The following is a 144,179-nucleotide window of genomic DNA, read 5'->3' as shown; positions in this document are numbered from 1 at the left end:
TGGGTCCAAGGTTTATTGGGCCTTTTAGGATTTCTGCCATCATTAGCCCAGTGGCGTATCGGTTGGAACTTCCTGCGGTGTACAAGATACACAACGTGTTTCACAGAGCTTTATTGAAAAAGGTGGTAGGCTCTGTGGACGTGACGCCGATGCCACCTCCAGTCATGGTGGATGGCGATTTAGAATTTGAGGTCGCCAAGGTAGTGGACTCTCGAGTAGTACGCCGTAGTCTTCAGTATTTGGTGCACTGGCGGGGGTATGGTCCGGAGGAGAGGTCTTGGGTTCCAGCCTCAGACATACATGCGGATCGGCTGGTCAGTTCTTTTCACCGTCGTCATCCGGACAAGCCGGGTCCTATGAGTCTTGAGGGTCCGGAGGTCCCTCGTAGAAGACGGGGTAATGTCATGTCGGACGCTGTTCACACCACAGCGTCCGGCAGGCAGAGGTAGTTCCACCTCCAGCCACTATAGCCTCAGTGGCGCCAGCCTGATCTTCAGGTTCTCGGGGGTTAATCCTGCTGGAGACCAGGTTGGATGGTTAGTCACGCCCACGGTCTTTAAATAGTCATGCTGGCCTATGGGCGTCGCCGATTATAGCTTGTGTTTCATACCAAGTGGTTCCGGTCTGGAGTGGAGGTGTTGCAGAGAGAGAGATTCGTATCTGGTGTCGTATGATCCGTTGTTATCCTTTCTCCTTCCCATATTTGTGTTTAGTTGTGCCCTGTTCACATTACTGTATATTCCTGTGTGTGTGCGGCGCAGTGCAGTTTAAGTTCTCCCTGTCTGTCTTTATTTGTGTGGGGGCTTTGGTGGTGTGTCTCCTCACTGGGTGGAGGGTGGAGAGTTAAGTGCAGGGCTGAGCAGGAGACAAGGAAAGGTTGGAGGCTCAGGCATTTGCACCATCAGCAAAAACCCTGGGTTGAGGGTCAGACAGGGTTTCCCCTAGTTATAGGGACATCACAGGGCCCCCGGGTATTACAGCCTTAGTGGGACTAAGCCCCACGTGACACCCTCTCCAATCCGGTTTCCGCTCTTTACATTCTACTGAAACTGCCCTCACTAAAGTCTCTAATGATCTACTAACAGCTAAATCAAATGGTCATTACTCCATGCTAATTCTCTTGGATCTCTCTGCAGCATACGACACTGTGGATCATCAGCTCCTCCTCACTATGCTCCGTTCCATTGGCCTCAAGGACACCATTCTCTCCTGGTTCTCCTCCTATCTCTCTGACCGCTCCTTTATTGTATCTTTTGCTGGCTCCTCCTCCTCTCATCTTCCCCTTACTGTTGGGGTTCCTCAAGGATCAGTCCTAGGCCCCCTCCTCTTCTCTTTGTATACTGCCCCTATTGGTCAAACAATCAGTAGATTTGGTTTCCAGTACCATCTCTATGCTGACGACACCCAATTATACGCTTCTTCTCCTGACATCACGTCAGCCTTTCTAGAAAACACCGGCAATTGTCTAAACGCTGTGTCTAACATCATGTCCTCACTATATCTGAAACTGAACCTGTCAAAGACTGAACTCCTTGTGTTTCCTCCCGCTACTAATGTACCTATACCCGACATTGCCATTTCCGTGTGTGGTTCTACTATTACTCCCCAGCAACATGCCCGCTGTCTTGGGGTCATACTTGACTCTGAGCTTTCCTTTGTCCCCCACATCCGATCACTGGCTCACTCTTATTATCTGCACCTCAAAAACATTTCTAGAATTCGACCTTTTCTTACTTTTGACTCTGCAAAAACTCTTACTGTTTCTCTTATTCATTCTCATCTCGACTATTGTAACTCCCTTCTAATCGGTCTCCCTCTTACCAAACTCTCCCCCCTCCAATCTTTCTTGAATGCAGCTGCCAGGATCATATTCCTCGCCAATCGTTACACCGATGCCTCTACCTTGTGCCAGTCATTACACTGGCTACCCATCCACTCCAGAATCCAGTACAAACTTATTACCCTCACCCACAAAGCCCTCCATGGCTCAGCACCACCCTACATCTCCTCCCTTGTTTCAGTATACCATCCTACCTGCGCCCTCCGTTCTGCTGATGACCTGAGGTTAGCATCCTCAATAATCAGAACCTCCCACTCCCGTCTTCAAGACTATACACGTGCTGCGCCAATTCTTTGGAATGCACTTCACAGGTCAATACGATTAGTCCCCAATCTCCACAATTTTAAGCGTGCCCTGAAAGCGCATAAAATTCAGACTGGCCTATCACCTCAACATATTAACCTAATCTATCCCTGTGTGGCACAGCCAAAAGTTTTTTACCATAACCAGGTTCCCCGCATCATGTTCCCACATGCTTTATGCATCCATTAGCCCTCTGCATCCGTACTGTTACACACTTAACATTATGGCTGGTCCATACAATCAGGGCAACTGTTACCACCCACCTTTCGGGTCTCCCCTTTTTTCCTCATAGATTGTAAGCTTGCGAGCAGGGCCCTCATTCCTCTTGGTATCTGTTATGATCTATGTGATTATTGTTATGCTGTAATGTATATTGTCTGTACAAGTCCCCTCTGAAATGTAAAGTGCTGCGGAATGTCAGCGCTATAGAAATAAAATGTATTATTATTATTATTACCTTTCACAGTTGTGATCGTCACAGACGTATGACATTCCTGCCACCATTTTTCAATGTATCCTCTCATGCCAATCCAACAGAATCGCCTACGGCCTGTGGCTTCTGTGTTTTGCACTCCAAAATGACCAGACAAATCATGATAGGCAGTGAGGACCATGGGTACATCTCTCCCTGTGATCACAATTTGATGGAGACGAGTAACGGCGATGTGATCCACGCTACTGCGATAAAGCAATCCTTTCTTCACAAAGAACCTTTTTCGCTTTCTCCACAGATACAGTAATTGAGGGTCTGCATCGCCTCTGCAACATCTACCGGGAGGTTTTCCCGCGATGAGTAATTCCAAAATTTCTGCTAACACTCGACTTTGCGTCTATACTTGTATCCATGTAGTTTCCAGTAGCGGAGATTCTTGACTGGCTTACTGAGATTGAAATATATACGAAGATTTAAAAGTACCACAACACTGTATACTGGTGTACGCTATGAATACCTTTCCCTTTTTCAACTTTTTTAATTATGGTGTAATACATAGTGAGTCTGTGAGTGTCTGTGTCTCACTCCGGATGTATAGATGGAAATTTAACCCTAGACTGGACACACCTGGTATGTGCTGATAGAGTACCTTGTTTCAAAAATTTGTATTAAGGTATCATCTGTAGGATATCCAACTGTGGGGGGGGGAGCCTCTTCTTGTCGCAGACAAACATGAGACTGAGACAGAGTTTGTATCAAAAAGGTCCGTTTTTAGTGCCCATCCTTCTGTCGACAACAGCAATTCACTACAGCCGTTTCACATTTCTCTGTACACAGGCCCCGGTACCTTCACTTCCTTTGTAACTATAATCGTGGCGTCCTCTGTGGCTCTTCCACTGTGGCTGGCCTAGGCCCAACCACCACAGCGCTGCACCAGTCTGAGCACACCGTCCGTATGATAGCCCCAGGACGTCTTCGTCTGCGGCTACCGTCCTCTGGGCCACCCCCCCCGTGACCGCTTCAACTGTCAGTCCTCTCTGGAGCCTTTCCTGTTGTGAGTTCATTTTTCCCTTCACTACTGAGGCCCGAGGAACTCCCTCTTCTGGTAAAGAAAGGTAGTGAGCCTGATTATCAAACACCTGGGCCTGATGATGATGACTGGCTGAGAGGAGTTACTGACTGGATATAAGGCTGCCGACGCCCTTCTGCCCTGCGGGTGATTTCTCTGTGGGATCCTTGGAGACCAGTCTGAATTCCTGCTCTTCTAAAGCTAAGTTTTCTGCTCGGCTTTTTGCATTCGTGCTTTGACTTTGTTTTGCCTTGTTTTTCTGGATTTCTGCCATTCCCTGCTGGGGTGTGCTGAATTCCTTTAGCTCTGTCTTCTGAAAATACCTGAGTGCTGATTTAGTTTTTGAAGCCTAGCTGCTTCAGGGTCTTTTTTCATATCAGCTTGTTGGCTTATGTCTTTGATAGGGTTTTGGCAGATTGCAGACAGCAACCTTCCTTTCCTGTTCTGTGTAGTTAGCTTGGACCCCATCATTTGCTCAGCCTATCTTTCTATCTGTGTGAGTGTTTTTTCATCTTGCTTCACCGTCATTATATGTTGGGGGCTGCCTTTTACTTTGGGGTCTGCTCTGTGGCAGTTTAGATTTCCTTTTCTGTCTTTAGGCTATTTATCTCTCCGGCTGTGATCGAGGGGTCTAGGGCATCGTAGGAACCCCCCACGGCTACTGCTAGTTGTGTTGATAGGTTCAGGGGTCTGCAATCTGATAGTTGCCAACTTCTCAGGTTTTCTGGACGTAGCTTCTATTTTTGTGTCTGCCTCCTACGGTGACTCAATCATAACAGAATCACCCGCCATACCACAGATCCTAGGGTACTCAATAGCAGGAAAGAATTGTTTAAAAAAAGAAAAAAAAAAAAAGGTGTGTATATTTTTTCCTCTATATCTCTGAGGCCGTAGGGGGGAATTTTTTTTTTCTCTCAATGGAGATAAAGCAATTGTCTGATCGTGTGGAGCAGCTCGCTGCGGAAGTGCGGGGAATTTCCGCCTACCTTGCTCATTCACATGCTGCTGAACCAAAGATTCCCACACCTGATGTATTTTTTGGGGATCGGTCTAAATTTTTGAATTTCAAAAATAATTGTAAATTATTTTTTGCCTTGAAGCCTAACTCGTCAGGGAGCTCCGCGCAGCAGGTTAAAATTGTCATCTCTTTGCTGCGTGGCGATCCCCAGGATTGGGCGTTTTCTTTGAAACCAGATGATCTTATTCTGACTAATGTGAACGCATTTTTTCAGGCCTTGGGGTTGTTGTATGATGAACCTAATGCCATTGATCAGGCTGAAAAGACCCTGCTGGCATTGAACCAGGGTCGAGATTCTGCAGAATTGTACTGTCAAAAATTCCGAAAGTGGGCGGTACTTACTACCTGGAATGATGGTGCCTTGGCTGCTCTCTTTCGGAAGGGGTTGTCAGAAGCCGTAAAAGATACTATGGTGGGATTTCCTGTTCCCTCTGGTCTTGACGATTCTATGTCATTAGCCATTCAGGTTGATCGGCGTTTGCGCGAACGCAAAGCTGCACGAGAGGTGTTGCCACCTGTTGAACAAATGTCTGAACCTATGCAATGTGATAGAGTTTTCTCCAGAGAGCAGCGTCAGGAGTTCAGAAGGCATAATAAGTTGTGTTTTTTCTGTGGAGATGCCTCGCATATTATTTCTGTCTGTCCTAAACGAGAGAAACGCTTTGCACACACGTTTTCTGTTGGTGGTGTTCAACCTAAGTTTCTTCTGGCTATTACTCTGATCTGCTCCCTGTCCACATTTTCCGCCAAGGCTTTTGTGGATTCGGGAGCAGCCCTAAACCTAATGGACTTGGATTTTGCTAAACGTTGTGGATTTCCGATGACACCTCTGCAGACGCCTATCCCTTTGAGGGGGATTGATGCTACTCCTTTGGCTAAAAATAAACCTCAGTTTTGGACCCAGGTGGTAATTCGGTTCGCCCCAGACCATCAAGAAAATTGCAGATTTTTGGTGTTGCATAATCTGCATGATACTATTGTTCTGGGGTTTCCCTGGTTACAAATTCATAATCCAGTTTTGGATTGGAAATCTGTGTCTGTGGTGAGTTGGGGTTGTCGGTGTGCCTTTAGTGAGGCTCCGGTGTTTTCCACCTCTCCTCAGTCGCATGATGTTCCTGATTATTTGGCGGACTTTTATGATGTATTTAGTGAGAATGAGTCTGCGTCTCTGCCTCCTCATAGGAGTTATGACTGTGCAATTGAACTGAGCCCGGGGTGTAAATTTCCCAAGGGTCGGCTCTTCAATTTATCTGTACCCGAGCACGAGGCTATGCGATCCTATATTAAGGAGACGTTGGAGAAGGGTCATATTAGACCATCCTCGTCACCCTTAGGTGCCGGGTTTTTTTTTGTAGCCAAAAAGGATGGATCATTAAGACCTTGTATTGATTATCGTGCCCTCAACAAAATTACTGTTAAATATCAGTATCCGTTACCCCTGATTTCTGATCTATTCTCCAGAGTTAAAGGTGCTTGCTGGTTTACCAAGCTTGACCTCAGGGGGGCGTATAATCTTATTCGCATTAAGCATGGGGATGAATGGAAGACGGCGTTTAATACTCCGGAGGGACATTTTGAGTACCTGGTGATGCCTTTTGGGCTCACTAATGCCCCTTCTGTCTTCCAGTGTTTCATGAATGATATTTTCCGAGATTTTGTCGATAAATTTTTGATTATCTATCTGGATGATATTTTGATCTTCTCCAAGGATTGGGATTTCCATGTGGAACATATTCGGACTGTGTTCCAGATCTTGAGGGAGAATTCCCTGTATGTCAAAGGATCTAAATGCCTTTTTGGAGTACAGAGGATTTCTTTTTTGGGATTTATTTTGTCCCCGTCAACTATTGAAATGGACCCGGCCAAGGTACAGGCCATTTACGATTGGGTTCAGCCCACTTCTTTGAAGGCCCTCCAGAAGTTTTTGGGTTTTGCTAATTTTTATCGGAAATTTATAGCAAAATTTTCTAGTATTGCCAAGCCATTGACTGATTTGACTAAGAAGGGTGCTGATGTGTTAAATTGGTCTCCGGAGGCTGTTTCTTCCTTTCAGGAGCTGAAGCGAAGATTCACCTCCGCCCCGGTTTTGCGGCAACCTGATGTCTCACTTCCGTTCCAGGTAGAGGTGGATGCTTCTGAGATTGGTGCAGGAGCTGTTTTGTCCCAAAAGGATCCTGTAACATCTAAAATGAATCCCTGTGCTTTCTTTTCCCAAGAGTTCTCTCCATCTGAACGTAACTATGATGTGGGGAATCGGGAACTGTTGGCCATGAAATGGGCATTTGAGGAGTGGAGACATTGGTTGGAGGGAGCTAAGCATCAAGTCGTGGTCCTCACTGACCACAAGAATTTGATTTACCTAGAGTCGGCTAAGCGCTTGAACCCTAGACAGGCTAGGTGGGCCTTGTTTTTTGCACGTTTTGATTTGTGGTTTCTTTTCTTCCTGGAACTAAGAATGTCAAGGCTGACGCCCTCTCTAGGAGCTTCTTTGCTGATTCTCCTGTGGTGACCAAGCCTGCTGCCATCTTAGGCGAAGGGGTAGTTCTTTCTGCCATCTCGCCCGATTTGAGACGTGCTCTGGAAAAGTTCCAGGAGGACAAACCTGAGCGTTGTCCCAGTGGAAAGTTGTATGTTCCTGACCAGTGGAAGAAGAGAGTGATGTCTGAAGTTCATTGCTCTGCTTTGGCTGGTCATCCAGGTATTTTTGGTACTAGAGATCTGGTGAGTCGGTCTTTTTGGTGGCCCTCCTTGTCTCGTGATGTCAGGAATTTTGTGCAGTCCTGTGGGACGTGCTCCCGCTCTAAACCGTGTTCTCGCTCTAGTGGGTTGTTGATGCCTTTGCCTGTCCCCAAGAGGCCATGGACCCATATTTCAATGGATTTCATCTCTGATATGCCTGTCTCTCAAAGGATGACTGTTATTTGGGTGATTTGTGATAGGTTCTCTAAGATGGTTCATCTTGTACCACTCCCTAAGTTGCCGTCTTCCTCTGAGTTGGTGCCCCTGTTTTTACAACAGGTGGTTCGCTTGCACGGGATTCCTGAGAAAATTGTATCTGACAGAAGAGTCCAGTTTGTGTCTAGATTTTGGAGAACTTTCTGTTCCAAGCTGGGAATTCAGTTGTCCTTCTCCTCTGCTTTTCACCCTCAGACCAATGGGCAGACAGAGAGAACAAACCAGACCTTGGAGTCATATTTGAGATGTTTTATTTCTGCTGATCAGGATGATTGGGTTTCATTTTTGCCCTTGGCCGAATTTGCTCTAAATAATAGAGCTAGTTCTGCCACTTTCATGTCACCTTTTTTTTTGTAACTTTGGGTTTCATCCTCGATTTTCTTCAGGGCAGGTGGAGCCCTCTGCCTGCCCAAGTGTTGACACTGTGGTGGAGAGAATGCACCAGATCTGGGACCAAGTGGTGGATAAGTTATCTCTCTCTCAGGAAAAGGCCCAGCGGTTTTCCAACCGACATAGGACCATTGGTCCCCAGGTTAAGGTTGGTGATAGGGTGTGGTTATCATCAAAAAATATTGCTATGAAGGTGGCTTCTCCTAAGTTTAAGCCTAGATTTATTGGACCTTACAAGATTTTGGAGATTATTAATCCGGTCTCTTTTCATTTGGCTCTTCCTGTCACATTTAAAATCCATAATGTGTTCCATAAATCTTTGTTGAAGAGGTTTGTTGAACCTGTTGTTCCGGGAGTGGCACCTCCAGACCCTGTATTGGTTGAAGGTAACATGGAATATGAGGTAGAGAAAGTACTGGATTCCCGTCTGGCTAGACGGAGACTCCAGTATTTGGTTAAGTGGAAGTGTTATGGTCAGGAGGATAATTCCTGGGTCTCTGCCTCTGATATTCATGCCAAAAGATTGGTGCGTGCCTTTCATCGGGCTCACCCTGATCGCCCTGGTGGCGTGGTTGAGGGTTCGGTGACCCCTCCTCAAGGGGAAGGTACTGTTGTGAGTTCATTTTCCCCTTCACTACTGAGGCCCGAGGAACTCCCTCTTCTGGTAAAGAAAGGTAGTGAGCCTGATTATCAAACACCTGGGCCTGATGATGATGACTGGCTGAGTGGAGTTACTGACTGGATATAAGGCTGCCGACGCCCTTCTGCCCTGCGGGTGATTTCTCTGTGGGATCCTTGGAGACCAGTCTGAATTCCTGCTCTTCTAAAGCTAAGTTTTCTGCTCGGCTTTTTGCATTCGTGCTTTGACTTTGTTTTGCCTTGTTTTTCTGGATTTCTGCCATTCCCTGCTGGGGTGTGCTGAATTCCTTTAGCTCTGTCTTCTGAAAATACCTGAGTGCTGATTTAGTTTTTGAAGCCTAGCTGCTTCAGGGTCTTTTTTCATATCAGCTTGTTGGCTTATGTCTTTGATAGGGTTTTGGCAGATTGCAGACAGCAACCTTCCTTTCCTGTTCTGTGTAGTTAGCTTGGGCCCCATCATTTGCTCAGCCTATCTTTCTATCTGTGTGAGTGTTTTTTCATCTTGCTTCACCGTCATTATATGTTGGGGGCTGCCTTTTACTTTGGGGTCTGCTCTGTGGCAGTTTAGATTTCCTTTTCTGTCTTTAGGCTATTTATCTCTCCGGCTGTGATCGAGGGGTCTAGGGCATCGTAGGAACCCCCCACGGCTACTGCTAGTTGTGTTGATAGGTTCAGGGGTCAGCAATCTGATAGTTGACAACTTCTCTGGTTTTCTGGACGTAGCTTCTATTTTTGTGTCTGCCTCCTACGGTGACTCAATCATAACACTTTCCACTGTCTCTTCCACAGCAGAACTTCCTCTTTACTGTGCTCCCTTCGCTGACTGACTCTTCCAGAACCTTCCCTCAGCCTTTTATACTTCCAGTTCTGGTAACTCCGCCCACCATCACCTAACAGTTTCTCTGACCAATGGCAGTTATTCAGTCCCACTCCTACACTCTCCACTGCCCTCCAATGGGCAAGCTAAAACACTGCACCCTTTCTCTTTATCTTAGCGGTTTCACACCTACACTGCTCTACACCTCTGCTTCTCACAACAGGCTGGTTTGCCTGTCAGTCCACCTTCCCTACATCATCCATAGTGAGTGAGCGTGTGTGGGTTACACCTTCTATATATATAGTGAATCGGAGAAACAAATTTTTACACTATACTCGATACAGCTTGTATCTTGTTATATAGTACCTTTGCTTGACATTTAGCATTACGGTCAAATCCATACTGTGTAAGCGTCTGAGAGTGACTACGGGACTATTTATATGTAGATTTCAATTGTACCCTAAAAAATATATACTTGCTATCTTGTTATCCAGGACCTTTTTTACAACATTTTTTATTATGGTCAAAACCAAACTGAGTGAGCGTCTGAGGATGACTACGGAAATATATACCGATATTTTCAATTTGGCCAACACTGTATACAGCAGAACGCTTCTGATACAGTAACCTTTTTAGCTATTTAGATTCTGGTGTAATCCATAATGAGCCTGTAAACGTCTGTCTGTTACTCCGGCAATATATTTGGAACTTTAAGATTACCCCAAAACTTATACAGCTGTATGCTTGTGTTACATAACCCATTTACAGCTTTTCATATTCTTGTGTAATCCATACTGGGCCTGAGAGCGCTTGTGTCTGCCTCCTGAAATGTATACGGAGAATCAGAATGTTTACACTATACTATATATACCTTGTATCTGGTGATACTGTACCCTTTTTCTACTTGTTATTTTATTGGGTAATCCAAACTGAGCCTGTGAGCATCTGTGTATGCCTCATGAAATATATACGGAGATTTACTGCTATCCATAGACTGTATAGAGCTGTACGCTTCTGATACAGTACCATATATCTGCTGGTATTTTGGGTCCATTTTCCAAAACATGAGGAAGTATGGTGGAAGATGACGTGGATGTGGGCATGGAGGGCCACCTGGTACTGATGGTGGTGGTGGTGCATCTGCTGGTATTGCCAAAAACACAATAGCTGCTAAGGCAGGAGGTGCTGAGCCAGCGTCATGGTGTAGCTCTGGAAGGCCTGTAAGGTTCCCTTTTCTGGGAGTAGCTAGACTGCTTTTAAAGCCGGAGTATCGGGAACTGTTTGTGGCTTACATTGCTGAAACAGCCTCCAGCTCTATCGCCTCCTCTTCTGAAGTTGTAAAAAATGCAAGCACTGAGTCGTAACTGCAGGCTTCTGGTCAGGAGCAACCCCTTTCCATGTGTCCTTCACGCACACCAAAAGTGAATGATGTGGAAGCACAGACCTCAGATTATTCCATGGAGCTCTTTTCACATACAATGCCTGGGTTAATTAAAAATAGGGCCCATCATGTACTGGAGCAATGTAAATGGGCAGATCAGACACTGGAGCAGCATCTAAGGGGCACATTATACACTGGAGCATTACAAATGGGGCCCATTAATGGAGCATTATTGGAGCCCATCATACACTGGAGCATCATCCATGAGGCCCATCATGTACTGGAGCAATGTAAATGTGGCCGATCAGACACTGGAGCAGAATCTAAGGAGCCCATTATACACTGGAGATTTACAAATGGGGCCCATTATATATGGAGCATTATTGGAGCCCATCATACAATGGAGCATCATCCATGAGGCCCATCATTTACTGGAGCAATGTAAATGGGGCAGATCAGACACTGGAGCAGCATCTAAGGGGCACATTATACACTGAAGCATTACAAATGGGGCCCATTATATATGGAGCATTATGTGGAGCTCATCAGATACTGTATGGAACATTATATGTGACTAATTATTTGGTATGGAGAAATATATGGGGCTCATTATTCTGTATGGCGCACAATGTTGTGACCATAACACTGTATGGAGTAATATACTTTCCTGTTTTTGAGCTATTGTACAATTTAAAATAGATCAGTCATGTCATGTAAGCAGTGAAGTATGTGTCATTGTACTATACCTATATTTCTGTGGCGTATCGGAGCATCATGAGTTGTGGTACGTGTTAAAGGGGTGCACTGACACTCTTTGGCCCAGGGCACACGAAAACCTGGAGCCAGCCCTACCCCCCCCCCCCCCACAACTTTAGCCAAATAACCCCCAGTTTTCAATGCGTAACTATTAATAGGAAGTAAATTAAGGTTGACAAGCTTCAGTAATAAGAATTGATGTTTTTGGCATTGAAATGGGCACTGTAGGTGTGTTTACTGTCCGCCACTCCCTGCCGACTTTGCTTCCCAATTGACTTGCATTGGGTTTCATGTTTCAGTCGGCCTCCGACTTTTCCCTATATCAGCCGATTTTGTTTGACCCGACTTTTGCGAAAGGCAAAAAGGCAAAGTCGCTCATCTCTACTTTTCCATCTGGGCCTGAAGAACTAACAGGCAGATAGTTGCTAACCACCAGCCTGTAGTGCCCGGCGCTGATCTCTGCCAGCACAGAACGATCACAGACCACTCCTGCCAGTGTTTGCGTGGCTTCCTTTGATGTCACATCAACAGAGCAGCAGCTTCTTATCCGCTCTGTTGACGGGGCTTAACTGCCCAACTTGGGGAGCCGGCTGTTATCGGCTGACGTCAGCAGTCACAGTCGACAGAACAGCCCAGAAGAAGAAGAGCTGCTCTGTTGATGTGGAGCAGCTGAATCACCAACGGTCAGTGAACACTCTGAACCAGTACCAGGTTAAACAGGCAGATAGTTGACTCTGTTAGCAACTAGCTGCTTATTACTTTTAAGGCCTAAAGTAAAAAAAATAAATAAATAAAATGGTCCTGGATAACCCCTATAATGAACCAGGAACCTCCGACTCCACCCGCCCCATTATCAAGACCAGCATTAGTTATATACAGGTAAGAGGGGCCGTATCTCAGGAATGGAGAGGCACAGGAAGAAAGAAAAACAAAATCAGATTCAGGGTGCTGTCAGATGGCCATGTAACATGGACAATGATCACATCACAGTGAACAGACTGGCTGGCGGCAGGACCACTCTATAGAAATACAAGCTGTCACACTTGGGTCAGGAGTGCCGCTGGCTAGTCCAAGCATGGCGATGCGATCATCATCTGTGTTATACAGCCATTTGTCTGTGGGTCGCCCTCCCAGGGCTGTGGGGTACTCGGTACCGGGCAGGTATCAGCGGGATGTGTCACAGCAGCAGTGACCCGGTCCGTGGCCCTGGGCGCCCAAATCAATGGCGGTTGCGGTTTGTAGTGTAATAGTTTGTGACGCCACCCGTGGTATTCGGCAAGTGGGATGTTAGGCCGACGCTGCATGCAGATCCTCTGGGGCTGGTGGTGTGTTGCAGCATAGATGGTGTAGCTCCCCACAGGTGAAGCTGTAACCCCAAGGCAGTGTAGTATTAATGGATGAGGAGAGGCACAGGCGGTGTAGGAGCTGGTACCCAGATGTAGTGGTGCTGAGGGTGTAGGCGCGATAATGGAGGACACCAGGGTCTGTAGTTCCAACGCTTTACTCACAGTCAGTAGGGCACACAGGTGCCTGCCTCCATGCTGTGTCCTCCGGGTCAGGGACCCAATCAACCCCCTGGCAAGATGGAAGGCTCCTCTCCAACACTCCGCCAACATGTGCCTTTCTGAACGTCTCCTCTATTGCGCCTTAAAGTGTGAAGATCTCCTAGCACTAAGTTACGCTGGAGTTCCTCCTTACAGATGTTCCTGTGTTCTCTACTCGTATGGCAGACAGCTGTAGCCTGCTTCGGGGACTCCCTTCTCCTGAGTCTCGGCTCTCTATACAGATGCTGTTGTGCCCCAAGTCTTAGATGGGAGTAGTGCATTTACAGCCAATTACTCCACCGGTGTCTGCTGCAGAACCATAAGTGTCCATACAACCTCGGGGACCGGGCCCCGGCCTTGCGCTGAGAACCTATAGGCAGGGTTCCTCTTCCAACCCACGTCCTCTCTGTTCTCTACTCCTTCGTTCCATACCTGACTCTCTTTCTTATGGATGCTTAGGTTACAGTTCGACGTCTTTCTCCTTTCTCTCCTTTCCCGTGCCAGCTGGCTCAGGTCACTGAGGCAGCTGCAGCACTCCTTCCTCCATCCCTTCTTCCAGGGATCACCACTCCTCTCCGAGTGGCTTCCTTCTCCTACTTTCCTAGGGGACTGCTCTCGCAGACTGCCCCCGCAGACTGACTCCGCAGACTGACCTGTAATTCTAAGCCTTCCCAGTCTTTTATGTATTCTAACTCCACCCACCTCCCAGCACATCCAGTGTTCCAAGCAGGGAACCACCAAAGGTGCTCTGCTACTCTCTAAGTACAGAGCCGCTTGTGGCTGTGCAGAACTACCCTCTGTGTGTGGGGTGCGGGTGTTGGAGCGTGGAAAGGAGTTCCCACCTTACCTGGATGGTGGGGCACTACACCTTAGGAGAAGGTGCAGTACCTCTGTGGCGACTGAGCCTCAGGGGCGCCACATCTGCGCCCTCTAATGGACAGTGACATTGATGCCAGGTAAAAAAAAACATTTATGGCAAGCAACAGGTTCTCTTTAGGTTCGCTTCGCTGGCTGTGTAGATAGCTCCGTTCCTCCAGTGATACTCTAATCATAATGTATGGGAGGGAAGCTCGGCTGTCACACATCATGCATACATGGTTAAATAACATGAACTGTAAAATGCCCAGACACAGAGTTCATTTCCTTTGTGAACTATATGAGCAGCAAATAACTATATAATATGCAGAAACACATATACAGATGTATACATGAGAATATTTGGCTAGTATTTGTGAATAAGTAAGATTAAAACACATAAGTATCTTCTTTTACAGTAATCCATCAGTAATATCCTGAAGACAAATAGGAGCATCGTGGAAAAAAGCCACGATGAGGCCACGTTCACACGTTCAGTATTTTACCCTAGTATTTGTAAGCCAAAACCAGGAGTGGGTGATATATCCTGAAGTGGTGACGGGTTTCTATTATACTTTTTCTCTTATTGTTCCACTTCTGGTTTTGGCAAACAAATACTGAGGTTAAATCCTGACCAAGTGAACATGTCCTAAGGCATAAAGGGTTGGCGCACCACATACCTGACACGTGTTTCGCAAGGAATGCTTCATCTGGGTGGAGTTGGTCAACGATGGAAGATGCGGGGACAATGAAGGGGAATGTAATATTTCACCTGTGGACCTCTAGTATGGAGGACACTCCTATTGAAGCGATGAGGTTTATATAAATGAGTTCCTAGTCTGGGACAATGTTAAAAGAAAAACACTATACAAAATACATTTTATGCTGTTGACAAGGTGGAAAAGATAAAAGTTTAAAAGTACCCACTGGGAAAAAATGATTAAACTGTACTTAAACTGTGAAAGTACAGAAAGTGGAAATACTAAAGAGACTTCCGAAGATGAATATACAGAGGAATGGTGTGCGCACCCCTGTTGTCCATGTATCCATGTAGTGCAGGAGACCACTCCGCTTCATGCTAATAGACCACACTTGTTCCATAAGTTCTCCTATCAGGCAGTGGGTGTAGGTCCGGAGGGGTCACTGGTGGGTTCCTCATAATCAATTAGGCATGCGTCCTTCCAATCATACCACAGCAGATATAGTTCTGCAGCCTCTGGGCCATGGCTTGTATCCCAGAGGGACCCTGGTGCTGTGGCTTGTATCTGGGAGTGGCCCTGGCGCTGTGGCTTGTATCTGGGAGTGGCGCTGGTGCTGTGGCTTGTATCCGGGAGTGGCGCTGGTGCTGTTGCTTGCATTCGGGAGTGACACTGGTGCTGTGGCTTGTATCCGGGAGTGGTCCTGGTGCTGTGGCTTGTATCCGGGAGTGGTGCTGTGGCTTGTATCCGGGAGTGGCGCTGGTGCTGTGGCTTGTATCCGGGAGTAGTCCTGGTGCTGTGGCTTGCATTCGGGAGTAGCGCTGGTGCTGTGGCTTGCATTCGGGAGTAGCGCTGGTGCTGTGGCTTGTATCTGGGAGTGGTGCTAGTGCTGTGGCTTGTATCCGGGAGTGGCGCTGGTGCTGTTGCTTGCATTTGGGAGTGACACTGGTGCTGTGTCTTGTATCCGGGAGTGGTCCTGGTGCTGTGGCTTGTATCCGGGAGTGGTGCTGTGGCTTGTATCCGGGAGTGGAGCTGGTGCTGTGGCTTGTATCCGGGAGTGGCGCTGGTGCTGTGGCTTGTATCCGGGAGTAGTCCTGGCGCTGTGGCTTGCATTCGGGAGTAGCGCTGGTGCTGTGGCTTGTATCCGGGAGTGGTCCTGGTGCTGTGGCTTGTATCCGGGAGTGGCGCTGGTCCTGTGGCTTGTATCCGGGAGTGGCGCTGGTGCTGTGGCTTGTATCCGGGAGTAGTCCTGGTGCTGTGGCTTGCATTCAGGAGTAGCGCTGGTGCTGTGGCTTGCATTCGGGAGTAGCGCTGGTGCTGTGGTTTGTATCCGGGAGTAGTCCTGGTGCTGTGGCTTGTATCCGGGAGTGGCGCTGGTGCTGTGGCTTGTATCCGGGAGTGGCGCTGGTGCTGTTGCTTGCATTTGGGAGTGACACTGGTGCTGTGGCTTGTATCCGGGAGTGGTCCTGGTGCTGTGGCTTGTATCCGGGAGTGGTGCTGTGGCTTGTATCCGGGAGTGGAGCTGGTGCTGTGGCTTGTATCCGGGAGTGGCGCTGGTGCTGTGGCTTGTATCCGGGAGTAGTCCTGGTGCTGTGGCTTGCATTCGGGAGTAGCGCTGGTGCTGTGGCTTGTATCCGGGAGTGGTCCTGGTGCTGTGGCTTGTATCCGGGAGTGTCGCTGGTGCTGTGGCTTGTATCCGGGAGTGGCGCTGGTGCTGTGGCTTGTATCCGGGAGTAGTCCTGGTGCTGTGGCTTGCATTCAGGAGTAGCGCTGGTGCTGTGGCTTGCATTCGGGAGTAGCGCTGGTGCTGTGGCTTGTATCCGGGAGTAGTCCTGGTGCTGTGGTTTGCATTCAGGAGTAGCGCTGGTGCTGTGGCTTGCATTCGGGAGTAGCGCTGGTGCTGTGGCTTGTATCCGGGAGTAGTCCTGGTGCTGTGGCTTGTATCCGGGAGTAGCGCTGGTGCTGTGGCTTGTATTCGGGAGTGGCGCTGTGGCTTGTATCCGGGAGTGGTGCTGTGACTTGTATCCGGGAGTGGAGCTGGTGCTGTGGCTTGTATCCGGGAGTGGCGCTGGTGCTGTGGCTTGTATCCGGGAGTAGTCCTGGTGCTGTGGCTTGCATTCGGGAGTAGCGCTGGTGCTGTGGCTTGTATCCGGGAGTGGTCCTGGTGCTGTGGCTTGTATCCGGGAGTGGTCCTGGTGCTGTGGCTTGTATCCGGGAGTGGCGCTGGTGCTGTGGCTTGTATCCGGGAGTAGTCCTGGTGCTGTGGCTTGCATTCAGGAGTAGCGCTGGTGCTGTGGCTTGCATTCGGGAGTAGCGCTGGTGCTGTGGCTTGTATCCGGGAGTAGTCCTGGTGCTGTGGTTTGCATTCAGGAGTAGCGCTGGTGCTGTGGCTTGCATTCGGGAGTAGCGCTGGTGCTGTGGCTTGTATCCGGGAGTAGTCCTGGTGCTGTGGCTTGTATCCGGGAGTAGTCCTGGTGCTGTGGCTTGTATTCGGGAGTGGCGCTGGTGCTGTGGCTTGTATCTGGGAGTGGCGCTGGTGCTGTGGCTTGTATCCGGGAGTAGTCCTGGTGCTGTGGCTTGCATTCGGGAGTAGCTCTGGTGCTGTGGCTTGCATTCAGGAGTAGCGCTGGTGCTGTGGCTTGCATTCGGGAGTAGCGCTGGTGCTGTGGCTTGTATCCGGGAGTGGTCCTGGTGCTGTGGCTTGTATCCGGGAGTGGCGCTGGTGCTGTGGCTTGTATCCGGGAGTGGCGCTGGTGCTGTGGCTTGTATCCGGGAGTAGTCCTGGTGCTGTGGCTTGCATTTGGGAGTAGCTCTGGTGCTGTGGCTTGCATTCAGGAGTAGCGCTGGTGCTGTGGCTTGCATTCGGGAGTAGCGCTGGTGCTGTAGCTTGTATCTGGGAGTAGTCCTGGTGCTGTGGCTTGCATTCAGGAGTGGCGCTGGTGCTGTGGCTTGTATCCGGGAGTAGTCCTGGTGCTGTGGCTTGCATTCGGGAGTAGCGCTGGTGCTGTGGCTTGCATTCAGGAGTAGCGCTGGTGCTGTGGCTTGCATTCGAGAGTAGCGCTGGTGCTGTGGCTTGAATCTGGGAGTAGTCCTGGTGCTGTGTCTTGCATTCAGGAGTAGCGCTGGTGCTGTGGCTTGCATCCGGGAGTAGCGCTGGTGCTGTGGCTTGTATCTGGGAGTAGTCCTGGTGCTGTGGCTTGCATTCAGGAGTGGCGCTGGTGCTGTGGCTTGTATCCGGGAGTAGTCCTGGTGCTGTGGCTTGCATTCGGGAGTAGCGCTGGTGCTGTGGCTTGCATTCAGGAGTAGCGCTGGTGCTGTGGCTTGCATTCGGGAGTAGCGCTGGTGCTGTGGCTTGTATCTGGGAGTAGTCCTGGTGCTGTGGCTTGCATTCAGGAGTAGCGCTGGTGCTGTGGCTTGCATTCGGGAGTAGCGCTGGTGCTGTGGCTTGTATCTGGGAGTAGTCCTGGTGCTGTGGCTTGCATTCAGGAGTGGCGCTGGTGCTGTGGCTTGTATCCGGGAGTAGTCCTGGTGCTGTGGCTTGCATTCGGGAGTAGCGCTGGTGCTGTGGCTTGCATTCAGGAGTAGCGCTGGTGCTGTGGCTTGCATTCGGGAGTAGCGCTGGTGCTGTGGCTTGTATCTGGGAGTAGTCCTGGTGCTGTGGCTTGCATTCGGGAGTAGCGCTGGTGCTGTGGCTTGCATTCGGGAGTAGCGCTGGTGCTGTGGCTTGTATCCGGGAGTAGTCCTGGTGCTGTGGCTTGCATTTGGGAGTAGCTCTGGTGCTGTGGCTTGCATTCAGGAGTAGCGCTGGTGCTGTGTCTTGCATTCGGGAGTAGCGCTGGTGCTGTGGCTTGTATCCGGGAGTGGTCCTGGTGCTGTGGCTTGTATCCGGGAGTGGCGCTGGTGCTGTGGCTTGTATCCGGGAGTGGCGCTGGTGCTGTGGCTTGTATCCGGGAGTAGTCCTGGTGCTGTGGCTTGCATTCGGGAGTAGCGCTGGTGCTGTGGCTTGCATTCGGGAGTAGCGCTGGTGCTGTGGCTTGTATCTGGGAGTGGTGCTAGTGCTGTGGCTTGTATCCGGGAGTGGCGCTGGTGCTGTTGCTTGCATTTGGGAGTGACACTGGTGCTGTGTCTTGTATCCGGGAGTGGTCCTGGTGCTGTGGCTTGTATCCGGGAGTGGTGCTGTGGCTTGTATCCGGGAGTGGAGCTGGTGCTGTGGCTTGTATCCGGGAGTGGCGCTGGTGCTGTGGCTTGTATCCGGGAGTAGTCCTGGCGCTGTGGCTTGCATTCGGGAGTAGCGCTGGTGCTGTGGCTTGTATCCGGGAGTGGTCCTGGTGCTGTGGCTTGTATCCGGGAGTGGCGCTGGTCCTGTGGCTTGTATCCGGGAGTGGCGCTGGTGCTGTGGCTTGTATCCGGGAGTAGTCCTGGTGCTGTGGCTTGCATTCAGGAGTAGCGCTGGTGCTGTGGCTTGCATTCGGGAGTAGCGCTGGTGCTGTGGTTTGTATCCGGGAGTAGTCCTGGTGCTGTGGCTTGTATCCGGGAGTGGCGCTGGTGCTGTGGCTTGTATCCGGGAGTGGCGCTGGTGCTGTTGCTTGCATTTGGGAGTGACACTGGTGCTGTGGCTTGTATCCGGGAGTGGTCCTGGTGCTGTGGCTTGTATCCGGGAGTGGTGCTGTGGCTTGTATCCGGGAGTGGAGCTGGTGCTGTGGCTTGTATCCGGGAGTGGCGCTGGTGCTGTGGCTTGTATCCGGGAGTAGTCCTGGTGCTGTGGCTTGCATTCGGGAGTAGCGCTGGTGCTGTGGCTTGTATCCGGGAGTGGTCCTGGTGCTGTGGCTTGTATCCGGGAGTGTCGCTGGTGCTGTGGCTTGTATCCGGGAGTGGCGCTGGTGCTGTGGCTTGTATCCGGGAGTAGTCCTGGTGCTGTGGCTTGCATTCAGGAGTAGCGCTGGTGCTGTGGCTTGCATTCGGGAGTAGCGCTGGTGCTGTGGCTTGTATCCGGGAGTAGTCCTGGTGCTGTGGTTTGCATTCAGGAGTAGCGCTGGTGCTGTGGCTTGCATTCGGGAGTAGCGCTGGTGCTGTGGCTTGTATCCGGGAGTAGTCCTGGTGCTGTGGCTTGTATCCGGGAGTAGCGCTGGTGCTGTGGCTTGTATCCGGGAGTAGTCCTGGTGCTGTGGCTTGTATCCGGGAGTGGCGCTGGTGCTGTGGCTTGTATCTGGGAGTGGCGCTGGTGCTGTGGCTTGTATCCGGGAGTAGTCCTGGTGCTGTGGCTTGCATTTGGGAGTAGCTCTGGTGCTGTGGCTTGCATTCAGGAGTAGCGCTGGTGCTATGGCTTGCATTCGGGAGTAGCGCTGGTGCTGTGGCTTGTATCCGGGAGTGGTCCTGGTGCTGTGGCTTGTATCCGGGAGTGGCGCTGGTGCTGTGGCTTGTATCCGGGAGTGGCGCTGGTGCTGTGGCTTGTATCCGGGAGTAGTCCTGGTGCTGTGGCTTGCATTTGGGAGTAGCTCTGGTGCTGTGGCTTGCATTCAGGAGTAGCGCTGGTGCTGTGGCTTGCATTCGGGAGTAGCGCTGGTGCTGTGGCTTGTATCTGGGAGTAGTCCTGGTGCTGTGGCTTGCATTCAGGAGTGGCGCTGGTGCTGTGGCTTGTATCCGGGAGTAGTCCTGGTGCTGTGGCTTGCATTCGGGAGTAGCGCTGGTGCTGTGGCTTGCATTCAGGAGTAGCGCTGGTGCTGTGGCTTGCATTAGAGAGTAGCGCTGGTGCTGTGGCTTGTATCTGGGAGTAGTCCTGGTGCTGTGTCTTGCATTCAGGAGTAGCGCTGGTGCTGTGGCTTGCATCCGGGAGTAGCGCTGGTGCTGTGGCTTGTATCTGGGAGTAGTCCTGGTGCTGTGGCTTGCATTCAGGAGTGGCGCTGGTGCTGTGGCTTGTATCCGGGAGTAGTCCTGGTGCTGTGGCTTGCATTCGGGAGTAGCGCTGGTGCTGTGGCTTGCATTCAGGAGTAGCGCTGGTGCTGTGGCTTGCATTCGGGAGTAGCGCTGGTGCTGTGGCTTGTATCTGGGAGTAGTCCTGGTGCTGTGGCTTGCATTCAGGAGTAGCGCTGGTGCTGTGGCTTGCATTCGGGAGTAGCGCTGGTGCTGTGGCTTGTATCTGGGAGTAGTCCTGGTGCTGTGGCTTGCATTCAGGAGTGGCGCTGGTGCTGTGGCTTGTATCCGGGAGTAGTCCTGGTGCTGTGGCTTGCATTCGGGAGTAGCGCTGGTGCTGTGGCTTGCATTCAGGAGTAGCGCTGGTGCTGTGGCTTGCATTCGGGAGTAGCGCTGGTGCTGTGGCTTGTATCTGGGAGTAGTCCTGGTGCTGTGGCTTGCATTCAGGAGTAGCGCTGGTGCTGTGGCTTGCATTCGGGAGTAGCGCTGGTGCTGTGGCTTGTATCCGGGAGTAGTCCTGGTGCTGTGGCTTGCATTTGGGAGTAGCTCTGGTGCTGTGGCTTGCATTCAGGAGTAGCTCTGGTGCTGTGTCTTGCATTCGGGAGTAGCGCTGGTGCTGTGGCTTGTATCCGGGAGTGGTCCTGGTGCTGTGGCTTGTATCCGGGAGTGGCGCTGGTGCTGTGGCTTGTATCCGGGAGTGGCGCTGGTGCTGTGGCTTGTATCCGGGAGTAGTCCTGGTGCTGTGGCTTGCATTTGGGAGTAGCTCTGGTGCTGTGGCTTGCATTCAGGAGTAGCGCTGGTGCTGTGGCTTGCATTCGGGAGTAGCGCTGGTGCTGTGGCTTGTATCTGGGAGTAGTCCTGGTGCTGTGGCTTGCATTCAGGAGTGGCGCTGGTGCTGTGGCTTGTATCTGGGAGTAGTCCTGGTGCTGTGGCTTGCATTCAGGAGTGTCACTGGTGCTGTGGCTTGTATCCGGGAGTGGCGCTGGTGCTGTGGCTTGCATTCGGGAGTAGCGCTGGTGCTGTTGCTTGCATTCAGGAGTAGCGCTGGTGCTGTGTCTTGCATTCGGGAGTAGCGCTGGTGCTGTGGCTTGTATCCGGGAGTGGTCCTGGTGCTGTGGCTTGTATCCGGGAGTGGCGCTGGTGCTGTGGCTTGTATCCGGGAGTGGCGCTGGTGCTGTGGCTTGTATCCGGGAGTAGTCCTGGTGCTGTGGCTTGCATTTGGGAGTAGCTCTGGTGCTGTGGCTTGCATTCAGGAGTAGCGCTGGTGCTGTGGCTTGCATTCGGGAGTAGCGCTGGTGCTGTGGCTTGTATCCGGGAGTAGTCCTGGTGCTGTGGCTTGCATTCTGGAGTAGCGCTGGTGCTGTGGCTTGCATTCGGGAGTGGCGCTGATGCTGTGGCTTGTATCCGGGAGTGGTCCTGGTGCTGTGGCTTGTATCCGGGAGTGGCGCTGGTGCTGTGGCTTGTATCCGGGAGTGGCGCTGGTGCTGTGGCTTGTATCCGGGAGTAGTCCTGGTGCTGTGGCTTGTATCCGGGAGTAGTCCTGGTGCTGTGGCTTGCATTTGGGAGTAGCTCTGGTGCTGTGGCTTGCATTCAGGAGTAGCGCTGGTGCTGTGGCTTGCATTCGGGAGTAGCGCTGGTGCTGTGGCTTGTATCTGGGAGTAGTTCTGGTGCTGTGGCTTGCATTCAGGAGTGGCGCTGGTGCTGTGGCTTGTATCCGGGAGTAGTCCTGGTGCTGTGGCTTGCATTCGGGAGTAGCGCTGGTGCTGTGGCTTGCATTCGGGAGTGGCGCTGATGCTGTGGCTTGTATCCGGGAGTAGTCCTGGTGCTGTGGCTTGCATTCAGGAGTGGCGCTGGTGCTGTGGCTTGTATCTGGGAGTAGTCCTGGTGCTGTGGCTTGCATTCAGGAGTGTCGCTGGTGCTGTGGCTTGTATCCGGGAGTGGCGCTGGTGCTGTGGCTTGCATTCGGGAGTAGCGCTGGTGCTGTTGCTTGCATTCAGGAGTAGCGCTGGTGCTGTGTCTTGCATTCGGGAGTAGCGCTGGTGCTGTGGCTTGTATCCGGGAGTGGTCCTGGTGCTGTGGCTTGTATCCGGGAGTGGCGCTGGTGCTGTGGCTTGTATCCGGGAGTGGCGCTGGTGATGTGGCTTGTATCCGGGGGTAGTCCTGGTGCTGTGGCTTGCATTTGGGAGTAGCTCTGGTGCTGTGGCTTGCATTCAGGAGTAGCGCTGGTGCTGTGGCTTGCATTCGGGAGTAGCGCTGGTGCTGTGGCTTGTATCCGGGAGTAGTCCTGGTGCTGTGGCTTGCATTCTGGAGTAGCGCTGGTGCTGTGGCTTGCATTCGGGAGTGGCGCTGATGCTGTGGCTTGTATCCGGGAGTGGTCCTGGTGCTGTGGCTTGTATCCGGGAGTGGCGCTGGTGCTGTGGCTTGTATCCGGGAGTGGCGCTGGTGCTGTGGCTTGTATCCGGGAGTAGTCCTGGTGCTGTGGCTTGCATTTGGGAGTAGCTCTGGTGCTGTGGCTTGCATTCAGGAGTAGCGCTGGTGCTGTGGCTTGCATTCGGGAGTAGCGCTGGTGCTGTGGCTTGTATCTGGGAGTAGTTCTGGTGCTGTGGCTTGCATTCAGGAGTGGCGCTGGTGCTGTGGCTTGTATCCGGGAGTAGTCCTGGTGCTGTGGCTTGCATTCGGGAGTAGCGCTGGTGCTGTGGCTTGCATTCGGGAGTGGCGCTGATGCTGTGGCTTGTATCCGGGAGTAGTCCTGGTGCTGTGGCTTGCATTCGGGAGTAGCGCTGGTGCTGTGGCTTGCATTCGGGAGTGGCGCTGATGCTGTGGCTTGTATCCGGGAGTGGTCCTGGTGCTGTGGCTTGCATTCGGGAGTAGCGCTGGTGCTGTTGCTTGCATTCGGGAGTGGTGCTGATGCTGTGGCTTGCATCTAGGATTTCACTGGACCCCTGGGCCTATATGTGATATGAAGCCCAGGTGGGCTGGGATGTTCCCAAGAGAGGGGATAAAGGGCGACTAAAACGTCCCCAGAAATGTTCGCAACAATGCTGGAGGCCTGACTAAAAGCTGGTAAGTGCATTAACAATTCCTGAACACCTTATATTTCCATATATTTATTTAAAAAATGAAGTTTGTCCCAATGTGTAAAGACTACAGTTCAAAACGAGTTGCCCGCAGCAACCAAATTCCAGCTTTCAATTTAATTTTATTCATCCAGTGATCCTGTTGGTTGCTATAGGCAACATTTAGGCTATGTGCCCTCGTTGCTTTTTTTAGCGTTTCCGCCGCGTTTTTGCGGCCGCGGAAACGTTTAAAAAACGCACCCCATGCAATCCTATGAGATTCTGCAGTTGCTGTGTCAATGCGGATTTTTTCGCTGCGGAATCGCATAGCGGTAAAATTCACAGCATGCCCATTATTTCTGCGGAATCGTGGGGATTCTGCCGCCATAGGATTGCACTGAAACACTCATTTTATGCATGTGACTATGCCCACCATGCGTAAAGGGAGTGCTTCATGTGCAGATGGTACCCAAGGTCTAGAGGAGCGATAACTCTCCTCCATGCCCTGGGTGCCATAATCCTGTAAAAAATAGAATTAAAATAAAAAATAGAGATATACTCACCTTCTGATGGCCCCTGGAGTCCAGGGATGCATTGCGCGAATTATCTCGTGAGACCGCTACGTCATCAGAGGTCATTATTGCACAGCATCCCTGGGAACGGAACGTACCGGGAGCGCCGCTGAGATCGGGGCCGTCAGAAGGTGAGAATAACCACATTATTTTTTTATTATTTTTTACATTCTATCTTTACTACTGATGCCGCATAGGCAGCATCAGTAGTAAAAAGTTGGTCACACTTGTCAAACGCTATGCTTGTGTGTGACCAACCTGTCAATCACTTTCCAAGCGATGCTCCAAGTCGCATGGAAAGTGCTAGCATTCTGCAGGCTAAAAACGCTTGTTTTGTGGGAAAACGAATGTGAATTCCGCATGCATTTTTACCCGCGGCAGGGAGTTGCGGAAATGCTGCAGACAATTCCGCAGCATTTCTGCAACATGCAGATCCTCCTGCGGATTTTTCCGCACGGATTTTACTAAATCCTCAGGTCAAATGACCTGCATTTTTCCTGCGGATTTCTTCCCTTTTTTTGCGGTTTTACTGCCGTTTTTGTGCGGTTTTTGTGCGGTTTTCCACTGCGTATTTGTAGAATGGAGCAGGTGGAAAACTGCAGCAAAACCGCACAAAAAAAGGGACATGTTGCTTTTCTTTTTTCCGCACAAAAACCGTGTGGAAAAATCCGCAGCATGTGCACAGCGTTTTTTTTTTTACATAGGCTATAATGGTACGGTACATCACCTGCAGATCTGCAGTAGAAACCGCACCGTGTGCACAGAGCCTAACACTTGTTTTCAAGAGTCCGAATCAGTACTTATTGCCCCTTTAATTTGTACTGTAACATTGTATTGTAGTTGAGGCAGCATCAAGTTTCCTCAACCAACAAAATGGAGGATGAGAGAACCATGCAGCGACCACTGATCTGCGTCACCCGGAAGTGATACTGTGACCCGAAAGCGTCGTGCAGCGCTTGGTTCTGTGTGTGGTATACACGTTTACGGCAAGTGTGCCTTGTTTCCAGCCACCAGGCGGCGCTGTGCACTCTGTAAGCCTCGGTGACGTCCAGTTTCCTGCAGGCACAGCAGCTGGGACGCGGTATAGATGCTGGTGAGTAGTAGCGCGGCAGTCACACACCGGAGCCGCCGCCATTGCTGCTGGTGCACAGTGTGGGGGAGCTTGTCCTTTTAGCCTGGGAATAAGCACCGCGCTCCTTATCATTATGGTGCCCCCTATGCACGGGAGGGAATCTGCGCCAGCTCCTGCAGGACATTTACTAGGTGCTGTTTAGGGTATGTTCACACGTGGCGATTTTTCTGATTTTTTTCTTGCCAATAAAGCACTGCACACAATATACGCACACCTTAGACTTATGTTTTTTTTCCTCAATTCATTTTAATGGGTGACAAACGCTGAAAGAACACGATTACCGCATCTTGGCAAAAACACAGCAGGAAAAAAAGCTTGGTGTGCACGAGACCGCAGAAACGTCACTGGGACTGTACAATAATGCTGCAAACATTTCCATGTGTGAACGTGCCCTTATCCTAACCAGCGTGACTAAGCACGGATGACTATACTGTGATCGGGCCTTTTTAAAGGGAAGCTGTCAGCCTGGTTTTGCTATTTATTCTGAGAGCAGCGTAATGTAGGGGCAGAGACCCTGACTCCATGGATGTCCCTTATTAGCCTGAGAGCTGTGGTTTCCATACAATCAGGCTAAGTGCACACGTACCGGAACTCTCGCGGAAATTACCGCGAGAATTCCGGAATTCCAGTCCGCGGGAAAATCGCATTTTTAATTCCCGCGATTTTCCCGCGGAAAAACTAGCATTTTGCAAGCGTAATAAGCTTGCAAAATGCTAGCGTTCTCCAAGCGATCTGTAGCATCGCTTGGAGAACTGACAGGTTGGTCACACTCGTCAAACATAGTGTTTGACGAGTGTGACCAACTTTTTACTACTGAGGCCGCCTATGCAGCATCAGTAGTAAAAGATAAAATATAAAAAATAGTGTTATTCTCACCCTCCGACGTCCCGCGCATCCGTTCCCAGTAATCCTTTGCGAAAATGCCCGCGATGACGTCAGTTCTCGCGGGATCGCGACGTCTCGCGGTTATTCGCGATGACCGCGAGACTTCGCGATCCCGCGAAAACGGACGTCATCGCTCGCAAAGGACTACTGGGAACGAGAGCGTGAAGAGAAGCGGGAACACTGCGCGGGACGCCGGAGGGTGAGAATAACAATATTTTTTATTTTTAAATTCTATTTTTTACAGGGATATGGTACCCAAAGCCCGGAGGACAGTCTCCTCTCCTCCGCACCGTGGGTACCATCCGCAAATGTTCTGCTTACTTTCCGCATGGTGGGCACAGGCACATGCGGGAAGTAAGCGGAACAATGCATTCCTATGGGTGCGGGATCGCCGCGATTCCGCAAATTAATGAGCATGCTGCGGTTTTTACCGCGAAGCGATTCCGCCGCGGTAAAAACCGCAGCATTAGTACAGCATTGCGGAATCCCATAGGAATGCATGGGATGCTTATTTTTCGCGGTTAAAACCGCCGCGGAAACGCGAAAAAAACGCCACGTGTGAACTCAGCCTTAGTGGGAGATTATCACTGCAGGACTAGGTGCCCAGTGCAGGCCAGTCCATCTAATCAGTGTAACCCCACCCCCTCCTCTGATTGGCAGCTTTCTTGCAGTGTACATAGGAAGCTGCCAATCGGGTATGGGCGGGGTTATACACAGCTCTGCTACATCTACAGCAGAGAAAAAGGGAATCTATCAAACTGCAGCAAGCAGCCCAGTAAGGGACACATTGCTGGAATCAGGCTCTCTGCCCCTACATCATGCAGCGCTCACATTCCATAGCTACCAAAAAACCTATTTATAGTTTCCCTTTAAATGGGGATTTTGTGAAGGAATACAACCTCTTCCTGGTATATTCACGTGCAGTGGATACGCGGCACATTGCTCTCCAGATTTGTAGGGAGAAAATCCAGAGCCTAATAGTAAAGAAATTGGCCCCAATTCATGGAGAAACTGACCTGTCGTGTGGATTTTGAAGGGGCCGCCTTATGTTCTTATGTCAGGGGCACTCGTGCTTAATGGTTGGTTTGGGCCCACAGCCTGGTCTATCCGTCCGGATCCAGCGATGTGGCTGACTTCACAGCCGGCCTTACAACATGCGCTATACTGTAGAAAAGAGCCGTATTCCTTCCCTGAGGGACTGACCCCCGCTGACAGAACGCAGAGGTGGTATGTCGCCTAGGCAACGAGCAGTAAACGATGTGCACCAGAAAACTGTGAATCATTGCAGCAGAAAGTTGCAGCAGTTTATGGCAGCTATGAAGGTGCATCAGACGTGTTAAGGGGCGCGCACCTTACTCTAGGGGGCTTTATGTTCCAGACCGGTTTGCTTGCACAGATACAGAAGTGCTGCTCCCTGCAGAGGACTGCAGATGGGCCCCTCAGCTGCAGTACCGGTCACATCCAGCAGGTAGCAGTGTGCCCCGGATGAGATTAGTAGGGTCCTTGATGGTCCCTGGAATGTGGCTTTTTTTTTTTTCTCTGTTCGGATTACTAGAAAATCCTACAATATGATCCCACGTGGGAAACCTATCCCTAAATGTATTTTCCCATAAATCCCTTTTAATTACATCCTCAGATCCCGGAGCTGAAGAAAGACACAGTCCGCATGAAGGACCCAGAAAAAGTCCGACAGGTGATCCTGGCCCTCCAAAATGGAGGAGAGAAGAAATTACAGGTAATGCACACGGATCCAAGATGGTAGCAGCCATCTACCCTGACCACACAGGGATTCCCAGCAGCCTCCGTCAGCTCTTCCCGTAGTGCCAGCATCTCTTCCCCAGGTGAATGAATTACCAAAGTGATAGGGCCAACGTCAGAGCGAGCTCACATGCGCTAGAGAAAAGCGCCTAAGAGACTGACCACCGCTGATGGACCGCAGAGGTGGTCTGTAGCCTAAGCAACGAGCAGTAAACGATATTAGATTTTTTTTTAATAAGGTTCATTTCATAGCTGCTCTTGGACATATTTGACTTTTCAGAGCAGGCCACGTCTTTCCATTCATCCGTGGCGCAGTTCTTGTGCCCATTGTAGATTCTTTTGGAGGGGGACAGGGGTCAGCACAATGTCAGCCCATACACCGGCCGTCCTGTGCTCACACCTTTGTTATAGCCAGAATTCACCGGTACCAGCAGTTTGGGCTGCAGCACCTCTTCTGTGGGGTCGGACACATCACAGGTATCGGTAAACTGTGGGTGCCACGACCCTGTTAGCTGTTCACTCATTGTCACTTTTTGGAGCGTGTTTGGTAGGTGCTATCTACTACTTACCATGAGCACCTCACCCAGTGTTCGGGGTATGCTCTGGCTCCGCCATATCGTGAATGTTGGTTACTTTCTTCCGCTTGCCCATTTTTCCTGCTCCCAGTGCATCCACTTTATAAAGGGAATCTGTCATGTCACCAAACACTATTACCCTGCACATAAGGAGTTAATCTGCAGGTTAATAGAGTTACAAAGCTGCCCGGCCACCAGACTGAAGACATGGCTACTGGGAGAAAATTACCTTTTATTTTTTTTCCTCCCCGTAGCAGTCAGAGACCCGTGGGTGGGCGTGCGGTCAGAGACCCGTGGGTGGGCGTGCGGTCAGAGACCCGTGGGTGGGCGTGCGGTCAGAGACCCGTGGGTGGGCTTCAATCTCCGCTCCACGCACAGTGGTCACCACGCCCAGCACTTTGATTGGCAACTTGCTGTGCACAAATGCTCTGCGGAGCGAGATGCCAAAGTGCTGGGAGTGGTGATCACTGAGCAATGACGGTAGCCGCTCCCTGGACCCCCCGTGACTGAAAGCATGTAGCTCCCAGGAGGGATAAGGTTAATTTTCTCCCGGGTGCCGCATTTTTAGTGCTGGGGCAGCATTGTTACACTATTAACCTGCAGATTAACCCTATATCAGCAGGTAAATGGCATTTGGGGACATGACAGGTTCCCTTTAAGGACTGGCTCATCACTTGTATCCTGACTTTTGTCGGGTGCCATTGTAATGGGATAATCAGCTATCACTTCACCCCTCTGGTTTTTATAGTTCCGGGTGATCGGTGAGGGCTTGTTAGGGTCACGGGTGGGATGAGGGCGCCTCCTGACAGTCGGAGCTGCTGTACCATTATACAGGAGGGTAAATTCATTACTTCTTGTTATTGGCTCTGTGGTTGTGCAGACAGCTCACACGACCATTACCGATGGGTGATCCAGTACCATCCATGTCCCTATAATCCAAGAGCTGCTGCGACTGTCAGGATCAGCCCACCTCATGTCCACGCGGATCACTACCCCCCCTTACCCTTCAATAGTAGCCCTTAAGTGATGCCAGATATTTAGCCAATCGCTACACTGGATTTTTATAGGGCACTTTTTTTTTTTTTTGTGTCTTCTTCTTTTTATACATAAGGTGGCGCTACTAACTTATTTTCCCTTGTTTACTGTCACTTCTGTCTTCCATTTCGTAGGTGATCTCTGATTTTGACATGACACTGAGCAGGTTCAAATATAATGGAGAGAGGAGTCCTACATGCTACAGTGAGTATACGCCTGTCGCCCCCTACAGGCCTTCTGCAGCATTCTGTGCTTAATACACCTGCTGCACATTTCATGGCATCTCTCCTACACAGATATTATTGACAACAGCAAGATCATTAGTGAGGACTGCAGAAAGAAGGTAGGTCGCGGGCTCACATGTAAGTTTAGGCCGACATTCTCCAGCCAGTCGCCCTGTTGGGCCCGTAGATTTTTTGTCTTAAACTCTGGAGTTAGTAGCTTCTAAGGTGTTGTAATAAGATTGGACAGACATGGCTGCCACGCCTGATCTGGGCCAGTGAAGGCCTGTGGTTGGTGGTTGCCACAGTCTCTGCAATATTTGTTCCCAGAGGATAAATCTGATCTGACCACAGTGATCTAAGAATACAGAAGATACTTATTGAGGTTTTCCATTCATGACCCATGACTGCACAGATCCCTTCATGGTGAAGGCCTGGCTGTCTACTGACTGGCCGTCTCCTCTGGCATCATTGTACAGGGGGTCACTGATGGGTTCTGTAGAGCTTCATCCATGTTTCTTAAGATTTATTTTTATGTCATTCTTTTTTTTTTCCTCTGTAGTTGAAAGATCTTTTTAACATCTACTACCCCCTTGAAATCGACCCGGATCGGACCACTGAAGAAAAGTTCCCGCTCATGGTGGAATGGTAGGAGGAGAAGGAGGCTAAATTGTATGCTATGCTGAATGGAATGTAAAGTACGGCAGCCAATTAAAAAAAAAAATGCAGTGTTGCAATATAAAGCATGGGGAAGGACCTAAGCCTATGTCTATGAAGCTGGAGTTATTTCATAGCTTACTAATAGAGTAGTGGTAGAGAATGGGCAAAACTAGGGCTGAGCTGGGGGTTTATTGCATCCTGGTCTTCCATGTTTATAGTCCACGGCGGAGGAAGAACACCAGTAAGCCAACACGTGGCCTCAGAAGTCAGATCCAATCTAATTTATGTTACAGAACGTATTTAACCCACTTTTGTTACTTAGATTGAGAAAATGTGTCTGCACGCCCTCCGCCCAGAGATCTGATGGCTGGAGATTGTGTGAAGTCCTGCATCCTGACCCGTTTGTCTTCCAGGTGGAGTAAGGCGCACACCCTTCTCTGTGAACAAAGGATTGAGAAGCAGAAGCTGTCACAAGTCGTGAAGGAGTCACAGGCCAGATTACGGTAATAACACGGGCACCGTTATATGGACAATGTCCTGTCCTCCCATTGTACATCTCTATACCACTAATGCCAATGTTCTCCTCAACCTGTTCTTGTGTTTTCCAGGGAGGGGTATGAGAAGTTTTTCGACAGCTTATACCACAGTGAGATCCCACTTTTTATCTTCTCTGCTGGCATTGGGGATGTTCTAGAGGAAATTATTCGCCAGGCTGGGGTGTATCATTCCAACATCAAAGTGGTCTCCAACTACATGGATTTTGATGATCATGTAAGTAAGGCATTTATCTTAAAGCGGTGTGGGTCAGGACATGACGTCTATTGTGGTAAAATCTTGTTGACCTGGAGCTTCATTTGCAAACCTCTGTATTGTGCCGATACTCGATTATGACGCCTGAAAAATGTATAGCTGGGGGCTTACCATTCTCATTGTCAATTAGGTGTTGTGGAGGAAAGACCGGTTCCTCCCACGTCACCAATGTGACGTAACTACACAGGCACAGCTCTCCGACGCCCCCTTTGTCTCTCAGGTCAGTAAGGGAACTGCACCTAGCGCAAATGGCCGCCAGGGAGGATGTCCTGTTACCCGCTGGGTATTCTGAGGTCCGTAATCAGAGTAAAAGCATCAGCCCAAGATTAATTTTATGGTTTAATTGCCTTAAGGGCGCACTAGATAATTACAGAAATATACAGTGAGCTTTACAACGGAAATACAGTGGATTTGCAGTCATAGTAAAATATAACAATAATGGTACAAGACTTAGATATTAAGCTGGAGGTCAATTTACCAGGTTGTAGGTTGCATGTGGATGCCGGGAGCTCTGCAGTCCACAGGTACAAGAATCTTAGTTGCTGGACAGACCCCAAAGCGCGGGTTCTGCTCCCTTGGCAGGTCTGTCCCCAGTTCCATCTTAGATCATCATCTGGTTCTTCTGTGTGAGTGAGACTGTCTGCCATGTGCTGCCAGTTCTTAAGCATGCTGGGTTCCTCCCCCCTGTGTCAGAGGGTGGGCTAATAATCTCCACCCTTTAGCTCCATGCAGACCTTACCCCCTTTCTTAGATATTGGGAATAACTTCCTCCAGGGTGATCGGATCAGAACACGAGAGGTACCAGTGAATGCGGTTTGTTTTGCCTGTCGTGTGGAGAGCAAACATGGCCCCATTGGGTCGCTGTGGAGGGCCAATCTCTATATCTCAGGTCCCAGAGCCCTCACCGACTCAGGAGCTGCACTGCCAGATGCTCGATTTCCTCAGGGTCACGTGGATATTTTTTATGAGTCTATAACTCGAAAGGTGTGCTCATAATCCATGATCCTAGAATGGAGTCGGAGCGGCTGGGAGAGACAATGGATGTGTATTTCTGTGTCCAGCTGACAGGTATATTCTAATTGAAGCCCCCAGGCACCTTCCTGCCCCATGCTGGCGTGGCTCCCACTCAAGCTTTGAAGTTCTGTTTTGGCCTTATCTCATCATACTAAAAGGCCTTGCTATTCAACATTGGAGCACTAAATCCTGCCTTCTTCAATATGCTTACAGGCCCTGGGGGGAGGGGGGAGGAGCAGTTAGCTGCCTGTAATTCTTGTGAACTCAGACCAAAATGGACAGGCCAAGCTCAGACATGAGGCGAGCATTAGGCCCCATATCCAAGATGGCGGCTGCTCCTTCATCACACCTCCCTGCTTTATAGGACGCTAGGGGGTATCACGTTAATGTGTTCCCCCATGCGCCCTTCCGCACCCTCTCCTTGCCGGGACAACCCATCAGCGTTACCATGGTCCCTGCCTCTTTTGTGGCGAATGGTGAAGTGATACTGCTGGAGAGCGAGGCTCCAGCGTAGCAACCTTCCATTCGTCCCAGAGACCGTGTGTAACCAGCTGAGGGGGTTGTGGTCTGTTTCCACGGTGAATTGGCGTCCGTAGAAGTATGGCTGCAGATGCTGCAGGGCCCACACAATTGCCAGACATTCCTTCTCCATCGTGGAATAGGCCACTTTCTTCGGCAGGAGCTTCCGGCTCAGGTACAGAACGGGGTGTTCATGGCCTGTAGTGGCGACCTGGCTGAGCACAGCACCGAGGCCGAAGTCGCTGGCGTCGGTCTGCACTATGAACGGCCGCGTGAAGTTGGCTGCCTGTAGTACAGGAGAGCTAGAAAGGGCGGTCTTGAGCGCCTGGAAAGCTGTCTCGCAGGCGACTGTCCAGTCGACTGCGACGGGCAGCTTCTTCTTGGTGAGGTCTGTCAGGGGCTTGGCCAGGGCACTATAGTGTGGAACAAACCTCCTATAGTACCTGTCAGTCCCCAAGAAGGACATTACCTGCTTCTTGGTCCTGGGGGTGGGCCAGGATGCGATGGCATCCACCTTCTCGGGCTCTGGCTTCAGAGCTCCCCCACCTACCCGGTGTCCCAGATTATGGACCTCACTGATACCCAGCTGGCATTTTTCCGGCTTAATGGTCAAGCCTGCTCGCTGGATCCGCCCGAGCACCTGCGCCAGGTGCTCTAGGTGATCCTCCCAGGTGGGACCGAAGATGGCAATGTCACCCAGGTATGCGGTCGCATACCCTTCCAGTCCCTCAAGCAGCGTGTTGACCATCCTCTGAAAAGTGGCAGGGGCATTCTTCATGCTGAATGGCATCACCCTGGACTCGTACAGTCCGAATGGGGTGATAAAGGCAGAGCGTTCCCGTGCCCCAGGGGTCAGGGGAATCTGCCAATACCCCCTGCTCAGATCCATAATGGTCAGGTACTTGGCCCCGGCCAGCTGATCGAGCAGGTCATTGATGTGCGGCATTGGGTACGCATCGTGACCGTCACAGCGTTGAGCCCCCCGGTAGTCCACGCAGAATCGCGTACTTCGGTCCTTTTTAGGGACGAGGACTACAGGCGAAGCCCACACGCTGTTGGACGCTTGGATCACCCCCAGCTTCAGCATCTCGTCTATCTCTTGGCTCATGTGCTGCTACACCTCAAGAGAGACCCGATATGCTGAACGCCAGATCAGGGGGTGATTGCCGGTGTCCACGTCATGGACGGCTGTCTCAGTCCTTCCCGGCAGGCTGCTGAACAGCTCCCAAAAGTGGTGTAGGGTGACCCCCAGCTGGGAACGTTGGTCCTCTGAGAGCTGGTGGCCAACCCCCACATCCTCGATGGATCCACCCTCCTTGGCTTGGGTGAGCAGATCCAGGAGGGTTTCTACCTCTCCTTCCTCAGGAAGGTTGCACACTGGGTGGGCACAAGCCTCCCGCTCATGATGGGTCTTCATCATGTTCTCGTGGAAGGCCTTCCTCCTTCCACGGGCGTGGTCCAGGGTGACCAGATAGGTGACAGCGTTGAGCCGCTGGTGCACGAGGTATGGACCCTCCCAGGCCGCCTGAAGCTTGTTTTGAGGTACGTGGACCAGTACCCACACCTTTTGACCCACCTGGTAGGTCCGCTCACAAGCATTCAGGTCGTACCATCGCTTCTGGTCAGCCTGGGCTTGAGCCATATTGTCATGCACCAGCCATGTCAAGGCAATCGTTCTGTCCCGGAAGCGCACGACATACTCAATGATCGACACTCCAGGGGTGGCCAAATCCCCTTCCCATGCTTCCTTCACCACAGCAAGAGGCCCCCGTACAGGAGCTCAAAGGGGGAGAACCCCGTTGAGGCCTGTGGGACCTCCCGGTAGGCAAACAGCAGGTGTGGGAGATATCGCTCCCAGTCTCTCCCATGGGAGTCGACCAACATCTTCAGCATCTGCTTTAAGGTACCATTGAACCGCTCACACAGGCCATTGGTCTGTGGGTGGTACGGGCTGGCTACCAGATGTTGCACCTGTATCTGCTTACAGAGAGACTCCATCAGCTGCGACATGAACTGGGTCCCTCAGTCGGTGAGCATTTCCTGGGGAAACCCCACTCTGGAGAAAATCTCCAGTAAGGCAGTGGCCACTTTGTCGGCCCGAATGGACGAAAAAGCTACCGCCTCCGGTCAATGAGATCCACAGCCACCCTCGAGAAAAGCTCTTCAATGATGGGCAGAGTTACCAGTGGGGCTTTGGGGTGCCACCCCTCCTTCCCCACCCTCTGACAGGTGTCACACGAACGGCAGTAGGCAATCACCTCGGTCCTCATTCCCGGCCAGTAGAAATGCTGAGCTAGCCTGGCCCTGGTTTTAGTGATCCCTAGGTGTCCGGCCATGGGAATCTCGTGTGCGATCCGCAACAATTCTGCCCTGAACGGATAGGGTACCACTAACTGTCGGTCCCTGGGCCACGCCTCCGGTGAACCCTGCTAGACCGTTACCCAGTACAGCCGTACCTGGTCCCAGACCACTCGCTCGCGGTCGGACTCCAGGGGAGGCTGTGCCTCCTGCTCCTTGAGAGCTTTCAGGCTAGCGTCAGCTTCCAACGCTGCCTGAAATCCCTGATTCGATGTGGCAAGAATTGACGAAACTGCCACATCCTCTGTCAGCTCCCCGGGATCTGTCTCCTGGCCGCTGTCTGACTCGGCAGCCACTTGGTTGGAGAGGGGGAAACCGTCGGACCTCCGCGAGGCTCCTTGGGCTCCGGCGCTCCTACTCCTGGTAACAGCTGCCACGACCGCTGAGACCACAGGTAGCACCTGCTTCCGCTCAGCCCCCCACCAAGTCGCCGGGTCAGGCAGACTTCCCTGGCCTCCTGACATCCCGGATGCGGGGGAACTCCTGCCCTGGGGTCTTACCTGGTGGCTCCTCTCCCGGGACGCCCCCTCCCCCCCCATGGCCTGTTCCTCTTTCTGCAGAGGCCCTAGACTCAGCAGGCTGGATTCACTTAGGGGCCTTACACTGCCCATAGCAGCCCCTCCCTCCACCTCTGAGCTTCTCACCTGTCCTCACTGTGAGCCCTGTGTGTGTAGTGTCAGTGCATGGGTACCATCAGGTTTCACTCCCTCCTCCACTGTTGGAGGCACATTCAACACATTAACATTAGCATTCAAAGTAGAGTCATGACATTCTTGGGGAGCTGGACTTGGGGGTTCAGTGGCCACATACTGAGACCCCAGCCGCCCCAAATCGGTCCCAAGCAACATATTGGCAGGAATATTTGGCGTTACTCCCACCTCCCGCATTCCCCTCCTGGCACCCCAGTCCAAAAACACCTTGGTGACGGGCAGCGCCGGTTCAACGCCTCCAATTCTGGAGACGGAAAGGGTTTTCCTAGGCACCAAGTCTTGAGGGGACACCACCTCAGGATGTACCAGGGTTCGTTCAGCGCCTGTGTCCCGCAGTCCCATGACCGCTGAGCGGCCGATGGTGACGGGTTGGTAATTGTTCAGGGACCTCCCACCATCCCCTCCCACACACAAAACAGTGGACGGTTTCTGGGACAGGGATGGGGCCTTCTGGCGCTGGGAACATGCAGCCTTAAAGTGTCCCGGCTGGTTGCAATGATGACAACGTCTGGGTTCTGCTCCTGGCCTGGAGAGGGCAGCAGGGGGGTTCACCCCTTGCACGCTGGGGGCACAGGGGCAGGATTGGGCTTACCCCCTCTCCAGGTGCTGCTGGCAGGCTTCTTTGGATCAGAACCCCTGTTCTTGGCATACTCGTCTGCCAGGGCGGCTGTAGCAGAAGCCCCCTTTGGTTTCTGGTCACGGAGGAACTGCTGGAGGTCCTCTGGGCAGTTCCACAAGAACTGCTCCATGACGAACAGTTCCTGGACCTCCTGGTGGGTGGTGAGCTCTAGACCCGAGGTCCAGTGCTCCGCAGCTCTCAGCAGTGCCTGCATGTGGTCGGTCCAGGTGTCCTTTGAGCCCCGCTGCAGGCTCCGGAACTTCCTGCAGTACGACTCCGGGGTGAGGTTGCAGTGCTGGATCAGGGCCCGCTTGATGCTGTTGTAGTCCTGCTCCTCCCCGGCAGGTAAGTCCCCCAAAACTTCCAGGGACTTACCCCTCAAACGGGAGGTCAGGTACCTTGCCCACTGATCCAGGGCCAGATGGTGTTGGAGGCAGGTTCTCTCAAAGGCCAACAGAAAGGAATCCAGCTCTCCATCCTTTTCAAGCAGTGGAAAGTCCTCCGCCCGGACCTTGGAAGCCTTGGTCCCCGGTGGGGCTGGAGCGTCCAGCGGGAGCCTGTGCTGAGTCATCTCCAGTCGGTGCCGGCGCTCCACAGCTTCACGGCGTTCTGCAGCCTGCAGCACACGTTCTGCATGCTCACGCGCCGCTGCTTTCTCTGCCGCCACCAGGAGTCTGTCATGGGCGGCGTCATTACCAGCCTCGAGCTGTACCATAGCCGCCTGGAAAAGGGCCTCCGATCTGGATAGGCTGGGGTGGGCAGATGGTGGACAGTCCACTGTGGGACTGAGCACGGGGGTCTGGCTCCTTGGGGAGCCCTGGCGGAGCTCCCCTTCGCCTTCATTGGTATTGTCCTCCACCACCTCCTCATAGACCATAACATTGGCCTCCCCCTTTGTCTTACTCCTGGTGCCTTCTGCCATCTTGGGAACCTCTGGTTACTGACACAGCTGCAACCCTGACCTCGCACACAACTTATTATATTTACACTCTGACCTTCTAGTGCTGGGCTGACCTTAAGGGTATGTGCACACGTAGTTTTCTTGGTGTGCGGATTTTGTAGAGAAAACCGCAGGTAAATCCGGCAGGACAAAATTCCTGCGGTTTATCTGCAGTTTTGCCTGCGGTTTCACACCTCATAAACGATGGTGTAAAACTGCAGCGTTTCTGCACCAAACAATTGACATGCTGCGGATTGTAAACCGCAACAAAACCGCGCGGAAAAATCCACAGCATGTGCACAGCGTTTTTTAATTTCCATAGGAAATAAAGGTACTGTACAACGCAGCAGAATCTGCTGCGGACCCGCAGCGGCAGAAACGCTGCGCAACCGCAGCAGAATCCGCACCGTGAGCACATACCCTAAGACCCCAGCAGTGAAAGTTACCGCTGGTAGTCTTTAGTGTCTGGGAGTAGGGGTCCCACCCACACTATTACTCTGATCCCACCACTGCCACCAATGTGGAGAAAAGACCGGTTCCTCCCACGTCACCAATGTGACGTAACTACACAGGCACAGCTCTCCGGCGCCCCCTTTGTCTCTCAGGTCAGTAAGGGAACTGCACCTAGCGCAAATGGCCGCCGAGGAGGATGTCCTGTTACCCGCTGGGTATTCTAAGATCCGTAATCAGAGTAAAAGCATCAGCCCAAGATTAATTTTATGGTTTAATTGCCTTAAGGGCGCACTAGATAATTACAGAAATATACAGAAGCATACAACGGAATTACAGTGGATTTGCAGTCATAGTAAAATATAACAATAATGGTACAAGACTTAGATATTAAGCTGGAGGTCAATTTACCAGGTTGTAGGTTGCATGTGGATGCCGGGAGCTCTGCAGTCCACAGGTACAAGACTCTTAGTTGCCGGACAGACCCCAAAGCGCGGGCCGCTGCTCCCTTGGCAGGCCCGTCCCTAGTTCCTTCTTAGATCATCATCTGGTTCTTCTGTGTGAGTGAGACTGTCTTCCATGTGCTGCCAGTTCTTAAGCATGCTGGGTTCCTCCCCACTGTGTCAGAGGGTGGGCTAATAATCTCCACCCTTTAGCTCCCTGCAGAACTTATTCCCAATATCTAAGAAAGGGGGTAACTTCCTCCAGGATGATCGGATCAGAACACAAGAGGTACCATTGAATGTGGTTTGTTTTGCCTGTCGTGTGGAGAGCAAACATGGCCCCATTGGGTCGCTGTGGAGGGCCAATCTCTATATCTCAGGTCCCAGAGCCCTCACCGACTCAGGAGCTGCACTGCCAGATGCTCGATTTCCTCAGGGTCACGTGGATATTTTTTATGAGTCTATAACTCGAAAGGTGTGCTCATAATCCATGATCCTAGAATGGAGTCGGAGCGGCTGGGAGAGACAATGGATGTGTATTTCTGTGTCCAGCTGACAGGTATATTCTAATTGAAGCCCCCAGGCACCTTCCTGCCCCATGCTGGCGTGGCTCCCACTCAAGCTTTGAAGTTCTGTTTTGGCCTTATCTCATCATACTAAAAGGCCTTGCTATTCTACATTGGAGCACTAAATCCTGCTTTCTTCAATATGCTTACAGACCCTGGGGGGGGGGGGTAGGAGCAGTTAGCTGCCTGTAATTCTTGTGAACTCAGACCAAAATGGACAGGCCAAGCTCAGACATGAGGCGAGCATTAGGCCCCATATCCAAGATGGCGGCTGCTCCTTCATCACAGGTGTGTACCTACTTGAACATTGTCCTTAAAGGGAATCCGTCAGCAGGTTTTTGCTATCTTATCTGAGAGCAGCCTGATGTAGGAAAGAGAAGCTGAATCCAACGACGTATCACTGGGTGCAGCCTTTCTGACAGAGTTCTTAGATTTAGCAATACAGCAGAGCTGAGGAAGCTAACCCCGCCCACACGAGGCCCTGTATATACAGTGTCCATAGATAGTGAGCTGCTTATCACAGGAGGTGGTGTGTCGGACTAGAATGGCTGCTGTGTCCCGCAGGGCTGTGGAGTCGGTAAGCCAAACCTGTGACTCCGACTCCTCAATTTCCCTTACACCGACTCCAACTCCGACTCCACGACTCCGACTCCCACACATATTGCTTATATTTAAGTGAAAAATTTATTGTAGTACAATGTGAACCTCAGACATTTAATCATTTTTATGATCCAATAATCAAGATATTTAGATAGAACAGAATATATATTGGTGTACTACCCGGTTTTCATTCTTTTTGGTACAGATACGATATGGATAGACAGATATGGATAAATGGATAGATAGAGCAGATTTCTAATCTGCTTTTGCTATTGAAAACATTATCTATGAGCTCAAAAACCTTTCAGGTAATGCAGTTTTTTAAAAAGATGATCAGCTTTTGCAGCTGAAAAACGTATCCTCAAAAAACACAGGAAAAACGCTGTGTGTGAATGTAGCCTTAGATCAGGAATAGAACAGCCATTTATAGGACATTTCATAACTTTGCCAAACTCCTATGAAAAAATATTCAGCACATCCTGCATTGAATTACTGTACCCAATTTATTATATATTTTAGGAGTCGGAGTTGGTCCATTTTATACCGACTCCAACTCCGACTCCGACTCCACCAAAATGAGCACCGACTCCGACTCCACGACTCCGACTCCACAGCCCTGGTGTCCCAGCAATAAGGCATGGTGCTAAAACGCAAACAAAGAAAACGAAAGAGCTTGATAAGAGAGGCATCACTGAATTCAGTGCATTAACCCCTACTGCTTGCTGCCTTCAGATTACATAGCAAAAACTTGCAGACAGATTTCCTTTAACTGTCGGATTCTAACGCAAGGTAATCCTTGGAGGGCTTATGATTTTTTTTATTATTATTGAGATGTTTCAAATAAAGACTCACTACTAGTGATGAGCGTGTATTCTCATTACTCGAGATTTCCCGAGCATGCGAGTATTTTGGCGTGCTCGGAGATTTAGTTTCTGTTGCCGTAGCTGCATGATTTTCGGCTGCTAGACAGCCTGAATACATGTGGGGATTTCCTAACAAACAGGCAATCCTCACATGTATTCAGGGTGGCTAGCTGGTGAAAGAAACTAAATCTCTGAGCACATCCAAATACTCGGAGATCACCCGAGCAACGTGTATACTCGCTTATCAGTACTTACTATCCAATCCCACTTGCGGTGCCCCATGATTCTGTTCCCTCCATGATACTCATGTATATTTCGGATTACACTTTATTTTTAAGTAAAATGCACCATAAAATAAATTGATAAGAAGGGGCCTTTAACCCCTTTACGACATGTGGCGTACATGTGCGCTGATGTTGGACTCCCTCCCTTTGATGTGGGCTCCGGTGGTGAGTCCATATCTTTCCATATTGGCTGTTTTGAACAGCTTCGGGTGAAATCGCGATCCACCCGCGGCTATTAACCTGTTAAATGCCGCTATCAGACTGACAGTGGTATTTAATACGCGCTTCCAGTCATCGGGCCGGAAATCCGCCCATCGGTGACCCCCATCACATGTCACCGATAGGTTGGCATGACAACCAGAGGTCTCCTCTATGGTTGTCAAGTGCCTGCTTGCTGTAAGCGCCAGCTGGTGGTCAGCGCTCATAGCAAGTGAGTAATTCTACTACATACAGGCGATCTGATCATCGCCTGTATGTATCAGAGCCGATCGGGTTGCTGCAGCTTTAGTCTGCCATGGAGACTATTGAAGCATGCCAAAAGTTTAAAAAAAAAAAAATTAAAAATATAAAAAAATTCAACTCACCCCCCTTTCGCCCCTTTCAAAATAAAACAATAAAATTAAACATACACATATTTGGTATTGCCTCTTTCAGAATCACCCGATCTATCAATAAAAAAAAGGATTAACCTGATCGCTAAACGGCATAGCGAGAAAAAAAAAAAGTCAAAACACCAGAATTACATTTTTTTGGTCACGGCGACATTGAATTAAAATGCAATAACGGGCGAATCTCAATAGCAGGCCAGTTTTAGCATTTAGTGAACATGGTAAAAAAAAAAAAAAAAAAAATTGTGGGATTGCACTCTTTTGCAATTTCACCGTACTTTGAATTTTTTCCCCGTTTTCAAGTACACGATATGTTAAAACCAATGGTGTCGTTCAAAAGTACAACTCGTCCCAGGGAAAAAACATGCCCTCACATGGCAATATTGACCGAAAAATAAAAAAGTTACAGCTCTGAGAAGCAGGGGAACATAAAATGAAAACGCAAAAACGAAAAAGCTCCGGTCATGAAGGGGTTAAAGGGAAGGTGCTGTGATTTTCATTTTTGTATTAATATTTATTATATAATCAACCAGCTGAAGAGCCCGGCGTTGCCCGGGCATAGTAACTAACTGGTGTATTTGTTATAATGATTATATTGCACATAAATTGTTGCTGTATATCATCTCCTCCTGTATATAGTATATACACCTGTATGTCATCTCCTCCTGGATGTCCTCTCCGCTTTATATAGTACTTGCTGAAGAGCCCGTCGTTGCCTGGGCATAGTAACTAACTGGTTAGTTATAACAAATTATAATGATTATCCTCCATCCCATAGTCCAGTGCCCATATGCCCATCATACATATCCTCCATCCCATAGTCTGGTGCCCATATACCCATCACACATCCTCCATCCCATAGTCCAGTGCCCATATGCCCATCATACATATCCTCCATCCCATAGTCTGGTGCCCATATACCCATCACACATCCTCCATCCCATAGTTCCGTGCCCATATACCCATTATGTAATCATCTTCGCCATGGCAACTTATTTTGACATCATCGTCACCATGGCAACTATTATGACATAACCGTCACCATTGCAACCTATTATGACATCGTCGCCATGGCAACCATTATGATACCATACCATTGCTTTGATTACTGCTTTGCACACTCTTTGCATTCTCTTGATGAGCTTCAAGAGGTAGTCACCGGGAATGGTTTTCACTTCACAGGTGTGCCCTGTCTGGTTTAATAAGTGGGATTTCTTGCCTTATAAATGGGTTTGGGACCATCAGTTGTGTTGTGCAGAAGTCTGGTGGATACACAGCTGATAGTCCTACTGAATAGACTGTTAGCTGCTTTTTTCTTGCCATAATACAAATTCTAAGTAAAGAAAAACGAGTGGCCATCATTACTTTAAGAAATGAAGGTCTGTCAGTCCGAATAATTGGGAAAACTTTGAAAGTGTCCCCAAGTGCAGTGGCAAAAACCATCAAGCGTTACAAAGAAACTGGCTCACATGAGGATCGCCTCAGGAAAGGAGAACCAAGAGTCACCTCTGCTGCAGAGGATAAGTTCGTCCGAGTCACCATCCTCAGAAATCGCAGGTTAACAGCAGCTCAGATTAGAGACCAGATCAATGCCACACAGAGTTCTAGCAGCAGACACATCTCTACAACAACTGTTAAGAGGAGACTTTGTGCAGCAGGCCTTCATGGTAAAATAGCTGCTAGGAAACCACTGCTAAGGACAGGCAAGAAGCAGAAGAGACTTGTTTTTGCTAAAGAACACAAGGAATGGACATTAGACCAATGGAAATCTGTGCTTTGGTCTGATGAGTCCAAATTTGAGATCTTTGGTTCCAACCACCATGTCTTTGTGCGATGCAGAAAAGGTGAGCGGATGGACTCTACATGCCTGGTTCCCACCGTAAAGCATGGAGGAGGAGGTGTGATGGTGTAGTGGTGCTTTGCTGGTGACACTGTTGGGGATTTATTCAAAATTGAAGGCATACTGAACCAGCATGGCTACCACAGCATCATGCAGCAGCATTCTATTCCATCCGGTTTGCGTTTAGTTGGACCGTCATTTATTTTTCAGCAGGACAATGACCCCAAACACACCTCCAGGCTGTGTAAGGGATATTTGGCCAAGAAGGAGAGTAATGGGGTGCTACGCCAGATGACCTGGCCTCCACAGGCACCAGACCTGAACCCAATCGAGATGGTTTGGGGTGAGCTGGACCGCAGAGTGAAGGCAAAAGGACCAACAAGTGCTAAGCATCTCTGGGAACTCCTTCAAGACTGTTGGAAGACCATTTCTGGTGACTACCACTTGAAGCTCATCAAGAGAATGCCAAGAATGTGCAAAGCAGTAATCAAAGCAAAAGGTGGCTACTTTGAAGAACCTAGAATATAAGACATATTTTCAGTTGTTTCACACTCTTTTGTTAATTATATAATTCCACATGTTAATTCATAGTTTTGATGCCTTCAGCGTGAATCTACAATTTTCATAGTCATGAAAATAAAGAAAACTCTTTGAGTATTTGTGTACTGTGTGTATATATATGTGTGTAGCCCCGCCCACTCCACATAGCCACATTCACTGTAATATCCCACATCATCCCGTCAGCCAGAGCTACCGGACTACTACCCATAATATCCCACATCATCCCATCAGCCTGGAGTCAGAACCAGAGCGCTGAGTGGAACGGTCCTAACTTCCATAGTGGGGATCCCTTTAATAGGAGCCTGGGGTGAGAATCAGAGCGCTGAGGAATTTACCCTAACTTCCATATCGGAGATCCCTTTAAGAGAGGCCTGGGGTCAGAACCAGAGCGCTGAGTGGATTTGCCCTAACTTCCATACCGGGGATCCCTTTAACCCCTTAACCCCCAAGGGTGGTTTGCACGTTCATGACCGGGCCAATTTTTACAATTCTGACCACTGTCCCTTTATGAGGTAATAACTCTGAAACGCTTCCATGGATCCCGGTGATTCTGACATTGTTTTCTCGTGACATATTGTACTTCATGCTAGTGGTAAAATTTCGTTCATATTACTTGCGTTTATTTGTGAAAAAATGGAAATTTGGCAAAAATTTTGAAAATTTCGCAATTTTCCAACTTTGAATTTTTATGCCCTTAAATCACAGAGATACGGCACACAAAAAACTTAATAACTAACATTTCCCACATGTTTACTTTACATCAGCACAATTTTGGAACCAAAATGTTTTTTGTTAGGAAGTTATAAGGATTAAAAGTTGACCAGCGATTTCTCATTTTTGCAACACCATTTTATTTTTACGGACCACATCACATTTGAAGCCACTCTCAGGGGTCTATATGATAGAAAATACCCAAAAGTGACACCATTCTAAAAACTGCACCCCTTAAGGTGCTCAAAACCACATTCAAGAAGTTTATTAACCCTTCAGGTGCTTCACAGGAATTTTTTGAATATTTTAAAAAAAATGGAACATTTAACCTTTTTTCACAAAAAAATACTTCAGGTTCAATTTTTTTATTTTACCAAGGGTAACAGGAGAAATTGGACTGCAAAAGTTGTTGTGCAGTTTGTCCTGAGTTCGCTGATACCTGATATTTGGGGGGGAACCACTGTTTCGGCGCATGGCAGAGCTCAGAAGGGAAGGAGCGCGTTTGACTTTTTCAATGCAAAATTGGCTGGAATTCAGATTGGACGCCATGTCACGTTTGGAGAGCCCCTGATGTACCTAAACAGTGGAAACCCCCCACAAGTGACCCCATTTTGGAAACTAGACCCCCCCCCAAGGAACGTATCTAGATATATGGTGAGAACTTTGAACCCACAAGGGCTTCACAGAAGTTTATAACGTACAGCCGTACAATTAAAAAATCCTATTTTTTCCACAAAAATGATCTTTTCACCCCCAATTTTTATTTTCCCAAGGGTAACAGGACCATAAAAGTTATTGTGCAATTTGTCCTGAGTACGCTGATACCCCATATGTGGGTGTAAACGACTATTTGGGCGCATGGCAGAGCTCAGAAGGGAAACAGCGCCATTTGACTTTTTTGGCTGGAATTGAGATCGGACACCATGTCGCGTTTGGAAAGCCCCTGATGTACCAAAACAGTGAAAACACCCCACAAATGACACCATTTTGGAAACTAGACCCCCCCAAGGAACTTATCTAGATGTGTGGTGAGCACTTTGAACCCCCAAGTGCTTCACAGAAGTTTATAATGCCCGGGCGTGAAAATAAAAAAATGGTATTTTTTCCACAAACATGATCTTTTAGTCACCAATTTTTTTATTTTCCCAAGGGTACCAGGAGAAATTGGACCCCAAAGGTTGTCCAATTTGTCCTGAGTACGCTCATACCCCATATGTGGGAGAAAACTACTGTATGGGCACACAACGGAGCTCGGAAGGGAAGTAGTGACGTTTTGGAATGCAGACTTAGATGGAATGCTCTGCGGGTGTCATGTTGCCTTTGGAGAGCCCCTGATGTACCGCAGATGTGATAATAAAAGAAAAATATTTATTTTTAATCATGGACTTCTTTGAGAAAACATTTAAAGGGAATCTGTGGACCCCCAAGGAACGTATCTAGATATGTGGTGAGAACTTTGAACCCACAAGGGCTTCACAGAAGTTTATAACGTACAGCCGTACAATTAAAAAATCCTATTTTTTCCACAAAAATGATCTTTTCACCCCCAATTTTTATTTTCCCAAGGGTAACAGGACCCTAAAAGTTATTGTGTAATTTGTCCTGAGTACGCTGATACCCCATATGTGGGTGTAAACGACTATTTGGGCGCATGGCAGAGCTCAGAAGGGAAACAGCGCCATTTGACTTTTTTGGCTGGAATTGAGATCGGACACCATGTCGCGTTTGGAAAGCCCCTGATGTACCAAAACAGTGAAAACCCCCCACAAATGACACCATTTTGGAAACTAGACCCCCCCCAAGGAACTTATCTAGATGTGTGGTGAGCACTTTGAACCCCCAAGTGCTTCACAGAAGTTTATAATGCCCGGGCGTGAAAATAAAAAAATGGTATTTTTTCCACAAACATGATCTTTTAGTCACCAATTTTTTTATTTTCCCAAGGGTACCAGGAGAAATTGGACCCCAAAGGTTGTCCAATTTGTCCTGAGTGTGCTCATACCCCATATGTGGGAGAAAACTACTGTATGGGCACACAACGGGGCTCGGAAGGGAAGTAGTCACGTTTTGGAATGCAGACTTAGATGGAATGCTCTGCGGGTGTCATGTTGCCTTTGGAGAGCCCCTGATGTACCTAAACAGTGGAAACTCCCCACAAGTGACCCCATTTTAGAAACTAGACCCCCTAAGGAACTTATCTAGATGTGTGGTGAGCACTTTGAACCCCCAAGTGCTTCACAGAAGTTTATAACGCCCGGGCGTGAAAAAAAAAATAATTTTTTTCCTCAAAAATGATATTTTTGCCCCCAATTTTTTATTTTCCTAAGGCCTCTTTCACACTTCCGTTTTTTGTTGTCAGTTAAAATCCGCCAAAATGGCGGAAATCGGATCCGTTTGTAACTGATGCAAACTGATGCCACCGGACCGTTATTTTGACGGATCCGTTGAATGCAGAATTTTAAAGGAACCGCAGTCCGGGAAGGGGGGAGACTGAGAGAGAGACACATTTTGGCGGATCCGCAAAAAGACGGATGGCCGTCCGTCAAGATCCGCCGGTAATGCAACTCGATGGGGAAAAAAACGGATCTGCCAAAAAAAATGGCGGATCCATTTTTTTTCATAAACTGGCGGATTTTGACTGATGGTCAAAAACGGAAGTGTGAAAGAGGCCTAAGGGTACCAGGAGAAATTGGACCCCAAAAGTTGTTTTGCAATTTGTCCTGAGTAGGCTGATACCCCATATGTGGGGGTAAAACACTGTTTGGGCGCATGGCAGAGCTTGGAAGGGAAGGAGCACCATTTGACTTTTTCAACGCAGAATTGGCTGGAATTGAGATCAGACGCCATGTTGCGTTTTGAGACCACCTGATGTGCCCAATCAGTGGAAACCCCCCAATTCTAACTCCAACCCTATCCCCAACACACCCCTAACCCTAATCTCAGCCCTAGCCCTAACCCTAATGGTTAAATGGAAATAAATACATTTTCTTTTAATTTTATTATTTTTCCCTAACTAAGGGGGTGATAACGGGGGGTTTGATTTACTATTTATGGCGGTTTTTAGGTTTGGCAGCTGTCGCACGCTAAAAGACGCTTTTTATTGTAAAAATAGTTTTTGCATCATCACATATTGAGAGCTATAATTTTTCCATATTTTGACCCACCGAGTCATGTGAGGTCTTATTTTTTGCGGGACGAGTTGGCGTTTTTATCAGTATCATTTTCGGGCACGTGACATCTTTTGATCGCTTTTTATTCCGATTTTGGGGACGCAGACTGAACAAAAAGCAGCGTTTCATGAATTTCTTTTGGGGGGTGCGTTTACACCGTTCCGCGTGCGGTAAAACTGATAAAGCCCTTTTATTCTTTGGGTCAGTGCGCCCTTTTATTCTTCGGGTCAGTACCGTTACAGCGATACCTCATTTAGGTCGTTTTTTTATGTTTTGGCGCTTTTATGCAATGAAAACAATTTTATATAAAAAATAATTATTTTTGCATCGCTTCATTCTGCGAGCTATAACTTTTTTATTTTTTTGCTGATGATGCTGTATGGCGGCTCGTTTATTGCGGGACAAGATGATGTTTTCAGCGGTACCATGGATATTTATATGCGTCTTTTTGATCGCGCGTTATTGCACTTTTTGTTCGGCGGTATGATAATAAATCAATATTTTTTGCTTCGTTTTTTATTTTTTAAGAGGTTCGCTAAAGGGGTTAACTAATGGGACAGTTTTATAGGGTGGGTCGTTACAGACGCGGCGATACCAAATATGTGTACTTTTATTGTTTTTTTTTGTTTTGTTTTTATTATTTCCAAAAAATGAATTTATTAGGGAATATTTTTTTTTTTTTATTTATTTAGCGATTTTTTTTTTTTTTTTTAATTATTTTTACTTTTTTTTTTTTTTTTGTAACTTGATTACATTGTCCCAGGTGGGACATCACTGTCCTGTGACAGATCGCTGTTCTGTCACATCACAGATCACTGTGGGCTCACCACGTGGGCGCCGCTGATCTCTGTGACGTACTCTCCCGTAACTGGGAATTAAGTCCCAGGGCACATGGACGGGATAGTACGTCACATGACAGAAAGGGGTTAAGAGAGCCTGGGATCAGAACCAGAGCGCTGAGTGGATTTGCCCTGACTTGCATACCAATGATCCCTTTAATAGAACCGTGGGGTCAGAAACAGAGCGCCAAGGGATTTGCCCTAACTTCCATGCAGGAGATCCCTTTAAGAGAGCCTGGGGTCAGTACCAGAGCATTTGAAGGCAATTGCCCTGACTTCCATAGTGGAGATCCCTTTAAGAGAGCCTGGGGTCAGTACCAAAGCGCAGAGTGGATTTTCCCTAAATTCAATACCAATGATCCCTTTAAGAGACCCTGGGGTTAGAACCACAGAGCTGAGTGGAACGGCCCTAACTTCCATACCGGGGATCCCTTTAAGAGAGGCCTGGGGTCAAAACCAAATCGCTGGATGGATTTTCTCTGACTTCCATACCGATGATCCCTTTAAGAGGGAAGATGTGCCTATAGGATGGAGGATGTGTGATGATATGCGGGCACAGGAGGGGGGATTCATTTCTGTAATGTGCTCCTTTCAGGGGTGCAGACAATGTCTGGGAGCATATAGCATCTTAGGGAACATATTTCTCCCACCATGTCAGTGTCTGCTGAGGTGTTGTCAAGAGGGAAAACTGTTGGTCATAGCAACTAATCACAGCTTAGCTTCTTTTAACCAGCTCTGGTGAAATGAGAGATGCTTAGTGATTGTTTGCAAGGAAAACTGTTGCGCATAGCAACCAATCACAGCTCAGCTTCTTTTGAACAGCTTTGGTTAAATGAAAGATGCTTCGTGATTGGTGATGCACACACACACATTCATTTTTATATGCGTAGAGATACATCTGTATGTCATCTCCTTTTGTATATAGTATATACACCTGTATGTCATCGCCTCCTGTGTGTAGTATATACCTGTATGTCATCTCCTCAGGAATGTAGTATATACCTGTATGTCATCTCCTCAGGAATGTAGTACATACCTGTATGTCATCTCCTCCTTTATGTAGTATATACCTGCATGCCATCTCCCCCTGTATATATGTATGCCAGGCGGGCTGGCTAGGGGGGAGGGACAACTGCGTTCAGGAATAAGGTAATTGCTGTAAAATGCATGTAAAACAGACTGAAGATCAGGCCAGGTGACCACAGGATGTGTGTGTAATTCTGTACATGCAATCCTTTCCTTCTAGGGTGTCCTGACTGGATTTAAGGGTGACTTGATTCACACGTATAACAAGAATAACTCTGTCCTGAAAGACACAGAGTATTTCCAGCAGATCAGCCATCGCAGTAACATCCTTCTCCTTGGAGATACTTTAGGCGACCTCACAATGTCCGAAGGAGTCGCCACTGTGGAGAACATTCTCACCATCGGCTTCCTCAATGACAAGGTGAGGACAGAACTGAGCTCCACTGGCAAATCATCACATTTTGATGGGCATCATACCAGGACATTTACGTGATAGCCCACCATTTTTGGGTTGTAATGAATGATAAAATTAACTTTAGTAATCAATCATTGCCAGGTGGCTGCTGCTCAGACAGATCTAATAGTAGGATGCTGCATCCAAAGAGGCCAAAATGCTCCTAAGGGTACGTGCACATGGAGTCTTTTTCAAACCTAGTCGGGCTGCAAAAGCGTCACAAGAAATGAACATACCGTATTTTTCGGACTATAAGACGCACTTTTTTACCTCCAAAAATGTGGAAGAAAATGTGGGGTGCGTCTTATAGTCTGGATGTACCGGCTCTGGTTGTGGTGGGGGAATGGCATCTACTTGAGTGAAATGAAAACTCACCCCATTTCATGAATATTCATTTCTCTTAAGTATCGGCACACGTGACCACCGGCAGCTGCAGGAAGTCTCCGACTGACACTGTGCTCGCTAGAGAGCAATGAGTACTCAGTGCTTTGCACGCACACAGTCTCAGCGTGCAGAGCATTGAGTATTTCGACAGCTGCCCTTTGGCTTGCAAGCAGCACATGACGTCCCTGCCATGCGCTGCTTACACTCATTAAGCGGCTGCTGGCACCCGAACAAGACGTTGCGAGGGAGTTCCGGGAAGGTAAGTGTAATGTGTTTTTTTTTTTTTTTTTTTTTCTTCTAATGTTTTCTGATGGGACCGTGCATACCAGGATCGGGATGAGGCCAGTTATACCATGGTAAGGATGGCACCATGCATATCAGGACCAGGATGGGGGCCAATCATACCAAGTTAAGGATGGGACCCTGCATACCAGGAGATTGATGAGGGTGATCATTCCTGTCAGGAATAGGGATGAGGGGGCATGCATCCCAGGATGGGAATGAGAGTCATGCATACCAGGATAGGGGGATGAGGGGGTCATGTGAATCAGGATGGGGATGACGGGAGCAGTACCGTATTTTTAGGGCTATAAGACGCACTTTTTTTTCCTCCAAAAATGTGGAGGAAAATGGGTGCGTCTTATAGTCCAGATGTACCGGCTGTGCAGGGGAGGTGGGGGAACGGCATCGGCAGAGCAGTGGGTCACAGGAGGCTGGAGCCGGCTGCTGCGGCTAACTCCTGTTCCCGCTGCTAAAGAGAAATGAATATTCACTGCATTCCACACCCATTGCCGTGGGAAGGCAATGAATTTTCATTTCTCTTTTATAATATCTTGGTATGAGTTCCCCCCATCGCTATCGTGGTCTGCATGTGGCCCCATTGCTATCATTGTCTGCATATGGGCCCCATCGTTATCGTGGTTTGCATATGGCCCCATTCCTATCGTGGTCTGCATATGGCCCCATCCCTATCGTGGTCTGCATATGGCCCTATCTAGGGATGAGGGCGATCATTCCTGCCAGGATAGGGATGAGGGAACCTTGCATACCAGGATAGGGATGAGGGGGAAATGCATACCAGGGTAGGGATGAGGGTGCCATGTGTATCAGGATGGGGATGAGGGGACCATATATACCAGAATAGGGGATATTAAGTACAGAATTGACCACATTTTTTGCTTTAATTTTTTTTTTCCCTAATTTCCTCCTTTAAAACCTAGGTGTGTCCTATAGTCCAAAAAATACGGTAGTACATAGCAATGTCAAAACGACATTGATGTGCACATGTTCTGTTTTATGTCACTTATAACCGCTTTAGGATTCAGAAACTGTGAAACTTAAAAGATGTGATGTGCTCATTCTTGAGGTGGCTTGTCTACTATTCGGACACCTTTTTCTCAATCCTCATGTTTCTCCCTTGTAAAATAACACATATATTTACCTCTGCTGTCGACACTGGCTCTCCCAGGGCTCGCGTAACGTCATGTCACGCGATCCCTGTGACCAATCAGCGCTTTAATTGCCCCGCCTTTGGACAAAGCACTTACATACGGAGGAAATGGGAGCGCTGCAGTTGACTTCCTCCGTATGTATGTGATTTGTCCAAAGGTGGGGAGGGCGAAGCGCTTAATGGTCGCAGGGATTGCTTGACATGACGTTACGAGAGCCTCGGGAGAGCTAGGGACTATGTAGCTGGAATAGCGCCGGAGATGAGTATGTGTTCCTTTACTAGGGGGAAATCTAGGGATTGAGAAGGTGTTGTCTGAGTAGTGGACAACCCCTTTAACAGTATAGTGTGTTTGCCACCAGAATGACGGCAAAGCCACCTCAGGAAAACTCCAGTGATTTGCTGAAGCTGTTTAGCTTGGTGTCAGAATGATGTTGTATGCTTATACTCTTAAGAGCAAAGCAAGACCCTATCTCCTATTCATTACAGGTTGAAGAGCTAACGGATCAGTTTTTACATTCCTACGACATCGTCTTGGTCGCAGACGAGACCCTAGATGTGGTGAACGGGATTATCAACTTTGTAACCTCCAAGAACTGATTGCTTCAATAACGCCTATTAATAAACAAGTCGGTACAGATTCCCTCCCATCTCAACCCAAGGATGTTATTGATTTATTCAATCATGTCCCCATTGCTCTTCTAAAATGTGCACTAACCAGGTGATGTCGCCATTAGCCAGGAATGGCGCATTAGGACATGAGACAAGCCCCAATGTATCAGTTATGGCTGGAGCTTTCCTTTTATATCTAGAATTTTCTCTTTGGCCGACTTTTCGGTGATAATACTAAATGCTGCCTTACCTCATCTATATGGACTTCTAGCCTCTTAGGTGGTCCTTGCCTCCATTATGGCAACCCATTACCCACCAAAGATTGTGGAAATAAATATAATACTGAAGGTCGGCTGTGGAGGTAATGGAACGGTTGGACATTTATCGGGATCACTTATTTTTCATTTGGCACCTTGTAAAAGCTTAATTTCTGCAAAAATCCCTTTAGTTTTGTAGGTATTTTTTATATTATACTAGGATAATCTAGCGAGACTGTTGCCATATTGTGTTTCTGGTTTTTGTTTTCTCTGTGTATACAGGTGCTAATATTTTGGTGTCACGTCTATAGATTTGAAAATAGAAAATACTCCGGTTAGGTGGGAACTTGCTGACCACTGGGACCCCCACCCGAAAGCTCTGAAATAGGAGGAGGAGAACATTTCCCATGGAGAAACATTGAGGCGACTGTTATGCTGCAATTTTATCCCAATTTGTACATGACCAAAGGCCATTGTGTAACACTAGCCTTATGCCAACACATCTACTCCATCCATTTTTTTCCTTAGGTCTAGGTCTCCTAATCTAGCAGTCTCTATAAATTGAGGATTAGGACCATTCTCTATTTCCTGTAGGCTGATTTTACAAAGTGGCTGCATTTCACATCCATAACCTGTGCATAGGATTTACCATGTACAGTTTCTGTGGGTGCAGCCACGTTTTAACGTCCCTGTTCTAACATCCAGTTTGATTGTTTTACAAAATGCATTTGTTTTAGTAAAATTTAAGAAAATATCTTTGACTCTCATTTTGTATTTCTTTTGGCAACCCGATCTGTTGTTAAAGGGAATCTGCCAGTAAGAACAACCGTCTTAAACAGTCAGTATGGGCATGTAAGTCATAGGAATCTGAATAAAATTGTATCTTGATATCTGCAATTCGATGTTTTATTCCTGAGCAATCCACATTTTTAATATGTAAATATGCTGTTAAGATCTATGGGTCGGATATAGATCTTAGTCAGAATCATTTTATTATAAATGGAAGGGGGCCTTAACAGTGTGAGACAGGTAGATCAGGAGAGAAGACTGTCAGTCATGACATGTCTTACATTAGTAACATCCCCTAACATTTTAAAACAAGTTTTGGAGGCAGATTCTTGGGGAGATCTATGTCCAGCCCTTAGATCTTAACAGCTTATTTACAAATTCAGAAAAAAATGTACACTTCTCTGGAACACCGTATTGGATCGCAGATTTCAAGGTATCATTTTAGTCATCTTCCTATGACCTACATGCCGATATAAATGCTTTTGGACGGTTGATCCCACAGGGAGATTTCCTCTAAGACCTCCCATGCACTTTAATTTAAAGTTGGCTAACCATCTAATGTGTACGGGGGCCTACTTTATCTCAGTACACTTTTTGTTCTACAAGGATATAAGTAGCTGCCAGTGGTGCCCTGGCAGTTGCTTATTGCACTCAGCTCAGCTGAGGGTGCATGTGAGGGTGAGTCTGGAGTGAGCTCCCTTATGCGTATGACCATACTAAAATAAAATGGAGTAAGTCACTGTAAAAATCATCCACTGCTTTTAATAGTGGAAAATCTCTTTGCAAAAATAACATTGTGTCCTGTTGAGAACAACATGTAACGTTGACGTGTTGGTGTGGGAGAGGGGCTGAAATACAGCATCAATGACATTCAGGATTTCCTTGGGACAATTGAAAGGTCCATTACTCCCTGGGCAAAAGAAAAGCAAACTATCAAGTCTGTTGCATTAGCAATTAATTACATGAAGTCCTGTTTACCCCCTTGGTGTCCATCAGATCAGTCCTTGCTCAGGATTATAACCTCCACAATTGTGGATTGGATTTTGCAAAGCTGCCAAATAACCTCCTTTCGAAGAGTCTAGAAGCCCATCATCTACAACAGGTCACAGCCGCCCCTGTCTGTACTAGGCATCCAGAAGTCACAGTCCGCACCAGCAGTGCACAATGGACCTAGGCAGGGATGGTGGTATCGGAGGTGGGACTGGCATTTCTCCTGAGTTGTCACCAGGCTGACTCCTATAATTCTTCATGAACCCTCTCTGCCTCTTCTTCCGTCTTCAGTTTCAGTTCGTCAGCAGTGATTTTTTCATCCTTGTTTCTGTCTTGATTTATAAACATGTCAGCGATGGACTTTTCACGGTCTACTCCAGGAAGAAATCGGCCTTTCCCTTCCTCTTCCTGAGCTTTTAGGAAGGCGGAAAACTGGAAAAATAATATTTTAGATTAACATTGAATTGTAAAGTGCTGTGGAATATTTTGGCGGTGTATAAATAAACATTTATAATTCAGGGACTTGCACAAAGTCATCCAGATTCCTCACCTCTGTAATACCACGCTTCACCACCAGGTATCCTTGAGTATTTTTCACTATAAAGCCGTATATACACAATAGATGGCTGTCTGTCGAACGATGCTTGTTCGGGCGACCGCCATCTGAGCTGACTCTCGATTGCACAGGAGCGCTCATTTGGCCGAGTATGTCTGTGTTCTCTATGAGACAACCGCCAGCTTCTCTCCGGGAGAACAATGCAATCGGCAGTCCGAAATTGGACATGCGCAATCAACATCTTTCCCGACCATCAGTGTGCGGCCCCATACACTTTAGACCACCATCCAAACATGTTTATCGGCAAAATCACCTGCTTGCAGACCAGTGGAATATCTCAGCAGCGCAACAGCAGTGTGCTCAATTTGTGGAATTAAGGGATGTGTATGTAAAAAGAAATCTAGGGCTAGGGGTACACGGAAACTCATCATTCTGTGACATAAAATTGCAATGTAGCATCACTGCATGATAACTAATGATGGTACATATGGGGGCGTTGCGTCCATCCTTGCTGGATTTCTGTCCTACCGCTGTAACATAAAGACAACCTTTACTTACTTCTTCCAATGGAACCTCTCCATTTTTATCCAAATCCATTACTTCGAATAGATTGTCGGGAGTATCTGCAAGCCATATAAACAGATACCCATCCGGCACTCCTTCTTCGCGATGGATCAGTTCTATCTCAAACTTCATTACGGCACTTGCAGGAACTCCACGAGCTACAGTAAAATAACAGAGAATTCTAGAGTTGGTCCTATGTGATCCATATATTGGGAAGAGTCAGCTACATCATATTACATGTAAGGCTACTCTACATTGTGTAAATATATTAAACTGCTCATATGCATTAGATCAAAGTTTTTATGTTGGACAACCCAACAGTTGCCTTTTGGAAAGAAGGATTGGACATTTTGGATCTGTTTCTCTAGCAGATGAAGTTGCCCAATACAGTATAGCCAAAGTAAACTAAGTATGGATCAGGAAACTCATTGCATCCCAAAATGGGAAAGTTGTCCATAGATTTGGTGACTTATAATCCAAGACATTTCCTAGTCTAATAGGTTATATGTCAAAAGCGCATGGATGGCTAATGTGGATCCGAAAACGGCATTACACTTCAGTAAGAGCCACCCTTTTGGCCAGCAGGGCATTTTTTATTCTAAAGATGGAAACCCAATTTGTGCCCATTTCTTACTATGTACACAACCATAACTAACAACACCCTGTTTAATAGGACTTATTCCACTGTCCCTGGTAAAAGACTAAAGCAGTAGAAAGTCAATATACCCAGGAGCTGGAAACATTTCCTTTTAAGATTTTGAGAAATGAGCCAGGAAATGGAATGAGCTCATGTTGTCATCAGCAGTACTGTACTTCTCTTACAAGCAGGGCAGCCCTTCCTTCAGAGAAGTCCTCGGACACTAATCTGTCTCTCTAGCTTCCAATGAGAAAGGATAGCCAACTCTGTGCAGGTTCCAAATACAGAAATTACTTTTTTTTTTTTTTTTTTTTCTTCACAAAATTTGGATGGTCAGCAAGGACAAATGGTGGCAGTGCGTGGACTGTGCCTGAACATGGATGAGGTCTCCTTTGAAAAAGTTACAGCCAAGGTATCCAACTTGAAGAGTCTAACTTGACATAGAACCAGACAAGATAGCCTATGGTAAATTGATATATATATATATCAGCCTGTATGATTCACAAAATTACCAGATCTGATATCCCTGGCTCAAGTATTCCAAAAAAAGATCTGCTGTGCCCCATCCATGTTTTTCACAGAGGTACCTTGCATGTGTTTAGCTAGATAGTCATTGAGCTACTGCTGAGGGGATCGTTATTGTAGATGACTAGACCAAATACACTACTAACCCTGGAACCTTTTATGGAAGGAAAACTCATGGTGAGAGGGAAAGTCACAGTGGGGCAGTCATCCATTTCTCAGCCTTTGCCAAGAGCCATTTTATTCTTTTTTTTTTTAACTGTAATTTTTTATTGAGTTATCAATTTCTAAAAAAGATAAGTCAGGACAAACTTCTACAGCACAAAAGAGAAGAAATAAGGAGAATAGCAATGACTCTCCAACCAAGCTACAGAATAAGCATAAACAATTTATTGAACATGTAACCTTAAATTTTACAAACAAGAAGACAGGATACACACCATTGGGATAGGAAGGGAAGGGGAGAGAGCAAGTACCAGAGGGAGGGAGGATCAAGCATTCAAGTACTGACTTAATCAATTCTCTGAGCCCAGAAATAATCCCATGGAGCCCAGACCGAATCAAAATTCTCCACACTCGCATTTACACTAGAATCGCCGTCTTATATTCCATCCCTCGGATATCATTAACTCTATATAGTAAATGAACGTGGGACGGTGGGGAGACCTGCCTCCAGTTGAGGGCGATCAGGCACCTTGCTGCAGTGAGAATGTGCAATAGTAATTTAGCTGACTTTTTCCCCATCCCTTTAGGAGTGAGATTTAGCAGGTATATGGTCAGGTCCAGTTCGACTTCAGCAAAAAGAATCTTGGAAATCAGCAAATCCACCTCCCTCCAAAAACTCTCAATCCCCGGACACGACCTGAAGATATGATACAGCGTGCCCTCATCAGAGTCGCAACACCAACACACATTTGGTATTGAGGGGTTCAGTCTGTGAAGGAGGTCAGGAGTATGATACCAGAACGTCAACATCTTATACTGATTTTCCTTGTAAAGGGTGCAAATAGATGACTTAGCTGCCTTTTCCGAGATGATATGCCAGTTTTGGGGCGAGAGTCAATTTCCCAGAATAGACTCCCATTTGCACATGTAGGAGGCCATTTTATTCTTTTTAATTCATACAAGACTCACCTCCACTTTCTCCATGTCCCAGGTGGGGAGGCACAATGACCATCCTCTTCTCTCCTACACACATTCCAATCAGACCCATATCAAGACCATCTATAACTTTGTTTGTGCCCAAGGTGATCTGCTGTGGATTTTCATACGAGTATCTGAAAAACAAATGCATAATGTACAAATTTGCCTTTAGCCTTAGATTACAAAAGATGGAACTGTGTGTGACAGGACCTAAATATTTGCTTCATACAGGAACCCTGAAGTTTGCAATGTCTGGAAATTGTAAAATAACCTTTGGATCTGGGATTCTAGTTTGAAAGCGCTCCCTTCATTATATAAACAGGTCACACGTCAGAAAAATATATTGATGGTGTCCACACGCCAAAACCCCCAACAGGCACAATAAAATAGAGTACTGTGCTCCTTAAGCCTTACATTGTAATTTGTTCCTACCGTTTTTAAGACACAGATGTGCTCAAAAGTTTACATACCCCTGCAGAATTTTTGTGTTCTTGAACTTTTTTCAGATAATATGAATGATAACACCAAAACTTTTTCTCCACTCATGGTTAGTGGTTGGGTGAAGCCATTTATTGTCAAACTACTGCGTTTTCTCTTTTTAAATCAAAATGACAACCCAAAACATCCACATGACCCTGGTCAAAAGTTTACATACCCTGGTGATTTTGGCCTCATAACATGCACAGAAGTTGACACAAATGGGTTCGACTGTCTACTAAAGGTAACATCCTTGTAATCAGTGTGTGTGCATAAAAGCTGAGTGAGTTTCTGGGATCCAGACAGACTCTTGCATATTTCATCCAGCCACTGACGTTTCTGGATTATGAGTCATGGGAAAGCATAAGAATGGTCAATGGATCTACGGGAAAAAGGTAGTTGAACTATATAAAGCAGGAAAGGGATATAAAAAGATATCCAAGGAATTGATAATGACAGTCAGCAGCGTTCAAATTGTGATCAACAAATGGAAAATCAAGGGCCCTGTAAAAATAAAACCACGGTCAGGTAGACTAACAAAAATTTCGGCCACAGCTGCCAGGAAAATTGTTTGGGATGCAAAGAAAAATCCACAAATAACATGAGCTGAAATACTGGACTCTTTGAAAACTAGCGGTGTGGCTGTTTCAAGATGCACAATAAAGAGGCACTTGAAGAATAATGGGCTGCATGATTGAGTCCCCAGTAGAAAGCCATTACTGCGCAAATGCCACAAAGTATCTTGCCTACAATACGCAAAATATCACACAGACAAGCTTCAAAACTGGAATAAGGTAATTTGGAGTGTTGAGACCAAAATTGAACTTTTTGGCCACAACCATAAACGTTACATTTGAAGAGAGGTCAACAAGGCCTATGATGAAAGGAACACCATTCCTACTGTAAAGCACGAATGTGGATCGCTGATGTTTTGGGGATGTGTGAGCTACAAAGGCACAGGATAATTGGTCAAAGCTGAAGGAATGATGAATGCAGCACATTATCAGCAAATACTACTGTGCATAGGATGTACTTGGACGTTCCAACATGATAACATTAAGCCACTCTGGGGAGATCTCAAGCGCGCAGTTTATGCTAGACAGACCAGGAATTTACAGGAACTGGACGCTTTTTGCCAAGAAGAGTGTGCAGCTTTACCATCTGAGAAAATAAAGAACCTCATCCACAACTACCACAAAAGACTTCAAGCTGTCATTGATGTTAGAGGAGGCAATACACGGTAATAAGAAATGACGTATGTAAACTTTTGATCAGGGTCATTTGGATGCTTTGGGTTGTTATTATGATTTAAAAAGCGAAAATGCAGTAGTTTGACAATAAATTGCTTCACCCAACCACTAGCCATGAGTGTAGAAAAAGTTTTGGTGTTATCATTCAAATTCTGCTGGGGTATGTAAACTTTTGAGCACAACTGTATATACAGTAGCTTGTTGGCAACTTCCAAGGAAAGTCTCAGCAAGGTTAACCCCCACTAATATGAACTTCTGGTCATGGATACATTGGTTGGTATTCTTTTTTAAGTTATAGGAATTAATCAAACATAGTGGAGGAGGATGCTTTCTCCTCCATGCTGTTTGTTTGAAAATTCATGCTCCTCCACACACAGCCCTATTTACACTGTAAATAATTTGAGATGTCTACTTGTGCCATGGCCAGCAAATTCCTTACAGTGAAATTGATGTCATCTCTGTGTGGTTGATCACATCTTCAAGCAAAGAGTTGACTTGCATACTCACGATGAGAAGAGCATGGTCCCATCCAATAAGGAGCAGTTGTAGTGATACTTGATGAAATCGCCCGATTTAGAAGTAACGTTGCAGACTTCTGGCTTGTGGATCACTTCCACGTCAATTGAGTCTTTAGGATTATGGAAGTCAATCACATGAACATCGAAGATCAACACAGCAGATCCAGGAATACTATTTCCTAGTTGTGGGAAATCAAGTGCATACAATTAGAGCTATATGGATTAATTGATCTTCTGAAAAATAGTGCACACAGTAATGTGATGCCCGTAAAGCTAAAGATCTATTGTGGTAGATGCAAGACATTCAGTAGAAATGATGATTAGGCTTAGATCCTTGGTCACCTACCTGCTCCCTTTTCTCCGTAGCCAAGATGTGGAGGGATGATGATTCTTCTCCATTCTCCTATACAAACGCCTTGAAGACCAGCATCCATGCCTTGGATAATGTAACCCATTCCAATGTATGTGTTGTATGTATTATTCCTGGAGTAGCTGCAGACAAAGGGTATACAATATATATTGCACATCAGGCAGATGGAGAGTCATCCAAGACAACTAGCCCAAGAATTTTGGAGGATCCTGCTGATTAACAGTTCATTACAGATAAGACCGACCTAGAATCAAACAACACTCCATCCATGAGGGTTCCATTGTAGTGGTAACGGACGTAGTCTCCCGTAACAGCCTTCCTCTTGCAGTCTTGGGGTACGACTTGGTTCTGTACTGTAATCCCATCTTTGGGGTTGTGAAAGTCTATCAGCAGAACATGGAATACCAGAGAAGCGTGTGGAGGAATGATTGATCCTAGAGCGAAGGACAAATAAGAATTACATGGAGAACATCCTTTAAAAACACACCCTGATTTTGTATTGTACTATAGATGATAGTAAATAAACTATAATATTAGTGTAACGTGAGCAGTTTCTGGGTACAATTTTGGGGTTTGATTTAATTTCATAATATATCAGTAAAGTAGTCATTTTGATCTTCTAATACAGAGCTTCTACCTAGCCATACATGTAAGAGATAACATTGCCAACAGCCAATACTAAAGGGAGCATGAGAGCTCTATCACCTCCAAATGCAAATTGAGCTATTTAAACATCTATGTAGGGACCTTATCCCCTATAATAAGCACTTTGTGGTGTTGCATTTGCAGATAAATTGATTTAGACTTTATATGCAGATGTAGGAGCTTCAGTGCACCTTTGGTGCGGCCAACCGCTCAGTGCTCCGTTATGCCCTCAGATTTTCATATCCAGCCCTGTCCTTAACCTTGTTTGGCAGCCCTTGCTTGCTAAGAGTGAATGATCCCTAATTTCAAGCCTCTGTTTCTGCATGTGAACACTGACACTAAGGAGACCCGCGCAAGATGACAGTGTCAACGCGCTGGCTCCTGCCTGTCTGTGGCTGCTTCTCGCTACAGAAAGTGGAAATGTAGCAGCTAGCTTCAGATAGAAGCTAGAGATCAGAGCGTACCAGCACTCACACTAAGAGCAGCGCTGTGCTCCTCCAATGTCATCACAGTTTCTATCCTCTTCGTATAGTGCAGTCATCACATTATCTAGCACTGTGTATTTACAATTGCTCATTTTGTCTTTCTACCCAGTAAATTCTTCTCTTTGCTCTATGTAGAAACAGGAAGTCTCTTATTCCTGCATGAATCACTGTGACTCTTTAGCTCCTGACACAGCTGCTCCTACCTCCCCTGTCAGGGACTTTTGCAGTGACTTATGACTCACACAGGGAAAATTGATCTCCTGATTCAACATAGAGCTTAGAAAGCTTCAGCAAGTCAGTTTTTAATCACATGTCATAGACCTAATAGAAAAAAGAAGAAATAGCTGGGTAGAAAGGCAAAATGAGCAATTGTAAGTACACAGTGCTATATAATATGATGATTGGAATATGTTCAGAGGATAAAAATTTTCATGGGAGAAGCAGTGCTCACTGTTGCAAGTGACCACTCAATCTAGATTAGAAACAGGGCTGGACATGCATTGGGCTCAATTGTGCACCAAGTTCTTGGTCACACTAAAAGTGCACTGATGCTCTCCCATTTGCATATGAAATGAAAGTAAATTTATCTGTAATGACAACACTAAAGTGTATATTACGGGACTGATTTTTATAGCTCCCCTTTACCGATGTTTAAGTAGCTGAATTTGCATTTTGGGGACAGCCGATTCCCTTTAATAACACAGATTCCTCTATTGGGGACTGCAGGTTATTTTTTTAGATCTATAGCCATGCAAGTAGGAAGACAGCGCTCCAACCACAAAATAAATTTATTAAGGATCGTTCTCATTGCTGTTCTGCAGGAGCGCACTACTCCCCTCTCTCCTGGCTTCCTGCCTAGTGGGTGGTGCGCTCCTGATGATTGGCAGTTCCGTCCCCCAACTTGGATGAAGTGTGTGCTCTCTGATGCTGATAGGGGTGGCATTGCCTATGCAGCATCAGAGGAGCTAAGCTGGCTCTAGCGAACTGAAGCTGACTTGACCCAGTAATCCAGCCAGCTTCAGAGCAGTACCTATAAGCTGTTTAGCAAAGAACTTGAAAATGTGCGTTCCTTGCCAAGGAAACCGACCAACTTCGATAAATTGCTGTGGTGGCCAGTATCCTAAACAACAAGCAGTAAACTATAAAATCAGAAATCCATCCATTCATGAGAACAGAGAGGATTTTATAATAAGTTGCAGAGTTTCTTATTTTTACAAATTGTGATTTTGCCAATTATAGATGGTGAGACAACACCTTTAAGAAACTAATCAGAACAGTACATTAAGGAAATTAGTGGGAGTATTTACCATATCCCTTTTCTCCATAGGCCAAAAATGGTGGTACTATGATTTTCCTCCTCTCTCCAGCGCACATGCCCAGTAAACCTTGGTCCATGCCTTTAATTAACCATCCTGACCCCACATAGGTATCGTATGTGCCAGAGCGACTGTAGCTGTAGGGAAAGCTGAGTTATCTTCAGTTGTTTTACAACATGAACAGATTTCAGATGGATTTTCAAAACTCCACGTACATTAAAGTCCGAGACAATAAAGAGATTTTCTTGTTTGCTCAATCCCTTTTTGTTAGAAGGGCAGACTGTAGATAAATGCTCTGAAGTGGATTATTACCTTGAGTCAAAATATGTCCCATCCAAGAGCGTTCCGTTATAATGGTATCTGACAAAGTCTGAGTCTTGGACGGTTCTGTTACATTGGATGGGTTTTTCTAGGGTTGTGATCTGCACCTCGTCTTTCTTGTTCCACAGATCCACCAAGATGATGTCGAAGTAGAGAGTAGCGTCGGCAGGAATCATCCCGGCTGAGAATGAATAAAGTGTTAGAAGAGACTTATAGGCCCTGATCATCAAGCAGACTTTTTGAGGTTTCAAAATTTTTGTGCAACTTGTAGAATGTTTTGTGGTTTTTACGCCTGTTCCACCTACCTTTTGAAAGGTTAGCGAAGCTCGTGCAAGATGGGATGTGGCCAAGCAACCTGACAAGTTCACCATAATTTTTGACACATGTGTGGTGTGAATATACTCGAGTGCCTGGCCAACATACATTTCTGGTGGTGGTGCGCAGTTTAAAAAAGCATAAAATTGTTGCATTCCACTCACAATATTAATCAAGACTGTTGTACAAAAAGCCAGTCTTGATTAATCAGGCTAGACTTCTAGATCGGGTGGACTTCTGTGTCAGATGTCTACTGGAGGGGCAACATAATGATAGAACAACATGGTGGAAAACATTGAGGATACTTACGGACTCCTATGCTGCCATATCCCAGGTGCGGGGGAACAATCAGTTTCCGTCTCTCGTTCACACACATACCCAGAATCCCTCTGTCCAAACCAGTGATGAGGCGTCCTATTCCCACAAATCCTGCTACAGCAATCCCTCTGTCATGACTGCAAGATATATAGAGAAATAATGGAGAGCTCAAGTTTTAAGGGCAGGTTCACTATAATAATGCGATGTTATAAATATATGGTGAAAATGAAAAAAAAAAATCAGATTTGTTTAATGAGGCAAGTATACTTCAGAGGATGCCAGATGAATGCCAGGGCCTATAGTGCTTCCCAGTGCTATCTGTTTTCCCCAGGTAAGAGATTTATGCGCACCTAAACCATCCACAGAATGTAAGACAATATCAAATCAGGCCGCCTTATTTCTTTGCCTGATGGTCCAGTTTGTATGCAGGTAAATTTATTGAAAACTGCAAGGGACTATGTAACATTACGGTACTTTGGGGATAATCATGCGGGCGCAATGGAAATGTTATGTTTCCATCTCTTATAGACTATAACCCTCAACCGCTTAGATCCCCTAGTAGAGATCTGCATTTGCCCATCATTCACTAGCTCATGCCGCACCTCCACCACCACCACCACTCATTTAAGATTTTCTACATTTTTATGGCTTGAGGCTACATGAAGCAAGAGGTCAGGGAAGAGGTTATCGGACTGTGAGCCCCCCTGGCTGAACTTATCTAGGCCGTACAGTTCTGGACATGCCAAGATGATGCGACTGTAAAATAGGCTCAGGTTCTTACACGTTCACCACTCCTCACTCTGGTATTCCTTCTAAGACATTCTCCACCATGTAACTTAGTCCCAGTGTAACATTAATGAAAAGCAAATACGGAAGAGCAAGTGAGGGGTTAAAGAAGGTGGAGATTTGGGGAACATGTCCGAAACAAATTTTTTTATAAAGAAATTTGTGCTTCCAAAACCAGAGGCCGCATGGATCAAAGCTTGGCTGTATGTGTATTGGGAGAGACTAGGCGAGTGAAGCTGGAAGAAGCCATTGGGGACTGGCCTCTTGGACTAGTCAGGTCTCTCCCCGTAGTCTCTGACTGCAGAGTTTCAGAGTAAAACAATAGCGGAGCCAGAATCTGATTCGGCCATTATGAATCTCAGGACACTTTCTCTTTGATCTGTGGGAGTTCCTGGTGGGTCGAGAGCGTAGTTTAAAATGACCAACAAATGAGTATTCTGATGTTGGGATGTACACTATGTGTATCTCTGAGGCCTCCTACCACAGACTCGTCCACCATTTCTGGGTTTTTATTATATGCAAGGTTGAAATGAAATCTAATGTTTAACAGTGGCCGATCACCCACAACCACTAATTATCAAACATAAGAGCACTCCAGGTAAATCTAGTCTATGGTGATATACCCCGTGAACAGCCCGAGGAGGCGGAGCGTGACACAGACTTGGAGAATACGAAAAGATTGTCATGGCCTGCCCCCTTAGGCCCTGCACTGTCTGGGTATAACAGTATCAGTTTTGTCATATTGTTATAAGTCCTCCCATTGTAATTTTGTAACAGAGGGACAATCACAGGTTAGGGATAGGGAAAACTGTTCTAGAGGACATTTTATCACATAAGTCAGAACCTCGTTCAAAACCAATTGGCCCACTCAGTGGTTAGCGCTGCAGCCTTGCAGCGCTGGGGTCCTGGGTTCAAATCCCACCAAGGACAACATCTGCAAGGAGTTTGTATGTTCTCCCCGTGTTTGCGTGGGTTTCCTCCGGGCACTCCGGTTTCCTCCCACACTCCAAAGACATACTGATAGGGAATTTAGATTGTGAGCCCCATCGGGGACAGTGATGATAATGTGTGCAAACTGTAAAGTGCTGCGGAATATGTTAGCGCTATCTAAAAATAAAGATTATTATTATTATATGATTGCCTTTTACTAATATGTACAAATGCCATCAAATATTCTCTGCATCAAGTTCAATATCTCCTTCAAGTTCCTAAATCTTTTTCCAAGATAGATGGCTTCAACTAAAATGGCCACTACAAGAGCCCACACACACAGGGGAAAAATTAAAATTGGGCTCCCTTCTGGTGATGGTTACACTATGGCACCCCCGAACTAACAGCCTTGGTGAGGAGAGGAGAAGTGCACACAGGTTCTCCCCTCCCTTTAGGAATGCAGACCACTCTCTTTCGGAAGTGAGTCAGCTTTTCAAGAGTTCTGTATAGTTAATTTAGCGGCAGTGAGGGGGATATTATTTTGATCCTAGTAATGAATATCTCCTGTATGCTGGATACCTCCATTATACAATTTCCATGAAAAATTCAATTGTATGTAATTAAAGGCATAGCAAGGAGCACGCACATATAGATACTGTATTAGAGCTCCAGACAACTTGCCGTATAAGTGCTTGGGTCTGTATGGTTAACCCACTTTCCAAGAAAAAAAAAAAGCGAAGAGTTTTAACAACTGAAGACGACCCAAGACTTTAGTAGCAATTTGCTTATTTTTGGTAGTAATGCTCATTAGTATTATACCTAGAGGTTACATGGGGCATCGTACAGATCCCTCCTGTAACGGGCCATCTACAGGCGGCCAGAGCTGCAGGCCATGTTTGGCTCGGCCACGTCTACAAATAGAAGCCTGAATCCCACCCATCACACATGCCTGCCTCCCTCACATCCATTTACACAGCTGCAACTTCTGCTAGGCCCAAGCACCTCTTACCATTACACTGTGCAGTAGTAGAGGTGGGCTTACAACATGTGGGACAAAGACAATATAGCACTTACTATAGCACCAGTACAATGACCTCCAAATCTATCACTCCACTGGAGTCTTCCACCTGACCTCTATGGTGAATCTAAGTTTCTCTATTCAGGTGTGTTCATACTGAATTTATGGAGCAAAAACTTTCCAAAAGCCACACATTTTGATTGAGAGCTAAAGAGTTTCGGCTCCAAAAGCTCAGGAAAAAAGTCAGTGTGAATATAGCCTAAGAACTAACTACCCAAATCTTCAATTAAAGAGGTTGATAATTTAAAAGAAGACATTGGAAATTTTCTCCTCCCAACTAAGAGGACTAATATCTTAATGTCCATCCCTTAATTACACGATTTTTATAATGCAAACCTATTAAGTAAAATTTTTCATTGCCCTACCGATTTCATTGTACTATGGATCAGGGGTTACAACAGGGAAAATGTCCATCACTGAACTCTACAGATCTTCACATCTATGGTTGCCTCACTACAGATGGTGATGACTTCTTGATTACATATTCCATTCATGTTTATTTGCTGGGGGTCCCACTGCTATGACCCCTACAGATCTCTAGCATGACATGGCAGTGCACTTAGGAGTGTGGAGGGCCACTTTGGCTTGTATTGGTTGGGCTCAGCTTGATGAGCCCAATTTAGTCTACCCATTAATGCAGCCTACCAAAAAAAGGTAAGCATAACCATCAGGAGCTGAAGTGAGACTGCACTTTCTTGGCACAGCTACTATCAAGTTCTGGCAATTGGTAGGGGTCAACTTAGTGGTCAAACTTCCACCCACTCAACAATGAATTGAACAGATATTACATCAATCCCTGAAGGTAGACCCTAATCTATTACTATATGGAGTAATTACATACATATGGTAAGGTCCATCCTGTCTTATATAAAACAATAAGGGTAAGTTTAGCAGTAAAAATGAGAGTTTTGCACATCCTGATAATATTAGGCCTCGCTGGTCTTCATATACCGGTGTGATCTCATGAGAAAATATCAATAACGTTCTGAAGCCTTCAAAAGGGCCGACTAACCCAGGGACCCCCTCCCACTGACTAATAGCATCGATAAGAGGGTTGAGTACCTGGCATCAAACTTCTGTCCATCCTTAAGAGTCCCGTTGTAATGGTATCTTACAAAGTCGCCCATCTGAACTTCCCTTGGACATATCTTGGGGATGTCGTAGCGGTCAATAACGACATCTTCTAAGGGTCCAGATTCAGAAGAGACGCACAAGATTAGGAACTGAAGCCACACTATAAGACTATTGAAAATCATATTTGTAGAAGATCCACTGGATACGCAGATTGTCACCGCTGCCTCTGCTTCCTCTCTACTGTTCCTTCATTGACTGCCAAGTCTCTGGTTATAAAGGAATTTCTGTTAACGTGGAAAGCTGGGCTTCAGGCTGGAGACATCTGAGCCAGGGGGAGGAGAATGAACTTCCCCCAAAGAGGAAAGGAAGCAGATTCTTCTTCTCTGTTCTGTCCTAAAATCTTACACTGCAAAAAAACTAAATAAAATAAAGTGTTACTTTATGGAGAAAGATTGGCGAACCTTAAGAAACTAAAATAACAGGCTGAATATTAAGGGGATAGGAAAAAGCAGGAATTTGACCAAATCTGGAATTGAGTGAGTGCAAAACTTCAGGGTCCTAGTGCAACTTCTATCAAAGATGCTGAGAGGTCCTCTGCTGTTCTTCAGCTACAACACCTAGCCTGTTCTGAAAGTGGTGTATTATCACCAAAAGTTGTAGACCACAGCAGTCGTACACACAGAAATACTTTAAGTGCCTTACTAATTACAATTTTTCACCCAACCTGACATTGAGCACAAAGAGGCAGAAGTGAACTCTGCGACAGGCAGGAACCTTTATGGATGCAACATGTGAATGCAGCCATTAATGGTCCTGGCAATGAGGATATTCTTTACAATTTGATATTTGATTGAGATTTTACAAAACTAAAAGTGATTGCAGCAAAAAAAAAATTAAAAATGCACACAAGATGGCGACAACATATGAATGCAGCCTAAAGTAGTGACCTCCAACCTGGGGTTCTCCAGCTGATGTTGGGCATTGTGTTGTTACTAGAGCTGAAGAATGACTGGCTGGAGACCCAGCCACATAGTCCTGATTACGAAGGCGGTGGTAATGGCACTGTAGTGTTTTTTGGATCTGTGTGCGTTTTGCTTAGACTGGACCTATTTGTCATACTGTGGGCCACCAAAACCAATACATTATGTAGAATAATTTATCCTCTTATATGAAATCTTTTAATAATTTTTTTCCGCCATTTCTAGATAATCACTGATCTTATAACAGACTCCAATTGGGGTAAAGACTTGTATGGATGATTTAATTTTTGGCTCGAATCAAAAAATGGACACGTCTCTGTAATTTTTTTGTGAACAGACGATCTGCAAAAACCATGGACGTGTGAACAGCTCAACAGACCGTGAAAAACACCTGGTCTACGAAGAACGGAAATCTGATAAAACAACTGTACTTGTGTCACGTGTCGTCCATTTTGTAGGTTTCTTTACCTCGTCCCCTTTTTCACTGAAGCAAACAGAATAACTTCTTTTATTAATTGACCCTTAACACTGGAGCAGGTAAAACACAGTGGCACTCTGAAGGATGTCTTCCATTTTCACTCATTTTGGACAAATCCATACGGACTGTAAAGACCGAGTCTGATCACAAAATGAATGAAAAGAGGACATGCTCCAAGTCTCTGAAATCAGACACACGGATCCGTTTTGTCCTTATGGATTCATGAAACTCTGTACATCCGTTTGCGATCTATGGGTTCAGAAAGCATAAAGATGTGTGAGTGGAGACTCACATATAAATCAGGAGAGGTTCATAGAATTGTACCTCCAGTCCTACTTCTCTCATAGTCAGTGTCAGTCTGCACTGCTGTCCTAGATGTGGATCTCTACTCATGAATTGGGAGGATCAGGATGAACATTATTACAGGCACTGCCTAGACAGGATATGGTTGCAATGCGTTAATTTTACTATGTGCTGTACATTTGCATCTTACCATCCTAGGCCCCAATTCATCATTGCCTTTGCATCAGTTTTTTGTCTAGCTTTGTACCTTTTTTGGTTTGTACCCTATTCATTATTCTATTTGCGTCTTCTTTTATGTCTCTTTTACATGTGCTCGCCTGGTTTGTTTTCCGCTTTAACACAGGAGTCTAGCTATTCCAGATGTTTTCGCCTGATTCATCAATTTTGGTTTTAGAAAAAGTTGCAAAATTTGGCGCATCTCCGCTCCAGTATCCCTCAGGTGTATTTTTTACTACACCGAAATTAGGTCCAATGTTTGATGCAAAAAAATGGCAAAAACAGATCCAGACAGGGGAAAATGGAAAATGGCCAGACAGGGGACATGAAAATGGCTTGTATAATAACTGAATTGTGAAGGAAAACACCTGGCACTGGAAGGGTTTACGTCTCGTCACATGTCCGTATTCTTTTAGCATATAAGTTAAAAAAAAGGTGCATTTCAACAGTGTGCTGGATCCAATTTTCATCCATTAGTATTCATTTTTATCATCAATGAGGCATCCATTTTTCTCATGTGCAAAAAAAAATTCCAAACTACTCCTACCCATCAAACCGTTAAAACCAATATGACTTGGATGTCAAGGATGGTATCTGAGTGCTGTTTTAACAGACCCATTCATTTGTATGGCTACTAAGTTTGATCCGTCACTTATGCGTGAAAAACCGAAGTCTGGACGAGGCCTTAAACGGTTGGATGACCATCGGCACCAACATTCTCACTCCTCAATATTAAAATTACAATACCAAGTGTCATGATCCCAGTGCGGGTTGGACCCGCACGCTTGGTGTTAATGTCTGAAACCAGTGCTGGTGGACCTGCACTTCTAGGGTTACTGTTATCATCTCAGTGTAGACTCTTACCTGCACACCTGGGGCTTATTATTGTGGCCTCTCCTTGGTCCTGGGAAAGCTTCTTATAGCCTCAGGAAGCTCCAATCCCCGTCAGTTATACTTTCGCCCTTGGCAGAGTGTGTTGACCCCTGAGTGTGCTTGTGCTGTGTTCTGGGTGCCTGATACTTTGGTTTTAACTCGGACTGTTCTCTGGATATTGCTTGTTGGATTCTGCTTGGTACCTTCTATGTCTGTTTGGTTTTGACCTCTGCTTGGCCCCGACTAACCGTTCTGTGTCATCCCTGGTACTTTACTGCTATCTCTGTGTATGACCCCCGTTTGCCTGACTTTGAGCATTCCTGTAGTTGTGTCCTGCCGATCTCTGGCAGCAGGACGCTAAGCCCTGCCCCCTGCAGTCACATGACCGTAGGTCCTTCACTGCTTGCTAAACTTCAGCGTCCCCAGGTCCTGTTTGTCTGAGCTTCCCGGCCGTACCTGACCCCGTGCCCCCCTACAGTGCGAGTGAGTCCTTGTTCAGCGGAGGCTGCATGCAGGCACTGACAGGACCCTGACATTATAACTGACCATTAAGTTTTTGGGGTTTTTTTGTGCAGAGAATTATGGATTCCATACAGTCTCTGGCTGAACAGATGAAAAATCTGAGTCAGATGTTTCTGGGTTTATCTCTGGAACAGCAAGCTCTTGCTCGTTCTCAGCAGCAGGTTTCTGAGACAGTGCGGGGGGTTTTATCTGCTGGGTCTCTGGGGGCTGGGGCGAGTGATGTTGTTCTGGTGTCCCCGGAGCCACCTGTTAAACTGCCTGACTTCTTTTCTGGGAACAAAAAGGAGTTCAGGATCTTCATGGAGGGTTGCAAACTCTTTTTTAGTTTGAGACCACGTTCCTCTGGAGACGAAAACCAGAAGGTAGGGGTCATTATGTCCTTATTAAGAGGGTCCCCACATGCTTGGGCATTTTCCCTTCCTCCCACTGCCCCTGAGAGAGTGTCTGTGAATGCATTCTTTGAGGCCCTCGGGCACATATATGATGAGCCTGACCGAGTGTGATTGGCAGAGGATATGGTGATGAGCGTCTGTCAGGGGAAACACTCGGTTGAGTGGTTTTGAACTGAATTCCGCCGCTGGGCTGCAGAGGTCTCTTGGGATGACGCCGCTCTTCGAGGACTCTTTCGCAGAGGCTTGTCCGAGCGGCTGCAGGATGCCTTGGCGTTACATCCCCCACCTAACTCTCTCGAGGACGCCATGACCCAGGCCGTCCAGATTGACCGCAGGTTGCGTACCAGAGGGGTGATGCAGGTGGAGACTCCATTGTTCCCCAGTGGAAAAGAGACTGTCCCTGAGCTCATGAACGTAGGCGCCCTCTCCCTGAAGGCTACGGAGAGAAAACGCCGGAAGGACAAGCAGTTATGCTTCTACTGCGTTAAAACGGGACATTGGAAAAGGGAGTGTCCTGATTGCCCATCTTCGACCCGGTCGGCGGGAAACGACTAGGTCTGGGTGGTCAGCGGGGAGACTACTCAGACCTTCAGGTACCCTTTTCCTCGTTTTCTAAAGTTTTGCTTCATGTGGAACTGTTTGTGGACAATAGTTCTTTTCCCTCTACAGCCTTCGTGGACTGCAGATCATCCATTAATGGTATTGACTCCCAATTGGTCACACGCTGCAAAAATGGTCAGTTAGGCTATGTGCACATGCTGCGGTTTTTGCTGCGGTTCCGCTGCGGTTTTGGCCGCAGCAGAACTGCAGCAGTTCTACAGACAGTGTACAGTAGCATGTTATCCTATGGGATTTACAATTTTCTGTGCACATGCTGTGGATTTTTAACTGCGGAAAAGCTGCGGTTTGAAATCAGCAGAAAGAAATGACATGTCAGTTCTTTTCTGCGGATTCTGCTGCGGTTTACCATCTCCTCCATTGTAGAGATGATAAACCGCAGGCAAATCCACAGGTAAAACCGCAGGTCATTTTACCTGCGGTTTTACCTGCGGTTCCGCAGATAAAAAATCTGCAGACCAATCCGCAGCGTGTGCACATAGCCTTAGGCTCAAGGTTCTGATCAAGGTGGTGGCCATTGACTCCTCCCCCCTCACTAAAGAGGGAATTCTTTTCGTGCCTGATTTATTTGCGCTCAGAGTGGGCGCTACTCATGTGGAAAACCTAAGTTTTTGGTTCTGGACAATCTACCTGCAGGGTTGGTGTTGGGCATGCCCTGGTTACAACGCCATAACCCAATTATTAACTGGAAAACGGGGGAGATTGTTCAATGGGGGTTTAATGATTTTAAGTTATGTGATAAATCCGCACTGCTGGTTAAACCTGTTAAATCTGTGTCTGTGTCATCTGTCGAGCTGGAAGGTATTCCGGAATACCTGAAGGACTTCGAAGATGTATTCTCTGAAAGCGAGGCCGAGGAAGGACTTCGAAGATGTATTCTCTGAAAGCGAGTCCGAGACGTTGCCGCCACATAGACCCTTTGACTGCGCTATCGAGCTGGTCCTGAGGGCTAAATTACCTAAAGCCCATCTGTTTAATTTTTCCGGCCCTGAGCGCTTAGCTATGAAGGATTACATTGCTGAAAGTCTTCGCAAGGGACACACACGTCCCTCAGTCTCACCTGTGGCGGCAGGTTTCTTTTTTGTAATGAAAAAAATGGCGGTTTACGTCCCTGTCTCGAATTTCGTGAGCTTTATCAGATTACTGTATGGAATACGTACCCCCTTCCGTTGATTCCCGATTTGTGTCACCAACTATCAGGGGCAAAATGGTTCTCTAAACTGGTTCTTCAGGGGGAATATAATTTGATAAGTGTCCGAGAGGGGGATGAATCGAAAACTGCATTCCTCACGTCCGAGGGACTGTTTGAAAATTTTGTCATGCCGTTTGGTCTTACCAATGCCCCCCGCCATATTTAAGAATTTCATCAACGTAGTATTCTCGGATCTCATTGGTCATTTTGTTGTTATCTACTTAGATGATATTTTGATATACTCCTCCGACAGGCATTCTCATCTGGAACATGTACGAACCGTTCTCCAAAGACTGAGGGAAAATCATCTGTTTGCCAAATTGGAGAAATGTGTATTTTGTGTTCAGGAATTGTCTTTTTTGGGATTAATTGTGTCCTGTGAGGGTTTTCGCATGGACCCCAAGAAGGTGCAGGCCATTGCGGATTGGGTGCAACCCCGAAATCTTAAGGGTCTTCAGCGCTTCTTGGGGTTCGCCAATTATTACCGCAAATTTATTCGGGGGTTTTCGCAGATGGTCAAACCACTCACAGATCTAACATGCAAAGGTACGGATGTGAGAAATTGGTCCTCGCTCGCAAAAGAGGCCTTTGCGACTCTGAAAAAATGTTTTATGTCTGCTCCTGTGTTGGTACAGCCGGATCTGTCCAAACCATTTGTGGTGGAGGTGGACGCCTCCGAGGTGGGGGTGGGGGCAGTGTTGTCCCAAGGGCCTGCCACTCTTACCAACCTCAGGCCATGTTTTTTTTTTCCAGGAAGTTCTCTGCTGCTAAAAGAAATTATGATGTAGGCAATAGAGAGCTTCTTGTGGTCAAGTTGGCGTTTGACGAGTGGAGGCACTTTTTGGAGGGGGCCAGTCACCCGGTTATTGTGATCACCGATCACAAAAATTTGTTATACATTGAGTCTGCTAAAAGCCTAAAGCCCAGAAAGGCCCGTTGGTCGCTTTTTTTTCCCGTTTCCAGTTTACTATTACATTTCATCCGGGGTCAAAGAATGTCAAGGCTGACGCCTTATCTTGCAGTTTTCATCTTGTGTCTTCCCCTGAGCCACCGTCCTCCATTCTTCACCCTGGGGTTGTGTTAGCAGGGATCTCGTCTGAATTGGAACGGGAGATTGAGCGGGCCCTGTCGCTGGCTCCTGCGGCCAAGCCAGGGGGCAAGTTGTTTGTCCCAGAGCAACTTCGCTTTAACCTCTTGCAGGAGTTCCATGAATCCAAGCTGAGTGCTCACCCTGGTATATCAGCCACGCGCCTGGCGGTGGCTAGGATCTTTTGGTGGCCTACCCTTGGTTCTGATATAAAAAAATTCATTTCTGGTTGTGGGGTCTGCGCTCGTTCTAAAAGCTCTCATAAGCCGGCTGGCGGAGGAGCTGATGCCCTTGGCAGTTCCCGAAAGACAATGGACCCACCTGTCCATTGTTTTTGTTACCAATCTTCCTCCATCCAAGGGTATTACGGTGGAATGGGTAGTGGTGGACAGATATTCAAAGCAGGCTCATTTTGTACCCCTGTCCGCACTACCTTCAGCTGAGACTTTATCCAGATTGTTTGTGCAGCATGTGGTCCGGTTGCATGGGGTACCCCTGAATGTGGTGTCTGATCGTGGTGTGTAGTTTGTGGCTAAGTTTTGGCGTGCTTTCTACAAAAAATTAGGGATGTCTCTGTCCTTTTCGTCTGCATACCATCCTGAGAGCAATGGTCAGACGGAACGCACTAATCAGTCTCTGGAACAGATCCTCAGATGTCTGACTTCTGCTAGACAGAATGACTGGTGTGATGTACTGCCGTTGGCTGAATTTGCCTTTAGTAGTCGGGGGAGTCAATCCACGGGTATGTCTCCTTTCTTGATCAACTATGGGTTCAGTGCTCATTTTGGTGAATTTTCTCGTCTGGATTCGGGGTGTCCCGGAGCTGAGGACTCTGTTCAGCGGTTAAAAGATACATGGGCAGAAGTCTAGCGGAGTATATCTAGGTCTCAAGGCAGGTATAAGTTTTTCGAGGACAGGAAACGAACACCTGGTCCCACGTTTCAGGTTGGAGAGAAAGTTTGGCTCTCCACGCGAAGCATTAAGTTAAAGATTCCGTCAGCCAAGTTGGGCCCCAAATTCATTGGCCCGTACAAGATTGTGGAAAAAATCTATCCAGTGGCGTACAGGCTGTGCCTTCCACACTCTTCCATAGATCTCTACTGAAACCTTTTGAAGCAGTCCGGGGAGAATCCGAGTCTACTGCTTCTCCGGTTTCGGTTGAGGGACATGTGAAATATGAGATTGGTCATATCGTAGATTCCAGATTGGTATGGCGGTCAGTACAGTACCTGGTTCATTGGAAGGGGTATGGGCTGGACGACAGGTTCTGGGTGCCGGCCCGGTTGATGCTTGCGGATTGCCTGGTTCGGGCTTTCCATGCTAGGTACCCGGGCAAGCCTGAGGGTCCAGAGGCCCCCCATTGAGAGGGGGGTACTGTCATGATCCCAGTGCGGGTTGGACCTGCAAGCTTGGGGTTAATGTCTGGAACCAGTGCTGGTGGACCTGCACTTCTGGGGTTAATGTTATGATCTCAGTGCAGACTCTTACCTGCACACCTGGGGCTTATTATTGTGGCCTCTCCTTGGTTCTGGGAAAGCTTCTTATAGCCTCAGTTAGCTCCAATCCCCGTCAGTTATACTTTCACCCTTGGCAGAGTGTGTTGACCCCTGAGTGTGTTTGTGCTGTGTTCTGGTTGCCTGATACTTTGGTTTTGACTCGGTCTGTTCTCTGGATATTGCTTGTTGGATTCTGCTTGGTACCTTCTATGTCTGTTTGGTTTTGACCTCTGCTTGGCCCCGACTATCCGTTCTGTCTCATCCCTGGTACTTTACTGCTATCTCTGTGTATGACCCCCGTTTGCCTGACTTTGAGCATTCCTGTAGTTGTGTCCTGCCGATCTCTGGCAGCAGGACGCTAAGCCCCGCCCCTTGCAGTCACATGACCGTAGGTCCTTCACCGCTTGCTAAACTTCGGCGTCCCCAGGTCCTGTTTGTCTGAGCTTCCCGGCCGTACCTGACCCCGGGCCCCCCTACAGTGCGGGTGAGTCCCTGCTCAGCGGAGGCTGCACGCCAGCGCTGACAGGACCCTGACACCAAGAAGGAGAAGTCGTGGAATTATGGACATGTTAATGATATGCAAATGATAAAAAAACAAAATTTTCAAAAAATCTTGAATTCTTTACATTTGAGTATGAGTGCCACATGCCTTGAACAAAATGGATAATTCAATCGGTGGGCTGCGCTGCTGGAATAAAGGACCTTCTCCAATGGTTAAGCAAAGGTTTTTATTCAGTATGTGTTTCAGCGCCGGACTGGTGTCTTTTTTAGGTCAAGAAACCAAACATGCTATGACATATCATTATTATATCCATCAACCATGTGATTTTCATAAGTCCACAAATTTTCCTTCTTTATACTGCAATTTCAATGTTGAGCAGTGAAGTATTCAATAGTGTGAAGTGTTTATGGTGGTCGTCTATGGTAGTGGTGCAGGCAAAGTCAATAATATTATTTATATAGTGGAATTACAGAGGCCAGATACAGGAGTCAGATGGACCAAACACCCAAGGATCTGTTATTTAGAGCAGTGTTTCTTATCATTCTTAAGCCAAATATCTTACTTACAGGGGGTTGCCCGGTCTTCTGATGAAAATCTGCAGACATCCTATGTGATTGCAGACTTCTTAATCCTTACCGCATGTGCACCACTCGCTGTCAGGATTCTTCAGCTTTGCCGGTTAGAGTGAGTGTTCCTTCCGGATACATGCCGACTAGATGTGCTCACTCAATTCACTTATACTGAGCGAGGCCAAGCACGTCTAGTCGGCACGTGACCGCATGTATGCAAATCGCTTCAAACCACTAGGAAAACTCTTGCTATTCATTTGCAAATTCCACTGTGCTGTTCATATGGAGTGTTTTTGAGCTTTTTTTTTTTCTGAAAAGGTTTTGAAAACAAAAAGCTGCATGTCACTTCTTTGAAGCAGCTCCTGATGCAATTTACTCCAAATCAAGGCACTGTCCAATCGAACAGCTACAAAAAAAAAAAAGAAAACACTTCCAGGAGAAAAAATTTTTTTTCCAGAAATGAAAAATTTCTCCAAAAAATTCCCCCAAAAAGCATGTTTCCAGAACCAGTTTCCACTTGAAAAACCTCATAGTTTTTGACACTCCTCAAAATATTCCATTAAAAAATAACCTTAGAAGACAAGAAATGACGGACATGTCCATCATAGCTAATAAAATCACAACTTCTGAGTTTCTACTAGAAAAACCAAAGCTGTCATCTCATTGGCTGGTATGGAGGAACCTCTAGTTTGCTTCCAAAAGCTCTGCTAAAAGCCGAGTAACTACAGTAGGTTCATTTTCACCTTTCCTAGAATTGAGGACTTACGGAATATTTTACAATAAAGTCTCAAAGACTGGCATGTTCATTTTTGTAGGGTCATTTTCCTTACCTACTGTAGTTGCAAAAAAGGTGTGGGTGGTCCTCGCATTTCACCCTTTGCAGTGGAAAGGATACCCAAGAATATCCTCAGGATCGCAAATCGACAGCATTGGTCAGTCTATGAGATAAGAAGAATAGCTGCCCACAGGCAAAAAGCAAATGAAATAATAAACCACAATACGTATTTATAGACCCATGAACACTAACCTCATAGTATTAGGAGAACAAGCTTTAACTGAATACTATACTAATGGTTCCAGTTGGATGTTCAATATTCATGGAAATATCTTTGTTTTTTTGCACATCAGGATACAATGTCCTCATTCCGTTATGAGGAGCTGTCACGCCGCTCTCACCTGGGGGGGGGCCTCAGGTCCGACGTCACCCCTTCCAGTGCCATGGCCACTCCAGGGGTCTCGTCGGGTGCGTACGCGCACCGCTCGCACCTAGTCCTGTGGTTGTGCTGTGCTCCTGTACACACGTGCGGTCTTCCCAGCTCTGTTTCTGGTCTCGTCCTCTCTATGTCCTGGATGACCTGACCCGGAAGTCCAAGTGATCATGTGCTATATCAGGCTACCTCCTCCTATGGGAGGTGCCTGATTATTGATGTGCTTCCTGGCTTGGTCTGTTCGGTCCTTGCTTGGCTGCATGCTATGCTCGGGTCCTCTGCCTTGTGCCCTGTCTCTGTGCTCTGCCTTGCTGTGCCTCCTGGCACAAGCTCCGTACCTACGCTCTGCTCTGTGCTCTGTCTGTCCCTTACTTTGGCGTGATTCCTTGCACGCATCCTGCTTTGCCCGCTCCCGGGCGTGCGCGCCCGTACGCACCACACGTACTCTCGTACACCCGCCTTGCACGCTTCAGTATCTAGCGCACTCCCATGTACACTCTGTTAGGTCGTGGCTCCAGAGCCCCCAAGGGCGAGCGGACCAGGTGATGACCACCCCACATACAGGGAGTGTTAGGGGCAGGCCCAAGGGAGATGGAACCACGACAGCCGGAACCAAAGGGACGACCCGGGGTGTATACAGGAGAGAAGATCAGAATGCAGGAGAGCATACGAGGGAGGGTATGGACCCGAGGCAGGAGGAGACAGGCTGTGGGGGCCGGGATGGATCAGGACGAGCAGAGACCAATAGCTGAAATAGAAGGGGGACACAAGGAGATTAGGAGACACTGGACCAACGGGTACTGGCAGAACACAAGATGTGAGGAAAGAGGCACAATACACAGGAGACAGACAACTACAGAGGCAGCGGTACAGGCGAGGAACAGGCACAGTAGTAATACAGGATGACTAGCGGAGGAACAGGAGAGGGATGTAGGACGAGAGGACGGAGAAGGGAGCGAGAGCATGGAGACACCGGACGGGGATGCTAGGTGGGAAACAAGGCAGAAAGCTGACCGCAGCACAGAGGGTGCGCAGGGACCTGAGAGTCGGGGGTGACGCTGCACAAAGAATGCTTAGCACCACAGAGATTGATAAACAGGCGTCTTACCTGCCAAGACGCCAAGCAGAAATACCCGGTGGGTGCCGCCATGATGGGGTGGAGCCACCAGGGCACGAACTCCCAGGATGCCTGGCGGCCGGGGAAGAGCGAGCGCGCATGCGTGGACCTCTGACTCGCCGCGACCCTGCAAAGCCAGACGGGGAATGGCGTGAGAGCGGACTGGGAGGGCGCCGGAAGGAGCAGGTCCCCAGGTGAGAGTGCGGAGGTGTAACACACGCTCTGTACGGTCCTATACCCTGTGTACTCTTGTGGCCACGCTTTGCACACTCCTGTCTCCAGCTCACTCCCCTTTGCATCCTGCAAACACACTCATTCCTGTCTCCTGTGAGCCGGCCACCTGGTTCCAGCAGTCGTGGTATCTTACCGCCATGGGCTTGCCCCTGACACTCCCTGTATAGGTGGTGGTCCTCACTAGGCCAGCTCGCCCAGGGAAGGTGGGTGCCACGACCCAGAGGGTCCACTCCCGGAGTCATCACGGTATAACAGGAGCGCTCAGGCCGGTAGCACTCACTCCAAAAAAATTGTTCTTGTGCTCTACACTAGCTTACATAACATCACGGAGGTTGTACCACGCAAATCCCGTTATCATCTTAATTGTAGAACTCTCCTATGACATTTTTAGCCAGTAGCATACAACACACACTACAGTTTTTTCCTTACATAATTTTTTTTTAAATTGCTCCAATTTTTTCATAATTCTGCATGTTTGACGCTATCAAATTCTCAGTGTTACCATTTTTTCTGAAAATGCATTCTAACTCCTTAGATAAGAATTCTAATATTTTATCATTCCTCAGCATATCAAAATGTTCTTTACGACATTCTGAAATATTCCTGTCTGGGCAATAATTGGTACATGTAACCGTTCGTCTGTTTCATTGTTATTGACATCCTTTTGAACAATATTATTTCTCAGCCAATGGTCAATTGAAATTTCTGTCATTTTTATTTTCATTTATTGCCGTGTGTCTGTATTGTACCCTTCGTTTCTAAATATTGTAAGGAATAGCTCTGCTTTAGGTTCATAGTCTTAATGCAATTTATTCATAGTTTTCTGAATTGGCTTGTGGGGATATTCAGTAGCCAATGTAGAAGAATGCAGCTGGATATGGGTATAACACTTTTCCTATCATTGGGTTTGTTGCATGAATAAGTGAATATATATGGTAATAAAATTCTGAAAATGTGTCTTTTTAATAAATATCAGTGTAAAAGGCAACAATGTTATTATTATTTGTATTTCAAAGAAAAGAAAAAAATTGTAACAGTGACAGTTCATCTTCAGGCCAAATAAAAATGTCATCAATAAAATGATACCCGAGAACAGTGCCACTGTGGAAAAGAGGAACTGCTCTTCCCATTTTCTCAAATAAAATATTGCGTAACTTGGTGCGCATCTGGTCCGTCCCCATAGGGGTACCCCACAGCTGGATATAACAGATAACCTCATAATTAAAATAATTTGGGGTTAAACTTAATTAATGCAATACATTGCATTTGATTCCTGGATGATTTTTCCATCTTTATTAAAGGGCTATTCTCAAGTTTGTAAGTTATTCCCTATCCACAGGATAGGGTATAGCTTTTAAACTGCTGGGGGGGTCCAACCACTAAGACACCACCAACATGAAGAACCATGGCCCTTTTGTGAATGGAGCCGCTGTGGATCATGCATACTGCTGCTCGACCCATTCTTGATGGTACTGCTGGAGATAGATGAACACAGAGCTCGGCTGGTTTTGGTACTCCCATTAAGAATGAATGAAGTGGCTCCACTCACAAGGGACTCTTCAGAGCCACAGTTCTTGGAATTGGTGATCCTAGAGGTCAGATGTGGGTATGGGATATCTTCAAAACTTGATAATACTCTTTTAAGCAAAAACACGGATGCTTAACATCCCTTGGTGTTCCCAACAACTATATATAGAGATGTGACCCAAAGAACCTAAAATAAAATAGTCCCGTCACATTGCATTGTTTAGCATTTGTAAAATATGTTTGCTACCCCTGATTCTGAGTGAGCTCTGCTGATCGAGAGCTCCTCATAGAGGAGCGAGGAGTTGTACACTTTAGATATCTTCTGGAATATTGACCGTCTAGCTGGAGTAATTAGGCATACAAAGAAAAGTTGTATACTGTCCTATAATAATACTGTGAGGGTAGTGCATATGGTTTTATAAATACTGTGAGAATCATGTGGGAATAGTGGATGAGGGCAGGTATATCTCGCCCAGATACCTTTCCTATGTGGCCTAGTCTGGTCAGTATGGCACCTGGTTACTAATGAATAATGGGAGGCGTATATAAAAGGATGTCAGGTGGTTATGTGAGTCTCTCAGCCTGGGGACACGGAGAGCCTGTCTGTGTGAGAGACACACGTGAGTGAAAGCAGTGCCCACTGCAACTGTGGTTTGGCTAGACGGGAGAAGCCGCCAGTTGGTAGTTAGGTTGTACCTTGTTTAGTTAGTGCCGGACAGGCAAGGATTTGTTTTATGTTTTTTTTTCTTTATGCATTGCTTTCACCTAATAAACCTGACCCAGTGTCAGTTATACACGGACCCCGGCTATGCGCCTGAGTTTCATGCTGAACGCACGTGACCTTTGACCCCAGCAAAGGCGATCCCGGAGTGTTTATCATATTGTGGTGGAGAACGCGGGCATCACGTTGGAAGCATGAGCATGGAGGACGTGGTGAAAGCGCTGGTACAGTCCACCGCCGTCCAGCAAGAAGCTAATCGGGTGATGATGGCCCAGCTGAAGGAGTTGGTGGACATGACAGCTACCGATTGTTCGCTTCTCCAGCAGGTGGCGCAGCGCCTGGCAAGCTTACCTGAGGTTAACCTGGAAGCCGAGTCAAGAGTAATTCACGTGAGTCGGTACTGGCAGAAGATGACGACCGAAGATAACGTCGAGGCATACCTGACCACGTTTGAACGGACGGCGGTGCGAGAAAAATGGCCGAAGGCAAGATGGGCCGGCCTGATTGCCCCGTTTCTTTCCGGTGAAGCCCAAAAGGCTTATTATGACTTAGAACCTGAAGCCGCGCAGGACTTTGACAAACTGAAAGCCGAGATCTTGGCCCGGCTGGGAGTGACGACCGCTGTCCGTGCACAGAGAGTGCATCAATGGACTTATCAGCCGGATAAACCACCGCGGTCACAGATGTTCGACCTGATCCACGTGACAAAGAAGTGGCTACAACTCGAGGTGCTGACAGCGCCAGAGATAATCCAGAGAGTCGTCATGGACAAGTACCTGAGAGCTCTACCGCCAGCCCAGAGGAAGTGGGTAAGCCATGGAAATCCTACGACGGCAGATCAACTGGTGGATCTGGTTGAACGTTACTCCGTGGCGGAAGGACTCCGAGACGACGCTACCCCACCTCGTTCTTCATCATCTCCACGTGGAACCGGTAAGACTGTTCCAGGGAGTAGGGGAGAAGGAAAAATCCCTAAGTCAGTGGGGGAGGAAAACGGGACTGTCCGCACTGCGAGGCCGAGAGTAACGAACTATGGTCTAAGCAAGGGGCCCGTTAGGTGTTTCCGCTGCCAAGTGATGGGACACATTGTTGCGAACTGTCCGCTCACTTCTGAACCCATGTCACAGACTCTAAAAACCACATGTCTATGGTTGCACGGGTAGTGAGTGTGAGTGCTGGTCAAAAGGATATGGAAAAACACTTGTGTGATTTAACTGTTGATGGAAAAAATGTGGTGGCATTGTTAGACTCGGGAAGTGTGGTGACTCTGGTGAAGGCCCGACTGGACCATCAGACAAATTTTCTGTAACGTGTGTGCATGGAGACACCTGTTCGTACCTCACCACGGTCATATGCATTACTACTACCTATGGGTCTGTGCAACATAAAGTGGGACTCGTCCCTGCGTTATTGCATGATGTTATCCTGGGCAGGGATTTTCCCCACTTCTGGCAATTGTGGGAGAATCAGTTGATACCCCAGGGTAATAGTGTACATGATTCTTCTCCCAGGGCGCGTGTGGGTCCCGAACCCCTGGAAGAGGTCTCCCCGGAAGAATCGGGGGAAGAGTCTGCTGGAAATGATCTGCAGTTTCCGTTTTCAGTCATGGCGGGTGATACGGAGGAGACCGGGGAAGAGGAGGAGGCCGACAGCCGTCCACCTCCCCGTTTGCCGGATTTAGAAGTTCAGAAAGATGACTTCCATAGCGAGCAAATAAAGGATCCTACCCTTTCTCAGGCTAGGACAAATGTAAAAGTGATAAATGGGGTACCCGTAGAACCTGGCTCTAGGCTGGCATATCCTTACATGGTTCTGGAGAATGATTTACTCTATCAGATAGAGAAAAAGGGGGAAGACACGGTGCAACTATTAGTCGTGCCAAAACCCTACCGGCGGTAGGTGCTGGACCTGGCCCACGGACATGTGATGGGAGGTCACCTGGGAGTCCAGAAAACCACCGAAAGGATATTACACTGTTTTGCTTGGCCAGGCATGCATCACGATATTTGTGTATATTGTGAGTCTTGTCCTGACTGCCAAGCCTCTGCTCCTAAGCCCAGGTTCTGTAGCCCTTTGGTACCCCTACCTATTATTGAAGTCCTGTTTGAGAGGATTGGGATGGATTTAGTTGGGCCCCTTCCACGGTCTGCACGTGGACACCAACATATCCTGGTCATCTTGGATTATGCCACTCGTTACCCGGAGGTCATCCCTTTGCGTAACATGGCCACCAAGACGATTGCCAAGGAACTGGTGCATGTGTTTAGTCGGGTCGGTATACCAAAACAGATACTCACCGACCAGGGGACCCCCTTTATGTCCAGGGTAATGAAGGAGCTCTGCCGATTGTTGCAAATCGAACCGTTACGCACATCCGTGTATCACCCTCAAACAGACGGGTTGGTCGAACGGTTCAATAAAACTCTGAAGCAGATGCTGAGAAAGGTGATCGACAAGGATGGGAAGAACTGGGACTATTTACTTCCGTATTTGCTTTTTGCCATCAGGGAAGTACCCCAGTCTTCCACGGGATTCTCGCCTTTCGAGTTATTGTACGCCCGACGTCCTCGTGGACTGTTAGACGTTGCAAAAGAAACCTGGGAGGGTCAGGTCACTCCGTTTAAAACGGTGATAGATCACGTCACACAAATGCAGGACCGTATTGCGGCTGTTATGCCTATCGTCAAAGAACACATGATGCAGGCTCAAGGAGCCCAAAAAAGAATCTATAATAGGGGCGCCAAGATCCGTACGTTTGCACCCGGAGATAGGGTGTTGATCCTGGTCCCCACGGTGGACAGTAAGTTCCTGGCAAAGTGGCAGGGCCCCTTTGAGATTAAGGAAAGAGTTGGTGAAGTAAACTACAAAGTATACCAGGCAGGTAAACGGAAACCTGAACAGATTTATCATGTAAATCTGATAAAACCCTGGAAAGATCGGTCTGCCTTGTCAGCGGAGCTGGCCCATCCCGTCTGCTCGCATACCGTACCAGAGGTACAGGTTGCAGAGACTCTCTCGGAGCGGCAAAAGACTGAGGTCAGGCAGTTTCTACTTCACAACCAAAAGTTTTTCTCAGAAAAACCCGGCAGACTACGCTAATTAAACATGACATCGTAACGGAACCTGGTGTCACAGTTCACGTAAAACCCTACCGAATCCCGGAAGCGCGCCGTGAAGCCGTTTCCCGAGAAGTGAAGGCAATGTTAGAGTTAGGAGTCATTGAGGAATCGCACAGTGCTTGGTCCAGCCCGATTGTGCTAATTCCTAAACCGGATGGCACAATCCGGTTCTGCAATGACTTTAGGAAACTGAATGCGGTCTCAAAATTTGATGCCTACCCTATGCCCCGGGTCGACGAGTTAATCGATCAGTTAGGAAAAGCCCGGTATATTACGACCCTAGACCTAACAAAGGGGTATTGGCAGAACCCTCTGGCGGAGGCGGCCAGAGAAAAGACGGCATTTGCTACGCCGGAAGGTTTATTTCAGTATGTGTATATGGCGTTTGAACTGCACGGAGCACCGGCGACCTTCCAGAGACTGATGGATCGAGTCCTGAGGCCACATAGGCAGTACGCTTCTGCCTATTTGGATGACATTGTCATTTACAGCTTGGACTGGGAGACTCATCTCCAGAAAGTACAAGCTGTGACTGACGATCTGTGGGAGGCAGGTCTAACCGCGAACCCCAAGAAATGTCACATCGGCCTAGAAGAAGCCCGGTATTTGGGGTATGTAATTGGGAGGGGTATTGTTAAACCCCAGCTCGATAAGATTCAGGCGGTTCAGGACTGGCCGCAACCTGTCAACAAGAAGCAGGTGCAAGCCTTTCTGGGGATCGCCGGCTATTATCGCCGGTTCATACCCAATTTTGCAGCCATCGCTACCCCCCTGATGGATCTTACAAAAGGGTAAGACTCCGTCATGATTAAATGGAGTTTAGCGGCTGAAGAAGCATTCCATAGCCTAAAACGGGCACTTTGCTCTCAACCAGTACTGGTGACTCCGGACTTCTGCAGCGAGTTTGTGGTACAAACGGATGCCTCTGATACCGGTATCGGGGCCGTACTGTCACAAGTGAGGGACGGAATGGAACACCCAGTCCTCTATCTCAGCAGGAAGCTGAACAAACATGAACAAAAGTATGCAGTCATAGAAAAAGAGTGCCTAGCCATTAAGTGGGCTCTAGAGGCCCTCAAATATTACCTGGTGGGCTGAAAGTTCAGGCTGATCACTGACCATGCCCCTCTCAAGTGGATGCACTTGAACAAGAAACGGAATAACCGGGTGACCCGGTGGTTCCTTGCCCTGCAGGCCTACACTTTTACGGTGGAGCACCGCCCAGGGGTACAGATGGGGAATGCAGATGCCCTGTCCCGAGTGCACTGTTTGGCGGGTGTCATTGCTCGACCGGAGTGGTCTGAGCAGAGGGGGGGGATATGTGAGAATCATGTGGGAATAGTGAATGAGGGCAGGCATATATCGCCCAGATACCTTTCCTATGTGGCCTAGTCTGGTCAGTATCGCACCTGGTTACTAATGAATAATGGGAGGCGTATATAAAAGGATGCCAGGTGGTTGTGTGAGTCTCTCAGCCTGGGGACACAGAGAGCCTGTCTGTGTGAGAGACACACGTGAGTGAAAGCAGTGCCCACTGCAACTGTGGTTTGGCTGGACGGGAGAAGCCCGCCAGTTGGTTGTTAGGTTGTACCTTGTTTAGTTAGTGCTGGACAGGCAAGGATTTGTTTTATGTTTTTTTTTCTTTATGCATTGCTTTCACCTAATAAACCAGACCCAGTGTCAGTTATACCCGGACCCCGGCTGTGCGCCTGAGTTTCATGCTGAACGCACGTGACCTTTGACCCCAGCAAAGGCGATCCCGGAGTGCTTTATCACAATACGTATCACGGTTTATTATGTGGTTTGAACTCCATATATTAGAAGAAATTCTGCTTGTCTAGTGTCTTGCTCCACACTTTATCTGAATCGGTGATGTAAAATTGTTGGATGTGGGGTAACAAACATAGATTTTTTGTCACTTATGCAGAAATAGTATTTATGTATATTTTTATTCTGGTTTCTTGAGATGCTGACACTGCAGAATGCATTTTTCTGCTACGTGGCAAGGTACCCTTAAGCGTAATGCTAGTCTTCATTCATTCCGTTCTCTGCTTTGTACATTATGACTGACTCTTTAAGACCCTGTGGATTCCGGTTTCATCCTCCAGGAGGGCTGTCTAGATCACGATACTCAGTGTGGACTCCTCTGTATTGCTGCATTTGTTTTAGGAAGATGGTGGAAACTGTGAGTGGAGTAAAGTTTTTTAGAGATTTACTGAGGACTACTATGTGATCCACAAGATCCGATGCTTCCCAGTCAGATCCTGCAAGGAGCTCAGACTATCTGCATCCCTGTGCTTGGCCTGGAAGGATTTCCTCTGAGTGTCACCGCCAAACTGGCAGTAAGTCCCTGTAGCCCCCCTGCTAGACTTCCCTTCTTCTGGCTGAGTCTTCCTCCACTTCTCTCATTCCTCTCATTCCTATCTTGCAGCTGGGCTCTGACTAAAGCTTGATGCTACATTCCAGGCTGTCTTCTTCTAAACTTTTCTGAGAAGTTTACCTGTAGTTTCTAAACTTTTCTGTGACACCCATCCTCCCTGGCTTTTCTTGCTATGGCCGCCATGCAGCTGTTCCTCTTATGCATATTGGTCGTTTTGGTGTCCCAAAGTTATTCCCAGTATGAACAGTACAGTTTTCGAGGCTTTCCCCGTTCTGAGATCAAACCACTAAAGCCCACCTATGCCAAAGCCATGGAGCTGTATGAGGCGCAGTCCTGGAGGGAGGCTAGTCGTATGCTAGAAGCTAGCCTCAGGCTCCATAGACTTCTCCAGGACAGTGAAGCCTTCTGCGGTCAGAGCTGTATTGATGAATCCCAAATTCCTGGCCTGGAGGAACTGCAGGGAGAAGAGGAACATGGAGACTGGAAACTAGAGCTGCAATTATTTGGAAGGGTCCTATCCCGAGCAGTGTGTCTGAGGAAGTGTAAAGCCACCCTGCCAGTGTTCCAGCAATCATACCCAGACAAGGAGACCCTGAAGGCCTTCCAGAGGAGAGACCCCTACCAATACCTGCACTATACCTACTTCAAGGTGAGACGTGAAAGTAATACCTTCACACTTTGTGTTTACCAGTATTTTTATAAGAATTGGCCTTATGCATAAAGATTTTCATCCAATGGGACAAAAGTCCCAATAATTTACCATTCAGGAGCAGTAGAGAGCTGGATGACATCTATTGTGTGACCTGTAATATTTGTCATAGTCTCAAAATATTTTGGGCTATAGATGATGATATAAGTACGGACCAGCTGAATGGATGAGACTGCCTCAGGCTATGTTCACCGAGTTTTTTGGAGCTGATTAATTCCAAAATTCTTCTCAAAAACAACTTAAAACATGCTTGGAAAACTCTTCCTATTCATCTCTAATTAAAATCCACTTTGTTGGAGTATTTCGAGCATCAAGACCGAAAAGATTTGAAAAACACCTGGCGAAAAACTTCATTGAAGCAGATACTGATATAATCCGCTCCAAAACTAGATACATCAAAAAAATGCTTCAGGAAATTTTTTTTTTACAAAACGCTTTAAAAACCACTTCACAGAAAGAAAAGCGTTTCCTGACGCGATTAATACTTGAAAATCTCATCATTTTTGAACAGCTAAAGAAAACGCATTTAAAGGGAACCTGAGTGGTCCCCCATGCCCTCCAAACCACCAGCTTTACTTTACTCCTGTATAAACACCCTGCCTAACAAGCCCTTTATAGTGTTTGACACATTAACAGATCTTTAGAAAAAAAATATTTCTACAGTCTGTTTTTAAAATGCAAATTAATCTTTTGACTAGACAATGGGCGCTTGTTCAGCCAGGTTAGTCGTCCCACAAAGCATGTTATCACAAAGCATTGCGGCTTCAGAGGTGCACTGCGCTTGTGCGGAAGCAAAGAAGCTTGATCTTCAGCTCCTCCATTGACATTGGGCTTCTTTTCTGCTTCTGGACATGCGCAGTGGACCTCTGAAGCCGCAAAGCATACACCTGGTTTCAGAAGCACAATAACCTGTGGGAAAGAAAAGTTGCGTGTATGTGAGAGATTTGCATGGAGCTGAGGTTGACAATCATGTCATATTGCCCACAACAATAACATGCTGAGTGGGACGACTAGTCTGAGGAAACAAATGACTAGTTATAAGATTAATTTACTCAAAACGGACTTTAGAAATACTTTTACTAAGGATCTGGTAATGTGTCAAACACTATAACAGGCTTATTAGGTAAGGTTTATAGAGGAATAGAGAAATAATGGTGGAGGGTATGGGGAACCTGTCACGTTCCCGATAATATAGCCCGACTCTCAAAATTTTGTGACTAGTCTCGAATTTAGAAATACTGACATGTTTGGGTCTACATTATCTGACTCCTGGAATAATGACAGAGTTGTCACTGGTCCATCGGAAGTAGGCAATGCTTTCCCATTATAGGTTGTCTCCTGCAATGATATTGAGGTTACAACTGATGACAGCGTGTAGTACCCACATAGTGTCACACTTTATGGCAGCACACAGCTGAAGGCACTGTAGACCACCAGATGGTGCCTCCATATTCTCCCCTACAAACTTAGATACACCTAGAGGTACAGTATGGGCCTATAGTGGTCTATGAAGGTCATATTAGGATTCATGCTTCAATGATTTTGAATTAACCATATCCATGGTTCCTAAGGCTGTTATAGTATCACCACCACTCATGCCTCAATGGCTGTTTAATAAAACAGCTATAAAATTCCTCTCTCGAGGTTGGTAGACAATTTGTCCATACATATCATCTCAATGCTAAACAGCCCCTGGAAAGGGAATACATTTTGTAGTATCAATAGCATTCACATTAGACCTCAGGCTACCAAAACTGGCAGCTAAAGCTAATAAGCTGCCTGCCGATAAAATTGTATTTGGTCATTTTAAAATGTATAATTCTATGTTATTGCTTACAGGAAAGATGTATAACTTTGTACCAATGTGGTACTAGCAGGTTCGCAGGACGCAGTGACGAGGCGCGAGACGGTTTAGTGCTTTTAGTAGTAACGTTTATAGGCCTAGAGGAAACTGTCCTCAGTCATAGCCTGACCAACCAAAGGGGTAACAAGAGTTGCCCTCGCAGGGGCTCAATACAAGCAAACACAAACAGAGTAGAATACGACTACGTCCGGCGAAAGCCGATCACTATAGGGCCACGGTATGGCCGACTACGGGTCCTTAACTATATAATCAACTTAGCCTTCCTGACGTCCCTCGGCGTTCTGGACGGGGGTTCTTCGGCGTAGCAGCCGCCGGGCCCAGGTGCTGAAGAGTTGACATAGTCTTCGAGCGTTCCGACGCTCCGGTGACACTGGGGCACCACAGGCCCCAGAGGAGTCCTTGGACAGATGGGCCGCAGCCCCCGGACTGGGGTAAGCGGCAGCGATGCGGGGTGGCGATTGGCAGGCCACCTGTGCAGCTAACAGCTGCGACGGGGAATCTGCAGCGAGCAATGGCCCAGCCCTTGCCGCGGACCGGAGCGGGACAGGGGTGGCCGCCGACGGCACTGGACTTGCCGCTGCCACGGGTGAGAGCAGGGCGGCTGCGGGTGGCAGGAGACAGGCTGCAGCCGCGGGCAGGGATGAGGCGGCAACGGCCGCGAGTGACCGCGGGCAGGCCGCAGCCGTGGGCAGGGATGTGGCGGCAACGGCCGCGAGTGACCGTGGGCAGGCCGCAGCCGCAGGCAGGGATGAGGCAGCAACAGCCACGAGTTGAAGCGGGACAGCGGCTCTCGGACGGTCGTCTGGGCGCCGTCCCTCTGATGTCCTAGGGGAACGTCTCTCCTGGCTCTGGTAGGTCGCTTTGGCTCCCAGTCGCTCCCACGGACTCCTGCTGCTTCTGTCCCGGTCTGCTGAGTCACCGTGATTAGCGTTCCCCGCCCCTTTTATACTGACTCCTCCCTCAGCCCATCTGTCCATCTCAACGGACCTTCCCTGAACCCTGTCCCCCAGGAACAGTTTCCCCCCGAACCTAGGTGACGGTCCCCTTGGTTCCGGCACGGACACTCGGCGGCGGCCCTTCTTCCCACACCGTGTTAGCCAGTATTCTGCTTCATGTCACTTGTCTTATCTATTGCGTTATTTCTGTGCTGTTTTATGTATAAATATGTGATTCTTCAGATTTTCTATTAGTCTAGCCTGATGAAGAGACCTGAGTAGTCCCGAAAGCTTGCAATTTGTTACCATCTTTTCAGTTAGCCATTAAAAGGTATCAACCACTGAGGACTCTCAATTCTAAATATTTTGCACGTTATTGCTTATTCTGCTTTGAGTGTCATACAGAGCTCATGATTGAGTGAGGATATGGCGCTAGGAGGCAGCATCGTGGCAACTCTGAATTGATGCAATATGTAAAGAGTTGTTTTCCCTACAAGTATTAGGTATCCAATGATTCATGCCGTATGCTCGCAGTAAGAAATTGGGTGGACATGTAGAAACAGTATGACCCATTGGATCTACTGAAAATTGGTTATTATTAGTGATGAATGAACGTGCTCGGATGCTAACCAAGTGTTTTCGGCGTGCTCGAAAAATATGTTCGAGTCCCAAACAGTCGAACAGCTGCAAGACATGCGGCTGCGGGGACTAGCACATATTTTTCGAGCACTCCAAAGACATGCGGTTAGCACACGAGCATCATCAGATAACACCTTATCCGAGCACGTTCCTTCATCTCTATTAATAACCCATTTACTGTAGATCCGATGGGACATACTGAGTCCACTCAATTACATACTGTGGCATATAGAAGTCCACTAACCATATGACCCTCTAAGGTGCCCTGCTGTGGAACTGTACAAAGCAGATGGCACCTCTTCTATGACATCCATACACTTTAATAGGACCTGTACAACAGTGTCATCCTGATAAAATAATTACTAGTGAAACTACAAGTAAAATCATACCCTGATGAGCTTTTTCAATGAAATTCATGTAGAAATTCACTTTTTATCCAACAAATGTCTGGATGAAGGTAAATGTGGCAGCCGTGCGAGTCTAATCTTGCAAGCATGTGCTCGTCATTGCCAGCAGCGCATTTGATTTTGTGTTTTCGTGATCTCCTAGCTGAGGTTGGGGATTGCCACGTCTCCAGACATGCCCTAATTCTGTCTCAAGTCTTCACACTTCATATCCTACAAGCAGTGTGATTCCCAGATGCTTAAACCTGTGAGACGCCACTTAGAAATCCATCTGGACCGTTATATCACGGAATAAAGAGACTAACCTGAAACATGCGAATCATTGTCCCCAGTTATCAGCCTTTTCAGGCTGGAAAACGTATTTCACATCCAGAAAATAACTGCCCCCTCCCCCTCCTGTCACAATATATCTGAGACAATGTCCATCAAGCAGTGACCGTTCCTGCACGGCAGTGTCCCCTTCAAGCTGTATACTCAGGAAAGGAAAGATTAACCTTATTAAAATATTGTATTGTTAATGTGCCCAATATTAGTTGTACCTGTTGCTTTTAACTTCAGCCATCTACTATATAATCGTCTATTTCTGTCTGTCTGTCTGTCACAGAAATCCCGCGTCGCTGATTGGTCGCGGCCGGCCGGCCACGACCAATCAGCGTCAGGCGCAGTCCGGCCGTGAATTGGCGTGGAATTGGAACGACGCCACCATAGAGAGAGAAAGAGAGAGAGACAGATTATACTCACCCCAGCGTTCGGTCCAGTCCGATGGGTGTCGCCGTCCCATCCGGCGCCTCCCAACTTCATACGATGACGTCCTCCTCCTTGCTTCTCCCTCGGCTCCTGCGCATGCATACTTTATCGGCCCTGTTGAGGGCAGAGCAGAGTACTGCAGTGCGCAGGCGCCGGACCTCTTTGATCTTTCCCGGCGCCTGCGCACTGCAGTACTTTACTTTGTCCTCAACAAGGCAGATAAAGTACGTGTACGCAGGAGCCGAGGGAGGAGCAAGGAGGAGGACATCATCGTATGAAGATAGGAGGCGCCGGACTGGACCGCAACACCCACCGCCCCGCCCCCCGGTGAGTATAATCTAACGTGTTTGTCTTATTTTTCAGGTTTCATTAGGGGCTTATCTACAGCATTACAGATTGGCAGTAGCCCCAGCTTATGGGGCAAAAATGGGGTGAAAAATTCCCTTTAAATAAACTACATACATATTCTAGAATACCCGATGCGTTAGAATCGGGCCACCATCTAGTAGTGTTATATTTCTGTTACGTTGTGGCGGCCATTTTTACACAACAGGAAGTGCAGCCATATTGGTTGTTCACTTGGTAAACTGTCACTTTGATGGCAAAACAATTTAGTCCGCTTGGTCAGTGTTGTCAATTTGCCAAAAACAATTACTAAAAATTGGTGTGAGTACATAAAACTATCAGTAAATTTTGGCTTTCACTTTTGACTGAAAATTCCTCCAACATGAAAGCAGGAGAGCGGAGGACATACCAGGTAGGTCCCGTGCAAGGGAGAGCGGAGGACACATCAGGTAGGACGGGTGCAAGGGAGAGCGGAGGGCACATCAGGTCGGACGGGTGCAAGGGAGATCTGAGGACACACCAGGTAGGTCTGGTGCAAGGGAGAGCGGAGGACACACCAGGTAGGTCCGGTGCAAGGGAGAGCCGAGGACACAGCAGGTAGGACGGGTGTAAGGGAGAGCCGAGGATACACCAGGTAGGTCCAGTGCAAGGGAGTGCGGAGGACACACCAGGTAGGTCTGGTGCAAGTGAGAGCGGAGAGCACACCAGGTAGGTCCGGTGCAAGGGAGGGCAGAGTACACATCAGGTAGGTTCGGTACCTAGGTGCCTGCTGGAGGATGACAAGGTCACCAGAAGACCCAACTAATTAGCCTTCAAAAATTGCCGAATAGGGGACTTTTTTTATACTAAATAAATACCCATAAGAGTAATGGGTCAATTCTGTCGTCATAGTATAAAGCAGTGAAAGTTTTATAGAAGTTACTATTTAGGACCCTCATAATAATATATCTCATTCATAACATTTCTCCTAGATTAATGAACTGGAAAAAGCAGTATCCGCTGCCCACACCTTCCTTCAGAAGAATCCCAGTCATGAAATGACACTGAGATACATGAATTACTATAAGACTCTTCTGGAGGTTGACGAGTTTCTTATAGATTTGGAGGCTCAGCCATATGAGGTAAGAGTTTCTTCAGACTCATCATTGATATGTTCCCAAGATACACGTGGGGGACATATGCAGGGTTGACTAGCTCCTGAACCAAAGGAGTGTGTGAGCCTACCAATAAGGCTCCTAATTTAAAGAAGAAGATCTGTCACCAGGTCAAAATTGGCCAGTTTTTGCCCTTATTTTTTTCTTCTGCTAAGGAAAAATCTACTGACAGATAATCACTTCTGTCTTTTTCTGATCTCCTCCCAGCTGACATACAGCCCTAGAAAAAATTAAGAGACCACCACATTAAAAACCCTGTCACGGGCAGCCCATTCTCCAGAGCTGAACCCCATTGAAAACCTGTGGAATGTAATCAAGAGGATGATGGATAGTCACAAGCCATCAAACAAAGAAGAAATGCATACATTTTTGCACCAGAAGCAGTGTGAAAGACTGGTGGAAAGCATGCCAAGATGCATGAAAGCTGTGATTAAAAATCATGGTTATTCCACAAAATATTGATTTCTAAACTCTTCCTGAGTTAAAACACTAGTATTGTTGTTTCTAAATGATTATGAACTTGTTTCTTTGCATTATTTGAGGTCTGAAAGCACTGGGTTTTTAATTTTGACCATTTCTCCTTTTCAGAAAAAAAAAAATTATTACTTGGAAATTCGGAGACATGTTGTCAGAAGTTTATAAGCTAAAAGAACAATTTACATTTTACACAAAAAATATACCAATAAAGAGAAAAATCAGACAAACTGAACTTTTGAAAGTGGTTTCTTAATTTTTGCCACAGACCACATCAAAGTTGAGATGAACTTTTGTGCGATTACAAATTAGTTGAGAAGAGCTCAGACACTGAAGATAAGTGTTATAAACTCTCCATCTAAATGAGCTCACTAAGAAATTCTCAGTTAACTCATTCTGCATCCAGCAATATGTAGGAAAAGAAAGAGCCTGTAAAAGCCAAACAAAGCAAATTTTTTAAAGACAATCAATTACAATAATAGTTTTTACTAAAAAAAAAAAGTTTGCACTTGACGTTGTCTACTTTAATCTTTATCTATTTTGAAGTTGTCTCTTATGGTGTACTTATTTCCAATGGAACATCTCACTCTCCATAGGGAGTGTTTGTCAAGGCAGTAAAGTCCTACAATGCTGGAGACTTCCGACGCAGTATTGAGGACATGGAGCAGGCCTTGCCCTTGTACTACAAGGCGTACAACAGCTGTCTCACCGGCTGTGAGGGTGTCTATGAGATGAGGGAGTTCAAAGACTTCTTCCCTGCTGTTGCAGGTAAGAAAATGCCAATATATTTTTTTAAAATTGTAAGTGATGGAACTGTGAATTTTTTTTTTAAAGGGGACCTATCAGTTGATTCACACTGACAGATTCAAAATGTAGCATCAGAGACCGTCCTGCTTCCTTATTGCAGCTGTCTATGTTTCACTCTAAAATTCTGGGGCAAATCATATTTTGAAACAGGAGCTGGTATATCTTTATAGTGGTCAAATACTGTTCAGATATAGGTAGCCCACTCTTGCACAGGGGCCCACCTGAGGGCTCACCTGCTCCACGGTGGGCCAGTACTAGCTTTCGGGCAATCATTTATCTGTGTATCAGGGGTGGACATACCGCTGATGCAACTGCACCGTGGCCAAAAGGTGGAGGGGGGCCTATAGCGGTAGACCACGCAGCCGCTATGAGGCCACTCAGTCAAGGTTACAGTCGGGAGTGAAAGAGGTCCGGTGTCAAGCAGCATCAGGCCCCATTCACTCTCGCTCGTAATCATTCTGATATCCAGAGCTGGGGAGAGAGCAGACAGTGCAGGAATTGGAAAAGGGGGCGTATCATGCAGCTGGCCAATGAACGCTTTCCCCACCAGACTGGTGAGAGCGCTCACTGACTGCTTGCTCTGGCTTCCTGCATGGTGTGTCCCAATGGTGAGTGTTCATCTGTTGTCAGGGGGCCCGGGCCACACAGCACACTGAGGACAATAGTGGAGGAAGAGCAGGACTTACAGTGGGTCTTCTGCTCCCTCCACTGTTCTATAACCTGGAAGTATCTGCTCACAAAGAAGATGTCGGGGGAAGAAGGCTCTCAGCATGGCAGCAGCAGGGAGCTGATATCAGTCCTCTCTGCTGTGTCCCCATCATCCACAGTGGTTTCTGCAGCCCTCTCCAGCTGATCTCTGAACTATGTGGCCGACCTCCTCCACTGCTCATCTAAAACACCTGATGTCATAGATTAGTATGTGTGTATATCTATGTGTCTTTGTGTTTACGTATGTATGTTAGTGTGTGTGCACGTGTGTGTGTACTAGGGTGACCGGATCTCATATGGGGGGGGGAAAAATGTCAGAATCATGTCCGTCTGGACCCCACAAAACGATTCCCCTTTCCAGATATTGAGATAGCCAAAATTTGAGCTCGATCAAACGACGTTAACCCGTGCCGCTCGTCGCTCAAAGTTTGAAAAAATCCAAATTGAGGTATTTTAAGATTTAGGTATTTTGCATAGTCTGTTAGACTATAAAGAATGTGACAACAACATTGCAGAAACCACTGTGGATGATGGGGACACAGCAGAGAGGACTGATATCAGCTCCCTGCTGCTGCCATGCTGAGAGCCTTCTTCCCCCGACATCTTCTTTGTGAGGAGATACTTCCAGGTTATAGAACAGTGGAGGGAGCAGAAGACCCACTGTAAGTGGACAAAATTCCGACATCGATTTTTTGCGGTCACCCTAGTGTGTACAGAGGGAAAAATAAGTATTTTATACACTTCCAATTTTGCAAGTTTTCCCACCTACAAAGAATGAAGAGGTCTCTAATTTTTATCGTAGGTACATCTCAACTGTGAGATACAAAATATAAAAATAAAAAACTGAAAATCACATTATTAAATTGCATTTTATTGCATGAAATAAGTGTTTGATCACCTACCAACCAGCAAGAATTCTGTCTCTCACAAACCTGTTAGTCTTTCTTTAAGAAGCTTTCTTACTCTGCACTCATTACCTGAATTAATTGCACCTGTTTGAACTCCTTACCTGTATAAAAGACACTTGTGCACACACTCAATCAATCACACGCCAACCTCTCCACCATGGTCAAAACCAAATAGCTGTCTAAGGACACCAGGGACAAAATTGAAGATCTGCAAGAGACTGGGATGGGCTACATGACAATAGGCAAGCAGCTTGGTGAGAAGGCAACAACTGTTGGCACAATTATTAGAAAATGGAAGAAACACAAGATGACTGTCAATCTTCCTTGATCTGGGGCTTCATGCAAGATCTCGCCTCATAGGGTAAGGATGATTCTGATAAAGGTCAGGAATCAGCCCAGAACTACACTGAAGGATATGGTCAATGACCTGAAGAGAGCTGGGACCACAGTCTCAAACAATACCGTTAGTAACACACTACGGCGTCATCGATTAAAATCCTGCAGGGCATGCAAGGTCCCCCTGCTCACGCCAGCACATGTCCAGGCCCATTGGACGTTCACCAATATTCACCTGGATGACCCAGAGGAGGCTTGGGAGAAGGTCAAATGGTTAGGTGAGGCCAAAATAGATGTTTTTGATATCAACTCCACTTGATGTGTTTAGAGGAAGAAGAAGGATGAGTAGAAACCCCAAGAACACCGTCCCAACTGTGAAGCATTGTGGGAGAAACATCATACTTTGGGGGTGCTTTCCTGCAAATGGGGAAAGGACAACTGCACTGTATTGAAGGAAGAACGGATGGGGTCATGTATCGCAAGATTTTGGCCAAGAACCACCTTCCCTCAGTAAGAGCACTGAAGATGGGACGTCGCTGGGTCTTCCAGCATAGCAATAACCTGAAACACACAGGACAACCAAGGAGTGGCTCCGTAAGAAGCATCTCAAGGTCCTGGAGTGGCCTAGCCAGTATCCAGACTTAAACCCAATAGAAAATCTTTGGACGAAGTTGAAACTCAATGTTGCCCAGCGAAACCTGAAAGATCTGGAGATCTGTATGGAGGAGTTGGCCAAAATCCGTGCTGCAGTGTGTGCAAACTTGGTCAAGAAGTACTGGAAATGTCTCACCTTTGTAATTGCAAGCAAAGGTTTCTGTACCAAGTATTAAGTTTTGTTTTTCTATTGTATTAAATACTTATTTCATGCAATAAAATTATGTAAAAACCATACAATGATTTTCTGGATTTTTTTTTAGATTCTGTCTCTCACAGTTGAAGTGTACCTATGATAAAAAAAAATTACCGATCTCTCCATTCTTTGTAGGAGGAAAAACTTGCAAAATCGTCAGGGTATCAAATACATATTTTCCCCACCATATATGTGTATGTGCATCTGTGTAAATATATGTGTGTGTGTATATGTATGTATGGTGTGTGTATGTGCGGTATATAGGTATGTATAGTAAATTTATATGTGTGTGCTTGTATGTATGGTATATGTGTGTGTATGTACAGTATGTGTATCTGTGTATGTGTATTTGTATGGTATATGTGTGTGTGAAAATATTTGCTTTTGGTTCATGTATGATACAGTTATTGTAAAGAATAGTAGAATCAACCTGGCTCTTTAACCCCTTAAGGACCAGGGGTATTTCTGTTTTTGCATTTCCATTTTTGCTCCCCTTCTTCCCAGAGCCATAACTTATTTTTTTGCGGGATGAGTTGTACTTTTGAATGGCACCATTGATTTTACCATATCATGTACTGAAAAACTGGAAAACAATTCCAAATACAGTGAAATTGCAAAAAAAAGTGCAATTCCATAATTGTTTTTTGGATTTTTTTTTTACCGTGGGCGGCACGGTGGCTCAGTGGTTAGCTGGGGTCCTGGGTTCGAATCCCACCAAGGACAACATCTGCAAGGAGTTTGTATGTTCTCCCCGTGTTTGCGTGGGTTTCCTCCGGGTACTCCGGTTTCCTCCCACATTCTAAAGACATACTGATAGGGAATTTAGATTGTGAGCCCCATCGGGGACAGTGATGATAATATGTGCAAATTGTAAAGCGTTGCGGAATATGTTAGCGCTATATAAAAATAAAGATTATTATTATTACCATGTTCACTAAATGCTAAAACTGACCTGCCATTATGATTCTCCAGGTCATTATAAGTTCACAGACACCAAACATCTCTAGGTTCTTTTTTATTTACCGCATATACTCGAATATAAGTCGAACCGAGTATAAGCCGTGGCACCTAATTTTGCCACGAAAAACTGGGTAAACTTATTGACTCAAGTAGAGCCGGGTATGTATTGTCCCCTCATCCACATCCTGGGAAGCATGGCTCCCCCGTCCCTGTCCTTGTATGCAAGGCTCCCCTTTCGCTGTCCTTGTATGCATGGTTCCTAATCCGATATCCTTGTATGCATGGTTCCTATAAAAAAATTCCTACTTACCTTGCCTGTGCGCCCTCGTTGCATCTCGTTCCATCGCCAGCAGCTTTTCCTGCTGAGCTATCACATGGACCCGCTCATTAAGGTAATGAATATTCACTCCACGCCTATGGGAGTGGAGAGGCGTGAATATTCATTACCTTAATGAGCGGAGCCACTTGATTGCTCAGCCGGAAGAGCTGCTGGTGCCGGAACGAAAGAGATGCAGCGAGGGCACGCAGGAAGTTTTGGAAACTGGCGGCTGCGGCTGTCACTGTGCACTATTACAGAGAAATGAATATTCATTTCTCAATAGCAGCGGCACAGGATTTAGCCACAGCTGTCAGCTCCTGCCTCTTTGACCTGCAGCTCCCCCTCCCCGCTGTCTTTCTGGGACAATTGACTCATGTATAATCCGAGGGGGGCGTTTTCAGCACAATGTGCTGGAAAACTCAGCTTATACACGAGTATATAAGGTACGTGGTGAAAAAAAATTCCAAAGCTTGTAAAAAAAACAAAAAAAGTTGCCATTTTCCGAGATCCGTAACGTCTCCACTTTTCGGGATCTGGGGCTGGGTGAGGGCTTAATTTTTGGGTGCCGATCTGTCGATTTTATTGATACCATTTTGGTGTGTATATACAATCTTTTGATCACCCATTATTGCATTTGTTTATTGCAAGGTTGCAGCGATAAAAAAAAACGTAATTCTGGTGTTTCGATTTTTTCTCGCTATGCCGTTTACCGATTGGATTGATTCTTTTTACATGTTGATAGTTCGGGCGATTCTGAACGCGGCGATACCTAATATGTGTATGTGTGATTTTTTTTAATTATTTTAAATTAAACTGAAATTCGATGAGGAATATGTTGGCACTATATAAATAAAGATTTATTATTATTATTATTATTATTATTAAATGGGGCAAAAGGTGGGTGTTTTGAACTTTTATATTTTTTTAATATTTGTAATATTTTTAAAAACATTTTTTTCTTTTAACTTGCTTCAGTAGTCTCCATGGGATCATCCGATCGCTTGTGCATCATAGAGCAGGGCTGCAGCACTGCTCTATGTAGCAGATATGCTCACTTGCTATGAGTGCCGACCACTGGGTGGCACTCATAGCTATCCGGCTATGACAACCACAGGGGTCTCCTGCTTATCCTGGATTGTCATACCAACCCATCGGCAACCCGCGGTCATGTGACACAGGCGCCGATGGGAGGCGGTAATGACGCGCTTCCTGTGCGTGCGTGTTAAATGCCGCTGTCAGAATTTGACAGCGGCATTTAATGTTAACAGCTGCAGGTGAATCGCGACTCCACCTGGGGCTGTTAGGGGCACATGTCAACTGATCAGATCAGCTGTCATGTGCCGGAAAAGGTGTGGGCTCCTGTGATGAGAGGGAGAAGTGTCCAATGACGGACTCTGTCCGTCATTGGACGTTAAGGGGGTTAAAGGGTTATTCACCGAATAATCCAGTTATTTCCGATCAATCAGATCATGGATAGGTTGCTGATCACTGGGGATTCGACCACTGGGCCTCTCAGAGATTCAGTTGTGTATGCTTGGCCTCTGCTCTATTCATTATCTATACGTAGAGCTGCTGAGCACTTTGCTCGGCTATTTCCATCAGTTCCATAGACAATGAGTAGAGCAGATACCAGATGATGCAGATATCAGACATATAATGTAATATAATTTATACATGGTTGGGCTCTGCCGGTTCCAGCAGTTATCACGCAGCCACAAGTATGCCTGCTCTGGAACCAGCAGAACCGATTCCTAACGGATATATATATCCATCTCTTTGAAACAATATAATCTCTATATATAAAACTGAATGTGTGTGTGTGTGTGTGTGTGTGTGTGTGTGTGTGCGTGCGTGCGTGCGTGCGTGCGTGCGTGCGTGTGTGTATCTGGGTCGCCCTTCCAGGACTGTGGAGTACTTGGTACCGGCCCGGTCTCTCAGAGGGGATTGTCACAGCAGCGGTGACCCGGTCCATGGCCCTGGGCACCCATGTAAAAGGGGTTGAGTGATGGGAATAAAGTTTATGAGTGGATGATTTGTGACGCCACCTGTGGTGTTCGGCAAGGGGGTGTTAAGCCGACGCTGCAGACAGATCCTCTGGGACAGATGGTGTAGTGCAGCAATGATGTTGTAGCCCTCCACAGGTATGGCTGTTGGTCCCAGGGCAGTGTAGATAGGTGTTTAGGAAGAGGGTGCAGTGTTTGGCACAGAGATGTAGCAGTGCTGAAGAGGTTGCAGGAAGGAGGCAAGCACACAACAGGGTGCAATTTCTTTACCTTTACTTTGTAAGTGCAGTCCAGGGTCCAGATTACAGATGGCACAGGAGCTGATTAGCCTGGAAGCAACTCAGGAATCTCTCTATGCAGATGGGTTGTGTAGTCTCCTACCTAGCGCTTATTTGAGGTAAATGCAGTACTGTGTTACACTGACGTTCCGCCTTCTTCTTCCCTTTTGAATCTACCTCGTATGGCAGACAGCTGTAGCCTTCTATCTCCTTTGGCTCACACGTCGCTGTTGTGCCTCCGAGTCTTAGATGGGAATAGAGCATTTACAGCTTCCTATTCCTCTGGTTTCTGTTGCGGGACCGTCAGTATCTATACAACCTTGGAGACCAGGCTCCAGATCATGCGCTCCAGCTGGGAACGAGCTCTCAGCCAAGCTCAGTCTCCCAGCTTCTCTCTCCACGTCTACACACTTCGCCCTCCTCACAGAACTAACTAATTTCCCTTCCGGGCCCTCAGAGCGCACTCCTCCCCCAATTCTGGTTCAGAGCTCCCTCTTCTGGCCTGGAGTGGGAACTGTGTTGCATGTTATGGTTAACTGCTAGAGAGACCCCTCATTGCTTCCAAGCCTGACATCCCCCTCCCTGGAGGAAGGCAATGCCACTGTGGCGATCATACTCCTGGGGGCGCCACATATCACCAACCAATCACGAAGCATCTTTCATTCCAACAGAGCTGTTCAAAAGAAGCTGAGCTATGATTGGTTGCTATGAGCAACAGTTTTCCTTGCAACCAATCACTAAGCAACTCTCATTTCACCACAGCTGGTTAAAATAAGCTGAGCTGTGACTGGTTGCTATGAGCAAGTTTTCCCACTTGACAACACCTCAGCAGACACTGACATGGTGGGAGAAATCTAGCATCCACGGGAACATAAGCTCCCAGCCATTGTCTGCCCCACAGAAAGGAGCACAGAGTACATGACAGAAATGAATGCCCATATCCCCATCACACATCCTCCACCCCGTAGGCACATCTTCCCTATTAAAGGGATCATTGGTATGGAAGTCAGAGCAAATCCATCCAGGGCTTTGGTTTTGACCCCAGGCCTCTCTTAAAGGGATCTCCGGTATGGAAGTCAGGACCGTTCCACTCAGCGCTGTGGTTCTGACCCCAGGGTCTATTAAAGGGATCATTGATATGGAAGTTAGGGCAAATCCACTCTGCGCTTTGGTACTGACCCCAGACCTTTCTTAAAGGGATCTCCAGTATGGAAATTATGGTAAATCCCTCAGCGCTCTGATTCTCACCTCAGGTTTCTATTAAAGGGATCATTGGTATGGAAGTCAAGGCAAATCCCTCAGCGCTCTGATTCTGACCCCAGGCCTCTCTGAAAGGGATCCCCGGTATGGAAGTTAGGACCGTTCCACTCAGCGCTCTGGTTCTGACCCCAGGCAGATGGGATGATGTGGGATATTAGGAGTAGTAGTCCGGTAGCTCTGGCTGATGGGATGATGTGGGATATTAGTGGTAGTTGTCCGGTGGCTCTGGCTGACAAGACGATGTGGGATATTAGGAGTAGTAGTCCGGTGGCTCTGGCTGATGGGGCGATGTGGGATATTAGAGGTAGTAATCCGGTGACTCTGGCTGATCGGATGATGTGGGATATTAGGGGCAGTTGTCCGGTGGCTCTGGCTGACGGGATGATGTGGGATATTAGGAGTAGTAGTCCGGAGGCTCTGGCTGACGGGATGATGTGGGATATTAGTGGTAGTTGTCCGGTGGCTCTGGCTGACGAGACGATGTGGGATATTAGGAGTAGTAGTCCGGTGGCTCTGGCTGATGGGACGATGTGGGATATTAGAGGTAGTAATCCGGTGACTCTGGCTGATCGGATGATGTGGGATATTAGGAGTAGTTGTCCGGTGGCTCTTGCTGACGGGATGATGTGGGATATTAGGAGTAGTAGTCCGGTGGCTCTAGCTGACGGGATTGTGTGGGATATTATAGTGAATGTGGCTATGCGGAGTGGGAGGGGCTCTGCACTCAGCTTTATATATATGTATAGATATAATCATTACAATTTGTTATACAGTCATGGCCAAAAGTATTGACACCCCTGCAATTCTGTCAGATAATACTCAGTTTCTTCCTGAAAATGATTGCAAACACAAATTCTTTGGTATTATTATCTTCATTTAATTTGTCTTAAATGAAAAGACACAAAAAGAATTGTCCTAAAGCCAAATTGGATATAATTCCACACCAAACATAACAAAGAGGGTGGACAAAAGTATTGGCACTGTTCGAAAAATCATGTGATGCTTCTCTAATTTGTGTAATTAACAGCACCTATAACTTACCTGTGGCACCTAACAGGTGTTGGCAATAACTAAATCACACTTGCAGCCAGTTGACATGGATTAAAGTTGACTCAACCTCTGTCCTGTGTCCTTGTGTGTACCACATTGAGCATGGAGAAACGAAAGAAGACCAAAGAACTGTCTGAGGACTTGAGAAACCAAATTGTGAGGAAGCATGAGCAATATCAAGGCTACAAGTCCATCTCCAAAGACCAGAATGTTCCTGTGTCTACCATGCGCAGTGTCATCAAGAAGTTTAAAGCCCATGACACTGTGGCTAACCTCTCTAGATGTGGCCGGAAAAGAAAAATTGACAAGAGATTTCAATGCAAGATTGTGCGGATGTTGGATAAAGAACCTCCACTAACATCCAAACAAGTTCAAGCTGCCCTGCAGTCCGAGGGTACAACGGTGTCAACCCGTACTATCCGTCAGCATCTGAATGAAAAGGGACTGTATGGTAGGAGACCCAGGAAGACTCCACTTCTTACCCCGAGACATAAAAAAGCCAGGCTGGAGTTTGCCAAAACTTACTTGAAAAAGCCTAAAACATTTTGGAAGAATGTTCTCTGGTCAGATGAGACAAAAGTAGAGCTTTTAGGGCAAAAGCATCAACATAGAGTTTACAGGAGAAAAAAGAGGCATTCAAAGAAAAGTACACGGTCCCTACAGTCAAACATGGCGGAGGTTCCCTGATGTTTTGGGGTTGCTTTGCTGCCTCTGGCACTGGACTGCTTGACCGTGTTCTTGGCATTATGAAGTCAGAAGACTACCAACAAATTTTGCAGCATAATATAGGGCCCAGTGTGAGAAAGCTGGGTCTACCTCAGAGGTCATGGGTCTTCCAGCAGGACAATAACCCAAAACACACTTCAAAAAGCACTAGAAAATGGTTTGAGAGAAAGCACTGGAGACTTCTAAGGTGGCCAGCAATGAGTCCAGACCTGAATCCCATAGAACACCTGTGGAGAGATCTAAAAATGGCAGTTTGGAGAAGGCACCCTTCAAATATCAGGGACCTGGAGTAGTTTGCCAAAGAAGAATGGTCTAAAATTCCAGCAGAGCATTGTAAGAAACTCATTGATGGTTACCGGAAGCAGTTGGTCGCAGTTATTTTGGCTAAAGGTTGTGCAACCAAGTATTAGGCTGAGGGTGCCAATACTTTTGTCCGGCCCATTTTTGGAGTTTTGTGTGAAATGAGCGATGTTTTGCTTTTTGCTTCATTCTCTTTTGTGTTTATTCATTTAAGACAAATTAAATGAAGATAATAATACCAAAGAATTTGTGTTTGCAATCATTTTCAGGAAGAAACTGAATATTATCTGACAGAATTGCAGGGGTGTCAATACTTTTGGCCATGACTGTAACTAACCGTAGTTAGTTACTATGCCTGGGAAGCTCAAATAAAACTTTTGCTATGGTTCCCTGTGAATTCTATGTATGCCCCTTGCAGGGCGGTGATAATGAGGGCAATCTGGCCTGTTGCTCAAAGCCCAAGGCTCCGAGGGTCCCATTGCAGACTGTCCTCATCATAAGCAACGTACTCGGCAGGGAGGGGGGCTCAGACACATTTCTTGCACAGAGGACCCAAGCTGTCAGTGTCCGCCCTTGCACTATATACGTATTCATCTATATTTCTCTCCTTTCAGATCATCTTGCCGATGTCCTAGAGTGTAAGGTGGATTGCGAGTCTAACCTGACCCCTAACGTCGGGGGCTATTTTGTTCATAAGTTTGTTGCGACCATGTATCATTATCTGCAATTTGCATATTACAAACGTAAGTTTATAATTTTCATTATCACAATTGTATTGGATATGTATCATAAATAATATCAAAACAAAATATATTATAAATGAAAAAAAAAATCAACATCTGACATTTGTGATCCAGTGAATGATGTGAAGAACGCGGTTCAGTGTGTGTCCAGCTATATGCTCTTTGACCCATCGGATACGGTGATGCAGCAGAACCTGGCTTACTACAAGTTTTACAAGGAGAAGTGGGACCTTGAGGTTCCAGATTTCAACCCTAGAGAGGTAATGTTGACTGACAAAACTAACCTTAGACTTTTTGAAGGCCCCCTATACTTACTCTTGAAGAGGATTTCTCACTAGGTGAAAAATGGGCATTTTTGCTCTTATTTTATTCCCACTGTATGGAGCGGGCTGATGAGATAAGCCTGTACCATTCCCCACAGATGGAGGCTGTGTTATTTTGCAGTCATCTGCCTCTAACAGCCGCAGTTGGAACCAAGCTTTTCCTGCTGCTATCAACCTGTTAAGCGGCATTTACAGAGCGTGGCATGAGGGTGCTCTGTACCATGTGCCCATTGGCCCACCTGTGACATGACCATGGTGTCCTGACACTTTGCCATAGCAGCAAGTATCTGCTGAAGACCCCCATGCCTGTCATGTTGGTGCTTCTATGAAGATGAGCCTTTGACTGGCGTTCATAGGGGACTGCAATTTATACTACACGGTAAAAGTATAATACAGTACAAGAGATTGGCCGATCGCAAGTCCAAGTCCACTCAGAGGACTACAAATTACAGTACAGCATAGTACAGTGTAGCACATCCATAAAATCCCAATATATCTAAATATAAAGTCAATTAACTCAGTCGGAAAAAAAAAATAGAAAAAAAAAAATAATCGAAACTGCTCTGCAGAATTGCGTTTTTCATTCATTACACCTCCGCGAAAAAAATTGCAACAAAGAGTTCGGTACCACTTTTCAGTAAATATTCTAAAAAATTATTAAAGGGGTAATTCGAAGCACTATACTCAACAGAGCAGCTCTTCCTCTTCCGATTTAATCTGTGTCAATTGGCTCCCTGCAGTTAGGCAGCGGGGAGCCAGCTGTCAAACAGCATGACATCAGCAGTCACGTGCTGTCTACAGAGCAGAGGGAAGAGAAGCCACTGCTCTGTCGACATGACATCAGCAGAAACCGCAGAGCTTTTCGCTGGGCACAACACGCAGGTGCTAGCAACTATCTGCCTGTTAGTACTTATACCCATATTAAAAACAAAATAGAAAAGATAGCCACGGATAACCCATTTAAGGGGGCACTTTGAATGTTATTATAGGGATGTAGTCTATACTGGTTAGTGGGGTCAAAGTAAGTACTGTATATACGCCCGTCTGACTTACTTTTCTCCTATGGGGCAATGTCTACTTTCAGGAAGCTCTGAGGTATCATAACCAGACCACCCGGCACAAGGAGCTGTTACAGTTTGCCCGAGATTTCCTCCACCGAGATGACGATGAGGTAAAAATGAAGTAACCTCAATTCATGTACTAAACAATCAACTTTATAGAAGACAAAGTAGCACGACCCATAGTTACATGTTTATTGTGTTTCTATTGTTAGAAATTTTAATTGCTCGGGGTCTGGGTGCTGAGACTCCTACGAAGGCCACGTTCACACTCAGTATTTGGTCAGTATTTCACCTCAGTATCTGTAAGCCAAAACCAGGAGTGGGTGATAATACAGAAGTGATGACGGGTTTCTATTATACTTCTCCTCTGATTGTTCCACTCCTGGCTTTGGCTTACACATACTGAGGTAAAAAACTGCCCAGATACTGTGGAGCCTGAGAAAATGCATGTAAAAAATAGAATTGTTATTTTAAGAACCGAAACCCAGCATTTCTGAACTAAAGAAATAAATAGATAAAACTCAATAAAATCTGCACCAAAAACGTATTAATAATAAGTAGGAAAAACACACAAGTATTAGGACACATTGCATAGAAAAAAAATGCAGAGGAAGGAAAAAAAAGAAACTGTTTTGCTTATGGAAATATGGCTTAAAAGGTTTTGCACAGTATCCCCAGAACTTCGATCTCTAGCATAAAATGGGCAGGGTGGAATCTTTGTAAATTACAGATGGACGCACATATGGATAAAGCTTCTTTCAGACATCTGGTGTGTGGGGTCCGGCGGCGTGCGGCGAAAAGCCGAGCCGCCAGATCCGGCCTGCAGCGGTGACACCGGATGTGTATGCGGCATCTGATACGGCTCGGCTCGGACAGGATTTAAAGGAGCCACAGGAGGAGGATAAATTGGGGATGAGAGAGACAGCAGTTGAAGGGTATGGGGGGGAGAGGAGGGGGTGGTGGTTAGAGAGAGAGACACATGTGGAGTTAACACTCAGTGTCCGGGCACTGTGAGTGTTAACCCACAAGTGCCCGATGAGAGAGATCTCTCACAAGTGTCCGGGTAAGAGAGAGAGAGATCTCTCTCTTGCCGGGCACTTGTGGGGTTAACACTCACAGTGTCCGGGCATGCGCTGTGTAAAAAACCATTCCGGCGCTGCAAAAAAACTTTGCAGGGAACGTTTTTTGCAGACGCCGGACAGGCATTTTTTGCCGTATCCGGCAAAAGCCGAACATGCTGCATGGCCATCAGGCGCAATGTGGCGATAATGCTAGTCTATGGGATAAAAGCCGGATCCGGTGGCAACCGGCGCCAGATCCAGCTTTTACATTTTTTGCCGCATCGCGCCTGATGCTAAAAATATGATGTCTGAAAGTAGCCTAAGGCGTTGAACTCCTGACAGGTACAATATCCACAGATGGCAGATAATATTCTGTTGGGCCCAACTCTTCCGGTAGTTGCCTTCATGAACTGTACTTTGACTGCTTCTTATTGTCGTGATCTAGAAGTAATTAGCCATTAGTAAGTAGCCATTGGTTGCCATAGTGGCTGGTATTTGTTGTGATGAGTCATGGGCAGATATGGGAAAAGCCTCCTCCTGTAGTACCAGACCCAAACAGTAATAACCCGTGAAGGACCGAGCAACTTTGCATTTTAATGATGTTCTTTTGTTTTTAATCTCACCTCTGTCACTTTATGAGGTGATAGCTCTGGAACGCTTCAATGGATCCCACCGATTCTGAGATTTTTTTTCGTGATATAATGTACTTCATAACAGTGGTAAAATTTGGAGAACATTTAGAAAATTTCACAATTTTCAAACTTGTAATGCTTATGGCCAGAGAAATGTCTCACAAAATAGTTAATAAATAAAATTTCTCACATGTCTACTTTACATCAGCGCAATTTTTGAAACATAATTTTTTTGTTCGGACATTATAAGGGTTAACAGTTGACCAGCGATTTCACATTTTTCCAACAAAATGTACAAAACCATTTTTTAGGGACCACATCACATTTGAAGTGAGTTTGGGGGGCCTGTAAGACAGAAAATACCCCAAAGTAACACCATTCTAAAAACTGCACCCCTCAAAGTACTCAAAACCACATTCAAGAAGTTTATTAATCCTTCAGGTGTTTCACTCTAATTAATGCAATGTGGAAGGGAAAAATTTACATTTTACTTGTTTTTCACAAAAATTTAAATTCAGCCCCAATTTTTTTTATTTTCACAAGGGTAACAGGACAAAGTGAACCTCAAAATTTGTTGTGCAATTTCTACTGAGTACGTCAATATCCTATATGTGGGGGAAAACTACTGTTTGGACGCATGGCAGGGGTTGGAAGGAAAGCAACACTGTTTGACTTTTTGAACACAAAAATGTCTCCACACCTTTTCGAGTTTGAATAGCTACTGATGTACCTATACAGAAGAAACCCCTCACAAGTTATGCCATTTTGGAAACTAGACCCCTCAAAGACTGTATACTGTATCTAGATATGTGGGGAGCACCTTGAACCTCCATGTGCTCCACAGAAGTTTATAACGTAGAGCCATGAAAATAAAATATCACATTTTTCCCACAAGTGTAACAGGAGAAAAAGAACCCCCAAATTTGTTGTGTAGTTTCTCCTGACTACTCCAATGCCCCATATGTCGGGAAAAACTACTGTTTGGGTGCTTTGCAGAGCACGTAAGGGAAGGAGCACCGTTTGATTTTCTGAACGCAAAAATGACTGAAATTGAGCACAATTTGGAGATCCCCCGATGTGCCTAAACAGTGGAAACCCTTCACAAGTGACCCCATTTTGGAATCTAGACCTCTAAATAATTTATATAAATGTGTGGTGAGAACCTTGAACCCCAAGATGTTTTACAGAAATTTATCATCTAGAGCCGTAAAAATAGAAGGAAAAAAAAATCACATTTTGCCCACAAAAATGTTTTTTAGCCCCAATTTTTTTGATTTTCACAAGGATAACAGGAGAAAATACATCAAACATTTTTTTTTGCAATTTCTCCAGAAAAAAACCATATGTGGTTGAAAGCTATTTTTGAGGCACACTGCAAAGCTCTGAAGGGAAGAGTTTACTGGAATGGTTTAAGGATGCCATGTCACATCGGCAGAGCCCCTGAGGTGCCAGAACAGCAGAAACCCCCCATAAGTGACCCCATTTTACAAATTACACCTCTCAATGAATTCATATATCGATGCAGTAATCACATTGACACCACAAGTGTGTCACAGAATTTTATACCATTGGCAGTGAGGAATAAATAATTACATATTTACCACAAAAAATGTGTTTTAGCCCCAGATTTTACATTTTCACACAGGGAAATGGGTAAAAATGGCACTAAAATTTGTCTTTCCATGTTTAATTGCAGGTTGAAATTGGATCATTGCAAGACACAGAACCACCCCCATCTGATGTAGAATTTGAAGGAGAAGGGGATTATGAAGAAGGGATTTATGCCGAGTGGTGGACACAGCCAAAATCTAAAGGGGACCTGGCAGACAAACCAGAGGAAATGTAGGCAGCTAACAATAGCGGATCATGACAGGGATGGTATAAGGTTAGAAAAACTTAGCTATTCTCTTCTAGACACTGTGTCACCCTTTTGGAAAGAACTGCAATACCAGATACCGCCAATGGACAAGAATGGCGCTATTTCTAGAAGTCAGTAGCTATGTCTACCTCTCAAATAATTCATTGACGGACCACCACACACAATTTGGGGCCAGTGCTTATTTAAAAAAAATGGGACTATTGCCAAATATAGGAAGATTTCATTCCAGTCATTGTATGAGTCAGTCTAAACCGAAGACAAGACTATATTCGTCATGCTCAGGACCTGGCTGCACATGTCGGCATTTCTACATATTGTCAGCTATGGACACATCCGACACCATTGTATGACAATGAAAGGTCTTCAGTTATTAAATGAATATGGGAACGGAAACGGAAACCAGCTGGAATGTGACTGGTGACTGGTTTGTGCCTCGATGTCTGTAAGGGGATGGATTTGTATGGAGACCCCTTATCCTGTGCTTTTGTCAAGATTCAAAGGGGTACTGCAGTGTTATGTAAATTAGGCTTTATAATTGTGTAATAAAATTGTCTGCAACTTTCTAATGTACTTTGGACCTCATTCATTATTGCATTTGTGCCTTTCTTGTGATTCATTCTATAATGGCCCCCGATGTAGCACCCAAATGGTATAATTGCTGGCCCCTCACAATAGTCCTCAATCTGTATAATAGTCACTGCATTAGCCCCCAAACTGCATACTGTCCCCCCTACATTAGCTCCCAAACTGTGATCAATGAGTGGAACAGGCTGCCATGAGAGGTAGTTAGTTCTCCTTCAATGGAGGTCTTTAAACAAAGGCTGGACAGACATCTGTCTGGGATGATTTAGTGAATCCTGCATTACACGATGACCCTGGAGGTCACTTCCAACTCTAATATTCGACGATTCTATACAGTTTGGGGGACATTATACAGTGTGGGTTCTACTGTGGGGGCTATTACACAGTGTGAGGGCTTCTGTTGGCATCATTACACTGTGTTTTGGTGGAGCAGAGGGGACATCATACCATATAATGAGGAGCTGTGGGAGTATCATATTGTGTATAGTGAACTGTGGGCCAATCGTGCTGTGTCGGGTGGAGCTGTGGGGACATCTTACTCTGTATAAGGGAGCTGTGAGCCCACAGTACTGGATATAGGGGAGCTGTACATTGGGGGACTCAGTGGCCATTATTAAATGTTAAGTGGGCACTTAAAGAGAGCCTATCAGCAGGATTGTGCTCAGTAACCGACAGACAGTGTCAGGTCGGCGCCGTTATACTGATTACAATGATACCTTGGGTAATGAAATCCGTCTTGTGGTTGTCGTGTAATCTTTATATTAAGTTTTGAGTTAATGATATGTTCGTGCTCCGGGACGGCCTGTGGGGGGGTGTTCATGTGGTGCTCCAATTAGATATTCATAATATAGACTGCTGACAGGTCACGGATCCCTCCCTGACCTGCCCCCTAGTTTACATAATGAATATCTGTACATACTGAAGAAAAAACCCTTCTGCAGGTAGGTGTCAGCCATGGCACCTGTGCTGCAGTTTAATCGCATGTTTAGGATCCTAGTACTCACTAGCCGGGTACTGCACATCCGCCCTGTATTCAAATCAAGAGGGCAGATGTACAGTATCCGGCAGCGACCACTATTCTGTCAAGGGAGCTGAGCTGTGCAGCTCCATAACTGAGCAGTTCCAGCCTCCGCCAACACCGGGAACAGCTGATCAGCAAGGGCTCCTGGGTGACCCCCACCATTCAGGCATTGATAACCGATCCTAAGGATCGGTCTTCAATGGTAAAGTCCAGCACAACCCCTTTAAACCTCATGTGCTTAGTAGTGTGCGTTCTGCATTTCCCATAATGCTCCTCCAATTTCTCCAGAATTTTATTGAGATCGATGTTGACAATTTGGAGCTCTTGGTAAGAAAACCGGATCTTTAATACACGTTAATCCTCGCCCCTACAACGTGAGGCCACACCACTCTTTGTGACTCACAAACGGCATTTTAAGGAAGAAATAAATCTGTATAAAACTAGATGGGACAATTTACAATAAACTTTGCCCCTTTTCCCACCCACCAAGGTTTACTCCAGAGTAAACGTTCCCCATTTTCCTCTGCGAGCTTGTGAGACTATAATAATAATAATTGTGCCGCAGGATAGTCTCCGCTTATCTTATCGCAGCTTATGAATATTAATGTGGCGCCATTACTGCAGGTAACAGCTTTAGTTATTTTTATTTTGAACATGAAATGGCTTCAATCAATGATCATCGAGCAAAATGAAGGATCTCATGCAAGTTTTCTTCATAAAGGCATTTAATCCCAAATTTAAAGAGTTACTATCAGCATAATGTGAAAAATTCCCGTGAGCTCTTCGAAACGACGACCTGTAAGTCGCCATAAATATGTCATGTTTTATCTGGGGTGAATGCCGCTGATCTCCTGGATCTGGTATTGGATTTCGTTCCGGATGTCAGGAACACCGCACTGCACTTGCTCACTGAGCCAGGGCACGTGTCCTGAGTACAAAGACTGTGCACAAAGATACCTGCGGAGCGAGCAGCAGTGGTGACAATGCATGATCCAGGACCTGAATCACGTGACTGCTGGGGGCGTGGCCTAAGCTCCACAGAGCTAGGAGCTGCAGGGAAACTCCTAGAAGGGTAACTACAGGACAATGTTACCAAGGAGCATAGACAGAGACAGACACCAGATCAAGCCGGGTCAAAGCACGAGATAGCAGGACAGTATCAAAGGGCTTAGACAGAAAGAATAGTCAGGACGTAGCAATAGATCAGAAAACCAGAACAGGTATTAGACGGTACAATAGGGGTAAACTGTAACGGAGTAACGATAGCCAAGCCAGGAGGTCAGAACCAGAAAAGACAATGGTACCAAAAACGAGAGACGGAGTACAGAGTGAAGGAACAAGCCGGGTCATACACGGGAAGCAAACAAACAATGCAGAGTACACACACACCAGGGGTCAGACACACCAGAATAGCAGTATAACTGACAGAGAATGCCAGTATGGAGTGAGCATAAATACCCCTCCCAGATCCAAAGAGAGGCCGGCAATGTTAACCCTGTCAGAACAGGACATTAACCATGTCCTAACCATGACACCGGAGATATGGCCCCTTATTCTCTATATAACAATCAAGTCTTGTTAGCCAAGTGGGAGTGGTCCTCAACTTCTTTATGGGCGTCTTCACAAAGACATGGCCCAATTGGCTAACTAAAGTAGATTTACAGTGGGTACAGAAAGTATTCAGACCCCTTTAACTCTTGATTCATTGCAGCCATTTGGTAAATTCAAAAAAGTTCATTTTTTTCTCATTAATGTACACTCTGCACCCCATCTTGACTGAAAAAAAACAGAAATGTAGAAGTTTTTGCAAATTGACTAAAAAGAAAAACTGAAATATCACATGGTCATAAGTATTCAGACCCCTTTGCTCAGTATTGAGCACCCTTTTGAGCTAGTACAGCCATGAGTCTTCTTGGGAATGATGCAACAAGTTTTTCACACCTGGATTTGGGGATCCTCTGCCATTCTTCCTTGCAGATCCTCTCCAGTTCCGTCAGGTTGGATGGTGAACGTTGGTGGACAGCCATTTTCAGGTCTCTCCAGAGATGCTCAATTGGGTTTAGGTCAGGGCTCTGGCTGGGCCAGTCAAGAATGGTCACAGAGTTGTTCTGAAACCACTCCTTTGGACATAGGGCCCCGTCACACATACCGATCCTTACAACGATATGACCTTGTCAGGATCGCTGGTGTGTCGCTACATGATCGGTGGTGAGCTGCCAAACAGGCAGCTTCACCAGCGATCAGCACCAGCGACACGCGGGTAACAAGCGACGTACGTCGCTTAGTTACCCACTGTGTACCATAGTTACCAGCGCGCTGGTGCAGGGAGCTGGTAACCAAGGTACTCATCGGGTTTCTAAGCGACTGGCACGCATCACTGGGTGTGACAGGCGGGAGACCAGCGATCAGCGATCTGGTGCTGGTAACTAAGGTAAACACAGGGTTTCTAAGCGGCGTGCGGCACTTAGAAACCCGATGTGTACCTTGGTTACCAGCGCGCTGGTAACTAAGGTACACATCGGGTTTCTAAGCGCTGCGTGCCGCTTAGAAACCCTGTGTTTACCTTAGTTACCAGCACCAGATCGCTGATCGCTGGTCTCCCGCCTGTCACACCCAGTGATGCGTGCTGACCAGCGGGAGGCCAGCAATCAAAAAAATGTCCTGGCCATTCCAGGATGATCAGCGATAACGGGCAGGGGGGCCAGTCGCTGGTCAGTGTCACAAACAGCAATCTCACTGGTGAGATCGCTGTTGCGTCACAAAACTTGTGACTCAGCAGCGATGCTATGTGTGACGGGGGCTTTACACCAGCAGATGACATGGCTCCCCAAACCATCACTGATTGTGGAAACTTCATACTAGACCTCCAGCTGCTTGGATTGCGGCCTCTCCACTCTTCCTTCAAACTCTGGGACCTTGATTTCCAAATGAAATGCAAAATTTACATTAATCTGAAAACAACACCTTGGACCAATGACCAATAGTCCAGTTCTTTTTCTCCTTGGCCCAGGTAAGACGCTTCTGGCGTTGTATATTGGTCATGAGTGGCTTGACACAAGGAATGCGTCACTTGTAGCCCATGTCCTGGATACGTCTGTGTGTGGTGGCTCTTGAAGCAATGACTCCAGCAGCAGTCCACGCCTTGTGAATTTTCCCCAAAATTTTTGAATGGCCTTTTCTTAACAATCCTTTCAAGGCTGTGGTTATCCCGGTTGCCTGTGCACCTTTTTCTACCACACTTTTTCCTTCCACTCAACTCTCCATTAATATGCTTGGATACAGCACTCTGTGAACAGCCAACTTCTTGAGCAATGACCTTTTGTGGCTTACCCTCCTTGTGGAGTATGTCAATGACTGCCTTCTGGACATCTGTCAAGTCAACAGTCTTCCCCATGATTGTGGAGCCTACTGGAACAGACTAAGGGACCTTTTTAAACACTTAGGAAGCCTTTGCAGGTCTTTTTTGTTAATTATTCTAATTTACTGAGATAATGACATTTGGGTTTTCATTGGCTGTAAGCCATAATCATCAACATAAAGAGAAATAAATGATGAAATTCTAATTTTGCAAGAAGCACATATACTGTATAATTTATTCCACTATAGTTCCACTATTACTCCCCAGCAACATGCCCGCTGTCTTGGGGGTCATACTTGATTCCGAGCTTTTCTTTGCCCCCCACATTCGATCACTGGCTCGCTCTTGTCATCTGCACCTCAAAAACATTTCTAGAATTCGACCTTTTCTTACTTTTGACTCTGCAAAAATTCTTACTGTTTCTCTTATTCATTCTCGTCTGGACTATTGTAACTCTCTTCTAATCGGTCTCCTTCTTACCAAACTCTCCCCTCTCTACTCTGTCTTGAATGCTGCAGCCAGGATCATATTCCTCGCCAATCATTACACCGATGCCTCTACCTTGTGCCAGTCATTACACTGGCTACCGATCCACTCCAGAATCCAGTACAAACTTATTACCCTCACCCACAAAGCACTCCATGGCTCAGCACCACCCTACATCTCCTCCCTTGTTTCAGTATACCTCCCTACCCGCGCCCTCCATTCTGCTGAAGACCTGAGGTTAGCATCCTCAATAATCAGAACCTCCCACTCCCGTCTCCAAGACTTTACATGTGCTGCACCAATTCTTTGGAATGCACTTCCCAGGTCAATACGATTTGTCCCCAATTCCCACAGTTTTAAGCGCGCCCTGAAAACGCATTTATTCAGACTGGCCTATCGCCTCAACACATTAACCTAACTATCCCTGTGTGGCACAGCCAAAAGGTTTACCATATCCAGATTTCCCGCATCATGTTCCCACATGCTTTATGCATCCATTAGCCCTCTGTGTATGTACTGTTACACACTTAACATTATGGCTGGTCCATACAATCAGGGCAACTGTTACCACCCACCTTTCGTGTCTCCCCTTTTTCCCTCATAGATTGTAAGCTTGCGAGCAGGACCCTCATTCCTCTTGGTATCTGTTATGATTTATGTGATTATTGTTATGCTGTAATGTCTATCGTCCGTACAAGTCCCCTCTGAAATGTAAAGTGCTGCGGAATATGTCGGCGCTATGGAAATAAAATGTATTATTATTATTAAAGACGTGAATGCACAAAAGCTCAGGAAAAACAACACCTCCAATATAGCAAAGCAACACCTCCATATTGTACTCAAATATATGCACCATATAGTTCCAAAATGGTAACACCATTTTAGGGGCAGTAATTTTTGCCTTTTATTGCCTGGCATAGCTGGCCTTAGGAACCCTGTCCAAACATTGGGAAAGTAAAGCTAATGTCTCTGAAAAATTACTTTTTTTCCCATCAGAGTGATGTCTTGACAGTGCATAAAAGTAATATGATGCAATTTGATCCAGAGGCCAGTAGGTGGCAGTGGTGTACGTCCCATAATTCCCACTGTTCCCACTACAAATCCTTCCAGCCGCATAGATTCTAGAATCCAAATAGGAACAGGAACCTGAAATCCAAAAACAAATACAACTAAATCTGCTGTAAATATTCAGTGCAGCTTAAGCTATTGCATGTTGATGGCCAGAGCTGCTTATCTCTCCCTCTCAGGGTAACCAGATACAAAAAGGTTAAACCAAATTAACTGAATTGTCACTGAAGTATAAAGGCCCCGTCTCACTAAGCGACTTACCAGCGATCCCGACACCGATATCAAGGTGTCAGGATCGCTAGTAAGTGGCTATGTGATTGCTGGTGAGCTGTCACACAGACAGCTTCACCAGCGATCAGCACAGCGATGCCGAGCGCCCGGCATCGCTGGCCATCCTGTAAAAAATAGAATCAAAATAAAAAATATAGTTATTCTCACCTTCCGACGTAGCGTTCAGCCATCCTGCCTCTCTCCACGCTCCGGTCCCAGTAATCCTTTGCATGAATGACCACGAGATGTCACGGTCTCGCGGGATAACAAAGTCTCGCGGTCATTCGTGCAAAGGATCACTGGGACCGGAAAGTTGTGACTCAGCAGCGATCTCGCTACCGAGATTGCTTAGTGAGACGGGGCCTTAAATTGTAAAAGCTTGTTAGGTTCATAGAAAAGTGAAACTAAAGGCCCCGTCTCACTAAGCAGTCTCGGTAGCGAGATCGCTGCTGAGTCACAACTTCTGTGACATAACAGCGATCTCACCAGCGAGATCGCTGTGTGTGACAGTGATCAGCGAGCGGCCCCCCTGCCGGTATCGCTGATGGTTGCAAGAAATCTCTGGACATTTCTTTGGTCGCTGGTCTCCCGCTGGCCAGCACGCATCGCTGTGTGTGACAGCGGGAGACCAGCGATCAGGTGTAAAAAATAATAAAAAAATAAAAAATATAGTTATTCTCACCTTCCGATGTCCCGTTCAGCCATCCTGCCTCTCTCCACGCTCCGGTCCCAGTGATCCTTTGCACGAATGACCGCGAGACTTTGTTATCCCGCGAGACCGTGACATCTCGCGGTCATTCGTGCAAAGGATTACTGGGACCGGAGCGTGAAGAGAGGCGGGATGGCTGAACGCGACGTCGGAAGGTGAGAATAACTATATTTTTTATTTTGATTCTATTTTTTACAGGATGGCAAGCGATGCCGGGCGCTCGGCATCGCTGTGCTGATCGCTGGTGAAGCTGTCTGTGTGACAGCTCATCAGTAGAGTTGAGCGACTTTTGGTTTTTTAGGGTCGCGTTTCGTTTTGTGAAACCCGACTTTTCCAAAAGTCGGGTCGAGCAAGATCGTCCGATTATAGGGAAAAGTCGGGGTCGTCCCGAAACACGAAACCCAATGTAAGTCAATGGGGAATAAAAGTCGGCAGTGAGAGGAGGACAGGAAACACACCTACAGTGCCCATTTGAATGCCAAAAGCATCAATTCTTCTTACTTAAGCTTGTCAACCTTAATTAACTTCATAATACAAGTTACGCACTGAAAAATGGGGGTTATTTGGCTAAAGTTGTGGGGGGGAGGGCTGGCTCCAGGTTTTCATGTGCCCTGGGCGAAAGAGCGCCCCTTTAACACATACCACAACTCATCATGCTCCGATACGGCAGAGAAATAGCGGTATAGTACAATGAAAAATACTTCACTTTTTACATCTCATGACAAGGCCCATCTATTTCTCCATACAGAATCATTGGTCCCATATAATGTTTGAAACAGTATATGATGAGCTCCACATAATGCTACAGTATATGTTGGTCCCCATGGATGAAGCTCCACTGTCTTATGGGCCCAAATAATGCTCCAAACATAATGGGCCCCATTTCTAATGCTCTAGTGTATAATGGGCCCTGTAAATGCTGCTCCAGTGTCTGATGTCCACCTTTGGAATGTTCCAGTGTATGGTGGGCCCCATCTATCATTCTCCAGAGTATAGTGCTCCCCAAAAATTGCTGTCCCAACATTGAAAACAATCAAATAAGTCTCCTCGCTAGGGAATCCCTGTACTTGTCTGGACTCCTCGTCGTCCCCATCTTCCATCTCACTGCACAGTATTTCAACTTTGCAAGTGCTGTGATCCTGGGCAAGCAGGGGGGGCCCACTCGTTGGCGACGGCACTGGCACAGGGCCCCTGATAGTACGGTGGTGTGTCTGATGGCAGGTGGGCCGAACCTGCACTTTCATCTGCAGCTTCCTCTTTGTCACCGTGTAAGATGGAACTGTATATGAGAAGGGTAACCTGAGTTTCATCAGGGTCAGATTCAGGCCGTGTAGCGTGCGAGGGGAATGTAGTGGTCTGGGTCAATGTACCAGCAGATTCATCGAGCAGTGGCTGGGCATCAGTGCACTTGTGTCGCCCCCAGGAGTACGGTCGCCACAGTGGCATTACCTTCTTCCTAGGGAGTGTGATGTCATGCTTGGGAGCAACGAACGATCTCTCTAGCAGGTTAACTGATTGGGCGGCGTTATTCCCACGAGTCATGACCCTCCAAACAGCGTTCATGAAGGCAAAGTGTTTGTTTTACGTGGGCAGTATGGTTGCAAAGCTGAACCTTAAAGGAATGTCCAGAAGGGCACCACCAGGAGTGGAGCCTACGTATAATTCGACTCCACCTGGGAAATGTCAACCATGCCAGCTACAGAACAGATGCACACATTGCAAGCTTAATTCCGTTAACGAACGATACTCCGTCATGCCCCGCGGTCCGAGTCCGGCTTACTAGAGGGACACGTGAGGCTCTGGCACATGAGATTGGCAAATAACTGGTGTGTCATGCCCTTACATGTCCGTGGCTGCATGTGCGCTACACTGAAAAGGCCAGCGTTTGTCGCTTACAGGTGCAGATAACCCGCTGAACAACGTTAGTGATGGGGATCACTGATTACAATTATTACCCGCGAACAATGATTTCCCAGTAAGTGCAGGTCAACCGCAGTTCCGGAATTAGGCCTAACCGTCATTCCTGAAAAAATGAAAAACTTACGTGTGCAAACCACAGGTGCTGTAGCTTGCTTAACAGCTCGCCAGCCGTTCTCACGCCCAGTATGGATTGCACGTGATTGCACAAAGGTTAGAAAGGGTACCGTATCCCCGGATAACATGTATGGATAGCGTACACATTCAAAATATATGTCTATACATCAGGAGGCAGGCTCAGACGGTGTTAGGCCCAGTATGGATTGCACGTGATTGCACAAAGGTTAGAAAGGGTACCGTATCCCTGGATAACATGTATGGATAGCGTACACATTCAAAATATATGTCTGTACATCAGGAGGCAGGCTCAGATGGTGTTAGGCCCAGTATGGATTGCACGTGATTGCACAAAGGTTAGAAAGGGTACCGTATCCCCGGATAACATGTATGGATAGCGTACACATTCAAATTATATGTCTGTACATCAGGAGGCAGGCTCAGACGGTGTTAGGCCCAGTATGGATTGCACGTGATTGCACAAAGGTTAGAAAGGGTACCGTATCCCCGGATAACATGTATGGATAGCGTACACATTCAAAATATATGTCTATACATCAGGAGGCAGGCTCAGACGGTGTTAGGCCCAGTATGGATTGCACGTGATTGCACAAAGGTTAGAAAGGGTACCGTATCCCCGGATAACATGTATGGATAGCGTACACATTCAAAATATATGTCTATACATCAGGAGGCAGGCTCAGACGGTGTTAGGCCCAGTATGGATTGCACGTGATTGCACAAAGGTTAGAAAGGGTACCGTATCCCCGGATAACATGTATGGATAGCGTACACATTCAAAATATATGTCTATACATCAGGAGGCAGGCTCAGACGGTGTTAGGCCCAGTATGGATTGCATGGATTGCACAAAGGTTAGAAAGAGTACCGTATCCCCAGATAACATGTATGGATAGCGTACACATTCAAAATATATGTCTATACATCAGGAGGCAGGCTCAGACGGTGTTAGGCCCAGTATGGATTGCACGTGATTGCACAAAGGTTAGAAAGGGTACCGTATCTCCGGATAACATGTATGGATAGCGTACACATTCAAAATATATGTCTATACATCAGGAGGCAGGCTCAGACGGTGTTAGGCCCAGTATGGATTGCACGTGATTGCACAAAGGTTAGAAAGGGTACCGTATCCCCAGATAACATGTATGGATAGCGTACACATTCAAAATATATGTCTATACATCAGTAGGCAGGCTCAGACGGTGTCAGGCACAGTATGGATTGCACGTGATTGCACAAAGGTTAGAAAGCGTACCGTTTCCCCGGATAACATGTATGGATAGCGTACACATTCAAAATATATGTCTATACAGCATGAGGCAGGCTCAGACGGTGTTAGGCCCAGTATGGATTGCACGTGATTGCACAAAGGTTAGAAAGGGTACCGTATCCCCGGATAACATGTATGGATAGCGTACACATTCAAAATATATGTCTATACATCAGGAGGCAGGCTCAGACGGTGTTAGGCCCAGTATGGATTGCACGTGATTGCACAAAGGTTAGAAAGGGTACCGTATCCCCGGATAACATGTATGGATAGCGTACACATTCAAAATATATGTCTATACATCAGGAGGCAGGCTCAGACGGTGTTAGGCCCAGTATGGATTGCACGTGATTGCACAAAGGTTAGAAAGGGTACCGTATCCCCAGATAACATGTATGGATAGCGTACACATTCAAAATATATGTCTATACATCAGGAGGCAGGCTCAGACGGTGTTAGGCCCAGTATGGATTGCACGTGATTGCACAAAGGTTAGAAAGGGTACCGTATCCCCGGATAACATGTATGGATAGCGTACACATTCAAAATATATGTCTATACATCAGGAGGCAGGCTCAGACGGTGTTAGGCCCAGTATGGATTGCACGTGATTGCACAAAGGTTAGAAAGGGTACCGTATCCCCGGATAACATGTATGGATAGCGTACACATTCAAAATATATGTCTGTACATCAGGAGGCAGGCTCAGACGGTGTTAGGCCCAGTATGGATTGCACGTGATTGCACAAAGGTTAGAAAGGGTACCGTATCCCCGGATAACATGTATGGATAGCGTACACATTCAAAATATATGTCTGTACATCAGGAGGCAGGCTCAGACGGTGTAAGGCCCAGTATGGATTGCACGTGATTGCACAAAGGTTAGAAAGGGTACCGTATCCCCGGATAACATGTATGGATAGCGTACACATTCAAAATATATGTCTATACATCAGGAGGCAGGCTCAGACAGTGTTAGGCCCAGTATGGATTGCACGTGATTGCACAAAGGTTAGAAAGGGTACCGTATCCCCGGATAACATGTATGGATAGCGTACACATTCAAAATATATGTCTATACATCAGGAGGCAGGCTCAGACGGTGTTAGGCCCAGTATGGATTGCACGTGATTGCACAAAGGTTAGAAAGGGTACCGTATCCCCGGATAACATGTATGGATAGCGTACACATTCAAAATATATGTCTATACATCAGGAGGCAGGCTCAGACGGTGTTAGGCCCAGTATGGATTGCACGTGATTGCACAAAGGTTAGAAAGGGTACCGTATCCCCAGATAACATGTATGGATAGCGTACACATTCAAAATATATGTCTATACATCAGGAGGCAGGCTCAGACGGTGTTAGGCCCAGTATGGATTGCACGTGATTGCACAAAGGTTAGAAAGGGTACCGTATCCCCGGATAACATGTATGGATAGCGTACACATTCAAAATATATGTCTATACATCAGGAGGCAGGCTCAGACGGTGTTAGGCCCAGTATGGATTGCACGTGATTGCACAAAGGTTAGAAAGGGTACCGTATCCCCGGATAACATGTATCGATAGCATACACATTCAAAATATATGTCTATACATCAGGGGGCAGGCTCAGACGGTGTCAGGCACAGTATGGATTTGACGGCCCAGATTACACAGCGGAGGAGCAGGGAGAGGTAAAGATTGCAAATGCTGGGGCCCTGCCCAAGCAAGGGGGGCCCACTCGTGGGCGTCGGTACTGGCACTGGGCCCCTCATAGTACAGCGGTGTGTCTGACGGCGGGTGTGCACCACCACCGTCAGAGACACTTGATTGCACTATGAGGGACCCTGTGCCAGTGCCCGCACCCAAGAGTCGGCCTACCCACCTGTCCAGGGCAACGGCACTCGCACGGTGTCATGCGCTAGGTGGTGACCCCGGCCATGGGGGGGGAGGCAGCACAGTTAGGGAGTTTTAGAAAGTGGCATATGTTGATGTTGGACATTCATCTGATGCAAAAGGCGAAATAGGTGAAGTCCCAGGAAGAGGTGGACCAAAGCAAGCCATTTTTCTGTCACCCTATGTGTCATCAGGGGAAGGTGGGACAAAATCCTTGGAAACCCATGCATGGTTCATTTTAATGAAGGTTAGATCATCCACATTTTGGGTTGACAGACGGGTCCTTTTTTCTGTCAGGATTGATCCAGCTGAACTGAAGACTCTTTCCGATAGCACACTTGCAGCTGGGCAAGCGAGCTCCTGTAAGGCATATTGGGCCAATTCAGGCCAGGTGTCCAGTTTAGCGGCCCAATAGTCAAAGGGGAATGACCTGTGTGGGAGAACATCGATATGGGAGGAAAAGTAGTTTGTAACCATAGTTGACAACTGCTGTCTCCTGTCACTTTCCATCGATGCAGTATTACCAGTTGTGTGAGCGGTATTTGAAAAATCAGTCCACAACATTGTCATGAAACCCCTGTCTCCAACGCCACTTCTGCTGTGTGCACCACGAACACCTCTGCCAAGCTGCCCCCGGCCCGTAAGGCTCGTGTGAGAACCATCACCGCTGCTGTGTGCTGGGAATGCCTCAAGCAACCGATTTACCAGAGTTGCTTGTTTATTAGCCAATATTAGGTCAAGGTTCTCCTGTGGCATGATGTTTTGTAATTTGCCTTTATAGCGTGGATCCAGGATGCTGGCCAACCAGTAGTCGTCATCGTTCATCATTTTGGAAATGCGTGGGTCCCTTTTTAGGATCTGCAAGGCATAATCTGACATGTGGGCCAATGTTCCCAGTGTCAATGATGCACTGCCACTGCTGGTTGGAGGAGCACTTTCTGGCAAATCCACATCCCTCCAGTCACGCACAAACCCTGTACCAGACCTTGCCACGCCAACATTTTCACTTGCCCCATGAGATGCATCCTCCTCCCCTAAGTAATCATCCCCATCATCCTCCTCCTCCTCTTCTTCCTCCACCTCGTCCAGGAGAGGTCCCTGAGCAGACAATGGCTGAATGTCATAAAGGATTCCCTCCTCCTCTTCCTCCTCATCAACATTGGCTGCAGACGCCTGCTCCTTAAGGTGCGTCAAAGTTTGCATGAGCAGACGCATAAGTGGGATGCTCATGCTTAGGATGGCATCGTCTGCGCTTACCAGCCATGTGCATTCCTCAAAACACTGAAGGACTTTACAGAGGTCTTTCATCTTCGACCACTGCACACCTGTCAACTCCATGTCTGCTCTCAAAGTGCCTGGCCGTGTATCCTCCCACAAATGCATTATGGCCTGCCTCTGCTCGCACAGCCGCTCCACCATGTGCAGGGTGGAGTTCCACCTTGTTGCAATGTCGATAATGAGGCGGTGGTTGGGAAGGTGGAGCAATCACTGCAGCTTCTGCATACGAACGGAGTGTACAGGCGACCAGCGGATGTGCGCGCACAGTCTTCGCACCTTCTGGAGCAGGGCTGTTAACTCCGGATAATTTTTGAGGAAGCACTGCACCACCAGGTTCAAGGTGTGAGCCAAGCAAGGTATATGGCTGAGTTTTGAAAGGGCTATGGCTGCCACAAAATTACGGCCGTTATCACTAACTACCTTGCCTGCCTCAAGATGTACACTGCCCAGCCATGACTCAGTTTGTCGCTTCAAGTACTCGGCCAGCACCTCGGCGGTGTGTCTGTTGCCCAAACACATCATCTGCAACACAGCCTGCTGACGCTTTCCACTAGCTGCTCGATAGGGGGACACATCGTGTGCAACAGTGGCAGATGGAGTGCTCGTACGACTGCGCTCTGTGGACGAGCTTTCGCTTCTGGAGGAGGAGGAGGAGGAGGGTCGAACGCCTACAGCCAACTGTTTCCTATACCGTGGGCTAGGCAGCACTGTCCCATCACCGCTGTCCCCTGTGGACCCTGCATCCACCACATTAACCCAGTGCGCAGTGATGGACAAGTAACGGCCCTGGCCATGCCGACTGGACCATGCATCAGTTGTGAGGTGCACCTTTCCGCTCACTGACTGCTTGAGTGCATGGACAATGCGGTCTTTCACATGATGGTGGAGGGCTGGGATGGCTTTGCGAGAGAAGAAGTGGCGACTGGGTAGGTCATAGCGTGGTACTGCATAGGCCATGAGTTCGCGGAAAGCTGTGCTTTCCACCAACCGAAAGGGCATCATCTCAAACGAGATTAGTTTGGCAATGTGGGCGTTCAAACCCAGTGTACGCGGATGAGAGACTGAGTACTTTCTTGACCTACTCATAGTGTCTGGGAGGGTGAGCTGGACTTGAGAGCTGCATATGGTGGAAGTAGCGGTGGACAGGGCGGACTGAGAGAGGGTTGATGATGGTGATGGAGTTGTTGTTCTTTCTGATGGCCTAGAATCAGTCTTTCGTTGATATAACAGTGGGATTCCCTGACTGCTGTGGCCTTGCAACGACACCTCAACATTTGCTGCTGTGCTAACCGGTGGGCTTACAGTGGGGGAAACAATGTAGCGTTGCTGACTACCTTCGTTGTGATCAGTTGCACATGTGGCACTTGAGGTTTGGTGTTGTGTCCATGCTTGCAAGTGCATGCTGGTTAAATGTCTAAGCATGCAACTGGTATTCAAATTTTTCAGATTTTTCCCTCGGCTAAAGGTCTTTGCGCACTTCTTACAGATAACCTTGGCCTGATCATGAGGATTTTGTTCAAAAAAGTGCCACACTGCACTCTTCCTACTTTGGCAGACATTTTGCGGCCTAGCACGCTGTGATCTTTTGACCCTCTGGACAAGCTGTCCAGCAACTCTTTTGATGTCTGGAACCTGTCTTTGGAGTGCTCCGGGCCTGCCAGATAACAGCTGTTGCGATGTCGATGTCTGCTGTGGATGCTCCTCATCTGAGCTATTGGAAGCAGCACCCTCTTCCCCCAATGGATGCCAATCTGGGTCAACAACTGGGTCATCCATCACCTCCTCTTCTATGTCATGTGCACCTTCCTCTGTGTCACCGTGTATGGTGGTATAGTGTGCGGGAAGGGGCACCTGAGTCTCATCAGGGTCAGAATCTGGCTCTGTACACTGCGAGGACAATGTAGTGCTCTGAGTGAATGTACCAGCAGAATCATCCATCAGCGGCTGTGCATCAGTGCACTCCATGTCAGATTCATCTTGGCCTGGGTAATTCACCATTTCACTTGATAATCCAGGCATGGTATGTGAAAACAGCTCCATGGAGTAATCAGTAGTATGGCCTGCGTCATCCTTCAATCTTGGTTGGGGTGAAGGACACAAGGAAAGGTGTGGTTCATGAACATGAGCCTCCAATGACGACTCAGTGCTTTTACTTTTTACAACTGAAGAAGAGGAGGCGATAGAGCTGGAGGCTGAGTCAGCAATGTAAGACAAAACTTTTTCCTGATGCTCTGGCTTTAAAAGCGGTTTGCCAACTCCTAGAAAACTAAGCGTTCGAGGCCTTATGTAGCCAGACGATGATGAAGGCTCAACACCTCCTGCATTCGGTCCTATTTTGCTCTTGCCACTACCATCAGATCCACCACCAACACCATCATTACCAGCTGCCAACCCCCGCCCAATTCCACGGCCTCTTCCACCAGCCTTCCTCATTTTTGGTAGAAATGTAGACAAAATCCAACAAACTATATAGTAATGTAAAACAAGGTACAAGGTGTCTATAGGACAGGGGAGATTTTGAATTTCTGCAGACACTTGTGGACACTGGACACTTTTGGATTGTGTGAGGCCCAATGAATATCTGAGTGCTATGTGACAGTCTCGATGGCACAGCTGTGACCAAAGTGACTAGAGGATAAGTGAGATTTTGAATTTCAGCAGACACTTGTGGACACTGGACACTCTTGGATTGTGTGAGGCCCAATGAATATCTGAGCGCTATGTGACAGGCTCGATGGCACAGCTGTGACCAAAGTGACTAGAGGATAAGGGAGATTTTGAATTTCTGCACACACTTGTGGACACTGGACACTTTTGGATTGTGTGAGGCCCAATGAATATCTGAGCGCTATGTGACAGGCTCGATGGCACAGCTGTGACCAAAGTGGCTAGAGGATAAGTGAGATTTTGAATTTCAGCAGACACTTGTGGACACTGGACACTTTTGGATTGTGTGAGGCCCAATGAATATCTGAGCGCTATGTGACAGGCTCGATGGCACAGCTGTGACCAAAGTGACTAGAGGATAAGTGAGATTTTGAATTTCAGCAGACACTTGTGGACACTGGACACTTTTGGATTGTGTGAGGCCCAATGAATATCTGAGCGCTATGTGACAGGCTCGATGGCACAGCTGTGACCAAAGTGACTAGAGGATAAGGGAGATTTTGAATTTCTGCACACACTTGTGGACACTGGACACTTTTGGATTGTGTGAGGCCCAATGAATATCTGAGCGCTATGTGACAGGCTCGATGGCACAGCTGTGACCAAAGTGACTAGAGGATAAGGGAGATTTTGAATTTCAGCAGACACTTGTGGACACTGGACACTTTTGGATTGTGTGAGGCCCAATGAATATCTGAGCGCTATGTGACAGGCTCGATGGCACAGCTGTGACCAAAGTGACTAGAGGATAAGTGAGATTTTGAATTTCAGCAGACACTTGTGGACACTGGACACTTTTGGATTGTGTGAGGCCCAATGAATATCTGAGCGCTATGTGACAGGCTCGATGGCACAGCTGTGACCAAAATGACTAGAGGATAAGGGAGATTTTGAATTTCTGCACACACTTGTGGACACTGGACACTTTTGGATTGTGTGAGGCCCAATGAATATCTGAGCACTATGTGACAGGCTCGATGGCACAGCTGTGACCAAAGTGACTAGAGGATAAGGGAGATTATGAATTTCAGCAGACACTTGTGGACACTGGACACTTTTGGATTGTGTGAGGCCCAATGAATATCTGAGCGCTATGTGACAGGCTCGATGGCACAGCTGTGACCAAAGTGACTAGAGGATAAGGGAGATTTTGAATTTCTGCACACACTTGTGGACACTGGACACTTTTGGATTGTGTGAGGCCCAATGAATATCTGAGCGCTATGTGACAGGCTCGATGGCACAGCTGTGACCAAAGTGACTAGAGGATAAGGGAGATTTTGAATTTCAGCAGACACTTGTGGACACTGGACACTTTTGGATTGTGTGAGGCCCAATGAATATCTGAGCGCTATGTGACAGGCTCGATGGCACAGCTGTGACCAAAGTGACTAGAGGATAAGTGAGATTTTGAATTTCAGCAGACACTTGTGGACACTGGACACTTTTGGATTGTGTGAGGCCTAATGAATATCTGAGCGCTATGTGACAGGCTCGATGGCACAGCTGTGACCAAAGTGACTAGAGGATAAGGGAGATTTTGAATTTCTGCACACACTTGTGGACACTGGACACTTTTGGATTGTGTGAGGCCCAATGAATATCTGAGCGCTATGTGACAGGCTCGATGGCACAGCTGTGACCAAAGTGACTAGAGGATAAGGGAGATTTTGAATTTCTGCACACACTTGTGGAAACTGGACACTTTTGGATTGTGTGAGGCCCAATGAATATCTGAGCGCTATGTGACAGGCTCGATGGCACAGCTGTGACCAAAGTGACTAGAGGATAAGGGAGATTTTGAATTTCAGCAGACACTTGTGGACACTGGACACTTTTGGATTGTGTGAGGCCCAATGAATATCTGAGCGCTATGTGACAGGCTCGATGGCACAGCTGTGACCAAAGTGACTAGAGGATAAGTGAGATTTTGAATTTCAGCAGACACTTGTGGACACTGGACACTTTTGGATTGTGTGAGGCCCAATGAATATCTGAGCGCTATGTGACAGGCTCGATGGCACAGCTGTGACCAAAATGACTAGAGGATAAGGGAGATTTTGAATTTCTGCACACACTTGTGGACACTGGACACTTTTGGATTGTGTGAGGCCCAATAAATATCTGAGCACTATGTGACAGGCTCGATGGCACAGCTGTGACCAAAGTGACTAGAGGATAAGGGAGATTATGAATTTCAGCAGACACTTGTGGACACTGGACACTTTTGGATTGTGTGAGGCCCAATGAATATCTGAGCGCTATGTGACAGGCTCGATGGCACAGCTGTGACCAAAGTGACTAGAGGATAAGGGAGATTTTGAATTTCAGCAGACACTTGTGGACACTGGACACTTTTGGATTGTGTGAGGCCCAATGAATATCTGAGCGCTATGTGACAGGCTCGATGGCACAGCTGTGACCAAAGTGACTAGAGGATAAGGGAGATTTTGAATTTCTGCACACACTTGTGGACACTGGACACTTTTGGATTGTGTGAGGCCCAATGAATATCTGAGCGCTATGTGACAGGCTCGATGGCACAGCTGTGACCAAAGTGACTAGAGGATAAGAGAGATTTTGAATTTCAGCAGACACTTGTGGACACTGGACACTTTTGGATTGTGTGAGGCCCAATGAATATCTGAGCGCTATGTGACAGGCTCGATGGCACAGCTGTGACCAAAGTGACTAGAGGATAAGTGAGATTTTGAATTTCAGCAGACACTTGTGGACACTGGACACTTTTGGATTGTGTGAGGCCCAATGAATATCTGAGCGCTATGTGACAGGCTCGATGGCACAGCTGTGACCAAAGTGACTAGAGGATAAGGGAGATTTTGAATTTCAGCAGACACTTGTGGACACTGGACACTTTTGGTTTGTGTGAGGCCCAATGAATATCTGAGCGCTATGTGACAGGCTCGATGGCACAGCTGTGACCAAAATGACTAGAGGATAACTGAGATTTTGAATTTCAGCAGACACTTATGGACACTGGACACTTTTGGATTGTGTGAGGCCCAATGAATATCTGAGCGCTATGTGACAGGCTCGATGGCACAGCTGTGACCAAAGTGACTAGAGGATAAGGGAGATTTTGAATTTCAGCAGACACTTGTGGACACTGGACACTTTTGGATTGTGTGAGGCCCAATGAATATCTGAACGCTATGTGACAGGCTCGATGGCACAGCTGTGACCAAAGTGACTAGAGGATAAGGGAGATTTTGAATTTCTGCACACACTTGTGGACACTGGACACTTTTGGATTGTGTGAGGCCCAATGAATATCTGAGCGCTATGTGACAGGCTCGATGGCACAGCTGTGACCAAAGTGACTTGAGGATAAGGGAGATTTTGAATTTCAGCAGACACTTGTGGACACTGGACACTTTTGGATTGTGTGAGGCCCAATGAATATCTGAGCGCTATGTGACAGGCTCGATGGCACAGCTGTGACCAAAGTGACTAGAGGATAAGTGAGATTTTGAATTTCAGCAGACACTTGTGGACACTGGACACTTTTGGATTGTGTGAGGCCCAATGAATATCTGAGCGCTATGTGACAGGCTCGATGGCACAGCTGTGACCAAAGTGACTAGAGGATAAGTGAGATTTTGAATTTCAGCAGACACTTGTGGACACTGGACACTTTTGGATTGTGTGAGGCCCAATGAATATCTGAGCGCTATGTGACAGGCTCGATGGCACAGCTGTGACCAAAGTGACTAGAGGATAAGGGAGATTTTGAATTTCTGCACACACTTGTGTACACTGGACACTTTTGGATTGTGTGAGACCCAATGAATATCTGAGCGCTATGTGACAGGCTCGATGGCACAGCTGTGACCAAAGTGACTAGAGGATAAGGGAGATTTTGAATTTCAGCAGACACTTGTGGACACTGGACACTTTTGGATTGTGTGAGGCCCAATGAATATCTGAGCGCTATGTGACAGGCTCGATGGCACAGCTGTGACCAAAGTGACTAGAGGATAAGTGAGATTTTGAATTTCAGCAGACACTTGTGGACACTGGACACTTTTGGATTGTGTGAGGCCCAATGAATATCTGAGCGCTATGTGACAGGCTCGATGGCACAGCTGTGACCAAAGTGACTAGAGGATAAGGGAGATTTTGAATTTCTGCACACACTTGTGTACACTGGACACTTTTGGATTGTGTGAGGCCCAATGAATATCTGAGCGCTATGTGACAGGCTCGATGGCACAGCTGTGACCAAAGTGACTAGAGGATAAGGGAGATTTTGAATTTCAGCAGACATTTGTGGACACTGGACACTTTTGGATTGTGTGAGGCCCAATGAATATCTGAGCGCTATGTGACAGGCTCGATGGCACAGCTGTGACCAAAGTGACTAGAGGATAAGTGAGATTTTGAATTTCAGCAGACACTTGTGGACACTGGACACTTTTGGATTGTGTGAGGCCCAATGAATATCTGAGCGCTATGTGACAGGCTCGATGGCACAGCTGTGACCAAAGTGACTAGAGGATAAGTGAGATTTTGAATTTCAGCAGACACTTGTGGACACTGGACACTTTTGCATAGTGTGAGGCCCAATGAATATCTGAGCGCTATGTGACAGGCTCGATGGCACAGCTGTGACCAAAGTGACTAGAGGATAAGTGAGATTTTGAATTTCTGCACACACTTGTGGACACTGGACACTTATGGATTGTGTGAGGCCCACTGAATATCACAGCGCTATGTCACAGGCAGAAATTGGCTAGTGTATCACAAACTTCAAGGTGTATGTAGAATTGGGCAGAATAAGAATCTCCCTAGAGTGCAGGTCTGTAAGAACGGAACATGTCCTCGTTTTATTCTCACAGAGTGACACACTGATAGCTTCACTGTGGCTGTGAGAACAGCCGTTACACGGTGCTGTGTGAGGAGCGTACACCGCTGTATGGTGTGAAAAAATGCACGCTCAGTACCTCAGCAGGACAAAAAAAAAAAAATTGGGATTGCTTTTAAAAAAGCAGTTTGCGGAGCAGTGGGTAAACAGCAATGCAGGAATGTCAGGAAGCCTTAGAAGGCAGCCCAACAACCAACACCACTGATACACCACTATATAGCCTCCCCTTGCACTGCACACACAGTGACTGGTGTGTTGTACAGGCAAAATCGCTAGCCGCAGAAGCAGTTTTTTTTTCTTCTCAGCAGGACAAAAAAAAAAAATTGGGATTGCTTTTAAAAAAGCAGTTTGCGGAGCAGTGGGTAAACAGCAATGCAGGAATGTCAGGAAGCCTTAGAAGGCAGCCCAACAACCAACACCACTGATACACCACTATATAGCCTCCCCTTGCACTGCACACACAGTGACTGGTGTGTTGTACAGGCAAAATCGCTAGCAGCAGAAGCAGTTTTTTTTTCTTCTTCCCTGCCTAACGCTCTCCCTACAGAATCAGCAGCAACCTCTCCCTATGCTAAGATCGGCAGAAGTAAGATGGCGGTCGGCGTGCACGCCCTTTTATACCCCCTGTGACGCCCACCAAAGCAAGCCAATCACTTGCATGCCCTTCTGAAAGATGGTGGTGACCCGTGCCTATGTCATCACGTTGCCCACAGTGTCCGTGGATCCTGATTGGCTGAAAAAGAGCGCAAAACAAACTTTTGAAACGCGACTTTGGCGCGTAAGTCGCCGACCTCGTGGCCGACCTCATCCTAGGGTCGGGTTTCGTTTCATGAAACCCGACTTTGCCAAAAGTCGGCGACTTTTGAAATTTTTCGACCCGTTTCGCTCAACTCTACTCATCAGCGATCACATAGCGACTTACTAGCGATCCTGACACCTTGATATCGGTGTCGGGATCGCTGGTATGTCGCTTAGTGAGACGGGACCTTAAAGCCCCCGTCACACACAGCGATCTCGCTAGCGAGATCACTGCTGAGTCACAAGTTTTGTGATGCAACAGCGATCTCACCAGCGAGATCACAGTGTGTGACATCTATCAGCGACCGGCCCCCCTGCCGGTATCGCTGATCATTCTTGAAAGCTCTGGACTTTTTTTGGGTCATTGGTCTCTCGCTGGACAGCACACATCGCTGCATGTGGCAGGCGGGAGAGCAACGACCAGGAGCTAAGGTACACAGGAGCTAAGGTACACAGCGACGAGCCCGCTCGTCCTCGCTGGTGCTGATCGCTGGTGAAGCTGCCTGTTTGGCAGCTCACCAGCGATCATGTAGCGACACACCAGCGATCCTGACAAGGTCATATCGTTGTCGGGATCGCAGGTGAGTCGCTATGTGTGACGGGGCCCTAAGTTTCCAGTCCCTAGAGCAGCACTAAAGGCAGTTTATGTGCCGTGCCGCAATATCGTGCCACTATACTAAAAGTATTTTTCGCTTTTCAGGGCGATTGCCTCTTTAATAAAGCATCAGATAAAACAATTTTTTTTTTCAGTCCAAAAATGTCTCAGCGTGTAGTATTACAGCATTACCTCATATAAAATGGATCACGCAGCAGCAGTGATGCAAATGCCCTCCGGAGCTGTAGCTCACTCCATTAAACGCATAGGAGTTTCCTAGTTCCCGTGTTGTCATGTTGTTGTCCTGGCTGAGGAGGTTTATGTTATGACTTCAGGATTTTCCAGCGAAACTTGACTGATGGTGAATGCTGTCCTTATCTACTGATCCAAGCGAGTCAGTGCTAGGTGTAGATGTGTAGGAGGCCAATGAATGCCATGACTTGGACTGAGAGTGATTAATAGCGTGTATTCATATGACTCACTCAATCTTACTGAGAGAGACAGTCCTAATCTTTGAGACAGAAATGCTATCGGGAAAAAAAAACTCTTAAAGTGCATCGGTAGTTTCAGGGACTTTTGAGAACAAGCTGTCATGTGTACATGAGAAATGACACCATTTCTGGCCATTATATGACTTGTTTCCCGGATTTTTATCAGTTTTCCTGGGTCTCTAGTATTAGTTGTCTCTGAGCTAGGAGGTGGAGACTAGCTGCTATCATGTCCCTTAGAGACCGGAGGGCAGAACTCACTCAAATCTGCAAGTACCCTGTCCAAGTTGCACATGTTCAGGAGCAGCTTCATCATGGAGGAGCTTATACTGCAGTACTGAGCAGTGTAGCTGTGAATTCAGTTCTGGCGAAATATGGGCAAAAGAAACCAGCAACACTGTGTGTGACTCTCTGTCTCTATTACTTTACTCTCCCCAGACTTAAAGGGAACCGGTCATGACCGATAACGGAATTAACCTGCAGATATAGCATTCATCTGCAACAGTGGCGGACATAGAGAGAAAAGGGTGCCTGCCTGTGCTAGAACAGTATATGGGACCCTATTTCTCTAAGTGACAAAAGTGGTTTACTGCTTTGGAGGTGAGAATGGGCCCCCTTACCCTTGGGCCTGTGTGCAGGTGTACAGGTTGTATAAGTGATATGTCCACACCTGATCTGCAGGTTATGAGTGTTATGTAGGTGCCCTGCCAGTGTATTGAAAGTGCGGCACCTGGGAGGAAATGAACGTGATCACTCCCAGGAGCCGCCAGCTTTCAGTCATGCAGGTGCTGGCGTGCTTACAGTCATTGCGCACAGCACTGAGAGGTGGCTCTAAACATGTAAGAGGAGAAAGAAGTTTGTCTGATGCAGTGAGTAACCGGAGACAGAGAAGGGTTAACAGTTTTTTTTACTAAACAGTAGTTCACAACAATACTTCTGGCAGGGAGGCAATGAAATAGGGTAACAGATATAAACAAAATAAACATTGAACTTATCAGTTGAAGTTCTGGCAGGGCGAAGGCTGGAATATCTCACGGTGGCATCACAAATGGCACACAAAGTCTCTGGCTCTGTTCCGCAGGAAGGAATAGCACTGTCACCCGACACTGCCGAAGGATTCAGTCCTCTTTGACTTTAATGTGCTGTAACATGGAAACAATCTTCTAGATGAATGTCCCAGGAATGGCGCCGGGCACGGGCCGCAAGCACATGCACTGTCCACAACAGTTCGCGGTCTCTCGGAGTAGTCAATCAATCAATCAATCAATCAAATTTATTATCGCCAAGTACATATTACATATATACAAGGAATTCTTTGTGGCAAAGAGGCAACATAATATATAACAACAGATACAACAAGTAACATCTAACAAGACAGATACAGTATATAGTCTACACATGACGATTTAATTGTTGAACAGAGAGTGGATAGAAGCTGTTCATATGGCGGTTGGTGCAGCATTTGGGGACTCTGAAGCGACGTCCTGAAGGGAGTAGTTGGAATGAGGAGTGTCCCGGGTGAGAGGGATCGGATGAAATTTTCAATGCGTGGGATCGAATACTCTTATCATAAAGATCCTGGATTTTAGGCAGGGGGGAGCCTATAATTCTCTCTGCTGTTCTGAAAGTCCTTTGTAAGCGGAGTTTGTCATGCGCAGTGGCTCCCCCATACCAGACTATCAGAGAGGAACAAATCACAGATCTGATGACAGCATTAAAGAATAAGATCAGCAGATTCTTAGACAAACCATATCTTTTCAGCTGACGCAGGAAGAACATCCTCTGTTGTGCTTTTCTTATAACAGCATCCACGTTTTTCCCCCATTTAAGATCATGAGAGATGATAACACCAAGGAATTTGGTCTCTGTGACCCTAAGAACCACTTCGTCATGGATGTAGATTGGAAGTATCTCATGTTGATCTTTCCTAAAATCCACAACCATCTCAGCAGTTTTTTTAGTGTTGAGTACAAGATTATTGGCTTTACACCAGTCACATATTCTTTCCACCTCACTCCGATACAAGTCTTCAGCATTTCCCCTGATGAGACCAATCAGTGTCATATCATCGGCAAATTTCAAGATTTTTACTGAGTCTGCTGAAGAGATGCAATCATTGGTATAGAGAGAAAACAGTAACGGGGACAAAACACACCCCTGAGGTGCCCCGATGTTTGTGACCAAGGTGTCCGAAGTGAATGGTCCAACTTTTACACTCTGTATCCTGGCTGTCAGGAAGTTATAAATCCACAAGCATAAGTTGAGAGGGACTCCAAGAGCTACCATTTTCTTATGAAGTAAATTCGGATCAATGGTATTGAACGCTGAGCTAAAGTCCATGAAAAGAATCCGGACATATGAGTGCCGTACATCTGTATGATCCAAAATGTACTTCAGTGCCAGATTGACAGTGTCGTTTGCCGAACGATTCTCCTTATAGGCAAACTGAAGCAGGTCCCATAGCTTCTGCGTGAATTTTATCAGGTGGGACATCATAATTCTTTCGAGGACTTTCATAGCTACAGATGTGAGTGCTACTGGTCTATAGTCGTTCAACTCAGAGGATCCCACTTTCTTGGGGACAGGGATAATTGTGGAATTTTTCCAACACTGAGGTACAACGCACTCTTTCAGTGACACATTGTATATATTTGTCAGTATAGGGGCAAGCTGGGTAGCACATACTTTCAGACACATTGGAGATACACCATCAGGGCCAGGTGCCTTTTTGACCTTAAGTCCCTTCAGGATGCGTATCACCTCTGCCTCGGAGATCACTACTTGGGTGTTGCACAATGAATGATCTTTATATGAACAGACTGAGGAGCTTAGAGATGAATAGCCACTGTGTGTAGAGCTTGCCTCAAATCTGCAGTAGAATTCATTTAACTCTGCTGCCAGACTTCTGCTGGGGTTCACTATAGTGGGGTGGCTTTTATAATTGGTGACCTCTCTTAATCCTCTCCATGCAGATCTAGTATCTTTTGATGAGAACCTTTCCTCCAGAATCTTTGCATACTCGTGTTTGGCTAACTTGATCTCTTTAGATAGCGAGTTCCTAAGTTTCTTGAATTCAGTAATATCGCCTGCTTTATAAGCCTCCTCTTTTCTCTTACGGATCAACCTGACTTTATTTGTAAACCACGGCTTGTTGTTTCCCCGAAAGTGGACAGATTTGGATGGAATAAACGTGTCTTCACAAAAACGGATATATGAGGACACTGCATCAACCCATTCATCCAGACCCGAGCATGTTTCCTGGAATACCTCCCAGTCCGTGCATTCAAAGCATGCTTGTAGTTGCAATTTTGCCTCCTCAGACCATGTCTTCTTTGTATAAACTGTAGGTTTGGATGTTTTCAACCTTTGCCTGTAGGCTGGAATTAAATGAATTAGACAATGATCTGAAAAGCCCACTGCTGCTCTCCTCACTGCCCTGTAGGCCCCTTTTAAGACAGTATAGCAGTGATCAAGCGTATTGTTCTCTCTCGTGAAGCAGTTTATATGTTGAGTAAATTTGGGGAGATCCAGGTTGAGTTTTCCTTTGTTAAAGTCCCCCATTACGATCACAAATGCTTCAGGAGATCCTTTCTCCCATTCTGATATTTTGCAAGCTAATTCACCAATAGCAGCTTTAACAGATGCTTGAGGGGGAATATATACTGCAACCAGAACCATAGATGAAAACTCTCTTGGAGCGTAAAATGGTCTACAATTGAGTGCAAGGTACTCTAGATCTGGAGAGCAACCTTTTCCCAGTATGTTAACATCACAGCACCAGCTAGTGTTGATGTAGAGACATACCCCACCCCCCCTTTGTTTACCTGAAGCTACACAATCACGGTCAGCTCTGTAGATAACAAAACCAGGTAGATCCAGACTACAATCAGGGATGGTGTCATTCAACCAGGTCTCAGTAAAACAAAGAGCAGCTGAATTGGCCATATCAGATCTCATGTTACAAAGTAAGTTCAGTTCCTCCATTTTGTTAGATAAGGAACGGACATTAGCCAAGTGGAGTGAAGGAAGAGCTGTTCTGAACCCTCTCCTCCGAAGGCGTGCCAGGACTCCTCCTCTCCTACCTCTCTTGCAGTACACCTCCACAGGTTTCACAGAAGTAATGGATTTTATGTACTCAATTGTTGAATTAGCAATCATGCTCCAAGAAGGAGCATCTCTAGGCTATGCCAATGGTATCTTAGACGAAACAACATTATCCAATGATAGCATCAGGGGAAATCTCAAAGTCAGTGCACGGAAGCCTGGAAGCAGGGGAGTCGTCAGTAGGAGCTGTGGAGAGGGAGTCAACTGTCTCTTGTCGCCTTCCCGCCAAGTCTGCTCCGTTCCCGCGCTCAGTCCCCCCTTAAGTACCCTGCGCCCCCTGCTGTCTGACCAGATGGTTTCTCCCTCCCAGGGGAAATCTCCCCCGCTAGCAGTGGTGACAGCCCCGATAGTTCCAGCCTTAAAGGGCACCGCACACTGCTGATCCTGTCTTGTCTCATCTTCTTACAAACACACCCTGACACTGAATGACAACCAGATCTATACTGATGCACTGCACCACGAGCTGTAAGTCAAAGAGCCGAGGGATGCTGACAGCCACCGCTCAGTGCTGTGCACTATGACTGTAGCCACGCCTGCATGACTGAAAGGGTCAAAATTGCCTTTTAAGATTGCTACATCTGATAGGTGGTGCTAGAGTTACAGTTCTCTTCTTCTCTGAAGAGGCTATTTGCATATTTTAAGAAGCACTCCACCTCCCATCAAAATGGTTATCCTCTTAATATATTGTAATCATCATATTACAGTCATATGTAAAAGTTTGGGCACCCCTATTAATGTTAACCTTTTTTCTTTATAACAATTTTGGTTTTTGCAACAGCTATTTCAGTTACATATATCTAATAACTGATGGACTCAGTTATATTTCTGGATTCAAATGAGGTTTATTGTACTAACAGAAGATGTGCAATCTGCATTTAAACAAAATTTGACCGGTGCAAAAGTATGGGCACCCCAGTGGCGGATTATAATGAGGTCAATTTGGGCAGTTGCCCCGGGCCCAGTGGGGTTAAGGGGCCCACAGCCAAGGCCAGTAAATTGCCCCATTATAATCCGCCACTGCGCAGGGCCGGATTATAGGCAGGGCAGGCGGGGCTTCAGCCCCGGGGCCCCCACCACAAGAGCTTCTAAGGGGGCCCCCACCACATTCCTGCTGGCTGCTGCAATGGCACTCCATCTTCTCCCCACCTAAAAGTGAGTGACCGTGGGGGCGGCATTATGTGCTCTGCTACCAGCAGCATCTACAAGTAGCGTGAACGCTGGTGCTGCTGGTAGCGTGCAAAGGCTTGTGATGAGATCACAGGAGGTAAGGTGTCAGGGCCTGCGATCATGTGACCCCTGTCTCCTCCCCTCCTGTGACCTCATCACAGGTCCTGTGCGCACAGCACAGAGCACTGAGAGCAGCCATGTATGTGGAGTGCGGCTCTGTGGGTGGAGGTCGGTGCTGGAGGCCCCATTATTCTCTATGTGGAGTGCGGCTCTGCGGGTGGAGGTCGGTGCTGGAGGCCCCATTATTCTCTATGTGGAGTGCGGCTCTGCGGGTGGAGGTCGGTGCTGGAGGCTCCATTATTCTCTATGTGGAGTGCGGCTCTGCGGGTGGAGGTCGGTGCCGGAGGCTCCATTATTCTCTATGTGGAGTGTGGCTCTGCGGGTGGAGGTCGGTGCCGGAGGCTCCATTATTCTCTATGTGGAGTGCAGCTCTGCGGGTGGAGGTAGGTGCCGGAGGCCCCATTATTCTCTATGTGGAGTGGGGCTCTGCGGGTGGAGGTCGGTGCTGGAGGCTCCATTATTCTCTATGTGGAGTGCGGCTCTGTGGGTGGAGGTCGGTGCTGGAGGCTCCATTATTCTCTATGTGGAGTGCGGCTCTGCGGGTGGAGGTCGGTGCTGGAGGCTCCATTATTCTCTATGTGGAGTGCGGCTCTGCGGGTGGAGGTCGGTGCTGGAGGCCCCATTATTCTCTATGTGGAGTGTGGCTCTGCGGGTGGAGGTCGGTGCTGGAGGCTCCATTATTCTCTATGTGGAGTGCGGCTCTGCGGGTGGAGGTCGGTGCTGGAGGCTCCATTATTCTCTATGTGGAGTGCGGCTCTGCGGGTGGAGGTCGGTGCTGGAGGCCCCATTATTCTCTATGTGGAGTGTGGCTCTGCGGGTGGAGGTCGGTGCTGGAGGCTCCATTATTCTCTATGTGGAGTGCGGCTCTGCGGGTGGAATTCGGTGCTGGAGGCCCCATTATTCTCTATGTGGAGCGTGGGTGGAGGTCGGTGCCGGAGGCTCCATTATTCTCTATGTGGAGTGCGGCTCTGCGGGTGGAGGTAGGTGCCGGAGGCCCCATTATTCTCTATGTGGAGTGTGGCTCTGCGGGTGGAGGTCGGTGCTGGAGGCTCCATTATTCTCTATGTGGAGTGCGGCTCTGCGGGTGGAGGTCGGTGCTGGAGGCTCCATTATTCTCTATGTGGAGTGTGGCTCTGCGGGTGGAGGTCGGTGCTGGAGGCTCCATTATTCTCTATGTGGAGTGCGGCTCTGTGGGTGGAGGTCGGTGCTGGAGGCCCCATTATTCTCTATGTGGAGTGCGGCTCTGCGGGTGGAGGTCGGTGCTGGAGGCCCCATTATTCTCTATGTAGAGTGTGGCTCTGCGGGTGGAGGTCGGTGCTGGAGGCCCCATTATTCTCTATGTAGAGTGCGGCTCTGCGGGTGGAGGTCGGTGCTGGAGGCCCCATTATTCTCTATGTAGAGTGTGGCTCTGCGGGTGGAGGTCGGTGCTGGAGGCCCCATTATTCTCTATGTAGAGTGTGGCTCTGCGGGTGGAGGTCGGTGCTGGAGGCCCCATTATTCTCTATGTAGAGTGTGGCTCTACGATTCGTGACCCCCGTCACGTGACGAGGGGGGCCCACAGAGTCTGAACTGCCCCGGGCCCTGGCTACCCTTAATCCACCCCTGGGGCACCCTTATCATTTTCTTGATTTGAACACTCCTAACTACTTTTTACTGACTTCCTGAAGCACTAAATTGGTTTTGTAACCTCATTGAGCTTTGAACTTCATAGCCAGGTGTATCAAATCATGAGAAAAGGTATTTAAAGTGGCCACTTGCAAGTAGTTCTCCTATTTGATTCTCCTATGAAGAGTGGCATCATGGGCTCCTCAAAACAACTCTCAAATGATCTGAAAACAAAGATTATTCAACATAGCTTTTCAGGGGAAGGATACAAAAGTTGTCTCAGAGATTTATCCTGTCAGTTTCCACTGTGAGGAACATAGTAAGGAAATGGAAGAACACAGGTACAGTTCTTGTTAAGCTCAGAAGTGGCAGGCCAAGAAAAATATCAGAAAGGCAGAGAAGAAGAATGCTGAGAACAGTCAAGGACAATCCACAGACCACCTCCAAAGACCTGCAGCATCATCTTGCTGCAGATGGTGTCACTGTGTATCGGTCAACAATACAGCGCACTTTGCACAAGGAGAAGCTGTATGGGAGAGTGATGCGAAAGAAGCCGTTTCTGCAAGCACGCCACAAACAGAGTCGCCTGAGGTATGCAAAAGCACATTTGGACAAGCCAGTTACATTTTGGAAGAAGGTCCTGTGGACTGATGAAACAAAGATTGAGTTGTTTGGTCATACAAAAAGGTGTTATGCATGGAGGCTAAAAAACACAGCATTCCAAGAAAAACACTTGCTACCCACAGTAAAATTTGGTGGAGGTTCCATCATGCTTTGGGGCTGTGTGGCCAATGCCAGCACCGGGAATCTTGTTAAAGTTGAGGGTCGCATGAATTCAACTCAGTATCAGCAGATTCTTGACAATAATGTGCAAGAATCAGTGACGAAGTTGAAGTTACGCAGGGGATGGATATTTCAGCAAGACAATGGTCCAAAACACCGCTCCAAATCTACTCAGGCATTCATGCAGAGGAATAATTGCAATGTTCTGGAATGGCCATCCCAGTCCCCAGACCTGAATATCACTGAACATCTGTGGGATGATTTGAAGCGGGCTGTCCATGCTCGGCGACCATCAAACTTAACTGAACTGGAATTGTTTTGTAAACAGGAATGGTCACAAATACCTTCATCCAGGATCCAGGAACTCATTAATAGCTACAGGAAGCGACTAGAGGCTGTTATTTTTGCAAAAGGAGGATTTACAAAATATTAATGTCACTTTTATGTTGAGGTGCCCATACTTTTGCACTGGACAAATTTTGTTAAAATGCAGATTGCACATTTTCTGTTAGTACAATAAACCTCATTTGAATCCAGAAATATAACTGAGTCCATCAGTTATTAGATATATGAAACTGAAATATCTGTTGCAAAAACCAAAATTGTTATAAAGAAAAAAGGTTAACATTAATAGTGGTGCCCAAACTTTGACATATGACTGTATATAGCACTGTGTCCTTACAATTGCTCATTTTGCCCTTTTACCCAGCTAATTCTTCTTTTTTCCATTAGGTCTATGACCAGGGCTGCCTACCTACTAAAAAAAAAAAATTCTGGACAACTGGTCTCAAATTCACAGACGGCCTAAAATATGTACTGACATTTGACATGCCCCTAAATACCACGCCACTTGAACACCACATTCCACAAAAAAAACACTCCTCCAAAGACCAGAATTTGAGTTGCTATCTCTGTGCCCCTCAGGGCTTGTTTAACCTTGAAGACCCGACATGAATGGGATCTCTGGGACATCCTTAGGCTGATCGCTGGTGAGCTTTCACATAGATGTGGCGCCCCTGAGGCTCAGTCGCCACAGAGGTACTGCACCTCCTCCTGAGGTGTGGTATCCCACCATCAGGTAAGGTGGAGACTCCTGACCACGCTCCAACACCTGCACCCCACACCACAAAGTAGTGTAGCAAAGCACCTTCGGCGGCTCCCTGCTTGAGTATAGCAAAGCACCCATTGGTGGCTCCCTGCTTGGAACACGAAACGTGCTGGGAGGTGGGTGGAGTTAGTTTACATTACAAGGAGCGGGAAGAGTTTAGGATAAGGGTCAGTTGGTTAGAGAGTTGGAGAGAAGAAGATCCCTGGAGAGAGGGATGGATGGATGGAAGTGCTGCAGCAGATCTCAGTGACCTGGGTCTGCTGGCACGGGAAAGGAAGAGAGAGAGCAACGTAGACTGAAAGCCTGATTTTCCCTAGAAGGAAAGATTAGTACGGAACGTGAGGAGTAAGAGAGAACAGAGGACGTGGGTTAGAAGAGAACCCTTTCTAGAAGTTCTAAGCGCAAGGCCGGGGCCCGGTCCCCGAGGTTGTATGGATACTAATGTCCTGCAGCAGACACCGGAGGAATAGAAGTAGTGACCACTTTATTCCCACACAAGACTTGGGGGCACAACAGCAACTGGAGAGTGAGCCGGGACTTAGTAGCAAGGAGTCCCAGAAGCAGGCTACAGCTATCTGCCGTACAAGTAGAGTTCATAAGAATATCGGACAGGAGGCACTCCAGTGTAACTCAGTACTAGGAGTACTTCACTTAAAGGCGCTATAAGTGGAGACGTTCAGAAAGACACATGTTGGCGGAGTGTTGGAAAGGAGTATTCCATCTGGCCTGGAGGTTGACTGAGTCCCTGACCCGGAGGACACGACACGGAGGCAGGCACCTGTTTGTACAACAGACTGAGTAAAGCTTTGGAACTACATGCCCTGGTGTCCTCCACTTATTCCTGAGCCAACCTGCCCAGCACTGCTGCATCCCTTGCGCCAGACACTACACCATCTACATGTCACTTCACTTACTCTGCCCTGGGACTACAGCCCTGCCTGTGGAGGGCTATAACATCATTACTGCACCACACCATCTGTCCCAGAGGATCTGTCTGCAGCGTCGGCTTACATCTTCATTGCCGAAAACCACAGGTGGCGTCACGAATCACTTATAAACTTTTATTACCATAAGCACACTGAAACAACCCCCTTTTACAATGGGCGCCCAGGGCCACGGGCCGGGTCACAGCTGCCGTGATATCTCCCATTGAAGCTCATCGGGCCCGGTACCAAGTACCCCACAGCCCTGGGTGTG

General features: G+C 47.0%; 3 protein-coding genes across 8 annotated transcripts; 2 read left to right on the top strand and 1 right to left on the bottom strand.

The window, feature by feature from the left end:
• Positions 1 to 25,132: 25,132 nt before the first annotated feature.
• NT5C3B (5'-nucleotidase, cytosolic IIIB) lies at positions 25,133 to 53,341 on the top strand. Of its 5 annotated transcripts, none has more exons than XM_073572711.1 (10): positions 25,133 to 25,329; positions 27,890 to 27,988; positions 29,756 to 29,825; positions 29,918 to 29,964; positions 30,405 to 30,490; positions 30,916 to 31,005; positions 31,111 to 31,273; positions 49,654 to 49,854; positions 49,990 to 50,056; positions 52,208 to 53,341. In XM_073572711.1, the coding sequence occupies exons 1-10, from the start codon at positions 25,324 to 25,326 to the stop codon at positions 52,210 to 52,212; spliced, it is 834 nt and encodes a 277-aa protein (XP_073428812.1). In that variant the 5' UTR covers positions 25,133 to 25,323; the 3' UTR covers positions 52,213 to 53,341. The 5 variants fall into 5 exon arrangements, 3 of the variants coding, with proteins under 3 accessions (XP_073428812.1, XP_073428809.1, XP_073428810.1); XM_073572708.1 differs by lacking the exon at positions 49,990 to 50,056 and having other exon boundaries at positions 25,136 to 25,329; positions 52,208 to 52,347; positions 52,870 to 53,341; XR_012231608.1 differs by lacking the exon at positions 49,990 to 50,056 and having other exon boundaries at positions 25,137 to 25,329; positions 52,208 to 52,691; positions 52,870 to 53,341.
• Positions 53,342 to 54,118: 777 nt separating this feature from the next.
• Positions 54,119 to 133,969, bottom strand: FKBP10 (FKBP prolyl isomerase 10). 2 transcript variants are annotated; one of them, XM_073572707.1, is made up of 10 exons: positions 133,800 to 133,969; positions 63,795 to 63,940; positions 63,162 to 63,351; positions 62,841 to 62,986; positions 60,648 to 60,837; positions 60,380 to 60,525; positions 60,023 to 60,212; positions 57,780 to 57,922; positions 55,481 to 55,644; positions 54,119 to 54,798 (listed from the first exon to the last, which is right to left on the bottom strand). In XM_073572707.1, the coding sequence occupies exons 1-10, from the start codon at positions 133,802 to 133,804 to the stop codon at positions 54,613 to 54,615; spliced, it is 1,506 nt and encodes a 501-aa protein (XP_073428808.1). In that variant the 5' UTR covers positions 133,805 to 133,969; the 3' UTR covers positions 54,119 to 54,612. The 2 variants fall into 2 exon arrangements, with proteins under 2 accessions (XP_073428808.1, XP_073428807.1); XM_073572706.1 differs by lacking the exon at positions 133,800 to 133,969 and adding an exon at positions 67,660 to 68,126.
• On the top strand, positions 86,923 to 111,250 carry P3H4 (prolyl 3-hydroxylase family member 4 (inactive)). The gene is made up of 7 exons (XM_073572705.1): positions 86,923 to 87,854; positions 93,820 to 93,969; positions 95,073 to 95,244; positions 105,596 to 105,724; positions 105,839 to 105,984; positions 107,132 to 107,218; positions 110,498 to 111,250. Exons 1-7 carry the CDS (start codon positions 87,378 to 87,380, stop codon positions 110,645 to 110,647), a joined length of 1,311 nt encoding a protein of 436 aa, XP_073428806.1. The 5' UTR covers positions 86,923 to 87,377; the 3' UTR covers positions 110,648 to 111,250.
• Positions 133,970 to 144,179: the final 10,210 nt, after the last annotated feature.

The sequence above is a fragment of the Dendrobates tinctorius genome, unplaced genomic scaffold, assembly GCF_039654945.1.
Source record: "Dendrobates tinctorius isolate UK_male_01 unplaced genomic scaffold, ASM3965494v1 ptg000032l, whole genome shotgun sequence".
Classification (NCBI taxonomy): domain Eukaryota; kingdom Metazoa; phylum Chordata; class Amphibia; order Anura; family Dendrobatidae; genus Dendrobates; species Dendrobates tinctorius.
Note: the sequence above shows the minus strand (reverse complement) of the source record. Positions and strands in the feature narration are given on the sequence as shown.

Excerpts from the sequence above, each read along its gene's own strand:
- NT5C3B (XM_073572708.1), top strand. Across the intron at positions 29,965-30,404 it reads GTGAGGACTGCAGAAAGAAG|TTGAAAGATCTTTTTAACAT; the intron begins GTAGGTCGCGGG and ends TTTCCTCTGTAG. Across the intron at positions 31,006-31,110 it reads GAGTCACAGGCCAGATTACG|GGAGGGGTATGAGAAGTTTT; the intron begins GTAATAACACGG and ends TGTGTTTTCCAG.
- P3H4 (XM_073572705.1), top strand. The coding sequence starts at position 87,378 with ATGGCCGCCATGCAGCTGTTCCTCTTATGCATATTGGTCGTTTTGGTG. Across the intron at positions 105,985-107,131 it reads CAGATTTCAACCCTAGAGAG|GAAGCTCTGAGGTATCATAA; the intron begins GTAATGTTGACT and ends GTCTACTTTCAG. Across the intron at positions 107,219-110,497 it reads TCCACCGAGATGACGATGAG|GTTGAAATTGGATCATTGCA; the intron begins GTAAAAATGAAG and ends GTTTAATTGCAG.
- FKBP10 (XM_073572706.1), bottom strand. The coding sequence starts at position 67,853 with ATGATTTTCAATAGTCTTATAGTGTGGCTTCAGTTCCTAATCTTGTGC. Across the intron at positions 62,987-63,161 it reads GGGACATATTTTGACTCAAG|CTACAGTCGCTCTGGCACAT; the intron begins GTAATAATCCAC and ends CTTTCCCTACAG. Across the intron at positions 60,838-62,840 it reads CTATGGAGAAAAGGGATATG|GATCAATCATTCCTCCACAC; the intron begins GTAAATACTCCC and ends CCTTCGCTCTAG.